A 144,179-nucleotide genomic window follows, 5' to 3' on the forward strand; every position below is an offset into this window, starting at 1 on the left:
TCTGTTGTTTTTCTATTCCTGTTTCTCTGTTGTTTTTCTATTCCTGTCTCTGCTCCACTCTTTATTTCCTTCCACCTGCTAGCTTTGAATTGCGTTTGCTCTTCTTCTTCTATTTCTTTAAGGTCTACAGTTATGTTATTAAAATCTTTCTTTTATAATGCATGCATTTACAGCTATAAATTTCCCACTTTCACTGTATCCTGTAAATTTTGGTATTATGTGTTTTCATTGTCATTTCTTTCAAGGTATTTTCAAATTTCCCTTGTGATTTCTTCTTTGACCCATTGGTTAAGAATGTCTTGGTTGGTTTCCATGTTGTGAATTTTTATGTTTTGAGCAATTTCATTTTAAATAGCTCCAGCAGTGGATATCTTATATCTCCTGGGAAGGTTGTTGATAGCAAAACAGCCTTTAATGACTTTTTCTGCTTTTGAGTTTAATTCTCTTTAATATAACTTAATCTCAAGGCTGGGAATTGCCTGAATTCTGGTGTTCGTCCCAATACATACACAGGTCATGTAGAAGTCAGCTCACTAGATTAGTTACTGGTGAAATCTAGTAACTTTGTTGGCAGCACAATGTTGATCTCACTGTGATGAACCAGCTGTAGCTTCACGTGACTAAGACAAAATGATCACTCTTAATTTCATGGTCAGTGGCAGCAGAGCCAGTGTGAGCCATGGATTATTTTATTGAGTGAATTCTTTTTATTAGAAAATAGGAAAAATTATTTTTTTCTAATAAAAAATAATTCCACACTAGCAATTCACCACTCACTTTTCCTGGATGTTTCTGGAGAGAGAGAAACAATTCATGTGTCTGATTATTGTACAAAATGTGGGGAAGGCAGGCAGAGCCCTTTGGAAATAAGCTTAAACAACTGGCATGTTCTCAATTGAAACCCAAAAGCTTGCATAACATGACAAGGATTTGTATCTCGTATGAAGTAGAAAATGTTTCATTTCTAGGTTCTTACAATTTAAAGAACCCTCATATTTACAATAAAATTAAAAATATTTTAAAATTTCATGAATTGTATTTTCCAATTAGACTTTATTGTATATTAATGTGAGTCAAGTGTCAAGTGCTCTATTATATACATTACCTCTAATCCTCACCTAAGAAGATTAAGTTTCTTCACTCTTATTTTATAGAGGGGACACCATATTCCAGAAAGATAAAGTAACTTGCGCAAGGTTAGATGGCTGGGAAGCAACTGCTTTAGGAATCAAACATAGGGGTCAAGTCCAAAGGCTTTGGATTTTCCATTTCAATCTTTATTTTTCAATCCATATTTTTGACCAAAATATTACAAAATACATAAGATAGGATGGCTACTGAAACAATTTCAAGTTATAAACATTTGGTGGTTTGGCAAATGTCCCTATTAATAGCAAATTGTTGGTGGCATGATGGGCAATTTCCTTTTCAATGAATCTTTATGAATTCAGATACATGAGACGATATTTTAAAAAATTAATTCAACAAGTATTTGCTGACGATCTTGTCTATGATAACTTTATTTGATACTGAAATGAATACTAAGACTCCTTTCTTTTAAGGAAGTTTAATTTGGTATGGAAAAGGGATTTATTTAAAAAAAAAACCCACCTTACAGCGGTGATTTTAGCAAGTAGCTTGTATGTGCATTTTAGGGAGGAATTCAGAGAAGAAGATAAAGCTGAAGTTTCAGGCAGGCAAGACCTGGATAAACATTGATAATTTCGGTGCTGGAATCACAGTGCCTAAAACACTTGTTAATTGAATATAGTTAACACTAAATGTGTATCTTATAATTACTATTTTTCATTTAGTCCTTCCAACAGCTCTGTGAGACATGGACTATTTATTAATTTCATCCTACAGGTAAAGAGACTGAAGTGCAGAGTTTAGGCAACTTGTTGAACTTCTTCTAACGTATAGCCAGTTCTAGAAGAACAGAGACTTGAACCCAAGCAGCAAAGGGCCACCGTGGCATGCTGCCTTCCGTGGGGGGCGGCTGATATTCTGGGAAGCACACTGTGTGGTAGGACTGAGCACAGCCCTACCGAGGATGGGGATGACCAGAGGGAGCAGCCAGACCAGGCAGAAGGCACTGTTCATTGAAAACAGTGTGGGTAAGTACCACCCATGGACTGGGCTCAGAGGATAGGAGAGCGATGGGACCCAAAACACCTAAGACCCTATGCTTTAAGCAGTGCACTGTGCTTTAAAAAGATAGGTTTATATATTTAAGAAACCCAGGTGTTATAGACCACATGTTCGTGTCCCCAAAATCTATATGTTGAAACCCTAACCCCAATAGGATGGTACTAGAAGGTGAGATGTCTGGGAAGTCATCTGGTTTAGATGAAGTCAGGAGGGGAGGGGCCCCATGATGGGATTAGTGTTGTTGAAAGAAGAGGTAGCTGAAAGCCTTCTCTCCTCCCCCCCCACCCCCAACACGCGAGGAAACCAGAATAAAGTCCTCACCGTAGCCCCACCATGCCGGCATCCTGATCCTACTTCCCAACCTTCCCAACCTCCAGGGCTGTGAGAAACATGTCAGTTGTTGGTGCTCGCTTCGGCAGCACATATACCACGTGTGAATTGTTGAAGGCACCTGGTTTATGGTATTCTGTTAGAGCAGCCCCAACGGACTAAGATACCAGGGAAATGTCTTTTTCCCAGTGTCCCAATGTCAAACATTCCCTTCAAACACGGGCTGGGAAACTGGATATAATACAAAATACGTTCAAAAGTGCCGTCTCCTCCCAGCAAAGAGCTGCTTGCCTAGGGGTCTTGGGTGTGCTCTGGGGGTGTCTCCTTACAGGCCCAGAGCCCCCCTGCCGTTGGCCTCAAGCAGGTGTGCGATGGAACGAGGGGGATGGGGGCAACAAAGTTTTGCCCCATTTACCACATCAATGGTCAAAATGTGGGTCAAAGATGTTTACACGACTCACTCACAAGCACTCCTCAACACTGCTCCAACAACACAAAACCTGGCTGTCAAAAGATTACTGCAAGAGGCTTTTCTTCTTTTCTGGAATTCCTCACTCACGCGTGACTCTCCTGTTACTTTGGAGCGACAGGAAAATTATGGGTTTTGGCGTTCCTGGGCTTGGTATCGCCGGGCTCCTTGCGCCCCCCCCCTCCCCCGTTTACCTCGGAGTTCCCTCAATTAGAGAGGGAGTGTGAGCAGATCCCCCACCCCCACCCCCCGGCGGCGGGCTTGCTATGAGCGGTAAATACCAGTAAAGCAATTGAGCGGCGCCTGACACGACCGCTAATTCTAAACGAGCTTCTCTTCTCTTTACCCAAAGAAATACATCATTTAGGGAACTTTGAAAGAAAAAGATAAATGTTTGGATTTAAGCACTCAAGTCATGCACCCAGAAACCTGTCCAGAAGCAGCACACATGGTGCCTTGGGCCTATTTTTAGAACCAAGAACTCACTAGTTCAGGGCAGGACCAAAAATTCCTATGGATTCACTTTGGTCCTCGGTGAGTCTAGAATCAATGCGGACTACAATGACTCCCAAGACCCCTGTTCCATTTCCTCCAACTGTTGTCCTCTGAACGCGGGTCATCCCATCTCTCCTTTTGACCTTCCTTCAGGAATAATCCCGAGAGAGTCACAGTTAGAGATAAAGCCCTTGTCCCCTGTGTTAATCTGTTTAAGACAAAAGTGCATAATAATGTGCTATCCTGTAAGTGATACTCGCAGTGAGTTTGCTTTTGTCCAGCAAATCTGTGAGCTCAAACACTTGGGGATTCTTTTGCATTCAGGGCATTTAGTGCTGACTTTTCTCCCCTCTGATATGCAGTAAATTGCAGGTATAAGATAAAGTAGTAGCATTTGACAAAAAAACTGTTCCAAGGACCAGTTTCCCTCTTAATAAACTAACTGGCTGATAAGGGACTAAACTCCCCCTCAAAACACACACACACACACACACACCCCTCTAACGAATGATAATGGGGGCCATAGTAATCAGGACAGGAAGGAACAAAAGAGAGACAACAAAACTCAAGTTCCAGCTCCGCTTAAGAACTCTTTCATCTCACAAAATGGGGTCACCCCTCCTTTCCTTACCTACTTCACAGGGTTTTGTGAAGATTAAAGACTGTATGTCAAGCATAAAATGACTGTATAACACATAGCACTCCATAATCCATTCCTATGCTAATGCTATGAGTAATCCATTATTCCGCTTCTGGTAGTCTCATCTATTAGAAGAGGAAATGTAAGATGTCAAGGTTTACAGGGCATGGCCTCAGTTCCTTGTGTAATGCCTTCTAGATGCCAACGAAACCCGCAGGCCAATGTTTCACGCAGGAGAATGGGATCATCAGTGAAATGAGCTTTCCATCCAAGGCTCGGGTGCGGGTGGCAGAAAGACTATTCCAATCTGTATTCTATCATGGCCAGATCATCTAAAGAAAACCCCTGAACTATATCCCACACGTTAACCTTTGAACCGTATGATCTTACTCCCCTTGCCCCACTGAACTGCTTTTACTAAATCTGCCCTCGGTGGGTCCAGCCTTCATCTTCCCTCAAGGCTCCAAAAGCAGCTTGCTGCCATCTAGGGAGGCAGTGATGGTTACAAGTCTAGGAGAGGACATCACCGCAGTGCCCCATTAGGGAAGGCATGAGGGGGACATTTCTTTCAGGAGGGTCGGGAGAACTGAGGAACAGAAAGGACCCTGCTTGCCTTGAAGAATTAATGATTTTGTCTTTTTGCATCAGTGGAAATCAGAATCACGGAGCATGTAGCTGATTTTTTTACTTCTCCACGAATGACCTTAACATTGCTCTGAATTATTTTTCACCTTAAGTCTGAGGGTGGGAAAAATAACACATTCCAGTTTACTTACGGTTCTGTTAATTGAAGGTTATCACCTTATTTTTAAAATAGTGCTTGGAGAAAATAATCCTCTTGTGGTTTTAAGAAGTACTTAAAACCAAACAAAAATTTAAAACCTTTAAAGAAAACATTTTTAAAAATAGTAACAGTATTACTAATTTTGAAAAGACTGTTGATGTCACTGTGGTTTATTGGTAAATACAAAGTATAGGCTCTTTGCTTTTTTTTTCTTTGCTATATATTTTTTTTAAAGCAAAGCCAAGGAGATTAGAAACCAAGTACACATATCCTCTTTAGAGTAGAAACATAAATTAGTTTTTAACAATTAGGCACTTAAAATGTAAATGTAAAATGGCATTTTTAGAAGTATAAACTACAGTTCCACTCCTAAATACCTCCTGAAATGTTTTTACGAACACAAAAGCACAAGCACTGAAAACATTTCTAAACAAAGATAATTTCCTCTTTAAAAAACAACAACAACAAACCTGAACACAAATCCCTCTCTATGAGAGACCAACAACTAAGGTATTAGGGAAAGGAGAAAAGAGCTTCTGAAATTTACATGTTTGATTAAAATATAAGCATTTAATAAAACTATTACAATAGCATACAGTATATATTATAATGAAAAATATGTCAGGAAAATAATGAATTCTAGACTTAAAATTTTACTTTACAACAAGGCACTTAACACATTGAAACAGTACAGTAAATTTCCGAAAGACTGCAACAGGCTACCTCTCACACCTTGTAATATTTCTTTTATGAATATACTGTAACATAACCGTACATTTTGCAGCATTAATCATTGCATAGGAGGTAAATTAAATAATGAATTCCAACTTGGCAACTAGATTAGCTTATGTTTACAGTTTTTTTTCTTTTAAAGGACAGTTTTAAATAATTCCATAATAAAGAACTATTCTCATTCATGATTCATTTAGAACACAGCATAGTTAGATTAATGAGTAATAAATCAGAACTTATAAGGTGTGTATCTGTATAAAAACTTATCTTTGGGTACCTTTGACATGATTTTCAGTGTTTAGGTATTGAAGTCAAGAGCACTTCTTAATAGAATATTTTTAGCAAGTAAGTCAAAGGAGTTAAATTATTGCAACACAATGACATTAAAAAAAAATACCAGAAACCTTTATACAAATAGGAAAGCCTTCAACACATGGCATATTACTTAAAATATGCTCGATTTAAAACTTGTAAACTCATTATCAAGAAATTCCTTCTCACACTTCCTTGCAGTACAGAAGTGAGTATGTTAAGACCGGCTTAAATTTTTAAGAAGTTTTACAGTGCAAAACAAAAACGACAAATAAAAAGGAAATGCTTAAATATTGAAGAAACAAGATGTGAACTTTTAATTTAAAAAGCTGCATGAGCTTTAGCATGTAAAAAAAATACAAATACAAAATAAGAAAGACTGCCAACCTGTGTTTCAAAGTAAACAAAGTATAGGTAGTTATAAAGGGAGACATTAATGATTGTGATAATGAGAGGTAAAATGGTGCAAATTTTCTTTGATCGAATGGATAAAGGATTAGAATTGTAACTTCCTGGGATCTAAGCACATTTTCCCTTTGGGAAAGGTTTAAAGGACCTTTAAAATAATCCCTTTTGCATGATGCTTTCAGATTATTGGCAAAAACAAAACAAAAAAACAACAACCAAACCAATGCCTTTTAAAAACTTGAAAATATACTTAAAAAAGTGGCAAGTTTGCGTTCCAAGTCATATAACATAATTCCACTAGGGGGCACTGCTATACAGCAAAGAACCTTAGGCAAGGTCCTCATTACCCTAGACCGGGGCCCGGGCTCGCTCAAAACAGCCTTCCTTCCTCAGCACAACTTATTTCCCAAGATGCCAGTAAATTAAATAACAAATTTAAAATCACTCTGGGTGGAATCAGGAGCAATGCTTTATTTTCAGAGCTGTGGAGGAGCTCAAAAAATAGAATCTGAGAGGAACCCATTTCCATTTGAAAGAATTTAGAAAAAATATGCCTAATTTATGGGAATCCTGTTATAGATATCGCACAGGACTCAATTCCAAGAAAAGCTTCAAACAGGAGCACTGGTTTACAAAAAAAAAAAGATAATGGATAAGATCTCGTATCATAATTAGCAAGGAAAAGGAGCTCCTAAAATTCACTATTTCAAAGGCAAGATCATAATTGTTTTAAGTTTTCTATCCCAAAGGGGCATGTTAGGTTAAGCCTCAAGTTTGCTTTGGTAAATGTAAATGAGTTTCTCTATTTCTTTTATTTTCCCATCTTGAAACTTTGGTGTTTTCCCTCCTTTTCAAATCACATGTTTCCTCTGTGTCTATTAGACACCTGTGACACATACATGTAAGGAACACGTGAGCAATAATAGTGTCTCCACACGTGAGGTCAGAGAGGTTTTTAGTTCTTTAAAAGGTGATGGTATTTTTTAAAAAACTGCATCACTTGACTAAAATGCAAGGTTTACTGTTTCAAGGGTCTCCAACAATCAACACACCATGATTTTTAAATCTTAAATACTTTTCCTTATTTAAGTTGAAGAAAATTAGGTTATCCAAGACACTGCTGAATAAGGCTCTCAGGTCTATCAGGTTATGAATTAGATGCTCAAGGAATATGCCAACGTCAGGAGCACAAAACCCAGGCTTCCGTGCCAGATGCTTTTCCTCATAATCGGACAGCAGGAATTGAAACTCAGTGTTTTCAAGCACAACACCTTAAATGTCACAAGTGTCAATATTTAGCAAAAGAAAGACAAAATTCTGGCTTAAGCACATCTGGTAAACTATAGATCTATTTCTTATTGGTTTATTTAATAACAAATACCAGAAAACTACTTGCATTTCAAAGTCTGCCAAGGATATTCAGGATTTCCATTCTCATTTTAAATAACTGGATGAAGAATGTCTTTTTTCCTGCCTTTGAATTCAACTACCTTTCCTTTAGTGATTCTTCTGTTACTCAGAGAAAGAGCCATTCTGAATACAGACACAGAATTTTAGCACCAAAAATAATGACCCTTCTGAAAAGATTTGTATTGTGCTTCTCTCAAGCAATCTGAAGGTCAATTTTGTGTACCAAATCAAACTAGTTTATAATGACAAATTCAGGGGTATTTTTCATTCTTAAATGGAGGGAAATTTTCACCTTTTTTGCCTTCAATATAAATGTAACTGCCCCCTTCTACCTCATGGGCCTGTCTTCTGACCTAGGGTTGATGATTCTGTAACCATAAATCTCATTTTAGAGTTACTAGAAGGCTCAAGAAATTAACCAACTCTGACAGCATTAATCTGATCTGATTTTTAAAAATCCATCTTCTTTTTGCATCACCTCAAAGAACTTTAGAAACGATGCTCCCCCTTTACTGGGTCGCTGTCACTGTCTAACAGACTGATTCCAACAGGAGAGGATAATGCAGCACCGTGGTGTAATTTCACGATCAAAGTAAAATTACTCAGTTGTGGCATATGTCCTTAGGACCCATTTATAAGAAGCTGAGTCTCTTGCTAAAAGGCAAGGATACATTACACTTTTAGACTCCATCTTGGTTTTTCCATAAAGTACAATGTAACTAGGAAGAAAGAGTTTCCAGTGAAACATGACCAACTGCATCTCTGAGTTCCGATTAGCCGATTTAGCCGCTCTAAAACAGATCTCACACAGGGTAGGACGGGAGAGAAACGCAGGCTTGTCCCCCAAGTGGCACGAGCATCCATTCACATACATGCGTGTTTTCAGCCTGTGCTGGAGCAGCTACCTGCCCTAGGGGGCGGGGGCGGGGCACAGATGCAAATTTACCCGGCAGAGAGCAGATGAATGTATACACAAGGACCACCTGTTTAACAGAAATAGCTCCATGTTTCCTCTGTATCTGTCCTAGGGATTTTAAAGTGAAATATTTACACACGCATAAAATCTGTGAGATGTGTCAAATACTTCCATATTGGATCATCTTTCCTTTTTTTTTTTTTAAGAAAATTATCAGTTAAAAAAAAAAAAGTAGAAGTGATACATAGTGCAGTGGGTGGTAGCAACAGGTGCACATTCCCAGACCTGACCCTGACCTTCCCCGTGACAAGGTGGAAACAAAGTTCACCTCAAGTTTACTTACAACCAATAGATCTCCCCCTCATTAATAAGCCTAATGCTAAAACCACTCTCAACATTAGGTTATTCTATTTACACAGTAGCTGTATATATCCAGATATTTTATTTAAAACATTAACAAATTCTTCTGATGTTGGAGGGAAAAAAAATCCTGAAGAAATTCTGTAGAGGGCTTTAGTGGATAAAGAATAAGGAGAAGGAATAGTAGGTTCTTTGGCACCTCTTTAACAAGCTCATTAGTAAAATCCCAGTTTGGGGGCTTGTCACCAATGAATGAAGAGCTGCAGGAGAATATACCTTTCTCAGGATGAATAAAAAAACAGTCAAAGGGTAATACTTCATTCATCTTTCTACTCATTTACACGAAATTTGGTCCACTTCTTCATTTACCAGTCAGGTCTTCTAAAATAAAAACCCAAAACTATACCTTTGGTTACAGCGTTAACTCTTTTGGTATAAGAGCTGATGCCTTTGTTTTGCTCCTCAGGTAGATTTCTCATTATCTTCACCGATCTTCTGAACCCGTGAATACTTTTTGCATGAAGATTTAAAGCAGCCAGGGGGCCAGGAGAGTGGCCAGGAGAAGCAGCAAGGAATTGAGCCTTGTACGTTTTTCTCGAAAAAATAAAAGATGGGGAACCACCATGCTCGAGACAAGAAATTCGTCTGTGAAGAGACCTTCAAGTTCTGTAAAAAGTAGAAAAATAAAAAGGAAAATGAGACCTATTTTTCATGATTTGCATCCTATTTTTTTCTTAATTATCATTCATTGTACCATAACAAAGAAAGCAGCAGAATCAGAATCACAAGGCAGTAATTGTCTTTGTTTTTTTTTTTTTAAAGATTTTATTTGTCAGAGAGAGAGAGAGAGAGAGAGAGATAGCGCATAAGCAGGGGGAGTGGCAGGCAGAGGGGGAAGCAGACTCCCCGCCGGGCAGGGAGTCCAACGCGGGGCTCCATCCCAGGACCCTGGGATCATGACCTGAGCCGAAGGCAGGCGCTTAACCAACTGAGCCACCCAGGCAGTATTTGTCTTTGTGCCTTTTCCCTGATCCTGACATATTTCTGGTCCCAGGCTCCTTCCCCCTTTCCATCTCATGCAAATTCTTCTGCATGCAATCCCAGTAAGAGACTCAGGAGTGGATGTGTGAGTTGTCCAGGAGGGACAGTGCTCAGGATGCATAAGCAGGTGGATCGAGGCCCAGGAAGATGGAAGAGTGAAAGGTGAACTCACAGGGTGGAACAGATTTAAGGTGAAAAGTGAAGGTTTTGGGTTGATGGTGTCAGGAGATACCCAGATGGAAGTGTAAGAAGGAAGGAAGGTGGAAATGGGAGTCTACAAAATGGGAAGGAGAGCCACAGACACAAAATAACCCATAGAAAAGGCATCTATCAGTGGATAGCCCTAGACGAGAGTTGGATTTAGACCCTTTGGGAATGACATGTGCTCACAAATTCTACGCATCAGACAATATGGCAGGACCACCCAAAGAGAAATCCTCCTACACGGACTCACTCTCTGACACCAGGCACACACACCTAGACTAGGGAAACACAGAGAAGGGGAGGAACCATCCCATCTTGGGATGACAGGAAGACAGCAGGAGCTAGGAAGGCTTCCCAGAAGATGTGGCCTTTGAGTTAGCTCTTTCCACATGAGCAGCAGAAGCAAAGAAAAGGTCGCCTGGGGACAGAAGGCAGCAGTAACAAATAAGGAAGTATAAGAAGGGAAGCCAGAGAGCACAGTAGCACCAAAAGATGTACCAAATCCAGGAATCCACGGACTACTTATTTTGTGTGAAGTTTAACAATAATTGCTGTCTTTGCAAAATTAGGTTCTCTGAGGGCAGGGAGCAGGGCCTACTGAGCTGCGCCACAATGCTTCTATAGAGAAGGTTACCGTATTTTAAGTTAGCATTTATACTTCTTCAGTTCTGGTATCGATGAGTCAAATTAGGAAAACACTATGCTCTATAATTACACCGCCCTTTTATCCTTAAATGTCATCTATATTTGTGACACGATTTATTTGAAGAGGCAGTCACGGGGATATGTTTCAGTGAACTGACCCAGACCCCACATGTGAGTGGGGACAGTGGGCATTCCCACTAAAGCTATCTGAAACCCCGCTGTATGAAAAAAGGGCCACTGCATTGCAAGAAAAGAAATTATCCGGGGATGGCTTCCCTGTTCTCACCTTTTCATTGGCCATTGAATGGTACCACCAAAACAGCCGTGTTGTAATATAATAAGCAATGATCACATCGACGGTATAGTGTTCGTGCGCTACAAGAATGCAGATGATCCCAGCGGCACTCAGTAGCCAGCAGATTAAATGATACCACCAGAAGTGACGAGGTGAATCTAGACAGCAGAAAAAGTATAGAGTTAATAAGATTCCCAGAGACGAATTCAGTGATTACAGTCTACACTAACGACCTTAAGTAGAATAATCTAAGATCAGGAAGGCACCGGAAGAAGAAAACAGATTAACCCCCAATGAGTCACCGTCAGCCGCCCAGGATTTGCTCCGTAGGAAGGGAGCGGGAAGTGGACCACTGGTAGCAGGTCTGATAGTCATTCCCTGGGGAACAGTCATTGTCTAGCCATCCTAGACCTCGCCTACTGCTAAGCCACTCGGTAAGGAAGAGAACAGAATTGTTTATTAGGTTGGCTGGAATTGGCTCATACTGGCTCACAGAAGGATCCCACTGGAAAGAAAAGCGGTAGGGGTCAAAAGCAAGGGTAGTTGTCAAGGAAAACGTGGGGGAAAATGAGAAAGCAAGAGTCATCTCAGATCTTACATAAACTTACTCTGATTTCTCCAGGGGGAGAAAAACAGCCTTGCGGCTAGCAATATTTTGCTTCTCAGCAGTTTTATACTGTTATTGCTAATGGTAACTATAAATGCTCCCTATATAAAGCTTAGGATTCTGGCTCATTCACTTGTGGATTTTAGCCTTCCTACTGAGGCCACCAAGAAGGTCATCATATTGATCGGCTGTAAGAGAGAACAAGAGCACTCATCAGGTGAAACAGGATCGTGCACGCCACAGCTTGCCCACACAGGTGCTGATGATGCAGGTATAGATGCAACCTCTGGTTCATTGCCGATAGCTTTCTCTTTTCTTTTTCTTTAATAGCTTTTTCCTTTTTTTCTATTTTAAAGCCTTATTAGCTCACAAAGTTAATACTCTCACAAACCGATTTATTTTCTATTTGCCTGTGTTTATCTTCATAGTGATATTTATTTCTAAGTGCAGAACCATGGTAGAGAGTAAAAGGATCCATCTCCAGAAGTTTAGAGGAAACACCAAATCAGGTATCACTCAAATGAAAAATAGTTTTTGGTGAAATAGCTGTTGCTCTTTTGGTCCCAAGCGGAACAGTAAGATACTAAGCCTGCATTTGCATTTGGAAGTCTGACTTTTCCATTTTGAATGTGCTCCTTGTTCCTTCTCAGTTGGCTCATCCTGCCACTAAGTTCTAGCAGACAAGTGACGGACTCCTAGAATTTTAAAGCGGGAAGAGGCCTTACCCTTTACAGCTTGGGTGGCCAGATCCAGGCCCCACAACTGTTCTGTTAGGCGGAGAATACTCAAAATTGAGCCAACATTTAGACATCTGGAGAGTTCACTAAATATGCATTCTGCAGAACCACAGACTCCACCCTTCCCTGAAGTCTCACACCAACCCAACTACCTCTGCTGATAGGTCCCCTGATATTTATTACCTTAGATAAGTTAAAACTGTTTGGGCAAACCAGAACCATTTTGTATTTGTTTATCCACAAGAAGCAAAGCTGAAGCAGACAAGGAGTAAAGAGGCGGGCCGAATGGTCATTTTACTACTTGTGGAACTGAAAATGAAGTTTTAGGAATGGCTGGAAATTCTAACACTGCTCTTCCACAAAAATGTATTCCCAGGTATGCTACCACATTGGGACTACTGCACACTAACTGAGCATAGTGGCTGACCCAAAGCAAAGATTTAATAGAAATTATTTTGAAATAGAAATGGGAAAATGGTAACCCCTTCCTGCTTTCCCATCCTACCACAGGGAGAACATCAAGCTAAAAGATAATGATACAAATATTAATCCAATCCACTTGTCCGTGTGGGCTCCTAGCCCTAGCTGCCATTGAATAATCATACAGACAATGGACTTTCTGTGGTAACAAGGTTAAAAAAGAAAGAAAAGAAATAGAAAGCAAGAAAGAAAAATTTCCCCCTCTCCTAGCAAGACATTTGGTTCTAACTACTAGACTGACCTCCTTGGGCTAATTTTGTAAGGAACCTAGGCCCCAGTGATAAAATTTGCACAACAGTGGAAAGCCCACAAAAAACGGTCCTGGTCTCATGTTTTCATCTGTTCTCTTGACAACATTCAAATCTACTCATGACAACCAAGCAAACAAGGAAAGAGACCAACTAGATCAAAAGGCAGGAAAACAAAAAATATAGGAAAGATGCATCTAATTCTAGAAGCATTCTGCTCAAAAAAGCCATTGGAAGCACTGCTTACTCAGAACAATAACACATGGTATCATTTAGAAGGTGATGGTTTTTCCTAATTGCACAGGAAACGAGCACAAACATGGAATGCTCTGTTTATGTACAGAACTGACTCTACAGCAGGGTCCGTATTAAGCATTACAGATTTGCCATTTCATTTCTCACCAAAAATTAGAAAAAGCAGAATATAATTCTTTCCCTGCTGTATGTAAACTTAATACAGTTTTAAAAACCTCAAGCCAAAATCATGCCGTGGGAAGCAAATCTCTCTACATACTGCAGAGCCTTCATTAAAGCATAAAAATAATCACAAGTTGCCTTGCTATTGCTCTGAAGTAAAAGAAAGAACAATAATGAGCAATAGACCCAGACTGTTCCTTAGCAATTTTATAAGATCAGACAACTTGGATTCCCAAATATTCTAAACAGAGCCAAGAAATTAATAGCATAACCTCTGGAGTCAGCCTGCTTGAGTGTGAATACCCCATCCTCCAATTACCAACTGGGGACCGTGGGAAGTCATTCTCTCTATGTTTAAATTTCCTCCCTGAAAAATGGGGAAAACAGTGCTTCTCTCTTGGGGTGGCTGCAGGATTAAATGAGTTATTTTGCATCAACGGCTTAGAACAGTGCCTGGCACAGAGTATTACGACTTTTTGCTATTGCTGTTAACAACCCTTGGTCTTCGGTTATTTTATAAAATTGACCTTCAGTTTCCTGGGGTGATTCTCTTCATTACTTTGAATCCACAATGGCTTTGCTCCAACATGCAACGCCTCCCCACCCTCAACTTCACCTTTTTCTATAAATTTCTTAATGATTTTCAGATTAGAGAGAAGCTTCTACAACTCAAGTACACCTCTGCACTGGAAAATAATTGATCTTACACACAGGTGGAACTTTTTCCAACAAAAGTTAGAGTCAGAATCATAAACAGCACAGATCACTCTATTGGCTCATCAGAACCAATAACTAGGTATTGGAAATGTAGTGACTGACATTTAAGGAAGAGACAACCCCCTGATATTGGTGCAGAAATAGACTCAGGTTTCTTCCCATTACCACCTCCCACAGTGTGAGGCTGAGGGCAGAAATAAGGGGAAACGTCCAGAACACCCTCTGCCGTAAAAAAGTCGGGTATGATGAAGTCTGTGCACTTAACACACTACTCTCTGTACCAAGTGTGTGTGTGTGTGTGCGCGCAACCGCGCGTGCGTGTGTGCGTGCGTGTGGCATTTACAAAGGAAACAACTCGGAAGCTACACAATTCTTACCAAAAAAAAAAGACTTCAGTTCATCTACTGTAAAGAGCCTCAACTCTTTGTCATAATACTCTCAAAGCAGAACTTAAACCTAAAACCCCAGGAAACCCAAGGGACAAGAACTCACTTAGGCACCCCAGACAGATAAACTCTGACATCCACACTGCCATCTGCCAGTAAACTTGTTTGAATTAATGACAGGCCAAGAGAGGGTGGAAGAAGCAGGACATCAGAGGGGGAGGCGTCCTTCTGCTGGTCTTTGCTAAAAGACCTCTTTACAATGCCGAGTAGGTGAAGAAAGTTGAGATAAGGCTCTAAGAAACACTGTGGAGTGTTCTGGAACTAAAGGGGAAGGTTAACCTGACCAGCATTGCAACAATGAAGGAGAAAGTATCACTCGCTTTGAAAGGACTTTGAGATGATGGGCCTAATTAAAACAAACCTCAGAAATCTACAACAAGGGGATCTGCCAGGCAACTAAAATACAGATCCCACAATGAAGGAGACATTATACGAGCCATGAAAGCTGACAGGACACACAAGGATTTTGTATAATGGGAATTCACTGTATAAATATGGAAAGATACGTCACATTCTTGCCTCCATGTTGTTTTGTACAAAGAAATGATCAATACTGGCAAAATGTTCCTTGAAGATGCCTACTGAATCATAGAAGTCGGCTGGAAAATGGTGAAATTGGAATGGGACAAGAAAACATCTAAAAAAGGGGAAAACATTAAATTATTTGGAATGATGGAAGTTCCATACAATGGAAGTTTCACTCATAAGTCATTTACATTTGGCTTTCCAGTGCATGGATTCTGTTTGCAATAAATTTAACACTGTGTTCTTCTTAGTTGCAACACTAAAATAGCTTTTCATACCTAGAGAAGAGGCGGGAGAGAGACATTGTGGAGGCATGCTAAATGTTAGAGAATCCAGGGTCAAGTTTTAAGCCTCCAGTGTCCAAATCACATAGGACTAGTTGAAATGATTTAAACACACACACACACACACACACACACACACACACCTGTCTCTTTCATAGCTATCAATCCCAATGGAATAAGGGTTCCCATCAATTTCTGGCCTTAGGGATCCCTCCCACCACAGTAGTCAACAGAGTGGGAAGGAGTTATACTCACATTCTTTGATGAACAAATAAGTAAGTGTCAGCACAACGGTGTGACCGCTGAAGAGGAAGTCTCCACACAAGATATGGGATCCAGTTATGGACAATCCACCACCGGAAATCAATCGCAGAATCCGTTGTATTTTTGCCTGAGAGTCTCCGTTGAGCTGAAAGACACAAGATCAGGAAGAAAATTTACAAGCCGATAAAATCACACTTCAGCCTAATTTGTGTGATACTTAGAAAGCTTACCAGGTTGTGCTTTTTCCCTTTTAACTTAATAAGCCAAAAAGAAGCCAAGGGGGGAAGCTCCTCCAATTAGGTTTTATTCGTTGTACCGGCGAGTTTTAGTGGCACATTTTAAATTATTCAGTATGTTACTAATAATATGTTTTGGTGGTGGTGTGTCCTTGGGCAAAGCTTTTAAAAAATATTAATAACCAATGACTTCACCACAGCTATGCACTAAAAAGATCAAAGCTACTTTCTTTCCTCTTTGTAGGGGGAAGTCAGGGTTTTGGATGGTTAATATTTGATTCAGCTGAATACCACATTACTAATATTCTAAAGTGTATTCGGGGACTGTTGTGTTAAGTGGGCAGCCTAAAGTGTGCAAAGAGCTGTGTTAATATCTGATCAAGACATTTACAGTTAAGAAGGGAGCTGCAACACATTACATAATTTAAATAGGTTTGCAAATGATAGATTACAGATGTATTGACAGCTTTTAAAAATGAGTAGCTCTGATCAGGAAAAACATCCTCCAAGGAAATAATCTGTGTGCTGTTGCAGAGGGCAAGAGTGCTCCCTTGGACAGTGGTGTAGAAGTCCCTAGAAGCCACCATGATGACATAGGAAACAATGATGGGCTAGGACAGAAGTTTGACCCAATAGTCAAAAGTTTATATCCCATTAAAACTGAAGCAAATAGTCAGGAGTAGTAGACTGAGTGGGTCAAAATGGTAGGCATGGAAAATTGGAATACTGAAATGCTCAAGAGCCAGATAAAGAGTTTCAGAACAATCTAGTATCAGGTGAACAGGCTTAGAAAAATCAAGGAATGATCCTCAGAAATATATTCAAGTAATAGTACACATGAGAAGAGAAATACAGAAGGACCACTAATGACTAGGCATTTGGGACCTAGGGGGCCAGGTCTATGACATGCTGCCTTTTGTAACTCAATGATGATCCTTTCGGGCAACTAGGCCCTGAAGCATGGCCAGTCCAGCCTTGATGATGGCTAAACAGGTGATGAAGACAGGCAGTATCCTGCCCAAGTGGATGCCAGGGGGTAAAGGCGGGTAGGACGCGTACAGGTAGATGGGAGGATGGTCTGGGAGTAGAGAAATTCAGTTAGCCCCTAAAGCAAGTGGAAAACCATCCTATCCAGTACAACAGGAATCCGGGCAGGATTCCTTGCCTAAAACATCACTATTGGGACCTTAGAACCTTCCTGATTAAAAAAAGAATTCATAAGGATCTAGAAAGTTCTCTGTTATTCAGATGACCCATGTAAAAAGGCAAACACACCATGATTGGTTGATAGTTGAGAATAAGGCTCTGCAAGAGAAAATGCCATAAACTGGGATTAGAGGGCAAGGTGAGAAGTAACTTTCTTCAAAAGTTTGCTTAGGGCAAGCCCAGGTGGCAAAACCAGAACACAAATATTTTATCAAGACTTGATAGTCCTTGGGGCACCTGGGTGGCTCAAACGGCTAAGCGTTTGCCTTCGGCTCAGGTTGTGATCTCAGGGTGCTGGGATCGAGTCCCATATCTGGCTCCCCGATCAGTGAGGTGTCTGCTTCTCCCTCTCCCTCTGCTGCTCCCATCTGCTCTGGCTCTCTCTCTCTCTCAAATGAATACATAAAACCTTAAAAAAAAAAAAAAAAAAAAGACTTGATAGTCCTTAAACCAACATGCCAAGTAACAGGTGATCCTGCCTTGAAAAGAGAGGATCTAGAAGGCAGCAAAGGATCCATACTGGGGAAGGTTAAGTACTGCTAACAAAGTTGCAGGACTCATTTCAGGGGCACCTCAGGAAAGGTGTGTTGCATACTACATGAAATAATGTGATACACCCTTGATGTGGAAGATAAAACTCTAGCTGTGTTCTTTGTCAGATCAATCACAGTCTTTCAGGAACTTATCACGTGGTTGGCACAAACAACTGTTAACACTGAGATCAAATTAAAAAGTACATATGCTGCCCAACCACTGTGTTTACAGTTTAAAAAGGACATGTTATTCATTTCAAAACCCTAACATATTTTTTTAATCTGTTCGCCTATCCCAACTCAGTACTCTAATTTCCTAAGGGCAGAAACCCTTAAAGTCATCAGTCCCTTGACCCAGGATTAGATGGACCCAAAGGTCTAAGCAGACCAGGAGCCGAACTATTGCCACACATTGTCTTCTCCCCTCTTCCTTTCAGCAGCGAGGGTGAATGGAGATTTCTGATAGCCCTGGATTCATTATGCCTTTACAGAACAGAGAAAGCACGCTCTCTTCTTGCTCTGTCTTTCCACAGTTCTTAATTCCTTGATCCTGTCATTGCTATTCTAGATGTCAATTCATGCTCAGTATAAATGCTAAAGAGCACCTCAAGAAAGGGGGAAAAAAAAGAGGGTAGAAAGAAAACTGGGGAGGGGAGGGGAGGCTAAGTGAGAATTGGGATTAATGGGTTTTTTTTCCTAATTCTGTTTTGGTTCACTGGGACCCTCCATCCCTCACCACTTAAGACTCTAGTTCCTATTAATTTCCTCATTTTTTCAGACACCATTCCACACCATGACTCGGTATGGAACAGAAGACGTGGATGACTAAGAGGAGAGGCATCGATCACAAGCGCCAGACCAGACGGGTGCTCCGTGTTCTAAGGGTTCCTGGAGCTGTTACCACCACATGCCACGTCCCACACCAGGAAAGTACAAGACAGCCCAACACGGCTGATGACAAAACAAAAAACACCCTGCACACGGTCCCTTCAGCTCAGAAGAAGGGTCCTTTGGGCACTCATGGCCAGGAAAGCTTTCTCAGGTAAGGGACTAGAGCTATCCCCGCCCAACATTCTTGCACATGGCCAAATGGGTTTGAAAAGCTAAATCATTTCATCCAAGTCCTAATAACCGGGCCAAAATGGATTTAAACACAAGATTCGGTAGATGGGAGGATGGTCTGGGAGTAGAGAAATTCTACTGGCCGTATTAGATTTGGGGAATCCTGTAGATCATGCCCATATCTCACCTTTAGCTATTTCAGATCAGTGAGTTTAGGCGGAAAAGCCAAACCAAGAACTTGGTGCAAAATCCCAACATCTTCGTGGGATTTGACCTCTGCCCTGGGACCAGGGGCACTGGGCTCACGCATAAGCAGAGCACTGAGTGCTGAATTGGGATCCTGTAAGTTCCATGAACCATTCCTCTTTGGTTTGGCTTGTTGATATGATTAAAATAATTTTTTATTCCTTTTTAAAAAAAAAAAAAAGACTGCAAGATTTTGTGACTGCAAACCAAAACTCAGGTGGGTGGGCTGAGGCAAACTGTAAGCAAGAGACTCAAAGTGAGCTCCAGGAATAGACAAGGGAGAAGGCAGCTGGGAAACCAAAGGCCAAGGGTTTCCCCAATCTTGTGAAATCAGTGTGGGGACTGTATCCACTGAGGAACAAGTTGTGTTAGGCAGCAAGGGCTGTGTTTGACACCCTCCCACTGCGAGTGGCTTCAGGATACACGGTCCTGCCATTGTTCACAGCCTCAGAGGATATTCCACCAAGTCAACAACAGAGGAGGCCGGTAGATTACCTAACAGCCTCATAAGCACAATCTAAGGAGCACTCAAAGTCCGTGGCTGGACCCCACTGAGAACTCAATTCCGACTCCTGTGCTAGAACACCACACCACCTCCAAAGTGATCTGTGTGTTTATCTTACTGAACCCTTATTCAGGCACCCACAGCCAGCCTGCTTATGCGGCAGGAATAGGTCTTGACAGCTGAACATGGGGGCGGATTAGTTAGGAGGACCGCCAGAGCCTCCATTGTGAGTATTTGTAGCTTGGTTAGCCAGTGGTACATTTACCGATGTGGCTTCTGAAAATTGCAACTCTTCCAGGGAGGAGGATCTTTAATTTACTGTCTTTCTGTAATCATAGCAATTCATCTCTGCAAACCTCATCCATTACTGGGATGGGCTTGCTTTCTTTTCTGTGCCCACTTCTTCATTTAACACAGAGCAATAACCCCTTTAGAAGCGCTTATTACTTTTCTGAACTTCTCCCATGCCTTAAATTAGTTTCACTAAAAATCGGCCAATGTTTAAATTCAATATGTACACTGTTTTAATTACAAATACTTTCTGCTTTGATGGCTTTGGAAAATTAAGGCTTCTCCAAACCACACCTATATCTGGTGAGGGAGACTGTTGACTTCCTCAGAACAACTCTATTTTTCCTTCCACCTGGGACATCTGCTTAGTGTTCAGTAAAATATGATGTTAGACTTCATTCCCTTGTCCAGAAAGCACATGATTTGTAAGTTTCCTTTTTTTTTTTTATAAACCAGGGCATACTGGGGTCTAAGATGATTAACAGCTCTCTCAAGAAATGACTCTACCTGGAGAGACTATAAATCCTGCTTAAGACAGTTTCCGAGTTCATTCCCACAATGTATCCCAGCAAAAGGCCACACTGGCTTTCCATTTGCTAAAAACTCTGGGGTCATCCTTGGCTTCTTTCTCTTACGAGCACATCCTGTTGGCCTTACCTTCAGAATGCAGCCTGAATCAAATGACTTCTCCTCACTTCAGTGGGCCACAAAGGGCCCAGGGGACCCACGGCCTGTGCCATCTCTACTCAGCCACATGGGCCTCCTGCCACCCCTTGTACCCACTGTGACTAAGCTACTTCCGTGGCCTATGCACACGGCTCACTTCCCCATGTTGTATCTTGCCCCAATGCTTTCTTACTACAGAAGCCTCTCTGCTCTCTAAGTCGTACCTACCCTCAGTGTCCCCATTACCCTTACTCAGCTTTTCTGTTCTTCATCTGATAGTGACCTGACTTATCAACATGTTACAAGTGATGCATTTAGTTTTCGGCTGTCATCCCTCAATAGAACATAAACTCTTGAAGAAGAAGAACTTTGCTTTGGTCATTGCTGTTGCTACAGTGCCTGGCCTGGTACATAACAGCAGCTTTAACACTTGTAGGATGAATGAATGCATGAACGAGTACAAGAGAAGGCAAAAAAGAAGAGTTGAACACGCCGCTGTAACTCTTGGTTAGCAGAAAATGAATTTCTGATGCACAAAGATACATGTTTTATGAAAACATATCGGAACATCTTCCCTCCAAATCCAAAGAGAAACAAAAAATATACCAGACTGCGCTTAACAGCTCTAAGAGTGTCTGAAGAACCTGCCATACAGCGAGCAGGTGTTCCCGAAGTGTTTTCGTCTCCTCTACATGCTAGCTCAGAGGCGCTCACCTTCGGGGCGCACTGGAAATGCATCCCAGGCACAGGCAGAGTGGTGACGTACATTGTAATACAGCGGTACAGGTATAAAGTTCCAATGATAAAAAAGAATCTGCGTCCCACTATTGACCTAAAGGAAAAACGGGGACAGGGAGAAACAAGTTGACTCGTTGTTTCTGCTCCTAATGCAATACAGAACGACGTTTAACAGAATAAAGAATAATTAATACAGAGTGGCATTAACAGACCAGTTTCACGGCTCACACACAGGCTTACATGGGAACGGCCCACCCCTACACTCCAGAAACGAAGGTTCACCTTTTGTAATAAATCTAGGAGGGTTAGGACCCAAAAGGAATGTCTGTGGGGAGTGGAGAAGCTATAGCAGACTAAGGGCTCTAGACAACAACCTCTCCTAAAAAAAAGGCACTCTTTGCCAGAGAATTCAATGAACTGCTCTATGTTTCTCGTCAACACACTACATTAATAAAACCTTCTCTTGAGAACATATCAAAGGTATAAACGAGTCACAGAGGAATTAACTAATGAGCTAAGGTGATATTACATAATTGGGCACAGAGGGAAATGGGGCAACTGATTTAACCTCAGTTATATAAGCAAGGTTTATTTGGAGACCATCCAAAAGTATTTTCACAACTTGGGCACGAACTATTTTATCTATGACTATACAGATTTTCAGAGAACTAGATTTTGAAAATGTCCCAAGTACCCTTGTACCTTTATGGACACTTAAGGGTGAAACTCTAAACTGATTAGTTTACCCTTATTTTATTCAACCTCAATAAAAAAAAAAGGCAAAAAAAAAAAAATCCCACAAGTACTTTCATACTTCATATTTTGTGGTGGAGACCTGTCCTGTACCCCTGAGTCCTCATTCCAGTGCAGTGGTTCCCAGAGGTTTGACTTTGTGCACACTGTCCTCCAGCGGGAAAGGCTCTGCCTGTTTGCGCTGCTGCCTCATGGGTTATCTGAATGGGCTTCGAGGGTTCTGAGCGTCCTGATGTCCAGCGAAAATGACTTGTTTTCTGCTGTGTAATTAGGGGTGGGTCTATAAACTCTGGGTTCTGGGGAGTCACACAAGGGTGGGGCCCATAAAGCCCCTGGAATTGCTACTTGTAACCTCCCTCACACATAAACTATATTCCTACAGGTCTCTCATTTGCAGAGCTCTCAAACTTTCAAAACTAATACCGATCAAAGACTTCTGGAAAACTAGGCAGTTTCAGGCATGTGGCTTATTTTTAGTTTTCTCCAAGACTGTGGTCTGACGTGGATCAAAGTCTAATTCAGGTAACTGCTGGGACTTCTAATTTACAGAATTATGTACGAATATAATTTTAGTTGCCCATTTCCAGTAACTATTTTAAGAATATCCCAGAGTTTCTGGGGTCAAAATAGAGAGTAGAAAACTACCTAGACTATTAAATGAGGGGCGCCTGGGTGGCTCAGTCAGTTAAGTGCCTTCAGCTCAGGTCATGATCTCGGGGTCCTGAGACAGAGCCCCATGTTCATCTCCCTGCTCAGTAGGGAGTCTGCTTCTCCCTCTCCCCCTGCTGCTTCCCCCTGCTCTTGTGTGCACTCACTCTCTCTCAAATAAATAAAATCTTTAAAAAAGACAATTAGATGAAAGTATTTATTTAGTGCAAGGCCATTTCTTTCAAAGGCCTGCTATATTAACTCTGCCTTTTCTAGTACTAAAAAGGAAAGGGTGATCATCAGTGCTGAGTCTCTCCATTTGGTTAAGTGAAAAACAATTCACCCTTTGCTTCAACCTCAAACCCAAAGACTGTTGAACTGGGTGCTCAATGCTGTTAGACAAGGTGAAGTAATAAGCAAAAATTATTATGAGTCAATTATATTCATTCCAGCATTCTGAGTTCAGCTGTACTCAGAACTGAAAATTAACTTAGAAGGTAAAATGTACACTCTGCAACCTTATTTAGAAAAATAACTACTGCTAATGATTTTTTTTCCCACAGTTTTGAAGGTGCTTTTACAAGAGAAAGCAAGTAGGATTTCTCATTCAGCTAGGATGTTCAAAACAGGTTGTAAAAATTATTCTACTAGTTACTAAAATGATACAATTCTAACCTCAAAAGTAAAAAAAAAAAAAAAAAAGTATGATTTCCCCAACAAGTTTCTGATGAGTTGTGATCAAAACAGTAGGTTATCATTAAAACGTGTGGCCAGCTATGTGACCACAAGTTTATTTGTTTGTTTGGGGGGGAGGGGGAGAGGGAGAGAGAGAATCTCAAGCAGGCTCCATGCCCGGCGCAGAGCCCGACTCGGGCTCGATCTCATGACCCTGGAATCGTGACCTGAGCTGAAATCAAGAGCTGGCCGCTTAACTGACTAAGGCACCCGGCACCCCCAGGAGTTTTGACATGGTAAAGCCTAAGGTACTCATGGAGTGGCAGTTCATAACAACTCTCTAGATAAAGATTCAAATAAATTGAGACTGTGCTTAAGCAGCACGGTAGAAGCCAGCTACTTACCAGACCCTGGAAAATGTCTCTTTTCATGTATATATGAATAAAACGTTGGTCTAAATTAAGGGAGAAAGCAAACACCTTTGGCCTAAGCAGGCTCTTTTATTTTCAGTGTCAATTGTAGACATCCAAAAGAGAAATGCTAAAGTTCAACAAACCTATTGCTTGCTTTCAGCATAAAGCATACCATAACTTAACAGCTTTGGCAGCAAATAGTTCCGGTAAAAGACCCTTGATAGCGGCCTTTTACTTACACATACCAAGGAAAATGTTTAGGAATGACTTCAGTTTGTAGAACAAGCTTTCAAAACTGCAAACTTGAATTTGGGGAAACTCTTGAGCAAAGAGATTGAATTCTCTTCTCAAAGCAACAAGAAAATGAAGGAACACTATAGTGTAAATTCTCTCTCCTAAACATGATCTTGTGGCATTAATGCAGAAATCCCATTTGTGAATTTTTGAACAGTATCGACTAAGTTAGTACACATTACATTTTCAAAAGCCTCCGTTTATGGGCAAGGTTTTGATCCAACTTCTATTTTAGTGATTTAATTGCTAGAATCTTAGTAGAGAACAAAACATCTGAAGGAGACATGAGATGAAAAGGGAATTGCCGGGGCCCTGTTTTTATGGACTAGCAGTCAGATTTCACGGGGAAGCAAAAATAACCTCTTCAGAGCTATGTCCTATATTTAAGTGTCTTTAAGGCAAAAGTACGTGGCTTTACTACTCCCAGAACAGGGAGACTGAATGAACTAAGAGCTCCCTTGTGGTGCCACAGGGACACTGGACAGCACGGTTACTTGAGAAACCTAAAACCCAAACTGCACGGACCCACGCCTCAATGCCGCTTCTGAAACTCCTGTGACTCGACTGCCAACAGGCAACAGAAAAAGAAATGTAAAATTTGCGAACTCCTGAATAGAAGCAAACCTGAAAGAATGCTATTGACTCTAGACCAATACAGTCATCACTCTACCAGCAATAGAAGAAAGTTCCCTGGCGACGCCATTCCCCACCTGTTAAAAGCCTAAAATAACAAAAGCAGGATGAGGTTAATGTTATTCCTTTCTAAGCCTCTTGATTTTTCATGCAGATACCATAGCATCAAGTTGCTTGAGATCAGGAACTGCACCTTAAATTCATCAACTCTGAATCACCAACCACAGTACATCTGTTAGGTCCTCATGGTTACCTCTCATACACAGTTGCTCAATAAATGTTTATTTATTCAACACGGTCGATCCTTCTGTTGCTTCCTGTCATCAAATGCCTGGATCTGACTGAATTCATCAGACAAAACCGAGGAAAACCATTTCAATTACACATCTACCCCCTTAAACACAAACTTAGGGCAAGGCCACCCCCCCATCCCCCATGAGCAGACCTACTTACTTGTATCTTAGAAACAGCCACTGGGTGATCCATAATCCAACCAATATAATCCCATTTATTTCTGATACAGAAAATGCCCATTTTACCCGATCAATGTAATCAAAAAACTTGTCTGGTAGTGGGGGGCTGAGCTCCTTGGGAGGCACCCTTTCGTGTACAACTGTGATCATGACGGTGGTTAGGACGAGGTTGAAAAGGGCGTACACGAAGGCAATGCCTGTTTTCCACCACTCCAGGGGAAATTTGTTCCTGGATTCAGTGGGCATAGCAATCTGGATATAGTCCGGGTACTTTTTGGTGCCCTTTCGCAACCCATTGGATAAGCTCTTCGGTTTACTGTTGCCATTTTTGTTTTCTTCTTCAACAGGCTCGGCAGGTCTTGTGTAAGTACTTGCAGGATCATTGGTTTGATTTTCCATATGTTCTTCAAGTTTTGCTGTCTCTATAATATCCATTGTCCCCCAGTCTTCAGATCAAAAGGGAGATGGCAAAGTATGTGTTTTTTGTGCAAACTTCACTTTTTTAAATCCTTCTACTTCCAAGATCAACATGGATTCCTATAACTGATTTTGTTTCCTAGCACAAAACGTAGAAGGTAGCCATCTGATTACTGTTCCCCCCATGCAGCCGCCTGCAGTACACTCGCCACTTTCAAGAGAGGGAGCCAATTTTCTTTCTCCCAGAGGTGTTACTATCCCACCTGCAAAAAGGAAACAAAAACTGTTCAGACACTGTGCTTGTCCAATTGTCAACCATCCAAAACAAAAACATTATCAAAATAAGGAAGCAAATACCAAAGCCATTTGCTTTAGAAATATATTGTCAGAACATGGTTAATGCTGTTGAGATGGAGTTTATTTGCAAAATATGGACTTGTTTTATCCTGGGACTCTTGTCTCTTTTTGAGCCGATGTTAGTATAAATAGGTCCATTTTAATAATCAATTCCTTTAAAATTTCTTTAAATTTGTCTCTTTTTGAGCCGATGTTAGTATAAATAGGTCCATTTTAATAATCAATTCCTTTAAAATTTCTTTAAATAAAAGTCAGGACCCAACTTTGCAAAGCCTTCATCAGACACTATTACTTGTTGCTAACCATGAAGTCATAATAACTTAGAACTTAGAACTTAGAACCTCTCCAGAGCTCACATCACTCTTTCCTAAGGCTGCAGCTTTTCTATGAACCTGCAAGAATACAAAACTGGGATGAGCTGCTCACATGGACCTGTTACTCTCTCCATTTGTCGATGAGTCCATTTTTTATTTCCTCCTTAAGAAACTGGAGTCTTTTTAAGGGACCACTTTCCAGAACAGATTCAAGAACCACACATTCAAAATACTAAAAATCGGCACTGCCTCAGTTTATCCTTCGATATGTAGAGATGCACACCCTACACCAGGAAAGCTGACAGCCTTCAAAATAATATGGTGAAAAGACACACAAAGCCTTAGCTACGTCGCGTTGAGGGAACGCATTCTACTTGTTACTCGAAAGGTAAAATCCTGCAATTGGCATGGTAAATTAGTAAGGAACGACATTTTGAGACAAGCACTGCAAGATCTACCAGGCAATAGAAACTGACACCCAGAGGGCCAGCTCCCGGCACTCACCACCACGACACGGATGAGGAAAGGGTGCCTTTGGCTTAAGCTCCACAAGCTCTGGAGAGCAAAGACTTCTTCACAACAGAGAGCACCAAGCACCAACTCTTTTATACTGGTTAGCAACACGGCCCCAGCTGTTCTCAATTTAGGAAAGCAGTATTTTAGTCGTGCTGCAGAACCCAGCCACCTGAAGGAGTTTTCAAACCTCATAATTAGTCCCCGCCCTGAGTACACTGCACAACTTAAAGCATAATTCTTCACATTTTAAAGGCCTCCCTTTTAGGGGAACTTCAAGAAAAAATGGGGGGGGGGAATTCAAAGTAAGCTCTTATTTAATGAAAGAAAAAGGGGGAAAGGAAGCCTTTATTTAACGAAAGAAAAGGGGGAAAAGTTAAAATGGCACAGTCAATAAGTACAGGCAATATTTGTTGAGAGTATGGATAGCAAATAGAGCGACCACAAGTGTTTCTTGTGCACCTGAACACCCCAGCGCGGAGGGAGCAATGGGGAGGCAATTAAAAGGAATTTAAAAAACACGGCTGACCTGAGCATTCATCCAAGGAGCTTGCAGTCTAACTGAAGAGACAGAACTCAAGTGACAAAAATCCACTGGGGAATGATCACTAGATAAAATGTAGTTTTAGGGGCGCCCGGGGCGGGGTGCAGTCGGTTAAGCATCTGACTCTTGATTTCGCTTCAGGTTGTGATCTCAGGATCCTGAGATTGAGCCCCGAGTCAGGTTCCACACTCAGTGTGGAGTCTGCTTACGATTCTCTCTGTCTCCCTCCCTCTGCCCCTCCTGCTCATCTTTTCCCTCTCTCTCTCAAATAAATCTTTTAGTGAAACAAAACAAAACAAGTGTACTTTTAGTTGTACCCCTGCTCGCCTGACAAGATGTGTCTACAGAGAGGTACTGTCCTTTTCTGGGGAAGAGAAAGCATGAGGAAAGTTGGCCTGGAGAGAAATGGAGGGTCACTGGAGGATGGAGATGGGCTAAGAGGTATCACTGAGAAGCAGACATCGCACCTTTGGTCCCTGTGAAAAGCCACAGACACGAATACACTACAGCAGGATGAGAAAGGACCAGTGCCCCTCTTGGGAAACCAGGATGGACAGATATTCTTTGTAGGACCCTCGCACAATGTTGTAGGAAGAGTAAGTATAGAGAAGAGGTGCGTCAGTAAGATATTTGCAAAAACAAACCTTTGACACCATGGATTACCACTTCTAACAGAGATGCCAAAACGCTAACTCGGCCATTGCCTCTCTTCACCAAGTCTAGGCTAATCCACGCATAGCATCTTACCAAACGCATCAAAATTCCCTCCAACTTTACTACTCCACATCTGCTCCTAGCCTGGTGTTCGTATGTGAAAGAAACTTGAGATTTTTGAGGCCCAGGTCCACTGGGGGACATACTGACAGTTTTTATAAGGTAGCTATCCAGTTCTAGAACATAGAACATAGAACAGAAGAAAATCCAATTAGTTACCCGTTTGGTTGTTGTTTGTTTGTTTTCCCCAAGAGGAAGCACTCAGCTACCCACCTCATGGGACAACTGTGAGGATGACTGAAATAATGAATCATGAAGAGCTTTGTGCTCGTGGGAGTAAGAGCACTTTATGAGTGCCCATTTATCGTCATTAGTAGCAAGATTGATATTTTCCTTGGGATTTCATTAAGAAGACTGAATATACAAAGCACACTATCCTGTGTCAACCAATCTTGGGACACAACGCTTGTCATCAAGATGACGATTACAACATATTCATTCCTATGGTGATCCTTTCCTACCAGTAAGTATCTGGGAAAGTGACAAAAGCCACAATAGTTTCTCTCGATGGATGGCAATCCCATTAGTTCATTTGTTTAGGGTACTAATGCCAGAGCACAAGGCAGATGAAAAGCTTTCCAAGTCCTCTTACACTGCAAAATATCAGAAGCTAACCTAGAGAATATTTTAAAAGTTAAAGACCTCTATAGTCTAATCTTCCTTTGAAGGCAAGTGCAAAAACTCTGAAACTGTTAGTACACTGATACTGTTAGGTTTTTGGGGGGGGCCAAAGGATGATGTATTCCAGAAATGCAAGGAAGGTTTCCAGTTAGCAAAGGGCTGTAATAAAACACAAACATATGTAAATAGAAAAGATGATTATCTTGAGTGAGGTCAAAAAGGAATTTGATACAGATCAATATCCACTTGGTTTTGGGGGGAGAAAGTATTCAATAAAGGGAACAGAAGTACCTAAATAGAGCCACATTCTTCAATAGCAGTTGCATGTCATATGTGTGCCAATATCTAGTGGAAAAAAATCTTCCACTGTTACTCCACTTTCTTTCCATCCCTAAATGAACTTTAGAAACTTTTTTGTCAAATTACAAGAAAACACACTATTAGCTTCTGTTTTATTTCTATCACCTCTATTTCGTAAAGGGTTTGATATTACCATGTTCATACATACATTAGTCATTTCCCCTTAATAATCTCAACAGGATTTTACCTGTAATTTGACAAAATGATTCCAAGGTTCACACTGGTAGGTATTAGGCTATATTACATTAAGTAATAATGGGGTAATAGCACCCAGTTATTCTGAGTTCATCCAAAGGAAATATGAATGTACACAAAATATTTCTACAAGTATGTTAACAGTCATTTATAAGAGAAAAGTGAAAATGATCTAATATCCAACAACAGGGAATTAGTTAAATGAATCATGGATATCGTAACATAAAATACTGTGTTTTGATATAGTAACTATAAAAGTATGAGACAAGTATATAAATACTACATAAGAAGGATGCATTATCCAATTAAATACAAACTTAGATCTGAATAGGAGATGAGGAATCTCAATAATTGACATCAGAGGTTATAGTTTTTAAAAAATGGGAAAGGGGGGGTGCCTGGGTGGCTCAGTTGGTTAAACGACTGCCTTCGGCTCAGGTCATGATCCTGGAGTCTCGGGATCGAGTCCCGCATTGGGCTCCCTGCTCAGCGGGGAGTCTGCTTCTCCCTCTGACCCTCCCCCTCTCATGTACTCTCTCTCTCATTCTCACTCTCTCAAAATAAATAATAAATAAATCTTTAAAAAATAAAAATAATAAAAAATGGGAAAGGGGCCACATGACAGATAGTCAAGGCTATCAGAAAAGGTACAAGTGTGAAACTCATGAAGCACGCATCTCCTGGGCAGTCCTGACCCAAAGCTCACTGACGGCATCCTGGATGGAGACTGAGTGTAGACACGAGCTCCCGTCGGAGCGCTCAGAAATGCTCTGCTTGTTGAATGCCAGCCTCGTTGTGCACTGGTGTGGTTCAGAAGACATATTAAATATGTAAATATAGTTTAAAAATCAAGGAAATTTATCTAAGTTTAAATATAGATTTTAATGTTTATAAAGAGGTATCTTTTGAAGAAAGAAGTTAGACATCGACGGAAGAAAATGTGTTTAACATTTGCAAGTTGGAATTATGAATAAAAGAAATTTATACATGGAGCTTAAAGGCTTAGGAAAAACTAGGTCTTGAAACAATTTTATTGAATTGAAAAGCAATGGAAACAAACACCTGATAAGTTTCTTAACAGACATAAAAGCTTTCTCAAACTTAAAAAAACTCAGATGTCACCACAAAACCATTAAAAAGTTGTAGAATAAAACAGCCACACATAGTTCTCAGAAAAAAAATACTTATCTAATTAATCCTCATTATAACCCTAGGAAGGATTTTAAAGAAATTGGGATAAAGTGAGATGCTCAAGGTCAAACAGGTAGAAGAAGCAGAGCCCAGACTGGAACCAGGAATCTGACCTCAGGAGCCCCTATTCTTTTTTTTTCTTTCTTTAAGTTTGTTTGTTTGTTTGTTTGTTTAGAGAGCTAGGGGGTGGAGGGGGAGGGGCACAGAGAGAGAGAATTTCAAGCAGGCTCTGCACTGAGCGCGGAACCCAACCCAGGGCTCAATCTCATGATCCTGAAATCATGACCTGAGCCAAAATCGAGTTGGACACTTAACTGACTGAGCCACCCAGGCGCCCAAGGAGCCCCTGTTCTTAGTGGCACACCACCACCTCCAGTACCATTACATGTAAGAGGTCAACAGTATAGTCAGCAATAAATAAATGAATGAATAAATAAATGACAATCAATTATGAGCTTTTTTTAAAAGATTTTATTTATTTATTTGACAGAGAGAGTGAGAGAGTACAAGCACAGGGAACAGTAGAGGGAGAGGGAGAAGCAGGCTTCCCGCTGAGCGGGGAGCCCAATGCGGGGCTCGATCCCAGGACCCTGGGATCATGACCTGAGCCGAAGGCAGAAACTTAACCATCTGAGCCACCCAGGCGCCCCGATGATCTTTCTCATGAATACACAGGAAAGTCCCCTAGATAACAACAGAGGCATTTTTAAATCTCTGTAATTTTGCAAAAATTTGTATACACTTAGAAAAAAATTTCGTATTTATAATTCAGTCCTCTTGTGGGAGGAGAAGGGGAAAGGCACCAATTATTTCCCATCACTCATATCTACCGTTTAACTATACTATTGTTACTAATAAACTACCATTTAAGTTTATATCACTTTATAGTAACAAGACCCATTTTAGCTAAGATACTGCATGCCCATAAAGTTTTTCCAGAGACCAACATATCTTAGCTCTTCTTTATTAACAATCTTAGAGCTTAGCTTTCTTATAAAACTCCTCACCTAAAATGAGTAAGTAATATGCTTGCAGATAACGAGGGCATCATTATTAGTCATGGAGTTCTATTTCAAGCACTCACAAAATTTACTAAATATTTTTACTAATGAGTGCTTGAAAACTGAAAAAATCTATAGCTTACTAGCAAATTATCATGTATTTTTGTGAAAGACTTTCCCAACAAAAGTAACATGAGTGCTTGTCAGACCTTTCTAATAAGTTTTTATTCCGCCACTAGGTCTCACATCTGTAGAGGTGTGATGACAGACTTCAAACTAGGAAAACGGGCAGGCTTTGTAGGGTGACAACACTCTGGGAATGGATTGGAAAAAGAATTTTTTTCAATTTAAAAGATAAAACCAAACTTCTGAATTTTGGGAGAGAGATGCTTGGGTAGAGGACAGATGTTTTGATTTCTGGTACTGATTTACTATCCCTTATTAGGGAAGGTTGGACATCAGTCTTGTATCCAGTTATTAAAAGAGAAAGCTCCAGCCTACAGCAGTGGTTGCCTGGGGCTGCTGGTGGGAATGCGGAGTGACTGCCAATGGGCTGGAAGTTTCTTTTGGGGGGATGGAAAGGTCCTAAATTAGACAGGGATGATGGTTCACAATTCTGTAAATTTATTAAAAATCATTTAATTGTGACTTTAAATGAATTTTATACTATGTGAGTAATAACCCCATTAAGCTTCTTAAAAAAAAAATACAGCCTCGAGGTAAGTTGTTTCTAAGGAACCAGAAAACCAAGGGTTAGTCCACGCTCTGTTATTATATTCCATGCTCACGTATCCCTGTCAAGTACAGTACTCCTCAGCTGAGCACTTCTTTAGCAGTGATTCTGGAATACACATTTCTCGTTTTCTACAGACATCAAGAACCAACCAATGAAAATCAAACCACTTAAGAAAATTTGTGTAAACTATGCTCAAAAAAAACCCCTTGTAACTAAATAATATGAAGTGACCAAAAAAAGATGGATTTTCTCTAACATAATCAAAATTTACTGAGTTGTATTCAAAGAAAACACAAGATGGTCTGTTTCTTTCACACACACACACACACACACACACACACACACACACACACACAAAAGGTCACTTTAAGTGGTGAGGTAGACAATTTAATACTTGTTGAAAGGAATACTTATTTACACAGAGCAAATATTAGCTGTGTAAATTGGAAAACAATAAATCGTGGGACTGGGAGTATTCCACAAGAAGGGATAAGCATCTGCCTTCGGATTGGGTCGTGATCCCAGGGTCCCGGGATCGAGTCCCGCATCGGGCTCCCGGCTCAGCGGGAGGCCTGCTTCTCTCTCTCCCACTCCCCCTGCTTGTGTTCCTGCTCTCACGCTCTCTCTCTCCCTGTCAAATTAATAAATAAAATCTTAAAAAAAAAAGAAGGGATAATCTCCAGGCCATAATGCAGCATGAGAGGGGGAGTAGTACTCAGCCTGTATTGTTTCTGACTTAAGTTTGATACAATAAAGTAGCTTCCCTAAGATCTGACTTGCAAAATGTTCCATAGCATGTTTTAAAAATCTGGCTTCTGGGCGCCTGGGTGGCTCAGTTGGTTAAGCGACTGCCTTCGGCTCAGGTCATGGTCCTGGAGTCCCAGGATGGAGTCCTGCATTGGGCTCCCTGCTGAGCAGGGAGTCTGCTTCTCCTTCGGACCCTCTTCCCTCTCGTGCTCTCTCTCTCTCATTCTCTCTCTTAAATAAATAAAATCTTTTTAAAAAATAAAAATCTGGCTTCTATTTTCTAACTGCTATTCTTTTTTTTTTCAGATTTATTTATTTATTTATTTGAGAGAGGGAGAGAGAGTGCGAGCAAGCGCTGGGAGAGGGGCAGAGAGAATCTCAACATACTTGGCACTGAGTTCAGAGCCTGATGTGGGGCTCGATCTCATGTTCCTGAGACCATGACCTGAGCTGAAGCCAAGAGTGGGATGCTTTAACTGAGCCACCTAGGTGCCCCAAGCTGCTATTCTTTTTATTGCAACGGCTACAGAATTCCAATGATCAGATCTGATTCCAGTGTCTTTTGGAAACACAAAACAGCCACCCTGGGATTGCGGACTGAGGTTCTCCAATAGGAGGAGGGGACTCAGCTGGAGCCACAGGGAAAGACAAGGTGACAATCCATAGTACAATGTGGAACATGTGGTGAGGCAAATAAATGAATAAGTGAATGAGGGTGCAGAAAGGTTAGACAGACACACTAGATACATAGGTACACAGACAGATTGACTGACTGGGAACCTGCAGATAGAAAAGGACTATAAAACGAGGTCACAGGGTGCCTGGGTGGCTCAGTCGTTAAGCGTCTGCCTTCGGCTCAGGTCGTGCTCCCGGGGTCCTGGGATCGAGCCCCGCATCGGGCTCCCTGCTCCGCGGGAAGCCTGCTTCTCTCTCTCCCACTCCCCCTGCTGTGTTCCTGCTCTCGCTATGTCTCTCTCTGTCAAATAAATAAATAAAATCTTAAAAAAAAAACAACGAGGTCACAGACTAGGGAATATTTAAAATACCTCTTTAACTTCCTTTAGAGGTACTCTAAATCAGACATTCTAGAGTTAAGGGGTAGAGTTGGGGACACATCAAGCACTTTGCCCAAAGGCTGGCTTGGGCTTGCCCTAAGCCCCTTTCCCCACCTCCATTCTGGATACATCTAGGAAAGCTTAGTTTCTCGAGGGTGGGGATAGAGGGACTCCCTTGGTCTTGTCTTCTTCCTTTATCTGTAGTTTTCGGTATTCTGTACACTAGGCTAGAATTTTCTACTTCCCATTCATCTTTTCTGAACTCACTGCCAGTGAAGTACGATATACCCAAGATCTCGGAGAATAAGCTGGGTTGAAGTCTTGCCTTTGTGTCAAAACTGCTTATCTACTTTAGCGCTGAGCAAAAGAAGGCCCCTCTTGTTTAAATAGCCATGTGTGCTCTTGATAATCTGAACTGTAATTATGCCATAATTAGAATAGATGTTTGGTCACTAGCATCATTCCCACTGCCCCTGCCCCCCTCCAACTGGCACTACCTGCTCCCTGTTTAATGGTCAAACAAAAACAGCCAGAACTTGGTTAGTATCAACACCCTGGGATCTTTATCAGAAAGGTTAAATCTACAGCCTAACGAAACAACAGTGATAATTATCTGCTTCTACATTCCTATTCTTCCTTATATACCCCAAAGATTAATATACTTAGAAACTGATGCCCTTGGGTTTTAAGTACTTATTACTCTGGACTAGGAGCACAGATGACCTATTGAAATGAGGACTTTCCTGGAAGCCGCAAAAACTCCATTTAATATTTTTAAAATATATTTAAGTCTGATATTGGAGCTTATATTTTCTCCTAAGAACAGGTGGCAGGTCTAAAAGAAAAGCAGAAGCCTGGTTGAACAGTTTCACATACTCTCCAAAACACGCAACATACTCTAAGTGGTATTAGAAGACCTGCTTCTAATTAAGTAAATAGATCACAGTCAACAGTATATTTTCTCATCACAAAAACAAAAATGTTTTTAGATTTGGAAGCATATCTGATTACTGGAAAACCATGATAAATAATGGGAAGGAAAAAAAGAACAGTTCCTTAAAAATAATTTTATAATTCTCTAATAAAGCTCCTTTATTCCATGTCCTTCAGATTACTTAGAAACACACCTATTGAGGTGCCTGGGTGGCTCAGATGGTTAAGCATCTGCCTTCAGCTCAGGTCATGATCTCAGGGTCCTGGGATCGAGTCCCTCGTCAGGCTCTCTGCTCAGTGGCAAGTCTGTTTCTCCCTCTCCCTCTGTGAGCTCTCTTGCTTTCGCTCTCTCTCAAATAAATAAGTAAAATCTTAAAAAAAAGAAAAGAAATACACCTATTGATTTCTCCCTCTACCACATGGTGACCAAACTGTGGGGATACTCTATACAATTTCATAGCCTATTTAAATGGGTATTTAAAACAACATCTTGAAACTTCGCTTGCTGTTTACTAGCTCGCTGTTTACTAGAATATTACCTCTTCGAGACTTGAGTGAAATCACCTGCAAGCAAGAACGCCAGAAGGGAGTTAATTGATCTTGCTATAAAGTGGAGGCAAAGGTGAAGCTTTAGGAGAAGCATTTAACCAGGAACTTGCAGTTAGGACATACTGTGGTTACAGCAGAGGGCAGATGCCGAAGAATGGGAAGCTTACTCAATGCCCAGCGCTGTTGTAGAAATGACACCCAGATACACTCCAATACAATTTCCTTGAAGAGGTCTAAAGTCTAGTTTTTGATATGTATTTAAAATACAATGGTTATTGTATTTCCAACAAACAAGTTCAAGAAATAGCTTAATACGTACAATCTGAGTGATTTAGGGGTGCGGGCACTTCCTTGTAGCAAGAATTAACCGCTGAAAAATTAAAGAGAAGGAAGCTTCTAGAATCTGCACCTCCAGCAGGTTTGCCCCATCTGCTTCTTGCGATTTAGGTGTGGTGTTATATAGGCCTTGGTAGAGGGCAAAGGTGCGTGGGGAGCATGAAGGCAAGGCATGTCTTTGTGTTTTAAAGTCCTGCGCTCCAGCCCACCTGGGCTCAAGGCAGAGCAAGGTTTTCACTATAAGGCAAGGAAAAAATAGGAAAGAGACCACAGAAGACCCAGAAAGGTCTGTATAAAGCCTACATTTCTCATTTTCTTATGCCAACCACAACAATGTTCTTTTGCATGACTGGCCGAACAAGCCCCTGCTTTCTGGTCTGAGGCTATAAAAAGCAATACTTTCTCCAAAGCCATTAAGGTCACTATATTTGGCTCTAGTTTCTCTCAGAATTTAAGCCGCCATGTTGTATTTAAATACATTATTTGTTTCTCGAAAGCACTTACTTGACCAATGCTCCTAATCTAGGATTTTGTTCCTGTAAAAAACCTAATAATGATGATTCATGTTTCCCAGTTTTGGGTCTTTGAAGAGGGACCCAGATTTCCAAACCCAATCCAACACAAGGATTAGCACACATCGGGGGAAAGGCAGCAAAAAAAGTAACTTAAAAGATTAAATACCCGAGTCTAACAATGCCATTTTAACAATTTCAAGGAATGCAAAAATTTCAGTGTTATATTGGTGCCTGAAATATATCTATAAAATATCTACCTATTGAATTTTCATTTATCCTAATGAATGAGAAAGAAACTGTTACAAAGTGTACGTTTCCATAATTATTACCAGAAAGCTGGCATATTAAAATTGGAGGAAGTAAAGAAATCTGGTTTATACACCATTAGATTTAAATACTGTCTTAGTAAATACTAGTGGCTAAGTATCTGAATACTCAAAATGACTGCCACCGGACATGGTCTGCTCGGGAAAAGGAGGTTCTTTAGAACTAAATCCAACGTGTTCAGCAAGAGCAAATGATCAAGGAATCTTCAGCTGCATCAAAACGTTTTGATAACAAGGTTTAGTGCTCCCCTCCAGTGCCTCTTTGCACTCCCCAGGCTATAAACTGCCCTTACACAGATGGACACACTTCTCTCTCAAAACAGGACACACCTCACTCAAGACTTTTGTCTACTCTGCTAAAGACCTCCTGCATGGAGCTTGAGCACTCCACCACAAAGCCTAGGGGTTGCTGGTATAGTAAGGATCGAGGAGTGGATGTATATACACCACTGATTACGTGGTGATCCTTAGCCAATTGCCTGTTTCCCTTCAGCAAAAATCTAGAACAGGATACACAGCTCTTATTTTGTATTTCTTTTATGTATACCATAACATGAGACGTTTAGTTCCAACATACCTAAGCTGTCACGCCAGGAGATAATTAGAAAAAGAGGGAAGAGTTTGGGGGGCGGTGAAAAGAAGTGATAGCAGAAAAAGAGTAAGAGGGATGCCTGGGTGGCTCAGTCGGTTAAGCATCTGCCTTCATTAGGCTCAGGTCATGATCCCAGGGTTTTGGGATTGAACCCCGCATCGGACTCCCTGCTCAGCGGGGAGCCTGATTCTCCCTCTGCCTACTGCTTCCCCTGCTTGTTCTTTCTCTCTCTCTGACAAATAAATAAAATCTTTAAAAAAAAAAGAAAAAGAGTAAGAGTTTTTACAATGAAGCCTTAAAAGAGAAAAAAAAAATATGGAAAAGCATAGACATCAGGGCTGCACTTAAATGGCTCTTAGGGACCCAACGTAAATTTTGATCTATGTAAGGGCAGTTTATAGCTTGGGGAGTGCAAAGAGGCACTGGAGGGGAGCACTGATCCTTGTTATCAAAAGCAGGACAGCCCTGAGTATTTGGATAGGGAACCAAACTGTAGGTACTGGGGGTAGGCGCGGTGACCCAGCAACCCAGTGCTGGAAGACTGGGGACTACCTAGGCTGGAACATGTCTACCATAACAATAGAAACATAATCACAACGAAAACTTAGCATGTGAAAAAGGTCAGATATTCATTTAGCTCAAACTATTATATGTAAACAAATATATAATTATCACATAAATATACACAAATTCTATATAAAGAATATAGAAAATATAATTATGATTCTTTAATCCAGGCTTCCACATGGGGCCTTGACTCTCCACTTTCTTTGTACATGAAGTCATCTTTTCATTCTCACATTCTTTTGGTTAAAGCCAGGTGATTTCAGGACCCCCACTGGGAAAGGCCACCCTTAAATGCAACTGGGAGAGCATGGAAAGAGACAGTTTGGGAACAGAGAATCACTTTGGCTGGGCTATCCACAGGGCAAGTGGAAAATGGGCTGGAAAGGAAACACAAGGAAGGGATAAAATTGCTAGGGCCTGTCTCATAGCCAGAACTCATTTCCTTACTTCCTATTTGGAGCTGATTTCCCCCACACCTCCTCTGACATATCCTAGGCAAAAGAGTTCCTGTGACCAAGTATCTCCGAATTACTAATAACAAAAACTTCCTACAGAATGTCTCATTGACAGATTAACACACCAACTTCTACCCTATTGTCATCCCTGGATAAGAACACTAGAAAGTGACCTTAAAACAAAGTCCAGTAAATTATAATTTAAGCTGTAATTGAAAAGGAGCATAAAAACTGCAAAGGGGGGGGCGCCTGGGTGGCTCAGTCAGGCATCCAACTCTTGATTTTGGCCTCGGGTCATGATCTCAGGGTCGTGGGACTGAGCCCTGTGAGGGGCTCTGCACTGAGCAAGGAGCCTACTTGGATTCTCTCCACCCCAACCCTACCCCCCCACCCCCCCACCCCCCCACCCCCGCCTCTCACATGCTCTCTCTCTAAAAACAAAAACAAAGAGCCCGCAATGAACTGCTGGTAGGATCAGAAATTGGTATAATTCTTTTGAAATTCTGTCTCTTTTTAAACATGATAAGAACTCTAGAAATGCTTATACCTTTTGACATAGTAACTCTACTACTGAGAATTTATTTTAGAACATGTCTTAAAGAATTCAGAAAAAACAGTATCCAAAAATATATTCAGTGAAACAACAATCTAAATGTCTACAGGAGACATTCAGAAGCAACTGTGAAGCACATCAAAACATATATAATACATTAAATACATCTAAATATCTACAGTAGACATTTTGAAGCATCCATGAAATAGATTCAATTTATTGTTTAAAAAACAGCACCTGGGGCACCTGGGTGGCTCAGTCAGTTAAGTCTCCGACTCTTGGCTTGGCTCAGGTCATGATCTTGGGGTCCTGAGATCAAGCCCCAGGTCAAGCTCTGCACTCAACAAGGAGTCTGCTTGAGATTCTCTCCCTCTGCCCCTCCCCCTGCACTCTTTCTCTCTTCCTAAAATAAATAAATCTTAAAAAAAAGCACCATATTATTTTCATAAAAATGTAAATGTATGAATTTTTAAAAACCAAGATAATAAATACACCAAAAGAATGTCAGCTGTAAATGCTGGTGGTGAGATTTACCAATTATTTTTATTTTCTTCTGTACCTTCTTATTTTCTCCAAATTTTCTGCAATAAAAGTATTCACCCACGTATTTGAAAAACTATTTTCAAAGAGTTCTATGAAGATTATGCTTATGATTTTAATGATGAGGAAATGCAGTATGATTTCAGCAACATAAAGATGTATATTACATAGATATAGAAAAAAATCTGAAGAACATAGACCAAATATTAATACTGCTTGATGAATTTAAGATGATTTTAATTTTGTCCTTACTCCATGTTATATTTTCTAATTTTCCACATTAATCATTCTTATAATCAAGGAAATGCTGATGGCTATTTTTAACTACAAAAGTATTGACAGAGTTAAAAGGGAGAATGTGCTAGTTTTTAAAAAGGTATTTTGTGTTGTACAATTTCAAGTATGCAAAAAATGCATGTATAGAAGAGTCAGAGCACAAACGCTAAAATATTAATGGTTGCAAGTGGTAGGAGTATGAGATTTTTTTCCTTCCTACATTTGTGTACAGTCCACACTTAAAAATGTTTTCATTATAAATGTATTATTCTATAGCTAAAAGTATCTCAAACCATGCATAGCTGTTGCTGTTGCTTTCAGGGAGGTACTTATCAACGGAAATCTCTTTATTTCCTGGCTTCCCTCAGCCTCAATTAAGTGCAATAAAAAACACAAGTCCACAACGTTGCATTTTTAGAAGCATCGGCATTGTTGCTGCTGCTGGGGAGAGCCCGGTCAACTAACAGCTGTTTGAAGTGTTACAGCCCCAACGTGACATACACATACAATTAAATTAGTCTTAGCATGAACTTTCAAAAAGAGACTTAACTGTACCGCAGTGTGGTATCTTCTGCAGGGTTTATTTGCAATAAAGGGGTGAGGGCTGCCTTATACATTTCCATATAATGGTTGTCACTCAATATTTCACAAAGCAAAACCAGTCACTAATTCTGTATTGTTTCCCCTGAATAAAACCAAAAGGGGCCAAATAGCGGAGAATCAAGTCAAACCGGATTTCATAGAGGAGACAATTCAGTCAAAAATGCAAATCCCCAAGCCCTCTTCAAATATTGGTAGTTTTCCTGCACTGCGGATGCTTTATAAGCTTGTGTACTTAAGCATTTTAAAAACCTTTTTTCCTGATATTTGGCAGATTTTTGCTTTCTTGTACTCATTATCAATTCATAGTTTTTGTCCTCTGTTCTATGTGACAATAAAACTTCAGAAATAACCTGAAATTGCCTGATGATCAGTTAAATAAATTGTGGTTTTCAAAATAGTCTCTATTCCATATAAAAAAGTTATTTTTAAAAATTGAAAGAATGATTGGGGGCGCCTGGATGGCACAGTCGGTGAAGTTGATTTTGGCTCAGATCTGATCTCAGGGTCGTGAGACTGAGCCCTGTGACGGGCTCCATGCTCAGTGCAGAGTCAGCTTGGGTTTCTCTCTCCCTCTCCCTCTCCCTCGGACCCTCCCCCACCCCACTAAAATAAATAAATCTTTTAAAAAAATTTTACAAAATAAAAATTAAAAGAATGATTGGGAATAGTCACTTAAACCAGTTTGCAAAAATCCATAAATATTACTAACAATCCCAAGTACTACAAAATTCTAATTCCATATCTTTTTTGTTTTTTTTTTAAATTATTTTAGTGCTTTCTCTAATTCCAAAAGCCATATATTACACACTTTGGAATCACTTCTAGGAATTTGTCTAAAGATAAATGAGAAGAACTGTTTTCCAAATCTACTCATCAGAATTTTGGGGCAACAGATGCATTTTAAAATTCAGAGCTTTGACTTTCAGAAAAACTGTATGTAGGTATAGCATATATTAGGTCTCAGAGCTTACCACTACCCCCTTGCTGGACCTGGGAAACACCAGATACTCAAACACTGATACATTTGAATGAGACATATGAAAATATTCACACCAAGTTGGTTAAATAAAGACTATAAAGAGCTTTTGGTGAGTTCAAGAAGTGTTCAGACCCCAAGGGTTACCGAGGGAAGGAGCAGAGGTAGGGGAAATAGGAGAGGGGGAGGGAGGGGAGGAGGAACAGACAGGAGGGGAGGACCTTTAGTTTTTGGAAATTCAATAGGTAAGTGATTCTGGACCTGTAAGACTGAAACCACACTGTCCGTCAAGATGGGACTAGTTTGGGGCACCTGAGTGGTCCAGTCGGTTAAGCGTCTGCCTTCAGCTCAGGTGATCTCGGGGTCCTGGGATCGAGCCCCGCGCCGGGCTCCCTGCTCCACGGGAAGCCTGCTTCTCCGTCCCCCACTCACTCCCCCTGCTTGTGTTCCCTCTCTCGCTGTGTCTCTCTGTCAAATAAATAAATAAAATCTTTGAAAAAAAAAAAGATGGGACTAGTTACATTGTAAGTGTTTTATTTGTACAATAAAATACTGTCATACCATCATACCATGTTAAGTGAAGAAAGTAAGTTGCAAAATGGTGTGCATAAACAGCATGATTCTTTATTGTGGGGGGAAAACTGTGCTGCATACGTAAATAAATTACATGTACATAAATAACCTGGTTACTGGAAAGGTGATATTACATGGAACACTTTACCTTTTTGTATTGACAAATTAAATAAGCAGCATGTTTTGATTTTACTACCTAAAAAGACAAAGATAATTACTCACTCAAGGGTAGTCAGCGTCTATTCTAGGAAATACTGTAGGGCTACCACAGTTTAAAAAAAGTCACTTCCCTCACAGAGCTTCCATTCTGCTATGTACAACAACAACAACAATAAAAAGATTTAAATTATTGTGAAAAAAATAAAACAGGATGGGGAAAGAGAGTAACAGGAGGGATATTCAACCTGGATCTTTGGGCTAATGAAGTAACAGTCCATTTAAACATTTTACATGAATACTCTTCATCAGAAAAAAAAAAAACAAAAAACAAAACAAGGGGCGCCTGGGTGGCTCACTTGGTTAAACCGCTGCCTTTAGCTCAGGTCATGATCCCAGAGTCCTAGGATCGAGCCCTGCATCGGGCTCCCTGCTCATGCAGGAAGCCTGCTTCTCTCCCTCTGCCTGCTGCTCCCCCTGCTTGTGCGCTCTCTCTCTCTCTCTCTCTGTGTCAAATAAATAAAATCTTTAAGAACAAAACAAAACAAAACAGTGTATCATCAAGTCAAAGGTATATCAAGAATATCTATGTTCCGGGGCGCCTGGGTGGCTCAGTCGTTAAGGGTCTGCCTTCGGCTCAGGTCATGATCCCAGGGTCCTGGGATCGAGCCCCGCGTCGGGCTCCCTGCTTTTCCCTCTCCCACTCCCCCTGCTTGTGTTCCCTCTCTCGCTGTATCTTTCTCTGTGAAATAAATAAACTCTTAAAAAAAAAATGAGTATCTATGTTCCAACCTGCTGAGACCCAATTCATGTAAATAGCTTCTAGAAACCTATACAAATATAAATTTTTAAAACATTTAAAAAGGGATTCCACTGGAAATGCTCCAATAATTACTCAATTATGGATTTTTGCCTTTGAGTTCTTTTCCATTTTTAACAGACCAAAATAATACGTGTTTAATATTCTAATTATATTCATCATAATGGACTTTTAATTGCTCACCCCAGTGCTGTCTTCTAAGAAATGTTTAACCCACATGAGACTTTGAAGGAAAGGTTAAAGACGCAATTTTATAATCACCGGAAGAATAAAAACAAAGGCATTATGTGGGAACAGAGAGGTTGAAGGTAGCAAATACCTAATGAAGATTTAGAATTCAATTAGACTTACAGTGCAGAAATTTTATCATTGAAACTGAATAGGTAGGATAGAAACTACGGATGTAGAAAATTTCAAAAACCGTACCCCAAGGTTAATGACATAGAGTGACCAAACTCAAGGTAAGCAGTCCTCAAGGGTTAAATATGTAGTAACTGCTACACTCACTGTTGAAAGCCTGGAAGGTAAGGCAAACACGTGGATGGCTAACACAGAAGACAGAATTATTTCTGGCCTTCCGTTCTGTGCGGAATTTGGCTTGAAATGCAAAGGACGGTAGAAGACTGGCTCCTATTCTCACGGGATTTTTTGGTTAAGTAACTCCCCCCAATCTTTCCAACCAGAAGTGACTTAAAAAAGACCAAAGAGCAATAAAAACAACTTTTATAAATTAGATTAGAGCCTGAAATAACATTTGAAGTTTTGTAAAACCATACACCAGACAAGTAAAAGTGAAAAGAAAATTCAAATAATGAACATAAAATGGGAGAGGAGGGAAAGATTGGAGAGACAGATGTAGATGTATAGTAAAATATAACGTAACAGGAATTTTAAAAGTCTAGATAAATAGATGAAAACTGAGAAAGTTTTTAAAAAGTAAAAAAAAATTTTTAATAGCCTTTAAAAATGCCAAGCTCTACTGGGTGTTGTATGGAAGTGTTGAATCATTATATTGTACACCTGAAACTAATATTACACTGTATGTTAACTAACTGGAATTTAAATATTTCTAAAAAATAAAAACGCCAAGCTCTACAAATCAGTAGTGAATAGAAAATCAGTGAAGTAGTTATCCTATTCAGTTTAGCACTGGTCTATCATTGGAAGTAAACTATGGTCAGAATTATTTTCTACAGAGTGAAGCAGATTTAGAAAAACACAGGATGATCAAAAGAACTGTTTCTAAACCTGAACATGATGCCACGAGGTAGCCAGGGAACACTATAAACTCAACGTTCAATTGGCACCGGGAGGCTGAAAGATGTAATTCCATACTTAATCTTATTTCCATTGAATCTAATTCTCAGTGATGACCCTACATAAATAAAAGTATTTGACTATAAATAATTACCTGAAATTCTTTTTTTAAAAAATATACTTATGCTATCAAAAACCTTTTTTAAAAAAAAAATTGAAGCAAAGTAACAGGCTAGAAAAGTGGGTTTTTTTTCTCCCCCACTTTGGCCTTTTTTTTTTTTTGCTTCTAACATCTCCTATAGCATAATCTGCAGCAATATTAGGCAATTAGGAGCCCACTTCCGAAGCTTATACTGAACAATACCAAAAATTACATTCTGGTTAATATGCATCTATACTTCAAGTAGAGGCACATTTTAAGAATGTCAAAAAGGATTACAGGTTGATGCAGAACATTTGCAGGAAAAGAGTGAATTCCATCTGGGGGGTTTACCGGATAAATAAAATCTCAGCTATCACCTCAGCTTCCAACTCCCTCCTCTGCTCACTGACAATCACTCCAGGTCCCATGCATTTTAATCCTCCATCATTCTACTGAACTCTGCTCCCTCCAGCTTAGTTCAGGTCTCAAACATCCTTCCTTACAGAGGGCAGGATATCCATAGCCACAACAAATTTTAAATGCATTAAATCCATCCACCAAAAAAGATACATAAAAAATCATTTTTTAAATAAAAAGAAAGCCGATATGGTTCTAGGAGTATCAGGCACCACTACTGTTTCGTACTATGAGAGCACGAAGTGAAAACAGCGCGACAGCAGCTTGCTAAGAAGATAGAAAGTCGTGAACAATCCCGCCCAAGGAGAAAGTGAAGGGCCACCGTATCTGTAGGGGAAGGACTGACCATACTGGCTATTTGGGGCAGCCCTCCCTTCCTCCGTCCCTCTCTGGTTTGGTTCCCGGTCCATTTCCTACTTTCTTGGCTTCTTTCAAGCCCTTAAATGGCTCTCCATGGCCCAAATCCATTGCTTATTTTGGCTTTAAAAACAAACTGACAAACAGAACCTTTCAAACATGTTCTACTGAAAGTGGAGAGAACAGTGTAGCGAACCTTATCGGCCACAACAACTGTCACAGGAAATCTTTTTCATCATCCCCCCGCCCAGGATTTTTTTGAAGCAATCCCAGATATCTCTTCATCTCATCCGTACATATTTCAGTCTGCCTCTTTAAGATAAAGCTTCTCTTTAAAACAAACCAACAAAACACCTTACTGCCATTGTTTCCGCTAAACAAAATTACCATAATAATAAATACCCAGTCAGATGACCTTTCCCCAGTCATCTTATTTTTTTTCTCCAGACTATTCCCGGGGGATGTTGCCTCCTTCTGACATTTGCCAGTGCTTGCAAGGACCTTCATAATCTGGCCTCTGCCTTCCTTTACAGGCTCAGTTTTTGAGATGAGTTTTTTTCCTGTCCCTAAATCTTGTGCTTCCAGTGACATTTACTTAACTTCTGTTCCCTTCACATGCGATATTCCCTCTCATCAGGCCTTTCATATAGTTTTTTTTTTTTTAGCTGTCTAATCCTCTCGCTTCTACCCCCTTGCTTACATACCTGCCCCTCATATGCCAATGTCATTTCGTCCAAGAAACCTTTCCTGCTACAATTCCTGGACCCAGAAATGAACTGTCAAACACAGCACTCCTGGCCCAGTGAGGTTACAAAGCCCAGTCTCCCCTCTCCCCAAGTCCCCAGTTTTTTTTTTTTTTTTTTTTTTTTTTACGGTTTTTTAAAATTTATTTATTTGCCACAGAGAGACAGAGAGCGCACAGGCAGGACAAGCGGCAGAGGGAGAGAGAGAAGCAGACTTCCCGCGGAGCAGGGAGCCAGACACGGGGCTCGATCCCAGGACCCAGAGATCATGACCTGAGTGGAAGTCAGACGCTTAACCAACTGAGCCACCCAGGCACCCCCCCCCACCACCACCAAGTCCCTATTTAAAAACAAATGCCAAAAAAAAAAAAATGCCGATTTATAACTTCTGGCTTGTTAGAAATTAACCTTCTCTCTGGGGGTCCTTTGTGTCCAACATTTTCACGGTATGCCTAGCATTCTTCACATGGGCCTTCTGACCTATGTATTCATGCACAATTATTAAGCAAACCTCTTATAAATGGTGTTCTATAGCTGCAAATCAGATTTTAGTTCAAAGTTTGTAAATGGTAAGAAAATCCACAGCATTTTAATTAAACATTATATTTAATAATCATAAGGCCTTTCAAATGTGAATTACATATTTAGCAAATACCTGGGTGTAATAAAGACAGGGACAAAAGTGCTAGTGGAAAAAGAAGACCCTAACTCTAAAGAAAAGGCTCTGAACTCCTATTACAGGAGCTGAAAACGGCTCCACTTTATTCTGAAAGTGGCACCAACTCCTAAAAACAAAAATGTACTTATCAAGGACATTACTGTTCTTCAGCAGATAACTGCCTCCGTAAACAGACTTTCCCTGCGGAGATTTTCACCAAAGTGCAAGCAGAAAACTGTATTTGATTATTCGACTGTTAAAGAGTTTTCTAGGAGATGTTTGTCGACCACTTTGTGCAGCTTTTCTTCCCTATGAAAATAAGATCATACATAATGACTAGGTAAAAGTGAACATTTCTCTAGGGCCTTAGCAAATCTAATTCACCTTATGTTTATGGCTTTGAATTATTTTAAGAAGCTTTAAAAAATAAAAAAAACAAACAAAATAAGAAAGCTTTTTTTGGGAAAAGTTTTACAAATACACACTTTAAACTATGTTAACAACATTACGATCATGCAAAGCTAGCTGGGATTTACCACTATTGTGCTCGATTCTCTGTGCCAATACAATTAATTAACATTTTAGCTAACATTAGATTGGAATATTTAAGTTTTTAAAATTTTTTGAATTTGTATCCCATTAATGATTTAAATTTATATAACCTAGACTTAAGAATAAGAGCTGTAACTAACACTCATATAAGTATTCACTACCACCCAAACATTATTCTAAATGCTTTACTTATTTAATCTTCACCACAACTATGAGACAGATATTTTTCTTTAAATTTTTTTATTGTTATGTTAATACCATACATTATATCATTAGTTTTTGATGTAGTGTTCCATGATTCATTGTTTGTGCATAACACCCAGTGCTCCAGGCAGAATGTGCCCTCTTTAATACCCATCACCAGGCTAACCCATCCCCCCACCCCCTCCCCTCTAGAACCCTCACTTTGTTTCTCAGAGTCCATAGTCTCTCTTGGTTCATCTCCCCCTCCGATTTACCCCCCTTCATTCTTCCCCTCCTGCTATCTTTTTTTTTTCTTAACATATATTGCATTATTTGTTTCAGAGGTACAGATCTGTGATTCAAGTCTTGCACAATTCACAGCGCTCACCATAGCACATACCCTCCCCAATGTCTATCACCCAGCCACCCCATCCCTCCCAGAGACAGATATTTTTATTACTCATACTTTACAAATGAGCACAGAGAAGTGAAGTGAATTGCCCAAAGTTCCCAGCTACTAAGTAGAGGAGCCAGCATTTGGTACTTTGGTAGTTCTAATTCAGTATGTCATTTTGCCACTTTTTGAGGAAAAAAACATCTACAAATGAGCACGCAGCTTCAGGATGAATTCTTGCAGCAAATTAAAGGAAATGTGATGGCACCCCACCCCTCACCCCTGCATCTGAGGAGCCAACTTCAGGAGCTCAGGAGATTTTCATAGGCAGAGCTCCCGTGCTGCTTCCTCCTGACACAGAGTGAGAATGTTCCAGAGTCGGCAGGGAAGACCTGACATTTCCTTTATGGCTGTGACTCCCTGGCTGGGTCAACTCGCCTCCCCTAACTTTTCCATTTATATCCTCTTTCTGATACAGGGGGCAGGAATGCTCCAGGAAAGGAGAACCAGACCAGGTTTAGTTTGTCGTGCTAAGGACGTGCTTGGGAATGAGAGAGGGGCCATGCGTTCTATCTGTGCTGTGAACCATACTGAGAAGAAAGAAGTACATTCCAGGACAGAGTCTCAGGGAGACTATGCAGATGTGTCTCCAGGCCCCCATCTTAAACTAATGGAGCTCTGCTTTTCTTTCTGTTTTGGATGGGTTACCCAAAACCTCATCTAAAATCTGGGTTCCGTGGCTAAAAGTTTAGACAATAATGTAATGGTGACATGCCAAGACCCTGGATCAGAACAGATCAGAATCCTTTTTTCTTTTTAAAAGATTTTATTTATTTATTTCACAGAGAGCGACAGCAGGAACACAAGCAGGAGCAGAGGGAGAGGGAGAAGCAGGCTTCCCGCTGAGCAGGGAGCCTGATGTGGGGCTCGATCCCAGGACCCTGGGATCACGACCTGAGCAGAACGAAGGCAGAGGCTTAACGACTGAGCCACCCAGGCGCCCCTGGACCAAAATCCTTATCTCTGTTTTTGGCCACAAATAAGCCATGACTAATCCTGGGTACATAATTTACGAACCTTGGGCTTCAGTTTCATTTACTACAACCCCATTATTTTATTTCTAAGACCCTTTGCCATGTTTAAAAAATATATCATCCTGGGGCACCTGGGTGGCTCAGACGTTAAGCATCTGCCTTCAGCTCAGGTCATGATCCCAGGGTCCTGGGATCGAGTCCCGCATTGGGCTCCCTGCTCAGCAGGGAGTCTGCTTCTCCCTCTCCCACTCCCCCTGCTTGTGTTCCCTCTCTCGCTGTGTCTCTCTCTGTCAAATAAATAAAATCTTTAAAAAAAATCATCCTATAAAAAGAAAGTAAAGATGCATTAGTGATCTCAACCAAGACAGCTAAAAAAGGCAAACAAAAATCACATTTCTCACATTGAGAAAGAGGGTAAGGTAACTTATTACTGAAGAATGAACTAACCACCCATGCTCTAGGTATTTCCTCTTAGAGGTCAGAACCCCCATGAGTTTGGTCCTATGGGTGAGAAATTGATTCTGTCAAAGATATAAAAGTGTCCGGTATTTTAATTTAGCTTGATGTAGATAATTTATGGGTAACAGGTTGATAGGGGTTTATTAAGATCATGAATGACAAAAGTGTACTCAGCAACCACAGCCCCTACATGTCCTTGAACCTCCATGAGAGTATCTTAGAAATCTAAAACCACTTGATAAGAAGTGAAGCAATCTATGGTCCTCAGATCCTTTGGCCTTACCTCTCTCTCTCTCACATTCTCAAATAAGGGACTATGTCAAATGATTAGCCACTGGCATAGTACAATAAAAAATATGGTTTATCTTATATCTTTGTTTCTTACGGTCAGAAAACACATTTGTCAAAATATGCCACATGAAAAGGGAAATAAATTCATGGAAGAAACATCCATTAGGTTCTATTCACTATTCAGCTGTCTAAAGGGAGTAAGGAGACTATGGGGAGAGGGCAGCTAATGCAGAACGCTTTCCGTACCAGGACTGAAGCCAATTAAATAAGAAGCTAACAAAGAGCTGCTGATCTCAGTCTAATTAAAGAATAAATAAGATATTAAAACTAAAGAAAATAATTTTATAAGGTTGAAGTGAAAGGTCACATCACATAGAACAGTGATGGTTAATTTAGATGCAAGGTAAACAACAAAAAACTATTGGGTGAGCTCAGAGGCCAATACCAAAAGATACAAAGAATCAAGTATTATGCTTTATTATAGTGATTGACCATTAAATGGATGCAGATCCAAAATTAAGAAATAATGTAAGTCAGTATAAACTATATTAAAGTAGTGTTTAAAAAAGGACTTTTCTAAAACACTTAAAATTAAGAAGTAAAAATATCCCAAGTAACTTGAAATCGTATAACTTGATTTCAAGAGCGTAACTTCTATTCTATTAGCATTAATGTTTAAAGGCAGACAATTTACCGTATCAAAAAAGATTAGATTTCTCTGGTAATGGATTAGCAATCCTAGATTCGATTTTTTTCTTCTGGGTAGCAGAGTATTCCAGATTTAACCTTGGATGTCCTATCCACCCCCCCCGCAACATTCATACACACAGACACAGACAGAAACACACCCGTGTGCACGGGAGCACGTGCGCATGCACGCGCGCGCACACACACACACACACACACACACAGTCAAATAACTTTGGAAAAGCAGAGGATCAAGTATTAAAGCTCTGTTAATTAAAATAACCAATTTCTCCCTCAAATTTTTAGAATAAACAGAGCTAAGTGAACTCCATCAAAGTTTATTTGAACCATCTGAAGTATTATTTATGGCTTCTCCTGTTTTTGAAAATAAGTTCTATTATGTTCAGTAATCTTTTAGGAATGATTAACACAGTTTTCCATCAAGTAACAAAGATTTCTGATGAAAGACTGAAAATCTAAATTAATAGAAAGACTCTAGGTTCTTTATAAAGCCAAGCTTAAAAGCATTTCCCCAAATCAACATTCTACACTCAAAATTATTCAAGGTATGAGACTGCATATAAAACAGGGATTCTACCTTCAATGCGAAATTCAGTGAGCACTACTGTGGCTTCAAGAAAAGTCAGAAAATTGTAGAGTTAAATAAGCTTTCCCCTTACATTTTATAGAGATCCAAAAGTTAACCTGAGTCACTAGGCTATTATTTTGGTAATACAACCTTATGGCAGCTGAATAAAATGGTGTCAGTTGCTTAGATTTTGCCACTAACCCAGGCTTCCAAATTATTTTATTTACTTTTTTTTTTTTTAAGATTTTATTTATTTATTTGACAGAGAGAGACACAGAGAGAGAGAGGGAACACAAGCAAGGGGAGCGGGAGAGGGAGAAGCAGGCTTCCCGCGGAGCAGGGAGCCCAACGTGGGGCTCAATCCCAGGACCCTGGGAACATGACCTGAGCCGAAGGCAGATGCCCAACGACTGAGCCACCCAGGTGCCCCATTTATTTACTTTTCTAAATAATTTTGCATGAACGAATGTTGCTAGCTTTTGAGATAATCCTGAGAGCCACTCCCCTAATCCCTTTCTTCCTGTTGATTTTATAGCAGATCCTTCCTTGGGAAACACTCCCACCTGATAGAACCAGAGAGAGACTCTCTCCAAGTTCAGGGAGAAGAAAGGTTCCTAATCTCACAGCACTGCTGAATCACTACAGAACATCGAACACCATCCAGGCACGGCTGTCCCACTAGCCCAAAAGGGCAGCGACGTACTCTCAACACAGTCCGGTAACATTCTGGTTTTCCTTCAAGAAATAAATTCAAGGGAGGTTAGAAGTCTTAAAAGATCAAATTGGGATTAGTGCTATGGCTTCCTCCCCTTACCCAAGCTCCTCCCATTTCTTCAGTCCAGCTTGGAGGGTGTGCAGTTTGCAGCCTACGTGGACTATCTCCTCTGCTGGGGTGGGAGGTGCAAGGGCAGTCCGCATAGGACTTGGGTCAATGTTGCTGGCCGCCAGCCAAGCGCCTGGCTTCTAGAGCACTAGGGTGGCCGTGAATGAATGTGTCAGCTCACACACTCAAAGACACCAGATCTACCTCACCCTTCTCCAAAGAACCTCAGGTACCTTTCCTTGTCGAAAGGAGTCAATAACGTAGCTGCATAATTAGGATTTCCAGATGTGCTACAAAGCCCCCCAAAATTTCACCCGATTTAGGATGCTTTACTTAATGTGACTGCATTCTTTATAATTATGTATCTTATTTAAGAAGGGGGCTGTAGCATAAGGCATAAGAAAGTACAGCAAAAACTCATATGTTGCTTCAGAACATTATGGATGCCTCAGAAGCCCACAAGCAACCTCTGTGATTATATCCCCCTCCCTCTACATAATCCTAATGTCGTTTCTCAATATATACATAACTTTCAAAAGTACATAATGCTGAAAACCCTAGAAGAAGTTTCTTAAGGATGCTATAATTATAATTTCTATTAACGGCAGTTCTCAAGATGATAAAAGAATCAACGAATCCTTAAAAGTTCTCCTCTTTCGGTTTTCCTTCATTCCTTCCCATTTCTGCCCCTACCACTTAGGGAGTTGTCTGGAAGGCAGGAGGCATTGTACTATTCCCCAGAGCTTGTGATAAGAGACATTGGTGCTCCCCAAATATTAACATGTTAATATGCACAACCACTTTGTGGGGGAGGTACCATGACCACCTCCGTCTGAGGCATGAGGAAGTGAAACCTAGAAATCTAGCAAGTGGGCAGAGGCTATGAACCCAGGCAATCGGCTCCAGGGTTCATGCTCTTAGCCACTATGCTATGTTGTGATTCTCTGAGATTTTGGTCTATTTTTACAATTAGGAATGTGCTATTTTTTCCCAAAAAGAAATGGATTTCCTTCCTCATGAATCCTTCTGGGGAGAGAGTTCATTTTTCCCTCCTGAACCCTCCCTCCCCAGTTACCATGCAGGTGGCAGTCTGTTTGCCCTATGAGGTGACTTCCTTTCAAATATTAGCCAGCCCCACCTTCTAACACACAGTTACTCGCCCTGGGTCATCTGATGCCTTCAGTGCTTCCGTGAATGTTTATACCCTCCCCAGTGACTTATGAGAGGGACATTTACTGGAAATATTGTGGATGGACATGTCACTGTGGTGAGGTGTTCAGAGTGTCTGAATCACTCCTGTTGCCTAGTAACTGGTTTGTGTTTGGCAGGAGGAAGGTGACTCAGACAGGTATACTCAGACACAGGGCAGATATTTAGTCAGCATGACCTCCTCCCAGCTAGACTGTTCATTTCATGCTTAACCTTGACACTGTTCTTTCACGTGTCACTGTTAGTAGAGGCTCCTTCAATTCTTTCCAAGTCAGGGAATTCAAAATACAGTATGCTGTGCAGAGCATCAGCAAATCCCCTATGGCTGAAATACAGGCTACATTATCTTCCCTACTGAGTTCTGAAGAAAAACTTTAAGACAAAAGTAATTACAAAATTCTTATATATAAAAGTGGATTGAAATTTATAGGCTGTCATGAAAGTTACTTTCCATCCCTCTGAGAATTAGTTCATGATTTCCGTGAATATAATATATTCCTAAACAGCACTGAGTCACTTATTTGGTCCTCATACTTAGTTTTCCTCAGGCAAACAGGGTTGACTCATTTGGCAGGGGCCATACTCTTGGCCAGAAACCCTTTACACCTATACACAGACCCAGCTTTTTACCTGAAAGAATTGAGGACAAAATATAAGTGGATTCAGAATAGTAGGGATTCATTCTCAAATACCAACATGACTAGACAGAGATGTCAGAGTGGGCCTGAGGTCACCTCACTGATTTTTGTCTTCAAATTTAAGTTAGCATGTGTGCCTATGTCACTCCAGAAGCCAAAACATTCTAGAATAAAACACTCTGGACTTGCACTTCATGTAAATCTCCAACAGTTATTATTCCCCTAATATTTTAGAGAGACCCACCATTTTTCCTAGTGATGTCTATTCTTTAAATATTCAAAGGAGAAAAAGCGGGGTTTTTTTTGTTTTTAATTTTTTATTGTTATGTTAATCACCATACATCATTAGTTTTTGATGTAGTGTTCCATGATTCATTGTTTGTGCATAACACCCAGGGCTCCATGCAGAACATGCCCTCTTTAATACCCATCACCAGGCTAACCCATCCCCTCACCCCCCTCCCCTCTAGAACCCTCAGTTTGTTTCCTGAGATTAAGAATTCCTCATCAGTGAGGTCATATGATACATGTCTTTCTCTGATTGACTTATTTCGCTCAGCATAACACCCTCCAGTTCCATCCACGTCGTTGCAAACGGCAAGATCTCATTCCTTTAGATGGCTGCATAATATTCCATTGTGTATATATACCACTTCTTCTTTACCCATTCATCTGTCGATGGACATCTTGGCTCTTTCCACAGTTTGGCTATTGTGGACATTGCTGCTATAAACATCGGGGTGCACGTACCCCTTTGGATCCCTACATTTGTATCTTTGGGGTAAATACCCAGTACTGCAACTGCTGGGTCGTATGGTAGCTCTATTTTCAACTAGAAAAGGTGGTTTTGAAACAGGCACAGAAATACACACATACCAGAGAGTGGGGTTTTTTGGGTTTTTTTGGTCCTTTTCAGTCACACCTGCTCAAGACACAGAAATTAAGACCCAAGAATGTGCCTAAATGGTACCTCTAATCTTGGTGGGAAAATCCTGAATCCTAAATTTATTTAATGCTTATGGACTGAAGGATACAAATGTAATTTAGGAAGTTGTCTTTTTTCTTCCCTGCTTCAAATAATATTCATTCTTACAGGTGGGTTCCAGTATGCCTATTATCTATAAGTACTATTAAACGTCTAATACATGATATAAATTTTACTTTGTTCTTGACAGCTATAAAAGGAGTATGTAAGTATACTTAGCACAGATTTTCATCTTATGATGAAATCATATGTTAACATCATATGTTAAAACTTAATTTTCTCCAACATTTTTTTTTGAAGGGCATATTTTAGGGGGGAAAAAAATCTTTCCAAGTCTAAAAACTTCTTGAGGTCTGCCAGACAAACTCCATAGCAGACTTCTTAAGAAAAAGGTACTCTCATTATCTAGAACTGGCTAACTGGTTACAATTACTACTGGCAAGCAATATGGGGGTGAATTGCTCTCCAAAGCATTTTTTAAGTCCTTAACCCTGCCCGAAGTAGGTTCTCCCAGTTCGGGGTTCATAGTTGATAAAGGAACCTGCTGAGCACTATAACATGTTTGGGCTTGTGCATATAACTGGGGATAGTAAGCTCTGTTCCTCAGATTCCCAAAATAGAGTTATTATTGGGAATAAAACTGGCAGCAGAAAGCTTAGGATTTAAGTTCATGAATTTGTTGCTGACCATCTGCTTCGTGCAAGTTTCAGTTACAAAAGAACATTCGTTATTGTCAGGAGAACAAGACAGACCTTTGTCCCTGTCCTCACAGAGCCTGCGGTCTAGTTGGGGAAACAAATAACTATAATACCAGCAGATAAAGGTTTGGAGAATTAAAATCAAGATTCTAGGAACACACTGCAAAGGATACCCCTTAGTTCGGGAAGGTCAGGTAAGGCTTCCTAGGAGAAAGGGCCTCTCAAGTCAGATCTGAAAAGTGAAGGAGTCTGGCAAGGTGGGGTGGGGTTATTTAAGGCAGAGAAATAGTATGTGCAGAGGCCTTAAGCAACAAAGAAGAATGTGGTCTGTATGTATAGGAGCAGAAGGAAAGTCAGCTTGGCTGAAATGGCGAGGTAAGCTCTTGAAGAACCTGATAAGGCCTTTTTATGATATTTGGATTTTGCCCCCAGGATAATGGGATCGGGGAGTGAGGTGCTCAGTTTTGTATTTCGTAAGGATCCCACTGAGGATTCCTGACACTTAGAGACCAAGGAAATGAGCATTTCTTACACTCAGCAGAAAATGATCAGGTCCCCTCTATACCCAAGGGTAAAGGTACAAGGTTCTTCATGCAACCTATTTCCTGCAGCACCACTGAGATGTTACCATGTGACCCAAGAAAGCAGAGGGGCTATGCGCTCAGCCTGCGAAGAAGACAGATGACTCAAATTCAAACTCTAGCTCTATCATGTTCTATCCAACACTTTTAACTTTGGGCAAGTTCTGAAACCCTCTACATCTCAAAGTGGACTTGACAATAGTTACCTCGTAAGGCTGCTGCGCAGATGAAGCTCTACATGTGAGCCAGTAAGACAGCAGCTACCACAATGCTCTTCAGTCTTAGTCATTATCATCCCAGGTATGCCAGTCAACCCGCTGCAAGCATTAAGAACCACTGCTTTAGACCACGTTAAATGTTTTCAAGCCATATAAACACTTTCTTTAGAAGCCATCTAATTTCTTTAGGAAAAGTAGCTTACACAAATAAATCTTTGTCTTTAATACTTACCAGCTGTCCATTTGAATATTTTAACATTGAAAATGGGATAAGATAACACAATTATTTAAAAATAAGCTTTATTTCGATCTTGGGGCCTTATGTCCTATTCAGACAAAGATCTGCTGTCCTAAGTGAAGTTTCTAGGACTATTTGCAGGTAAACTTCAGAATCAGAGCGTAGTTAGAAATCAGACTGCCTAACTAAATTTCTATGGCCATGAATCTAAAGGAATTTGAATAAATCCTTGTATCTAATAATCAGATCATAGAAAATTCAAACAAAAAGCATTTAGGCCTAAATACAGACATGGAGAGGACCAAAGAACCAGTCGTGGATTCACCATGAAACGTAAAACCCCCCTCTATCCAGTAGCCTCCTTGCTGCTCTATTTGTGAGATGTAAATGCTAAGTCCCTGTCCAGAAATCTGAGGAATTACACATTTTACAAGAGAACACAGACTACAAGTCAAGACATAATGCCAAAGGTTAATTAAAATTAACTAAAAAGGGGCACCTGGGTGGCTCAGTCATTAAGCGTCTGCCTTCGGTTCAGGTCATGTTCCCAGGGTCCTGAGATCGAGCCCCACATCAGGCTCCCCGCTCAGCAGGAAGCCTGCTTCTCTCTCTTCCACTCCCCCTGCTTGTATTCCCTCTCTCGTTGTGTCTCTCTCTGCCAAATAAATAAATAAAATCTTTAAAAAAAAATTAAAAATATTTGTGTCACTCACCACTAATATTGCAGACAGGATATTAAAATTGTTGCAGAGCTGATTGAGTTGGGGTCCAAGACCACTCCCAGTTCAATGATCAGGAGAACTCCCAGGACCCTGCCTATAGTCCTACTCATGGCTATGATTTGTTACAGCAAGAGGATACAAATCAGCAAAGGGAAAAGGCCCCCCATGGGATAAAGTCCAGAGGCAATCAGGAGCAAGCTTCCAAGGGTCCTGTCCCAGGGGAATCACACAGGTTGTGCTTAATTTCCCAGCACTGAGTTGTGACAGCACCTGTGAAATACAGTCTAGCCGGGAAGCTCATTAGTGACTCAGCATCTGGGGTTTCTTTGGGGCTGGTCACACAGAAACCTGCCATTGGGCATATACCCAAATTCCATACTCCTGGAATGCAAGCAGGTATTCAACAGAAACTGTCTTGTTTGCTCAGCTGAGGCACAGTGAGCTACACTAACGAGGGAACCCTCCCCAAATCTAAGTTCCCAGATGCCAGCCAAGGGCCAAGGTTGCAAGCAGGCCTTTCAAAAAGAGCAGTCTCAGGCCTGCTGTGTGAACTCATATTTGCATACTGTCCTATTTCAATTAGCAATATAAGACCAAATTAAGGAGAAAAGTCTTACTTTTAGCAGGTCACCCAGGTACATCATGAGCCTGAGAAGCACTCTTATCCTATGTATTTTCAGTATTTAAAATGTAGCATTTTTAACGTGGACAACCATGGTCTTAAATTACATAATAGAAGATTTAAGATTTTTTTTTGTACAGTAAAAAAAAAAAAAAAGCTGCCTTCTAGTCCTATTTACTTTTCTGAGCATCTTCTTTTATAAAATACCACTGAAAATTCTGAACAAAAAGTGTTCCTAAACTGAAACTACTCTCAGAAACCATTTAGCCTAGCAGATTGGTGATAAAATTCAGGCCCAGATAACAGCTACCCTCACAAGTTTCTAGCAGGAATGGAGTAAGAAAAACTCCCTCTGGGAAGCAATTTGACAAGGTATCTTATCAAAATTATACATATACCTTATGACCTACAATTCTGCTCTGCAAATGTATACACATATAATTGTGTACATGCAGAATAACCTATGTACAAAGTTATTTATTGCGGCATTGTTTAAGAGCAAAGGACTGGCCACAACCCAAACGTCCATCAATAGGTCACTATTTAAATTGTGGTACATCCATACAATGGACTACTCTGTAACTGTTGAGGGAAAAAAAAAAAGAATGAGGAAGCTCTCTTAGTACTGATTTGTTAAACTGTCCTACATATATTCGGAGACAAACATACATTACACAGAAGTACAGTTTACTATCTTTTACCTTATGAAAAGAGCAAATATGAATATAAATTGTGTATAGAGAAACTCTGGAAGGATGCATCAGACACAGATAACAGAGGCTGGCAGAGGGTAATGGAGGCAGAATTTGGACATTATCTGTGAACCTAAAAAAATGTATTAAAAGGACATACTTGACAGGTGATGTTTCTTTCTCTTCTAAGGCCAGGTTATATTAAGCCGGTACCTTTTTGATGTGTGGATCATTTTACTAGGCTTCTGTATTTCTGCATGGTTAAACGAGAGCATAAGATCGCTTTATCTTACTTTCCAGATCGGGTTTCCACGCTCTTCCTTTTTGACGAGTCTGCCTGTCAGCTGGAAGGGGGTTTCCCCAGGACACCTGACAGTGAATAAAGTTCTCTGTTTGAATAAAGTTCTCCCTTTGCCCATTTGCCTGCTGGGGAAATTTGGGAGATTCTTAAAAGCTCCATTTCTGAAAGCAGGGATTTTGTTTTGTTCACTGCCTTATTCGCAACACTGAACAGAGCGCCTGGCACACAGAAATTGCTCAGTAAGTATTTGTTGAATAAATGAGTTCTTTTCTTCATCCAGCTTCAATGGTACAGACACTACCAGACAAAGAGGGAGATATCACTGGGGTCAAATATTCAGAAATTGCTGTCATTCCTAGTATCGGCTCTATATAGGCATTCTAATCCGAGCAACATTCCTAGAATTATTTTGAATTTTACAGAAGACAAACAAATAAGCCTATAGAATGCTGTGCTGAACAATGACTCTTAAATAGTCATAAACATTTATTTTTAATTAACTTGGGATTACAAGACCCTGGAGTCCATCTTAGGGCTTAAATCTTTTTAGGCAAACACCACACTAATTAGTAATGATCAAAAAAGAATGGCTTTTAGAAGAGTCAAATGAGCCCCCAGTCATAAGGTGCCCATAAGCTGTATAGAAGAGAAAATATTTTGCATTAAAAATGTAACTGCTGGGGCGCCTGGGTGGTGAGGTCGTTTAAGCCTCAGACTCTCAGTTTTGGCCCAGGTCCTGATCTCAAGATCGTGAGATCGAGCCCCACATGGGGCTCCACACTCAGCACGGAGTCTGCTTAAGTTTCTCTCTCCTTCTGTTCCCTCCCCTACTTGCGCTCTCTTTAAAATAAGTGAATAAATATTTTTTAAAAATGTAACTCTTTATTTAAGAAAATTATCCTTCAAATTAAATTCAAATTAGTCTAGATAGCAAAAAGAATTGCAAATTGTCCATCCTAAAAGAGAAAACTTCCTTCTCAGTGGGCACAGAATGGGTATAACTACCACACCTTTTAAACCTTGGTTTTTAAATAACTATAAAAACCAAATAACTTTGCTAGTAATAATTTTAGTAATATGGCCAAATAGGTGCACAGCTGACAGATGTTTCTTTGAAGATTTTTAGTGCCACAAACTTTTCTTAAGGCATGGGTGAGTCAGTTCCTGAGGGCTGTTTCTTGGCAGTACCACAGAGGGGTTAGGTGGTTTTGGTGTTACCTCTAGTTCTCTTACTGCCATTTAAGGCAACAATCCAATGAGTGAGGAAACATCCACTCACCTGGATCAGCATGAAATCTAAGACTCCTGAGGAAATTCTCAGTTAAGGAATTAATGGAATGTCTTAACTGAAAAGGGAAGATAGCAGAGAAGTTGCAGGACAACTGGTAGGTGACCAACCTTTAGCTGATGCAAATCACACTCATGACCCAGCAGCAGGAAGCACCAAACCTTGTGGGTGCAGATGGGAGCACACCGAACCCAACCTTGGTTCTCCTACCAGTCAACACCGCCTGTCTTGTAGCAGACCCTTTCTGCAAAGAGTGGTATGGGGCCGAGCATGACAGCTCCAAAAGATGGAGAAAGTGAGAGGTTCAATAAGAAAGATGCTTTGTTCTTACATATTTTGTTGGTTTTCTGGAGATGGAGGTGAAATGAAGAGCTAATCCTGTCCTCCTAGAAGCGTCACAAGGAAAACACGGACTCTACCAGGTACCGGCATTTGAGGAACCCGGCCATTCATTTGGCTGCCACTGACTTAATACACAACCAGACCCTGTTCAGAGGTGGAGCAGTGAAGGTGGGCAGATTCCTGACCCTCACGATGCTCACATTCTAATGTGGAAACAAGTAGATAAACAAGAAGACTGCGAGAAATGCCACCGAGAGAGGTCAATCAGCATCAGAGCAAGGCTGGTGCGGCTCATGTAGGGACTGGTCAGGGATGCTGAGGGGAGGCCACTTAGGACAATAACGGTGGGGGAGGTGGAGGAGCAGGGAGCCAGGGAAGAAGAGCACTCTCGGCCAAAGGAGCAGCTGGTTCAAAAGCCCTGAGGCAGGAAGGTGCCAGGCAGGTTTGAAGAATGGAAAGGCAGGCACTGGTGAAGACTGTGATCAGAGGAGTAGTGAAGGCCGGGGGCAAAGGCCCGGGCGCTGAGGGCTCTGCAGGTCAGGTGGATGGACTGCCCACACACACAGCACAGTTCAGTGTCCCGGAAGCCCAGGCTGCTATGAGGTGTCCACTCTGTCACTTCCTAAGACAATGCTGGAAGATTCTCTCTGAAATACAGCTGCTGCAATCTTTTCATGGAGTTTTTTAAAAGACTTTAACTGTTTATAATTTGGTATTAATAATAGTAATAATATATTCAGCTTACAGATTTTTTTTTCAATTACATAGCTAACATGGTGCCTTTCATCTAGTCAAACTCAGAATGTGTCCCCTTGTCAAAAAGAATGGGTAAGAGCGGGTGAGTGGTAGAATGCAAATTCATGCTTACTACGCCAAAAATTCTCTTTTTTTTTTAAGATTCTTTTATTTATTTATTTGTTAGAGAGAGCGTGGGCGAGACAGTGTGAGCAAGGGTACAAGCAGGGGGAGCTGCAGGCAGAGGGAGAAGCAGGCTCCCCGCTGAGCAAGAAGCCCGATGCGGGACTCGATCCCAGGGCACTGAGATCACGACCCAAGCCAAAGGCAGACGCTTAACTGACTGAGCCACCCAGGCATCCCACTACGCCAAAAACTTTTACGTACACATCCTAATGTCGTGTCATGCTAAGAAAGGACCCATTTAAAAATCACAGGTCATGATTGATTTTAATTTGAAATATATGTACCATGCATAACTTCATAAAGGAATCAAGTACATGATATAACATATGGAATAAAATGCTACTCGTAGAAGAGTAATGCAGAACCAGAGCCAGGTGAATACAGACCAGGGGTTCTCGGTCACAAGCTACAGTGGAAGAGGGAGGGGTCCCACCTGTGACTGAAGATTGTCCCACCTGCTCCGGGTAGGGAATCACTGCTAAGGTAGCTCAGCTGGGAGGTGGGGATGGACATTCAGCACCTGTGTGACTCCAGGAATGGTACTTAATCTCTTTGTGCCTCAGGTTCCTCATCTATAAATGGGAATAACAACAGTACAAACTCCGCAGGGTCCTCAAGAGGACTGAAGAGATTAATATTTATAATGCGTTCAGAAATAGCACCTGGCATATTGTGCACTATTGTTGAGTAACTAAAATAGAGAAAGACAAGGAGTAATAGAATGTACTAAGTCTTACAACGTGACAAAAACCGGCACTGAGCTGGCTGCATAGTTGGCTCATTTCCTTCGTACAGGGCAAAGCAAAAGAAGAAACAACATTTCCTAAGCTCAGACAGAGAAAGTGTATGTATCTCCGTACCCAGATTTGGGAGAAAGAGGAGTGGGGAACTTGGTTTTGTTCCCCAAGGGACACAGCTCAAGAAATATGCTCGCAAGGGGTCTGTACACAGGAGGCGGGCCGTAAGCAACAGCACAGACCAGGCAGACCATCGTATGACGTCAACCGATGGTTTTTCAGGGTGTCCCTCAACACATTCTGAAGCGTAATTCTCTCGAGTTTCTCTGGTAGGAAGCCAAGGCAATGTGATACAAATAAGCAGCTTTGACGGTCTGGCTCATTTCAGGGATTCAACTGCACCAGAAATTCCTCCTGCACCTGCATTTCCTTCAGCCATGCTTCTGATAAGAGCTAAGGAGAAGACAGCTCCAGATTTGTAAAACAAATTCTCCAACATCAGGAGATGGACAAAATGCAGCCACATAAAAAAAAACCTAAGTAACCTGATGCATTGAAAGCAACTTTCCCCAGAAGCATCTGTTTTTAAGTCTAATGGACTTGAGAGTTGTTTTCTGGCAAAGAACAGCCATAAAATCGTTTTGGGGGATTAAACAATTTAAAAGAATATTGCTTTTGTCATACTCATCTCAGGCTCTACCTAGCAGTAAAACATGGAGAGTTTCCAAATGACAAAAACCACTGTGGTTAAGACGCATTTTATTGTAAGTTGGAATGTAGAATATAAATTGGAAAAGAGGTGAATTTTTATTTTATTAGAGAGCAAATCTTAGCTAGAAAAGGACCTCTGTTGCTCCAGATACTCCCGTCCTCTATACAGAAGACGCAGTACCACTGACCTTCCATGGTTATTCCACAAGTCCTACAAAGAAGATGGCGTCCCCGTGGTTTGTCAACCTTTTTCATTCCAGCAGGCAAAGTATGTTGTTCTTAAGGCTAATTATTTAAGAATTTTTCTTCAGTGTTCATCTTCAAATTGTTAATCAACTATAGCAGTATATTTTCACGTTAATACTTGTGAGGTATTGTTAAGCCACCGAAGAAAGCTGTTTGATGAATTCACGTGCAGTTCACCGGCAAGGGAGAGCCAGGGACAACATGTATTAACTAATCCCTAGGTATGCTTGGACAGGCCTCATTTCCTCACAGAAGGCTTTCTTCATTCCTCCAGGCTGCATTAGGGTCCCCTTCACCAAAGCCACATTATCCGCTTTCTCCATCATAACAGTTTGATAAGTATAATTATGTAGTCAATTGTTAGCAAAGATTTACTTGTCTCTTTTCTGTACACTCCATGAGGGAAGGGACCATATCTGTCAGGTTTTCTGCTGTCTCCCCGGCACACAAGTCAATGGGTATTTGTTCACGGCCTAACTCCCTCTTTATAAGACAGTGAGCTGTGTTCCTAAAGAGTCCCATGTAAGCTCTTTACAAGTCAGATAAGGAAGTCACTGAAGTAATGCTATAGAGGGCAGGGGAGAGGGAAAGCATTGTAATATTATAAAACTGACAAATTTGATGCCTTGAGTATTTTCAGAAGCAGAGTCTTTGTATGTACATATGGCAGATATGAATGAGAGTGTGAAGGAGAAAAGGAGGAATAGGAATGACCCACCAATTTAAATGGGTACTTTAAAATTATGTTATGAGAACTCAAATAGTGTTTTCTAATTATAGACTCTTAAATTTAAAATATCTTGAAAGGTCACTCTGTACTTCCCTCTGCCTAATACAGACTGCATTCAAAATATCCCAGAAATAGGAGTAAATTTTTTTTTTTTTTTTTAAAGCTAGAGGGAAAGGTTGAACAACAGATTAAAAAGCCCTGTGTCTGCTTTCTATAGTTTTTCTGTTAGGTCTTCCACAAACGTAGTTCACAAATCTGGCAATCTAGTCCTTTCCTTCATGACACAAAGGTATTACTGTTCTAGCCAAACTCCTCAACAACTTAAGAGTAAAAGTCATAAGAAATGACAAGATACAACAGTGAAACTTATAACCCTTCTGTACTTTAATACTGAAGGTGAGAAAGTGTTTAACCTTACTGGTAAGCAAAGAAACCCAAATCAAAGTGAGAGGTCATGTTTTCACATATTAAGTTGGCTAAAAAACAAACCAAATCATCAAACTCCTCTCCAGGGCTACTGTAAAACATTTCTTCTATTTTACAAACAACCTAAGAATGTGAACAAAGATTCAGCTCTGAGCCTATAACATTGTTGACAATAGTAAGAAGCTAGAAATAACTAAGTGTCCAACAACAGAGGATTGCTTGAATACACTGTGTTGGATGGACACAATGGAATACGAAATACTTCCTTACCGTGTTTAGTGGGGCGTGACAAGAGGTTCATGATACATTCAAGAGTACAAACCAGCAATATGTGTATGACCCTATTTATCCTGTCAAGCTGCATGTGTAAACACAATGCTGGAAAGATAATGCAAAATAGTAACAGGTGACAGATTATGTGACTTAAACCTTCCTTCTTATCCAGGTTTAAATGTTTCTAAAATAAACACGAGTTGTTGTTATAATTAAAAAGTTAGAGAAAAGATGAGGCTAAAATCCCAACACAAATTTCCAAATGTCAGTTACCATATTAACAGTCTCTAAAAAAACATTTACCATAAGCACAAAGTCTGTTTAATATCATTATGTACTAAGGATAAAAATAATAAACCCTATTTTTCATTTTGGTCACTGTGTGTGGTAAGCAAATAAAAACACTCTGTCCTGGAAACTTAAAAGTTTTCGTTTTAGCAAGATGCCATTTGTGGTAATGTACCACCAAGTAGCAAAGAGGTCAGCCTCTCTGGTTAAATATGGCATAATTATAGTTCATAAAATTAAAGCAAAATGTACATATGTACATAGTACATAAAGCAAAATGTACTATGATTAGTCTGGCTCAAACAAAATCTTGTCTTTTAAAATAAAAATGAAGCTAGAAGTAAAAATGAAATGAGACATGAATAAATATGAACTAAGATGGAAACAAATTTGGGAGGGGGTTGTTATTAGTAAGAGGCTGCCAGAGAGAGTTCACCTCTGGTCAGGGAGAGAGTACATTTGTTGGAGGCAGAGTAGCTCCTCAGGATACACATAAGTATTATAATCAAAACCACCAGGATCCAACAGTGTCCTGTACATACCTGAGTAGCTTAACAGAATGAGCACACTAGCTACACCTGAGTTGTTTATCCAGCGTTAAACTGTGCAAACACTCCATCTCTTGCTCAGGAATCTCCTTCAGATTCCCAGTCATTCCAGTCTCTTGGATCTGGGACCATTTCCTCCAGTTTTTATTTTTCTCTCCTATTCTTTTGTTGTCCTTGCTCTTTTTTTTTATTTTAAGATTTTATTTATCTAAGAGAGAGAGAGACAGCGAGAGAGGGAACACAAGCAGGGGGAGAGGGAGAGGGAGAAGCAGGCTTCCCGCGGAGCAGGGAGCCCGATGTGGGGCTTGATCCCAGGACCCTGGGATCATGACCTGAGCCGAAGGCAGATGCCTAACGAGTGAGCCACCCAGGCACCCCTGTTGTCCTTGCTCTTAAGATTTCTAAGAGGTGGTTCACTCTAGCTTCCTCACGAGTTATCAGCAGTTTGCTTCTCTTGTGAGAAACTTGGTTTTAAAAACGAATAACTTATACTTCCTTCAACTCGTTTATAAAGAGTTTACCTGGTTTACCTTGTGCATCCTTGCCCATCTCTCAGTCTCATCCAACAGGTTTCCAACATTCCTTCCAAACAATGCTAGGGCAAATTACAGACCAGCATATTTACATAAGCCTTATTTCACACAGCCAACATCTTTTAAGGTATTTATTTATTTTGAGGGAGAGAGAGCAAGGAGACCAGGGAGAGAGGGAGAATCGCAAGCTGACTCCATGCTGAGCACAGAACCTGAGGCAGGGCTCCATCCCAGGATCCTGAGATCATGACCTGAGCTGAAACCAAGAGTCAGACATTTAAGGACACTTAACCGACTGAGTCACCCAGGCGCCCCGAGATGTTCTTTTAAGTATCAGATGAAGGATGATGTTCAGAGAACAAAAGGAGAGTCAAGAAAGTAAACTCTCAGGACTCCAAAGAGTTGTTTTGTGTCCAAATAGAACAACTAAAGTACCAGGAATAACTGGAAAAGAAGAAGAAGAAAGAAGGAAGTGAAATGAGGGGCTGGCTAATAGAACTTTTTGTAACTGAATCTTGAGCAACATAAAGGAAGATGAAGCAAATCACCCAGAGATCTGGCATGATGAACACATTTTGGGGGTAGGGGCCAGAGCTGAGCATTTAGATGGAAACCAGAAGTCCCGGTGGTGGAAGCTGAGGCACCACCCAGGCTCTAATGAGCTGTCACCAAATGGGATGGTGATGCTGACCAAATAAGCAAGTCAGCCACATGCTTTTACCTTGAGCTTCTAAGTCATGTGTGGTCAGAGGTTACACCTCAGGCACAAAAAGTAAAAGTTGGAGTAAACATGAATGTCGTCATTAGTGACCATGCTTCTCTCTCTCTTGCTTTCAGAGTACTATCTATAGCTTGGACACCTTGGATGCCACCTTGACCTTAGCATATGCCACCTTCAAGAGAAGGATGAGGTTCAGCACATGGAAAAAGAACTCCAGATTCACCTGCCCCCATCTCCCTACAGTGTCTAAAGCTTGCTACAGGGAAAAGTAAAGAATAATTCTTAACTTATCCTTGCAGAAAGGTTTACAGATAGCATATAATCCCAGTTTTCCATCACATCTCTAAACAAACAAAATGTATAAAAGAAATGCACACATGTGTACTCTCTCCAGTCAAGATACACCCATTCACTTTTCACAGTACTTTGGTTAAACTATAATAGTGTATTAGTGGGTGAGCCACTCTCTAATTGTCAGCCGTAGGAAATATGATGAAAATAAGGAGCAAAGGGGATTCCTAGGGGAAACATCATGGGTAAAAAATATTTCATTCCAATTAGGAGATCTGGCTTTAATCTGGATTCTGATATCGCTAATTGTGATCTTTAAAAAGTCACTTTAACAGGTCCAGCAGGCAGAAAATCAGTAAGGACATAGTTGAACCCAGCAATAAAAATCAGTCAACTGGGGCGGCACCTGGGAGGCTCAGTTGGTTAAACATCTGACTCCTGATTTCGGCTCAGATCATGATCTCAGGGTCATGAGATCGAGCCCGGGATCCTCCTTAAAATTCTCTCTCTCCCTCTGCCCCCTTCCTCCTGCCTGCACACGTGCACGCACATGTGCGTGCTCTGTCTCTCTCAAAACAAAACAAAAAAATCAATCAACTAGATCAATTGACATATGTAGAGGACTTCATCAAAAACAGCAGAATACACATTCTTCTCAAGCTCACATGAACATTCACTGAGATAGACCATATCAGGCCATAAAACACACCTTAATAAATCTAAAGGAAATCAAACGGTGTCTTCTTTCTCAGACCACAGTGGAATTCAACTAGAACTCAGTAACAAAGAGCAGGAAAATCCCAAAATAGGAGATTAAACAACGCACTTCGTAATTAACACACGGGTCAAGAGAAATTTTAAGAGAAATTTTAAAATATTTTGAACTAAATCAAAATAAAATCACAACTTATTAAAATTTTTGGGATACAACAAAAGCAGTACTTAGAGGGAAATCTATAGTAGCAAATACATATTTTGGAAAAGATATAAATCAATAAGCTAAGCTTATACCTTAAGAAACTAGCAAGAGAAGAGCAAATTAAATCCAAAGTAAAAGAAAATAATAAAAATGACAGCATAAATCAATGCAATTGAAAAGAAATTACTAGAGAAAAGTCAATAGAACCAAAAGCTGGTTCTTTGAAAAGATTACTAAATTTAGTCTCTAGGCAGGCTAAGAAAAAAGGGACAACACAAACTACTAATATCAGAAATTAAAGAGAGGACATCACTACAGCTTTTAAAGGGACAATAATGTAATACTATGAACAATTCTATGCCCTCAAATTTGATACCCTAGGTGAACTGGACCAATTACTTGAAAGATACAATCTGAGAAAACTCACATAAGAAACAGACCATCTGAATAAGCCTATATCTATTAAAGAAATTGAATCAATAACATTCCAAAATACAAAGCACCTGGCCCGGATGGCATCGTGGGTAAATTCTACCAAACATTTAAGGAAGAAACTACACCAATCCTCTACAATCTCTTTTGGAAGACAGAAGCAAAGGGAGGACTTTGTAACTCACTCTATGAGGCCAGCATTACTCTAACACCAAAACCAGACAAAGACATTAAAACTACAGACCACCAATATCTCTCATCACGAACAAAGATGAAAAGAATCCGCAACAAAATATTAGCAAATTCAATCCAACAATGTAAAAAAAAAAAACAATTACACACCATAACTATGATTTATACCAGGCATGCAAAGCTAATTAAACATTAAAAAATCAATAATGTAATCTATCACATCAAGAGGCTAAAGAAGAAAAACCTCATGATCATATCAATAGACACAGAAAGAGTATTTGACAAAATCCAGCATTCATTCCTGATAAAAACTCTCAGTTAAGAATAGAAGGAAATTTCCTCAACCTGGTAAGAATATCTACAAATGGTCGCCTGGGTTGGCTCAGCTGGTTAAGCAGCCGACTCTTGATTGCCGCTCAGGTCATGATCTCAGGGTTGTGAAACTGAGTCCCATGTCGGGCTCTGTGTTCAGCATGGAGTCTGCTTGGGATTCCTTCACCCCCTCTCACTCTGCCCCTCCCCCCCCACTTGTACACTCTTTCTCTCTCTAAAATAAATAAGTCTTAAAAAAAAAAAAAAACTCAGTGAGTGCCAGGAGTTAGGGCCAGGGAATGAAAAGGTGAAGTACTGGGAATTTTTAGGGCAGTGTAACTATTTTATATGATACCATAATGTAATACATGTAATTACACATTTTTCAAACTCCATAGAATACACAGCACAAAGAGTGAACTCTAATGTAAACTATGGATTTTAGTTAATAATAACGTGTCAGTATTGGCTCATCAATGATAACAAATGTATGACACTGAAGCAAGATGTTAATGATAGGGAAAACTGGCGGGGAGGGGGCCCAACATATGGGAACTCTGCAATTTCTGCTTTTTCTGTAAACCTAAAACTGCTCCAAAAAATAAAGCCTATTAATTAAAAAAAAGTACTTCTCAAATTTACTTATAAACTCATTCACATTTAAGACAGTGATAATTTTTTCAAAAATAAAACTCCAAATACTGTGATTTAAGCTGCAAAGCAATATTCCAACATTAATGGCAAAAAGAGCTCTGGTTATGTCCTTCAAGAACAAAGACAATTTGCTCAAACACACCGCTGATCTAAATTTGCCTTATAATTCAAAAGCCCTTAAGCCTTCTAAATGTAGAGAGCGTTCTAAACACTACTTAATGTTGACGAAGAGACCTCTGTGGTCAGAGCAGTACCCCATTTTGTGGTAGAACATGTTTAGATCTGTAACTCCATCACTGCCCCCCACAGGTTTTCATATTCCACATACATATCCATCCCAACCAACACGAAGGCTATGCTCTGTACACCAAATGGCAGGACACATCTCATCCCTGCTGAAATTAAAGGCCTCATTCAATGCAGCCTATGCACACAGAGGGAGGCGCTTAGCACAAAGCCATAACGTGCCATTTGCAAAACTGTCCCCAGATGAAACCACATCTAAAAGAAGACTTGTTTTGCTTCCAACAGGACATCTAAGACATCCCTTAAGAACATTCTTGTAGCCAAACGCTCACGTTAATGGAGCCCCCTAACGGAAGAGTTCCCAAGCTGCGTTTGCCTCTAGCAACCGTCTACCAAGAACCTTCCATCAATTAAGATGTGGCTGACATGAAGCATATCTGCCAATAAGACGGAAATGTGACTACAGAAATAGTGGCCAGGTCCAAAAGATATTTTTCTGCCATTTGCAAAATTCCATGTAAGTTGTATACTGTGATCTTAAATTAAACATGTCAATTTCAATCAAGCCTTCTTAAGGCTTCTATGAATTACATTGTCAGTTCACAACTGCACATGGAATCTGGTTACCCTGAATGCCTTTTGTAAAGTAGAACCCTACTGCACGATGATTTTACTCTTTAGTCCTAACCCAAAGGGTGTGGGACCTTGGAACCTCTTCCTGTGAAAGCAGCCTCGGGATGGAGGCTGACTCTAAGGAGTCTGGGCCTCATACTTCCGTTTCCAATGTCCTGTAGCTGGCCACCCTCAGCTCATTCCGCTTCTCATTGACAACCGTGTCCACGGCAATTCACAGCTGACACCACATCACTTCCACTACTTCCGTTTCCAGACATAATATTTAGAAACTATTAGTAACACGTATGGTTTATAAACAAATATTTAATAATAAAGGTGGCTCATCAGACAGCTATATTTGCTAAATTCTGGCTGGGTTTAAAGACTCAATCCAAATTCTTTGTAGAAGATAATCAAATCTCATTTGAATGAATAAAAATGTTTTTGAAGACAAATGATTCAAAAAGGCATTTTGTCAATAGTTCTTTTGTTTGTTTCATGTTGGAAGGAATCAAAGGGTTCTTAGAATTAAAAAATAGGTAATTAATTACTTGGATAAAAAAGTATGTATCCAACCCTGATTGTTTCACAAATGGCATTTCAGAAGCACGGTGCAAGTACATCATTTAAAACAAACATGCAGGGCGCCTGGGTGGCTCAGTTGGTTAAGCGACTGCCTTCAGCTCAGGTCATGATCCTGGAGTCCCAGGATCGAGTCCCGCATCAGGCTCCCTGCTAAGCAGGGAGTCTGCTTCTCCCTTTGACCCTCTTCTTCCCTCTCGTGCTCTCTATCTCTCATTCTCTCTCTCTCAAATAAATAAATAAAATCTTTTAAAAAAAATAAATAAAATAAAACAAACAAGCAAATTCAGCTTCATTTTCTTAATGATGGCAGAGTAAGGTCAGGGCTCCACTGCTTGTGCAAATGGGGCAAAAAGAACAGAAATGAGGTTTAGGGACCGAAAGCATACATTACCTCTACTTTTCGTCTTTTCCACTTTACCCTTTGGAAAGATTTTATAAATTACATCCATCTGGCTGTAGTTTCATAATTTTCCTACTTCTCGCTCACCTACTAAAGGTGATGGGCTTGTCAAGAAGGTAAACAAAACAACTAAAAAGCAAGATTAGAAATGGTTGGGGGGAAGAGTAGACTTGGATTATACCACTGAATAGAAATCTTGAAAAAAATTAAAATCTGTATGTGACTGGTGGTGGATGAAGATACAGTAATGTCATCCACTGAGCCTACCTCCAAAATTCACTGAGGCACAGGAGGAAATTACAAGACCGGTCATTAAAACAGGTACACCTTTCTCCAGTTTCCAAGACTGTTGGCCAGATTAACTAGAACAAGCTTGATCTAAATTTCTCTCTCTCACATACATGATACAGAGAAAGAGCCAGACTAGAGGTTCCATCACCTAATTTCAGATATATTCCCTGCATTTCTCCTAACCTTATATATTACATGAAGTATCTCGATAAACCCATGTCCTATAGACACGTATAATCCCAACCTTAATGACAAAAGAATCTGAGTGGTAAAGAATAGTTACATCACCCCCTTAATTTCCTTCTCTTAAAAAGCTTACTGGTATCCTATATCTTTAGTTCACTTTTCTCTTAAGTTCTTGTAGAGCTGCCTTTTCGACAGATATGCTGCCTTGGAAACACAAAAGTGATCACTAACCAAATTTTCCTTTTCATCCCTCTACACAGCACCCTTCTCATGATCTTTATCATGTTTTAGAAAAGTATCTGAAGAATCTGCCAACTTAATCTCCCTAGGTGCGACTGCAACTTTGCGCACATGCAAATCTTCAGGCTGTTAATTTAATAAAACTTGGACTTCTCCTGACGATCACCATCTTCCTGAATCTGCTCCTTACCAAGAGTGTCCTGGAAATGGCACCAAAGTGGATTAAAAAGACTGATTAATCCCAGCCTTCCTAGTAATCTTTGTTTCTTCATCTAAATAGAAAATTAGATGAACTAGACCATTTAGGGTTTTTCATACTCTGCTTCAGATGCTTTTATTTTACTCTTCCCAAACTCATGAAAGATTAAAAAAAAAAAGTCACGGTAAGTGGCACCCATTATTACTGTTGTCCCTACTGAAGACGGTCTCTGCCTCAAGAAACTTCAAATCCAGATGGAGATCCAAGGATACTACGTTAACTCAATAAAAGCCTATTTCTGACTGCCCTAAAATGCACCCCACAGACAATAACTCATAGAGTGTGCTTTCTCATTGGTGAAAATTGGTGCTCTAAGGGTGGAAGATATGGTTTGTGATCCTCCAAAGGGCATTAAAATTTCACAGGGGGAAGAGAATAGTTAGGAAAAAACTATTTAAAAAAGCCAATAATGAAAAAAAAAAGGAGGGGGGTTGAGAAACACTGACAGAGGAACCCAGAGGGCACCTTATTTGCTACAAACTGACTAAATGATCCAGAACAAATTATTTAACCTGAGTCCCACCTTGATACAGCAACACCATCATAGGTTGCCCTCACTAACAACTACAAACGACTAGCATCTCCTCAGCCTTCGCTTCTCATCTTGAATCTTCCTTCCTCAAGGGGTGCTTTCCTGACCTAGAGAAGGTCTCCCCTCTTGTTCTCTCTCAGCACTACTGATCCACTTTCACAACTGGTGATTATATACTTGTTTCCTTGTTTTAATTGGATGGCTCCCACACTAGGTGGTAGGCTCCAAGAGGGAAGGGACCTTGTCTGTCTGTCTACAACAGCACACCCAGCCTGGCACAAAATGGCACTCTCTGCTTCTTGCCAAGCCCACCCCCCTTCAACCAACTTGTATTCCCCTGACATACTGAAGGACATGCCAGCACCCTTCTTTAGAGATTAACCCTGAGAGCAATTCACTAACACTTTCTTTTCAAGCCACTTCAAGATCCCCTTGGCCCCAGAACATAAACTCCCAGAAATTTTCCCAAGGATCTTTGATCAATTATAAAAATTTTAATACAACTTCCAGAGATTTTACAATAATAAACTTGACACTAAGGGGGGATAGGTTAGGGAAGGAGTGTGCATATTTTTAAATGAAGTTTGAATATCAAAATGGTACTTTTTACTCTTCAAGATATCCAAGATTTTAAAAGACCTTTCTTTTCTTATTCTAGTGGCTGTTGTCCTATCCTTGGGTGTATCAATAACTGAGCCACTAGACAACAGAATAGTCTAGGATATACACCCAATTCTACCACATGCAGGGGAAAAAAATCTAATGTGAACAGGTGAGCAGGTGAGCATTTGTATTGGACAGAGGGAAATCAAACGAGATATGAGAAGTCATTTCAAATCAGAACAGCTGTTTGGACATTAATCCCTGAATAGAGCTCCTGTCCATTTAGGAGGAGCCAAGTCAGGCATTATTACAGTAAAATGAATTTCAGTGAAAATATAACATAAGGGAATCATGAAGATGAGAAATTCATATACATATGTGTGTGTGTATGTTTATATGTATAAGTATATATGTGTCTTTCTATAGCATCAAGACACTTTTTTTTAAATTTTTTTAGCATCAAGACATTTGGCAAGTTCCAAACCATTAGTTGGAGGAAATAAAAGAAAACAATATATGTGTGTGTGTGTGTGTGTGTGTGTACACGGGTGTATATAATCCACATATGTATATCCATCTATATCTAAAAATACGTACATATATGTTATCTGGATTAAAACAAAACTATATAAAATACTTTATTCCCTTAGTTTTCTATTAAATGTGGTCTTTAGGGGCACCTGGGTGGCTCAGTCAGTTAAGCATCGGGCTCTCGGTTTCAGCTCATGTCATGATATCAGGGTCCTGAAATTGAGCCCTGAGTCAGGCTCTGAGCTCAGTGAGGAGTCTGCTTGAGGATTCTCGCCCTCTTCCTCTTCCTTTGCCCCACCCCCCGCTCTCTCTCTCAAATAAATAAATCTTTTAAAATAAAAAAAATTAAAAAATAAATGTGGTCTTTAATTAGGGTGACCATATAATTTAACATCCTAACCAGGCCAGTTCTGAGAGTGCAAGATAGCCTTACTAGTAATTACACCAGGACAACAGTTATACACTGGGGCTGTCCAGGGCAAATCAGGACACATGATCACTTTAATTATAATAAAGTCATTGGAGGGGCCCCGGATGGCACAGCTGGTTAAGCAACCAACTCTTGGTTTCTGCTCAGGTCCTGATCTCCGGGTCGTCAGATCAAGCCCGCATCAGGCTCTGAGCTCAGCTCAGCAAGGAGTCTGCTAAAAGTTTCTCTCTCCCTCTCCTTCTGCCCCTCCCCACACTTGCACGCGTTCTCTCTCTAAAGTAAATAAATCTTTTTTAAAGATTTTTTATTTATTCATTTGAGAGAGAGTGAGCAAGCAAGAGCATGAGCAGGGGCAAGGGGCAGAGGGAGAAGCAGGCTTGCTGCTCAGCAGGGAGCCCAATGAGGGACTCCATCCCAGGACCCTGAGATCATGACCTGAGCCGAAGGCAGACGCCTAACCGACTGAGCCACCCAGATGCCCCTAAAATAAATAAATCTTAAAAAAAAAAAGTCCATGGAAAACTGTAAGATCTCATGAAATAAAAATCAGATGAACAATATGAAAATGTGTATCCTTTAGTCAAGTTTTTTTAAAGGTTTTTTTTATTTAACAAAAGGTTTTAAGAAATAAATTTTAAAAGATGACGTCCACAAAAAATTTGGTCTATATGGGACAACGTCCTACTAGACAAAGAATATAAACTAAGGAATGAATTGTAAAGTAGTAAAGTAGGGAATTAATCTCTAAGAGAACCATCTGAAAACATAAGCCAACCCCATATAGACATTTCTGCACCACAGTCTCTAGTACCACCTAGTTATTGTTACTGGGAAACATTTGCACAAAAAGATTTATATTCTCCTCTTGCCTCTCTTCTTCCACCTAAAGGAATAATCCTCCATTACTAGCAAAGCACTTAGTATCTCCACAGCAACTAGGAGAATTGCGGTGTTGCAACGGGAGGATGACGAAGTGGAAAACAAAGTGAGAGAAATAGTGTAGAAGAAAAAAATTCTCCCCACACAGCACACACACACACACACACACACACACACACACACACACACGGAGGAAAAAAAAAAAAACTTGCTAAAAAGAACCCTCTTGCTCTAATCAGTTGCTTCAAGGCCTTTAAGACCCATTAAGTAGGCAATGGGGTAAAAGTGGCAGGTAAATTGTATGGAGTAATTGCAGATGACTTCACCCAAAGAATTTGAAGGTGGGGACAAGAAAGGGGTTTCTGAAATAGGGAAGTGATCTCCACAGGTGCTCGCATGTGGCTCCCAAGAAGGTACAAGGTATGCGAGAAAGGGCCAAGAAGAGAGGACGGAGGGAAGCCCAGAGCTAAGCAAGGCTTCCAAAGCAGCCTCTGGTAAGCAGTGCGGGGGGGGGGGGGGGGGGGGATGAGGAGGGAGGGGGGAGGGGCCAAACCTGAGCAAAAGCTAACCTCAGCCCAGTAAGACCACCACAGCTATAGAAGGCAGAGGGCAGCAGACTGAGAATGTGAAAACTTCTGTGCTCTTCCCTGGCCTCTGCCTGCCACAACACAGGGGTAAATAACACAAGCAAGAACACAGTATTCAAAAATACTCAACGCGTCGATTCAGAAAATGTGTATTGAGTGTCTGCATCATGCTAGGATGTACAAACAAAACAAAACAAAACAAAACCACCACCCTATAAATTTTGCTGTTAAGGAGCTCAGTCTGAAAGAACCTAAAATCATGTTCCGATATGGCAGTCCGGGAACAGAGAAAGGCCTCAGTACTTCTGGAACAGAGGGAGAACACCTAGGCCGCAGGCGTGATGTGGAGAAGGGAGTGAGCGAGGAAAGTCCACCGCAGGAGACGCTGGAGGTCAAATCATTTGTGCCTTAAGTCACTTCTCTAAAAAACAAGATCACCACCTAAAGGCATCCTCCATATTGGTAAACCCAGCAAATACTGTGTTCTCTTACTCGACTTCTCAGGAACTTACAACAGCACTGATTACCCTATCCTGCTCTAGACACCGGATTCTGTCGCCGTCTCTTCTGGTCCTCCTCCTGCCTCACTGGTTCCTCCATGGTCTCCTACTCCATCTCTCAACTCCCGCCATTGCTTGGAGCCTGATCTCTGGCTCTCTTCTCTGCCTGTGAAATCCCCCTAGGTGATGGCAGATGCCCCAAACAGCTCAGACCCTGACCTCACCCCTGAGTGCAGGTCCCTCAGTCACGACTGGCCGACGTCTGTCTCCCTTAGGAAGGGCTAACAGGCAACGCAAACTAACCGGTGGCCAGAACAGAACTCCATTCCCTGCAACTCTCTCACCTGGGAGTCCTGCTTGACTTCTGCTCGCTTGCGTCACTCATCCAAGCCCCGCCATAAATCGTGCCAGTCCGACCTCCGTCCCTCTGCAATCCATCCAGGGCTCTCCCTCGCCAACCCCGCCTTCTTCTTGCTGCTGGCCACATCCGTCCTCGGGCAGTGGCCTCACAACTGATCCTGCTTTTACTCTTGGCCCCTTCTGCTTCCTTCTCTGCCCAGCCCCCAGAGTCTGTCACCAATGTAAATCATGCCTGCTCCTTATTTTAGACTGCTTTGCGACACCTTCTCACTGCATTTGCAAGAGGACTCATCCTCCCGACCAAGTCTGCAAAGCCCCACCCCGCCGGATCCTGCCGGCCTCACCACTTCCCCCACCCGCTCCTTGTGTGACCAAGCACACGCCCTTCCCTCTCATGCTTTACACCTCAGTGCGAGTCCCGCGGCTTCCAAGGAGCCTCTCCTGACTGGGCTGGAGCAGGCTTTCCCAGTCACTCTCCACCAGGTGACCATGCTGCCTCTAAAGAACAGGTCCAACCTGAACTTGACCTTGTTTAGGTATTGGTCTTACTTGTTTACATGGCTCAACCTTTCTTTGCAGCACCTTTTCTTCTCTCAACACATCAACTCCAACAGTCTCCAGGAGGGTAGAAACCTCGACTCCTGTTCACTGACTCCCTAGAATCAAGAATAAAGTCTAGCACATAGCAAGTGCTCAAAACACTGTGTTTAGTGTATTAATCAATTTCAGAAGGAACTGAGGAGGGCTTGGGACTATGTCTCAACCATCTGTGTCATGGAGGTGTTTGCATCAGTCAATACATTTATGAAACCCAAAGCAACCTATCTTGGAATTTCGTGACAACAGTGGCTTGCCCAGGAACTGGGGAATTTTTTGCTCCGAACCCTCTGCTTTTAGTTATTTTCCCACACAGACCTGCACCCTTCCCTTCCTTCTCTCCCTCTCACTCCATGCCTAGGCCTTCTTATACTCTAATTTTAAGTTCCTGGCAGACGGATATTTGATATCAAGTGATGGTTTCTGTCATCTAGGCTTTACAGGAGTCTTGCTTCTCAAATTGTTACAATAAGCAACTGAGCGAGGGCGTAACAAGTGAGCAGCATTATATATATAAACAGGGCAAGGACAGGATGAAGACAGTGGCAGATAAACAGGTCGGACAGTGAGGTGAGAAACGAGAGGAGTTAAATGCCCTGAAGCCCAGGGGCTGAGGCCAGGCCAGACGCCACACACATCCCATGGTATCACAGCTCACACATGCATGTGAACAGTCATCTTTTCTGTAAGCATGAGCCTAATTATCTAATTCTTTTCTAGGCCCAGGCACACCTCCTGACATTGAAATTCACACATTTACATTACCGACAACCTTAGAGACATGTTCTACTGTACTGTTCAGCCTGTTGTTCACTCGTTCTAGCAAAAGGCACCAGAACCATCTTTCTCTGGAGCTCACCAAGGCGACTCCATGACATCATTCAGTTTTTATATAACATACCAGAATCACTGGATGGCAACTATTAAAGAATTCTCTCCAGATTCACGGAGGGTATTGCTGCGTAAGGATAAAGCTGGTCAGAGACGCACTGCCCAGTAGAGTAGCTGCTAGCCACACGTGGCGACTAAGCACCTGGGACGTGGTCAATCCATGTAGAGATGTGCTGTGAGAGCAGAATACATGCCGGATTTCAAAGATTTAGAAAAAAATGTATAAATGTCAAGAATTTTTAGGTTGATCATAATGGATAATATGACATAACATTTTGACATATTGAGTTAAAATATGTTCTTAAAATTAATTTCACTTCTTTTAACTTTTTATTAAAAAAATGTGGCTGGCGGAAAACTCAAATTATGTATGTTACTATCATGTGTGGCTCATCTGTATCTCTACTGGACAACCGTGGGTTCTTAGTGGATGGTTACCTCCTGAGGGGGAGGGCAGGGCAGCACATTGGTCCCAGGTCTCATCTTTGCCCAGAAACTCTTTCATCAGTTCACCCAGGAGAGATAAGCTCGGGAGCTGATTCATACTAATGAAAGAGGCAACAGAAAACATCAGTCTATTAACCTATCAATGATGGCTAGGAGATGGGATAGATACCTTCTGGTACGAGTGAAGGTTACCAGGCCTCCTGCATAACCTAGACATCCTCATTCTGCTATGGAGATATTGGCAGGGAAAAGTGAACCATTCACCAAGAATTACTTGATGGGGATAAAATGCAAGCAAATGAGTCAAGAGTTGTATAGGGGCACTGCACCCCCAGAGCCGAGGCTCAGGAAGTTCCTAGACTAGAGAAGCGAGAGCCTAGAAAAATCTCCGCCCAAAGCATTTTAGAACACAGACCAAAACTTTCTTTCCTCCACATCGTTTTGAGTTTTTTCCAAACCTTCACATTTATAAGAGGAAATCAATCCTACTTTTCTTATCTGTCTATAATTTCCCCCCTAAACTAACACAGTGACTCCAAATCTAAAAAGGGTATATTTAAAGGAAATGCAAATAAGAAAATGTCCTAGCTCTTGGTTTTAAGAGTTTCCAGTATTTAAAATATATATTTTTAAAGATTTTATTTATTTGATTGACAGAGAGAGACACAGCGAGAGAGGGAACACGAGCAGGGGGAGTGAGAGAGGGAGAAGCAGGCTCCCCGCGGAGCAGGGAGCCGGATGCAGGGCTCGACCCACAGGACCCTGGCATCATGACCTGAGCTGAGGGCAGAGGCTTAACGACTGAGCCACCCAGGCGTCCCTAAAATATTTCTATACAAGGCAGTCTCTTCCCCCCCGAAACTGCCATATATATATATATATATATATATATATGCGCCATCCAGCTAATTTTTCCACCCATATTTCTTTAAAATTATTTAAAAAAATCTTCCATTAGCCCTTATTTCATTTTTTATATGGGAAAATTCCCAAGATTTTATTCCTTACACTATCTCTACGTTGTAACAAAGGAGAGACCCTTAATTAATGGAAGTTGTCTCCAGATCACAATGTAAGAGTAGTTATGGGAGGATTCCTTTAAAAAAAAAAAACCCATCCATTAAAATTGTTATTTTTAATGTCAATAACTGATGCTTCAATTCCAAGATATCACCTACTCAGGGGGCCTATAACCCTTTGTATACTTACTATAGATGATCCAATGAACGATACCATCTTTTATTTAATTCGTTATAGTTTGGGAAGCCCTTGCACAGACGTATCCTTGCTCTCAGAGAATGCATATTAACATTGCTAGATAAGCAAAGAGCAAATTTTACAAAATTAAAGGGAATCTGGAGTCAAAACTCAAGTGATCAGCTCTACCACACTTGGACTATCATCTTACCCCCAAACAAATGCAGGGTGGTGACCACCGCTCCATGGGGTGCAGCCATATTGCTGTCCAGCAACTCTGATGGAAAAGGCGCAAAGGGGTGCTACTTGCTCCAAAACCCATAGACTTTTTTTTTTTGCTAAAACCTTGGTACTGGCATTTTAAACATTTGCCAAGTGTAAAAATGTATAGAATTATCAAGTTAATTCCCTCTACCCCCAAAGTCATTATTTTTGCACATAAAATAGGATAGCCCCCAAAATGCAAACACTTGCTACACCTGATGTGCCCATAACCATAAATCATGAGATTAAGCAGCTTTCCTGGGGCTGGCCTAAGGAACAGAACCAAACGCAGATTGTTCTGGTAACTCTATTAGTTTCCCTTTGCTGCTGTAACAAGTTACTACAAACTCCAGTGGCTTCAACAACACACATTTATTTTCTACAGTTCTGGAGGTCAGAAGTACAAAATGGGTTGCACTGGGCTAGAATCCAAGTGTCAGTGGGGCCGCATTCTTTTCCGGAGGCCCTAAGGAAGAATCTAGTTCCCTGCCTTTTCCAGCTTCTAGAAACTGCATACATTCCTTGGCTCGTAGCCCCCTTCCATCTTCAAAGGCAGCAATGGTCCTTTGACATTTTTAAACTCAAAGCTCTGTTAGTTCTGACTCTCTGGTTCTGACTCTTGGCCTTCTCTTTTCCACTGGGTCCAACCAGATAATCCAGGCTAATCTCCATATGGTAACATCAGCTGATCTGCAACCTTAATTCCCTCTTACCATAGAACATAAGGGTTACACCGATTCTGGGGATTGGGATGTGAAACCTTTGGCGGGGCCATTACTCTGCCTACCACCATCTTCAATACTAATTAGAAAACAGTCAATGAAACCTCACATGTACAAGCTACTCTCCCCCAATAGGACTTTCAACTGTAATAGGTGAAAGCCTTAAAACTTAAAAAAATAAATATCGTCGGAGTAGCAGGCATAAGATTGCAGATCTTCTTGCTGAGTTGAATGCACTCTTCAGGGGAATGGAAGAATGTACTTCTTTCCCAGACTCAATGCCAAGCCTGATTGAACACTCAGAAACTTTTAGAGAAAAATGTTTGAGGGGCACCCAGGTGCCCTCGGTTAAGCGTCTGCCTTCGGTTCAGGTCACGATCTCAGGATCCGGGAATCGAGCCCCACAACAGGCTCCCTGTTGGGGAGGGAGTCTGCTTCTCCCTCTCGCTCTCTGTCCCGCGCCCCCCCCACCCCTGTCCCACTCGTGCTCTCTCACGTGCTCTCTCTCTCTCTCAAATACAATCTTTAAAACAAAGTTTGACAGGGCGCCTGGGTGGCTCAATCAGTTCAGCGTCTGCCTTCGGCTCAGGTAGTGATCCCAGAGTCCTGGGATCAAGTCCCATGTCTGGCTCCCTGCTCAGTGGGCAGTCTGCTTCTCTGCCCCTCCTGTGGCTCATGCTCTCTCACTCTCAAATAAATAAAAATCTTAAAAAAAAAATGTTTGACAATACCATATTGAAAATTAAATATTGCCATCTTTCAATACTGATACTGAAATATAGGACCTAGTTTAACCGTCCACACGGTAAATCACAGGGATCTGATGTTTGGACAGGTGTGAGGTTTCCTTCATTAAAACTACATGTGCAAGGACACAAAGGGGACCCAAATTGTGAGATACATGCTAGATTCTATAATCACCAGTGTGGTGGTTCAACTCTGCAGTCAAACTGCTTTCAAAACCTAATTCTGCCTACCAGCTGTGTGACCTTAGGCAACTGACTTAACCTTTGTCTCAAATGGGGATCCTTAAAATGGGGATAATAATATGCACCTCAGAGTATTTGGGGAGATGTAAATAAGTTCTAAGTGCTCAGAAAAAAATCCTGACAAATAGTGAGTGCTTTCAGTATCTGGCAAATACAACTTGAAATGTTCCTGCCTACTGCTTATAACTTGCCAATCAAACTAGATTCCAAGGGAGTGTACTTCTCAGCGCCAACCAATTCATCATAGGGGATATATCATACACATACACACACCCATATATATTTAATTTAACAAAAACAATGCCCTCTGTTGCTATTAAAGTTGGTAGCTACTGGGGGCGGGGTCATAACTGGACGTTAAACAACTTGCAGAACAAATGCAAATCTCAGAAAACAGTAGCAGCTGTGTGAAATAAACCGTCTCAGGGCCTCCTAAAGAAAGACTCACAGCATCGGGGAGGACAGTAGGGTCTGTGATTCTTAATGGCCCCGGGCATTTTCTGGGACAGTGGGGTTCATGGTACAATACTCCTCAGAAGGCTGAGCTCTGTAGGGCACAGTGACGGTTGTGTGGCGACATGAAGGCTCCCAGCATCTGCTGAGAGGCCTGGCATATTGTGATTGCTGCTTTGAAAGCTTTGCAGCATTCACAGCTGATGAGATCTACTTCTTACGAAAGTTCTTGAATTCAAAGGCACTGTACAAACAACTGCCATGATTTTATCCTAAACCCCACGAGGATGAGGGGAAGGGTGAACGACAGGACCCAGACCCTACCAATACAGGCAGGATGTGACAAACGGCTCTTCTATTACAAAAGAAATAAGAAGAGAGGATTTGATTTTTGAGGTAATAGGATGGAACACTTTGTCTTTAAAAGTCCGAGATGCAGCTTGTATGCAAAAAAACAATGAACGCTAAGCCACTGAGTATTTATATGAACCAAGCATTACCCTCAATGCTTTACTCACAAAGTTTTATACGTCATATGGTCACCTTCTGAAGTAAATATTTTATTCCTTTTTTACGGCCAGGAAATGGAGGTTCATCTGCAGAAGCTGCCCAAGGTCACCTAGTGGTGAGCAGTGGTGTTGGGTCTCACAACACCCCACTGTCCTCCCCAACGAGTGCGCTTTAGGAGGCCCTGAGACCTTGTATTTCACACAGCTGCTCCTGTTTTCTGAGATGTGCATTTGTCCAGGTGGGCCTAAGCCTGTGTGCGTTCACCTCTCTGGCATTCCTTCATGACCTTAAATCAGCACAGACCAGATAAGCAACCCATGGTAAACACACAATCCCATATCAAAATATATTACCCTCTCCAAACTGCCATATCTCCAAAGCGAGTGGAAAGCTTACAGAAAGCCTTGAGGGATATTGGGCAGTGCAGGGCATTAGAATCAGCTCACCCTCACTTCAAGCCCTTGCTCTACTTCCTACCAGCTCTGCAGCCTTGAGTACGCTAACCTTTCTAAAAATTGTTTCCCTACCTCCACAGAGGAGAGCACACAGTTTCTATCTTGCAGGTCAGTCTGAAGATGAAGAGAGGTTCTAATGTAGATTTAAAAATGCTATCTCCAGTCTCTTCCATTATTTAACCATTACTATTTTACCGGCTTCGCTCCAGCTCCTGGGTGTGACAAGCCTGAGGGCCAGCTCTGTTTCAAAGGCTTGGCTTCACGTTCAACTACCGCTGCGCAAGTATTTTTCCTGAGAAATCCCTTGCTCCTCTTTGGAGACAGACTGCCATCTAAAAGTTTGCCTCCAGGGCATCTCAATTAGCTAAGTGGTCCATGATCCAAAACCAGGTATTCTTTCTTTGACCCACTTCCCTACCACTAAATGAAAACTCATTCCTTCACGTTTTCTCTAGATGCTAGATCGGATTACCTAAAGTAATTTTTTACCCCTTCCAGTGGAGTGGCCGGTGGAGTGGTGTTAAGAGGTGCCTTCCCAGGATGAGTCTCATGAGCGTAATGGGCCAAGGAGGCCTGTGACATACGTTTGCACCCCGGCCAGGCCAGCCCCTCCAGGATCCCCCAGGACCCCAGTTCCAAGAGGAAGAGCCAATTCCCAGCAGGCCTCCCAGGGGACACAGAGTTGCCTCTGGCACATTCCCATCCTTGTTTCTGCAGCGGTCTCTCCACCTCCAGAGCCCCTCCTCCCTTCAGTTCCTTCCCATTCACGGAAAAGCGTTTCAAGAGTTTAATTCTTATCACATATTTTGCATTTCTAATCATCTAAATAAAAAGAGGTAATTAAGTTCCAGGGGTAGACATGCATCCCCCCAATTCTCCATAAATATGATGCCCCCAGTTCCATTGTTTCAGTTGGGGAGCAATTTGCCTTTATTCAGAGATTCACAGAGACTTTCTAGGTGAAGCGAGTACTGCCAGGCAAACTTAAAAGAGTCAAGGATGCCCAAAGGTGGGTATCTCAGCTCCTTCTCAATTCTGCTTGAGACTAGTACTGACAACTGGGCATCTTTCTTCCCACCGTTGAAATGTGTCACGATAAAAGAACCTCAGCACCGGCACTACCAGGCAAAGAAGTGACATTTACCTGAAGGGGCCCTTCCAGAGTCTTTCACGTGATTTGACTTTGAGTAGCTGGCCGTCTTTTCTGACAGTTCGGTTTTGAATTTGTTACCTTCATTTCCTTTCATCCTCTCCTCTTTAACCATTTTAATATGTGGTTTCATTTTTTTTAACAGTACGGAGGGATATATTGAAAGGAAAGATGTATATACACAACAATCAATCCACTTAATGCTTCTTAAAAAAAAAAAATCTAAGAATGTGCCAAGTTTGGTTTGAAAATTTTAAGTGACATGATCAAACTAACACACAAAATTGTAAAGCTGAATCTTAAACTGTAACCAAATCATCAAATTAGGTTTGGTAGCAGAGAAAACCAATCAGCAAATAACAGCTTACCCTTTTTATCGTTTTTTTTTAAGATTTTATCTATTTGAGCGAGAGAGAGAGAGAGAGAGAGCACGAGAGGGAAGAGGGTCAGAGGGAGAAGCAGACTCCCCGCTGAGCAGGGAGCCTGATGAGGGGCTGGATCCCAGGACCCCAGGATCATGACCTGAGCCGAAGGCAGTCACTTAACCAACTGAGCCACCCAGGCGCCCCCCTTTTTATGCTTTTTATTCTATTACCTGTTTCTTTACATTCTGCTTTGAATTACAAGTTGTCGTTAGAAATTAATAAATAGAACTGATCTGAGTTTCTGTATGAAGAAGCTGAACTGACCACTACTCATAATCCAACATCCTTTATCAAAACCGTGAGGATAAAGTAACTAGCACTGGAAATGGAAAAATAAACCCAACGCAAAATTTAAGTTCTGACTCAAGGTAGCAAAGAGGGTATGATATTATCATAAAACTTGAGAATGCTTAAATGAAGAAATGCTTTACACCTATAATGAAAATTAGCAAATGGAAATTTATTGCACTTTCATTAAATCAACCCCAGAATGTCTTACCAATGATACGCTTTTCAAGAGATCAAACAACAAATGCATAAGGTTTTTAAAAAGGTGACCTATTTAAAAGTGATGGAGCTTGGTCTAAACCTAATGTGGTGATAAATCTGCTAAAGGCAATATCTGAAATTTTTAACTTGTCCATCTTTCTGGGTTTTAAGGAAGCAAATTGTGAAAGTAGAATTTCTTGTAGAGAGCTACCTGGCAAAATTAGCACTGCTCTATTTGCCCACAAAAGTTTAGCTTTATGGCTAATAACAAAATACAAGCCCAAATATCTCTTTAAGAAAGCCTGTGTGTTCTGTTTTCATCAGATAAATCCCTTGCGTAATGAGCTACTGACCTATTGTGCAGCTCCACAGAGAATGTTGATCCTATTGCTGAAATCTTATGAGAAACACTAAAGAACACAGAAATTCAAACTCCTAAATTTAAAGAGAACATTTTCTACTTCTGAATATGGTAAAAAAAAAAAAAAAAGGCAGCTACATTAAACATTATTATTCACTTTTTAAAATGCAAAATGACCAAAATCATCATGGATAGACACATAGATATAGCTAGAAGGGTACTTAGTGCAGAGTTGCTTAAAATAGTAAAACTGGAAACTGTCCCAAAATAGGGGATTTGTTCAGTTGGGATGCAGCCAGAGAATAGAAAACTATGAAAGCTGCTGTATAAGAGTATTTTAGTGATAAAGATGTCCATATTTGGATGAAAAAAGCAATTAGAAAACCGTGTGTAGGGAACAAACTCAGTTTTGTAGAGAATGACCTTCTAGCAGGTGCAACCTCAGGAAAGTTATTTAATTTCTCTAAATCGGTGTTTTCAACACATGTTAGCTCTTTGTGTTATAGGACCACACAGGGGTGAAAAAGAATTTGAGGATATAACATTAAGTGATTTTCTGGGTGATCACTGCTTTGTTTAATCTGTACTTCTAAACTTCTGTAAGTAATATACTACTTATTATACAGGGAAAATTTAACAAATTGGAATATTCTCACACAGTGATTATCTTCTTAAAAATCTACCATAGTGCTTTGCTCACAGTCAGTAAATCTTGGTTTAGCTGAATTTACCCTTCAGATTTCATTTAAACAAGTTTGCTCTGGGGTTCATTTGAAATTATTTTAACTTAACAGCCTAACTTGTCTCTAATATTTTTATTGGGCAAAGCAAGGTATATTTGCATTGTTCATCCCCCTAAGAACTTATGAGCCCCAACTCAGGACTCATTGTAAAGCCACTGGATCTTGCATTACCAGTGGGAGACCGCCTATGGGAGCCTACTCACTTCTGGTTTCCTCCCAATTCCCCATCCTCTCCTCCTTTTTGGCTCCTTCCCCCCACCCCCCATCATCAAAGGCAAGGGGCGCTCTCTACTGGACTGTAAGCTTCAAAGACATTTACAAAATCTCCTTCATGTTAGCATCACCAGTACCTAGCATAGTGGCTAGAATATAGTAGCTGCTCACTAAATGTTTAACAATGGAATGAAGTGAATAAATGTCTGCTAGTTCAGGTTAGAGGAGTCAATTCCTCCATAAGAGACTAGGTAAAGGTGGGTAGGCTACTCTAGTCCAAAACTGTCTAGAATTCTCAGTAATTGTCAACAGCCCCCCAAAAACTCACTTCAAAGCATCACTTCTTTAAAAAAGTTCCCATTTGTATTCCACTGTGTATTTTAATAGATGTAAGATTATTTCTATTTTGCCCTATATTTTGTTTAAAGTCCCTCCCAAACCCAAGAGTTTAAGTCACTTGCTCATATATGGCAAGTAAGTTAACCACCCAGAAAGCCTCAGGTCTTCTGGATTCCAGAGCCCAAGACCTTTCCACATCATGTGGTGTCAAAAATTCCCAGTGACCTTTGACCCTAAAAGTTGTTGTAGATATGGTTAAGAACAAATTTTCCAATAATGCCCGAGCAAATACTTCCTATCCTTCCAAATATTTTCTCGGGCTTTTATAAGATCCCAGGAGAAGAGAAACTGAGGCCAGGAGGCAGCAACCCAATGGTTTCCAGTATTTCCCTCCAGGTTCCTAAGTCAACCCGCTTTACTTAAAAATAAAAACTAAAGAAACCAAATTAAATATTAACTCGTAAAACAACACTTCAACCGAAGACTACAGTGAGTTAAGACTAGCAACAAACCAAGGAAAGGACTATAAAAAGGAAATTCTGCACTGCCTATTTTGGAAAAAAAAAAAAAAGTTAAGGTTAGAGTTTTCCACCCGTCCAGTCTTCCTCCAAATCCCAGGTTTTTCACTTTGGGGGATTGCTCTGAATCTGTTTAAACAGTGAAGGGCAGTTCCACTGAAATGGGGGGGGGGGGCAATCAAAATCCTTTCAGGTATCTGCAGTGAAACACTTAACTTCCTGAAGAGCCAAGGAACTTGCCAAAGGATTTCCCAAGCGAAACCCCAGCCCACCAAATTTATAACAGGAAATTCTGTGGAAACTAATTGGTTCTTACCCATGCCAGCTCTGGAATACACCATGATTTTATACATAAACAGTTACAATCGGTTGGGGTCTGCTTTGTGCCAGACATTATGCTAGGTCTTTCTCGCTCTAAAACCCTCATTACTATCATCTGTAGTTACAGTCCCATTTTACCGAGTCAGAGTGTTTAATGTGACTGAGAACCCACCGTTAATAGATGAGACTACGAGTGACACCAAGGATTTGCAAAGTTAAGTTTAAATTCAAAATCCACGCCCAACCTAGAGTCACTGAACAGTGGAATCTCTTCAAAATTTACCATACACGTCAAAACGTTTTGAGGTCCTATCAGAGCAGACGAGATCAAACAGAAGAATGGCAAAGACTGAAAATAGATATAAAAGATGACAGAACATCTGAGTTGTTTCAAGAGGTGGCTGCGGGTTTTTGACGATTATCCGTGTCTCGGAGAGGTGGATGGGTCCATTCCCACCCGTTTGCCCGGAGAAGCCAACCCTCCCTCCCTTTAGCAGAGGGGCTGGGGAATGCCAAACGTTGAAAGGTTTCAGGGTGGGCTGCGCAGGGCTGGACTATTGCTGTTCACACATCGTAAGTGGCTCTCAGAGAAGAAAAAGACAGTCCCTCCTCCACCTCCTGAACTTCAGTCCTGCCCTCCGGAGTGGCTCTGGACAATGTATGGTTTAATCTGTGTCCTTTCAACGCCAGGACCGAGTTCCCCGAAATGGTTGCAAATGAATGAGACGAACGCTCAGAGCAAGAAGCCTCAGCCACACATCCACCCCCCTACCAGGCAACACCAGTGAAGGATGCCCTGGGGCGGGGCGCGCGGGGGCCGAATTAGAGCCACGTCCGCGGTCGCCAGCCACCTTCCCCCTCCCCGCGCGGCGCCCGACGCGCGGCTTCGCAGCCCCATCTCCTCCCCGGCCCCTCCGGGCGCTCCTTACCCGCTCTCGGCCGGGGCTCCCGACGCTCCCAGCCAAAGGCACCAGCACCCGGGCGGGGACCGGCTTGGGGACTGAGACCACTGCCGCAGCCACCCCCGGGCCGAAGCCGCTAGAAAGTTTGCTCGGGGTCTCGCCGTCTGCGCCGCGGCCCCGCCAGGGAAGCCGCTCTCCGGGTCCCTCCCGCGGCCGCCGCCCCGCGAGGCCGCTCCCGGCTGCGCTGCAGCACGGGCCGGGCTCGGCGGCCGAGGACGGCTCCGTGCGCGCCGAGGGCGGGGTCTCCCCGCCCGCTCGGCCCGCGGCGCGGCGCGGCGCTCGGTGTTTACCGCGGCCCGGCGGCCCGCTCTCCCCGCCCGCCGCCCTGCGCGCTCCTGACATCATTCATTCTCTCACACCCTCGCCCGCCCACTCCATTTCCAAACAGTGACTCACCCGCGGCCCGGTGGCGGCAGAGCCCGCTCCCGCTGCTGTGGCTGTCCAGGCGCAGAGCGGAGCTCGAAAAACCGGTGCGACTTCTTAAGGAGAAAACCCCAGCCGACCCTCCCCTCTCTCAGCCATTAAAGGTGCAGGGAAGGAGGGGCTTGGCAGGCAGGGCCGATTGGCTCCCGGCGGAAAGCCTGAGGGCCCGGAGCAGACCTCCTTGAGCGGTGACCGAGATCAATATGGGAAACTTCTTTGGGCGCCACTCATGGCAACTTTTAAGGATGGGGCCGGGAAGGGATCCCCCACCCCGTACCTTGCCTTATTCAGGAACTGCTTCTTGATGTCGGCGTGAGTGGGCTTGGGGACACCAGCGGTTATTCAAAGGGTGTCGCCCAGGCCTAGGTTGAAGAGGTGGGTTTCCAAACCTCACAAGGTTGCCTGGCAGGGGTAGGCATAGGTCCTCTCGGTGGCTAACTCTAGGTGTGCGCTGGAAGGCTGCTCCAAGTAAATGAGGCTAATAATACTTTCCCTTCGGTGACTAACTACCATGTCATTCGTCCTGCTAATTGATTTGCTTCTCTTTAAGGACAAGCGACCGTAACCAAAATAAACAGTGGAAGACTAGTTCTTTGCTCAAAGTGAACATTGCGCTCTTCCGCAGCTTTTGGAGCACAAGGCGCCGGGGCTGTGGTTTCTTTGATGAACTCAGCAGTTATGTTTTTAGAAGGGTGTTGCCTTCCTAAAAAATGGTCAAGGATCTATGTTTCTTGGAGTTGCTATTCATACACCTGCTGGGCAGTTTTCAGAGTAAACAATGGCAGTCTCAGATTCTAACTTGGATGAATTAGAATGTGGCCAAAACTTTATTGAATTTAAATGATAAATGTTTTTTTATGTTCATTTCTACTTCTGGACAGGGTAATGATGTTTAGAATTTGCACTGGCTTATGGGCGATTCCATATAATAAACAAAAATAATCCAGAGATATCTCTAGGTGCCTACTGCAGAAATCATGTAGGTAAACAATCATTTATCTATGGTAATTAAAAACTACTATAACAAAAAAATATGCAGGGCAGTCTCCAAACACACAACTGTAAGAGGCCATTTCCCCCAAATGAAAATGCTCCTGAAATTAATCAAAGGTTCAGCATCACTGTTGTGAAAAATGCACTCATTTAAAGCTACGGAAAGGTAAGGGGCACCTGGGTGGCATACTCGGTTGAGCTTCCAATTCTTGGTTTCAGCTCAGGTCATGGTCTGGGGGTTGTGGGATGGAGTACCCCCCCCCCAGCTCTGTGCTCCTCAGGAAGTCGGCTTGAGATTCTCTCCCTTTCCCTCTGCCAATCCCCTGCTCTCTCTCTCTCTCTCTCTCTCTAATAAATAAATACATCTTAAAAAAAAAAAAAGCTATGGAAAGGTAAGGACCCAGAAGACAACACCACCAATTGAAGTTTATTTTCCTCAGGTTTATTTTTCCTTTTCAGTAGGAGTTCATATTCAATTTTACAAAGCCCAGGCATTTTGCCCAGAAGACAATAGCAAATAGATTGGTTTGCTGGGATGCAAAGTAAATGGAAATTCAAACCAACATTTTCTGTAAAGAATCACAGACCTAATCAGAAGCTTGAATGTCCTGTCCACTGGTAACACAGAGGGTCTAGATTCAAATGCATAGCCATAGGCAAGTTTGGGTGAATATCCCACGGACTCCCTACTTTATAATGTTCAAATATTGGAACATTATGGAGATAAGTATTAATAAGGTTTTCTATGGGTCTCAAAAATGAGATTGTGGGCTTTCAGGCCTATGCACAAGGATGAGGTCAAAAAGCTCAGAACAAAGCCTGCCATCCTGCTGTCTTACTCCATGATGTAAATCCTGCAGCTCCATCAGGGAGGGTCACTGTCTGTATGGAAGGCAGTTGAATGGATAGTTCTGGATTTGTGGTTATTACTGTGGCTCGATTTAAATATTGTGAAATAAATAATTAGGTCATTTTATTATACACTGAAATATCCTCCAGTAAATGTAATAGTGGAATTGTGATTGAGTTGCATGAAGTTTTTACATTTTATTCATTGTTAACATATGAGAAAGCAAATTATTCATCTTAATTTCTATGTTTTGAAAAATGGTGACTTGTCCTTCTCAGAGATGTGGGTTTTTTTTAACCTTTTGTTCTTACAGTGTATCAAAGTTTCCTAAGTACTTGATATAGTCAGCTTCCAAAAATTATAGTGCTGAATGCTCTAAGGGAAGGAAAGGGCTGGCCAATGTGTTCTTGTCAATTTTTTCTAAACCAGTGCATACCGTAAATACCGTTTTATAGATTTCTTTGTTATGATAAAACATACTGATTAAGTTAGGGAAACATTTGTAGTTCTTATCTCCTCTTATAATAATTCCTACTCTGGATATAACCTAAATCATTGACTCAACCCACAATGTTAATTGAGTTCCTACTTTGTGCCCATGCTGTTTATCTAAGCATCACTACGTGCATCTTCTAAACATCGGTCTCAGCAATGGGAAAGTTTTCTTTAAAAATTTTCGCATAAGAATGTTTACTGCAGCATTATTTGAAATTTTTCCAGGATCCAGCATAGTGCCTGGCATGTAATATTCAATAAGTGAAATAAACAGATGAACAAATGAACAAGCCTTTAAGAACAAACCAATAGTGAAGTGACTCCATGTTATGGGATACCCTGTAGACAATAAAACAATAAAACAGTCCCATAGTCTCTGACTTTAGAAAACTGTCCTTGTTGGGGTACCTGGGTGGCACAATTGGCTAAGCATCCCACTCTTGGTTTCAGCTCAGGTCTGATCTCAGCGTTGTGAGATCGAGCCTGGAGTCAGGCTTTGGGCTCAGCGCGGAGTCAGCTTAAGCTTCTCTCTCCCTTTCCCTCTACCCACCCACCCCCCCCCCCCCCCCCCGCTCATGCGCATGCTCTCTTGCTCTCTGAAATAAACAAATCTTTAAAAAAAAGAAAACTGTCCTTGTTAGTGACAAATGTAAGCAGTGAAGGAAGCAGAGGGAAAATACAACACATGCACACACACTCCCACCATTTTTGTGAAACAAACACCACTCCCATGAAAAAATCCAGAACCAAACTATATTACCTCTTGACAGTGAGATATAGAAGGGCAGAGTGTGAAGGAGAAACTTGTGTTTTTGGACTATTATTCAAAGAACCTGTATTATTTTTTGAAATTAAAAACAGCAACACAAGCAACATTAAAACTTAAGAAGACAGTAATATAAGTCCATGACATAGAGGGTTTATGGTCTCATTGGAAAGACAATAACACCCAAAACTACTAGAGAATAAGGCTGTTCACCTTCTGGATTTGGAAATTAGACATGCACTTTGTGCCAGGCCCATCCAAGGGCCAAACACCTACCATTTATTGAGTACTTATTATATGCCAGGGACAACGCAGATGGCTTTAGCTGCATTAGCTCATTTAATCCTTTCAGCAATGACCTGAGGCACTCAAAATGCCCTCCTCTTCATAGGAGGTAACCAGAGATAAGAGAGATTATCATTTTCCTGAGATTTTTGTTTGCTTCAGCACTTGGGTGGATGGTGGTGCCCTTTATCAAGACAAGGGATGCCAAGATAGGAACAGGTTTGTGAAGGCAGAGAATGAATTTTAAAAAAGGAGTTTGAGATGTGGTTTGTATACATGGAGAGGTCAAGTGGGCAGCTGACGATGTTAGTCTGGAACTCAGAAAAGAGGCAGGAACTGGAGATATAAATTTTAGAACAGTCAGCATGTGGATAATAAGGAAGCCACGGGAAAAAATGAGATGGCCTGGAAATAGCGTCCGGAGTAAGAAGAGAAGTGGTCCAAGAGAGGCCCAACATTAGAGGGCAGGTAAAGGAGAACACTGCAGATGGGCCTGAAAACAAATAACTAGGAAGAAAACAAGGAGATGTAGTGTTAAGGAAACTGAGAAGGCTATTTGAGAAAGACGGAACGGCCTTCTACAGTAAACACTCCTGAGAGAGCACGTAAAATAAAGACTGAAAAAGTCCATAGTGTTGGTGACATGGAGGTCTCCGTTGGCCTTAAGCAGGGTGGGGAGTAGGGGGTGGGTTATGCCGAGCTGCAGTGGAATCTGATTGAGTGGGAGTGAGGGAGAGCTGAAGCCGGCAAGGGGCTGGCTGGAGTTGAAGCTGACCTGGCTTTCTGGAGACGAGAAGGAACAGCTCCTCTCCTACAGGAAGGAAAAGGGAAAAAAGAAGCATGGGAATCATGTTTGTAGACTGCTTCCAGGAAGTTGAAATCCTTGCCTTCCATGCTTCCATTTTTCTGTGAGTGCAGAGGTGTGTATTAGTTTTCAGTTGCTGCTGTAACAAATCACAGACTTACTAGCTTGAAACAAAACAGAGGATTAGCTCACGATTGGGCAGGTCAGTAGTCCTCCAGACTCAGCTGGTTTCTCAGCTCCTGGTTTAACTGAGGGCTGCAATCAAGGCTTTGACAAGCTGGGCTCTTATCAGTAGGCTCTGGCAAGCTTCCAAACTCATTCAGGCTGTTAGCTGACTCTAATTCCCCCTAGTCCAGGAGCAAGGTCTCTGTTGCCCTGCTCGCTGTCAGCTGGGAGCCACCCCTGGCAGCCAGAGGCATTTGTCCCAGAGCCAGCAACAGAGTGCTGACCCCTTCTCACGCTTGGAGTCTTGCTGACTTCTCCTTCTGCCACAGCTCTTCACCTCAGCTGGAGAAAGTCCCCTGTTTTTAAAGGACTCATGTAACTAAATTAGGCTCACATGGATAATTCAAGATACTCTTTCTATGGTAAAGCCCATAATCTTAATTACACCTACAAAGTCCCTTTTGCCATGTGATGTAACATATTCGCAGGTTCCAGGAATTAGGGTGTGGACATCTTTGGGGGCCCATTCTGCCCACCACGAGGTGACCTTGTCAACTGAGAATAAGGAAGTGGGAGCGGTGGGTGGTTTTAGAAAGAATGAAAACAGTTTGAAGTAGCCACACTGGAGAGTAAGAACATTAACTGACTAGAAAAACATAAATTTTTAGCAGATGGTACTGAAGACTGAAGCCAGGCCCATAGAGGTAAAGAGAGTCCTTCTCTAACAGCACTCAGACATCTGGGCATGGGCACAGAGAATGGGGCTGGTGGCTGGGCTAGACAGGGAGGAAGGGAGTCTAGGATAGTGTCAATGAAGCAATGGGTTAGGGAATAAAAGATGGTCAGGGAGAGAAGCAAAAAGAGGAGGGGGCTGATGGATAAGGGAAAAGTAAAAGGATCAGTAGCCTAGAGATCCTGGGGACATTGCAGAGATGTGAAGCAGGGGTAAGAGAAGAGTTTGGAAGCACAGGGGATTGGGTGGTGAGATTTAAGAACTACTTATCTGAGCAGCTTGGGCAATGGCAGGGCCTGAAATGTGGCTGTTGAGTGGGTGGATGGGGTGAAGGAAAGGAAAAGAGAAAGAGTTCAGGGAGCTAGAAGAGCAATTCTCATGGATGCTGAAGTTACACAGAATGAGGGCCAGACAAGGGGTAGACAAGATGACTGTAAATCAGGTGCCAAACAATTAATAATGAGTTGGAATGAGGAAAGGAAGAAGATAGTATAGACGATGTGAATGCCTCAGAAGAGCAGGGCATTTTACGAAAGCCTGGCATAATCCCAGTCCAGAAGTATCTCTAGAAATCAAAGAGACACAGATCCTACTTTTCAACTCCAAGGTACATAGAGTGTGAGGAGATCATTGGATATCTTTGACAGGCTGCAGGGAAAGCATGTCCCCAGATTGCAGTTAACATACCAAAAAAATACAAGGAATATTTATAGACACAACTGAGCTGATAAGAGAATTTGTGATCATAAAGTAGGAATTTCAAAGGTTATTGGAGAAGGGTTTAGGGAGCCATGGGTAGAGTCAGGGAGATCAGGGGAAATAAATCACAGAGTACTATAGAAATAAGTATATGGAAATATGTACGCAGATGGAATAGGCAGGTAAGTGGGGTAGGAAAGATTTTCTCCCTAAATTCACCCCCTACCCTTTCTGGAGCTGACAGCTTCACCTTTTCCCAAAGCCAGGGCAGTAAAAGGTAGTCTTGTGTAATATAACTAAAAGCTGAAGAGGAGACATACCTATTTAGCATAATAGAGTTCAGGAGATATATCAAGAGGAGATTAATCTCCATGCAAATGTTCTCATTTCATATTGACTGTCCCATTCAGAGGACAAACTACTATGAGGATCTCTGCTCCTCTCCTTTTCCTCCTTTAGGATCCAAAATCCACTAACTGGCCCCTACTCACCTGCACTTAGACATACTTGACAATGAAGGACAAATCATGACAATGTTTTGGGAATAGGCAGGAGAAATGTGTTTAAAAGTTCTGAGCAGCTCTTCTTGGGGAAGAGAGAGAGATCCAATGGGGGTGGAGGTTGAGGGGCCACGCTTTAGTGATCAAGATAGGATGCCATGGAGTCAATTAGCATAGTGCACTGCTGTGGTGGAGCAGGAGTGGAAAGGGAATACATTGATTGGGCTGAAGAAAACAGTGCTGCATCCTCTCCCAGCACTACTCCAGAGAATCTGGTTGAAATATAGTACTTGAACCAGAAGTAAGGGCTGGTCTAACCTTGGGGTCTGTGCATAAGCTTGACTGGCTAATGTGGAGATGGCTTTGTTTTTACTGTATGACACTTCTACCATAAAGGGGTAAGTGTTGGGACCACATGAGAAATGGCAGAGATTGTTCTGAGGGTCTCTTGGAGGGTAGTGGGAATAAGTGCCTTTGAAAATGCAGCAGCAGTAGGAAAAAAATTAATGGCCGTGATTTGATTCCCAGATAGATTAGCCTGGAGCAGCATTGCCCAAACTTGCCAGTTTTCTAAGAATCATCATCATGTGAAGCCCACCCATGGCTTAATGCATCTTCAGGGGAGGGATTCCAGATACCATTTTAAGTCAGTGCCTAAAATCATTCTTTTTTTTTAAGACTTTATTTATTTATTTGAGAGAGAGAGAGAGTGAGGGAGAGAGAGAGAGAGAGGGAAAGAGCACAAGGGGGGGTGGGGGAAGAGAAGCAGAGGTAGAGGGAGAAGGCTCCCCACCGAGCAGGGAGCCCAATGATGCGGGACTCCGTCCCAGGGCTCTGGGATCATGACCTGAGTGGAAGGCAGACGCTTAACCGACTGAGCCACCCAGGCGCCCCGCCTGAGATGATTCTAATGTTGAAGAAAAAATTGGACAATTCCAGCCCAAGGCAATGATTCTCTACCTTTTTTTTCCTATATTGTTTAGCAAATTGCACTCTTCCTAAAGAAATACTAGCCATGATTTTCAATGTGGGATCATGCCATCTTGGAAGGGGCTGTCAGAATCACAAGGCAGTCTGGAGTCAGGGAAGAAGGAGGGGGGACGGGAGGATGGAGGCGACTTCCACTTGAACCAGCTTCTCCAGGGACACTGAGGCTCCTTTTCAATAGGGAGGGTCATCCTCCATCATTCTGCCAACCTCCTTCTCTCTGTGAGTCACTGGTCCAGACTAGTCAGCAGGAAGAGAATTTACTAACAAGCTTAATAGATAAATTCTAGAGTGTTCTGTGACTCTAATTCTTATGAGTCAGTCTCTGTTAAGCCAGTCACCTTGCATTCTAGCAAAGTTGAATTTTAAGCCAACCAAACAAAAGACCAGACTTCATAGGCTGGTGCCCACACCAAGAAACTGACCCTTTGTAGGACACATCTGGACAGCCTGCTCACCTCCCAGGCCATATGGACTCTCTCCATTGGCTGCTTCTCCAGTTGTTGCTCCTGGTTCTATTCCAATTAGAATATGCACATATATCCTCCTCCATACAGTTTATTAGGGCTCTACATATGATGATATCACCTTACCCCAACTTGCCCTTCTTAAAAGGAATGGGACTTGAATTGCAAATTAAAACGGATTTTTTTTTTCCAATTTAAAACATGAAGGAGGATGATGTTGCTGGAGGACACGCTAACTTTATGCCAGTCTGACGTTCCAGCTGTTGGTTCAAACCAAACCGTCTAACGCGAAAGTACAAAGTCCACCTGTTTATCCAAGCCCTTTCTACAATGAAGGGATGTAATTGCGTAGTGTTGTGCTTTCTATGTGAAAGTATCCAGCCAACGACCTTAATTATGTAATAAATCCTATACCAATCATGCATATATCATATGCAACTTCCTAGTAACTAAATAGAGTCAGGAATAAAGAGACATGGAAGGTGAATAATAACAGGTGAAAATCTTTGACTTCTCAGTTTTTTCAATTCTTCTTATCCTTGGTACGTTTTCAGGCAGGGGCCACTAAAGATTATATCATATGTACAATTTATAATTTTGACATGAAGTAACACCTGCTTTTATACTAATGTTGTCACTGAAAAGAAGCCAGAATACTTACATATATCATTAACTCATTTGTTATATCTTTACAACATCCTCTTAAATTCTGATGGCTCCTTAGTCTGCATTCAATATTTAATATGAATGCTTTAAGATTCAAGAGAAAGTGATTGTCTATAATAATTTTTAAAACCATTTCTTATTTTGGGGGTGTCTTTAAAATCCATTGTTTTCTATTTAACTTCTTAACATTGTATCACCCTCTCCCACCCGTAACCTGGCATTCTTCATTCTCTCCTGCCCTTGCCCTTTCTTAGCTAGTTCTCACAAATTAATCTTGTCCTTCTTTTAACCATCTATTCCTTGGTCTGGTTTCACTCATTATATTTATTAAATCTGAAGGAAAAAATTATCTTATTTATTATATGTATTCTAGGTTTCTCCACTTAGCAACCTGCTGCTACGCAATAAATACATTTGATTATTGTACTTTTCATCTATTTTGAGTCCCTCTATCCCATAAACATTTATCAAGTACCTACTACATGCTGAGTTTTATAAGGGAGACCAAAGGTGTAGCGTATATCCCTGGTTTCAAAGTGTTCTCAATACAGGACACCCAGGTGACTCAGTAGGTTAAGGGTCAAACTCTTGATTTCAGCTCAGGTCATGATCTCAGGGTCGTGAGATCAGCTCCTCGTCGGGCCCCTTGCTCAGTCTGCTGGTCTGCTGGAGATTCTCTCTCTCCCTCTGCCCCCTTCCCACACCATGAGTGTCTGCTGTCTCTCTAAATAAATGAATCTTCAGGGGGCGCCTGGGTGGCTCAGATGGTTAAGCATCTGCCTTCTGCTCGGGTCATGATCCCAGGGTCCTGGGATCGGGCCCCGCAGCAGGGAGCCACTTCTCCCTCTCCCACTCCCCCCGCTTCTTCCCCTGCTTGTACACTCTCTCTCTGTGTCAAAAATAAATAAAATCTTAAAAAAAAAATAAATCTTCAAAGTGTTCTCAATACAGTTGGGAAAATAAGATGAACACATTAGAATTACCTTTATCAGAATGGGATCATATTTCACCCAGAAGTAACTTAAAACTTCATGTATTTATTTCACATTTGTTTTCAAAGGTTTTCACCCCAACTCATGGACTGCATGACAACCTGCTTAGACCCCACTTTAACTGTGTCTACCAGTGCCAACCACTTCTGGCTTCTGGCTTCCCCCTGCCCCTTCATCTCTAGGATAACACCCTTTGCCACATGACAGTTAATTTAAGTTGTATATGACTAAATTAATAGAAAAAGCTAAGTGGAAAACATAGACTAATAGTAGTAATTATATTCACCAAAATGCTGCACCATAGGCGTATGGCTATCCATGTACTCAATATAGTCAGGGTCTTGGCCGGACAAAGTTGGCATACCCAAGGAGATTAACTAAAAAGAGTCTAATGAAGGGACTATATATAAAGGATGTAGCCAGAGCGGCCAGTACAAAGAGGAAACAAGATATGATGAAGCACCCAGGGACGCTGGAAGTCAGTATCACCCCTGGGCCTGAAGAGGAAGGGAGGGAAAGATGTCTCCAGTGCCAATAGGAGCTAGCACCATGAAAAGGGGCTGCTAGATAGAAGCTGTGGCCTTAGGGGAGGCATGTAGCTGTTGAGACTGCAGAGGGCGAGATGAACAGTGATCCTGACCTCCTGCCCTCAGATTTCCTGCCGGTGACTGACCTGGAGGGAGGGCCACATGGTACTGTCAGTAAAGTTCAGGGTACAGGGTTATGGAACACGGCAGAGAAGGGTGACAATGGATCATTGTGAAGGGCACATGGGGAATAACCGTCACAGCTCCCTACAGAGTTCTGGGAGTCCATGACAGGCCCGTTTATGATAAGGTATTTCTAAAGCTGGTGAACTCCATCCAGGTCCTCAACTGCGAGAGCCCAGTTGGGAATAGGCATAGTAGCGCAAATTAAAGAGACCAATGACAGGACGCCTGGGTGGCTCAGTCGGTTAAGCGTCTGCCTTCAACTCAGGGTCCTGGGATCGAGTCCCGCCTTGGGCTCCCTACTTGGCGGGGGGAAGCCTCTTCTCCCTCTGCCTGCTGCTCCCCCTGCTTGTGTGCTCTCTCTCTCTCTCTCTGACAAATAAATAAAATCTTTAAAAAAAAAATCAATGACCTCAGAGTTTAGCTTAACCAATCACTCTCCCAAACCCCTCCCCGACACCAACTACTATACAGTTTAAATGTAGCCCAAGTTGTTAACATTATATCCCCTGTTACTATGGTGGGAAAAAGCTCTTTGTTCAGGTTTAACCTTATCTTTATAATAAGGGCCAACTAAGAGAAAAAGAAGCCACCGTGAAGATAAGGTGACCAGTTATGCAGGTGTGCCCCAGACAATCCCAGGTGAAACCACACATACAACAAAAATCATCCTAAGGTTTGTAATTTGAAGATCCCCTAAATGGCTTTTCCTCAGAAGTCTGCAGATAATCCATACTCAGAATCTTAATTAATGAGAATTAATTCGTGGAAATATTCTAAGGGCACAGAAAATGATTCTTGAGTGTCACGATTTGCCAGCTGTTTAGTCAGTTAAGACTCCGGGGCCCTTTGCCCGTTGCAAATGACCTTTCCTCGGCGGCGTAATCTGACCACGGATTCCCAGGCATTGTCTGCTGAGAGCGGAGCTCTCCGACACAACTGGGCTTTCATCAAGGAGCCGGTGAAAGGAAAGTAGGCTGCTCTTCTCATCTCCACCTATGTCCTGGCCTCCAATTCCACATTATCTCGACCAGAGTGTGGTCATTTTAAATAAAAAATCGTCATGATCAATAATCTCTGCTATAGAACGGATGAGGACCGGGAAGCAAATATTGCATTTGTCAGTGAGGCCCCTGGTGCCCTTTGCCAGAGCAAAGCAGAGCTTCTCACCTGGAGTGTACTACTGTACTATTTTCTTTGTTAAATAAGAGGTTGAGTTAACGGCTGAGAGTGAGAGAGGAAGGATCTTGATAGAGTGTTTTCAGAGAGGGAGAAAAATTTGAGGTAGCTGCTTTCAGAAATGAGAAAGGAAGCTGGCAAAAGATGAGTAAAAATTTGCCAATGTTGAGAGCCAAGCTGGGGATGGAGCTCATAAATATATAATGAAGCTAATCAGCAGAATTATATCTTTAACACAGCTGTGCCAGGACACCTGGGTGCTTGAGGAAAGGCAGTTAGGTGGTTTTATCTAGGACCAGGTCCTGGACGAGCAAGCTTAATAGAAGGGTAAACTGGTGAGAGTATTAAGGCAGCGAGTAGTTAAGAGGAGGGATAGAATTTGAACTTCTTAGAATAGGTGCTCTACCTTATTTTCTTGGTCATTGCTGTAGCTCTGGTGCCTGGAGCAGTGGTCTCTAACCTTATCTGTGGATTGGAATCTCTGGGAGAGCGTTAGAAATCTCTGATGCCTAGGGGCGCCTGGGTGGCTCAGTTGTTAAGCGTCTGCCTCCCGCCCAGGTCATGATCCCGAGGTCCTGGAATTGAGTCCCGCATGGGCTCCCTGCTCAGCAGGAAGCCTGCTTCTCCCTCTCTCACTCCCCCTGCTTGTGTTCCCTCTCTCGCTGTGTCTCTTTCTGTCAAATAAATAAAATCTTAAAAAAAAAAAAATCCCTGATGCCTAAACTGCACCAGGAACCACTTAAATTGGAATCTCTGGGTGGGTCCCAGGCACAGTATTTTTTAAAGGTCTCTGAATGATTCAGTGTACAGGCAAGGATGAGAACAATTGTTCTAAAACAATATCTAACAAAGCAAAAACCTAATACATTTAGTTCAGTGAATGAAGGAATGGACTTCAGGACTGAGACTAGGAAAAGGGATAAATACTAAAGTCTCCTTGAACTTGAATGCAGGTTTGAGGCCAGTGCTTTCGGGGGGCGGGGAGGGGATTATAAATTTATCATTTCGGAGTGGACACAGTTGCAAGAGACATGATTTAACCCAATGCTGGCCAAGGGGACTTTTTGTGTAGAGTGACGCTTGCTATTATAACAGCAGTTAAAGACCTGAAGTTAGGGAGTTGGAAGGCTTGTGAAGGTAAATGTCAAAGCTGCGTAGGGGATTGCCAGAGAGGAGGGAAGAAAAGACTTGAGTTCATTGCTCTCAGGTTGGACATTGATCTCAAGTGGACGGCTTCTGACTTGGACTTCCTCCTGTTAGCTTCATGACCCCAAAATTCATGTTTTTCAGCAAATTCCTCAGGCCCTCTCAGTCTGAGATCACCTTTGCTTCCCTGGGACCGCGTCCATCTGATACTGAGACAAACATACTAAAGACCTATTGGGAATTCGTTCATTCGTTTTCCTGCTTTCAAGAAAGGATCAGGCAAAGGCATTGAAGGCTGGCAATGCAGCGTCATAAAAAGTGGGAAATGCTGTCTAAATCCCCTTCCTTTACCTACAATTTTGCTTGAGGCTATTCTGACCCGGCTTCTACTGAACAAAGATGGTGCCGGAAACAAGTCCCATACAACACCCTTCCATATGTTTTAGGAGAGAAACACGGAGGCCAGTAACCTCTAAAATGTCATGTCTTCTTCTTATTTGAATAAGATATTTATTGCTTACTTATCTTATCACAACCCACAACTTCTGTATTGGATTATGCCAAGTCACATTGAACTCTCATGGTGAATTAAACGACTAGGGTGGGTTGGGTTCCTAGGAAAAAGCTAGATACACCCTCCCCATTGCCCAACATCCAGGTCGTTTCCAAGCAACTATTTTTAAGTAGTTGGATAAAGTATGGTCAGGTGGTGAAGAAGTTGGTAACTCATTATTTTATTTCACGAAGAAGTACTTGCACTTCTCCTCCCAGTGAGGTAAACATTAACTTTCTAGATGGAAAACTGCACTCCTAATCATCTCTGCAGCACTCCGGTCACATGACATATCTGGGGGCAGCTCCAGATGGCAGCATGCAAAACAAATGGTATGAGCCTCAAGCAGTATTTGATTAAGAAATTTTCTCTTTGTGGGAGACAATCAGCACTCAAACCAGCAAATGCTGGTGAACTCTCATGAGCCTGCTGCCCTGTTGGGATGTTTTGAGAAGTTGCAGAACAAAAAATACCCCTCACTGCAGTAGGTGAGAGGAGGTGAGCCAAAGAAATGGTCATAGGAGGCTCTATATAGGGGGAAAAAAAAAAAAAAGAGGACTTCAAACTGAGACCATGAAGTGCTCACCAAAGCGGCAGGACTAAGGAAGGAAGTGTACCAAGTCTCTCCATCCCATTGTCACTCCCCTGCGCCAGGCCACCACCTTCCATCCCTCACTTAGAACCTACAACAGGTTTCCAAATGATTTCCTGCCTCCAACGGTCGCCCCTCCATCCCATGCCATGTTCTTGCGGCCATCAGGCTCTTTCTAAAAAGCTGTTCTGGTTTTATCACGCCCCTACCTGAGCCCATTACATGGCTGCTCATTTCACCCATTTCTCTGGATAAAGTACAACTCTGAGAATAGCTGAAAAGGTCTACTAGGACTTTCGGACTACCACTCCAATTTTAAAGCTTGTCCCTCCTGGCTCTCATTCTTCACTATCTGAAACTTCCGGCTTGCTTAAACCAGTGGCTTTGCCTCTCCGGAAAGTGTCTTCCACTTCTTTTTCTGGCTAACTCATTCTTATTTATCAGGACTCAATTTAGATATCTATACAAGCACCCTAAACTTCTCTACCATGAGTTATTACATCCCTTCGGCTGTTTAATTACCTGCCTTTCTTGCTGGCCAATATCAGCGCACATTGAGTGTTTAACATTCATCACACCCTATTAAGCATTTTCCTTAGCATATCTCTTGTGATTCCCACAACAATCCTGTGAAGGAGATACTTGATTACAAATAATTAAACCGAGACTTATGTGAAGTCATTTGCTGAAGTCCTACAGCTAGAAAGCTCCATAGAGCAAGATGTTGGTTGCCTGTCATTTGATCCCTAGCGACAGATGTATATCTAGCCTTTAGTAACTAGCACTTACATTGCATTTAGGATGTACTGGGCATGTTACAATCTTCTATATCAATAGCATGAGGAACCTGAGGGATAAAGGTTGAGTGATGTGCCCATGGTCACATAGCCAAGTGGCCAGGCTGGGATTTAAACCTAAGCAGCTGGCTTCAGAACCACTACACTCTTAACCACTGCCCTGTTTTTCCTTTGCATGAGTGGAAATATTAAGGAAATTAATGAAACAGTCAATAAAGCAAAGCAAATTAAGCCAACATTTAATAAGGCAATTCATTAGTCTTAGGACTGCTCCCATGAAGTATTTCACAGCACCAACAACTGAATGCACAATTGCTGCAAAATGAAAATAATTCTAAAAGAAAGAATTCTTTTTTAACTGGCACCATCCTGATTTCACCGAGTGGTAATCAGTGATTTAAAAAAAAAAAAATCAGCTAAAATTTCCTTTTTTTTTTTTTTTGCACTGAAATGTGTACTCAAATGACATTCTCTAAAGAAAATGGGGAGAGAAATCCTATGGAATTATGGTGAGAAGTTGAAGTCAACCAACTATACTGGAGGAGGACTGCTGTGGTCTAGGGAGGGGAAAAAAAAAAAAGAATGGAAAATCCTTACAGTTCCTAACAAGGCAAAAAGTTTAGTTTGGCCTTGTCAAGTACAAATAGAACTTGGGTGGCAGAGAGAAAAAAAGCAAAGGAATGCTTTCCTACTTGTGTTTTTCTCCCTTCCCCAAATGGAAAATTTTATTGCTGTTTCTTCTGATTTCTGCATTGTTTTGGTGGTTTCTGCCACAGTGAATTGTTTTAAATGATCATCTCAGCATTTTTTTCCCTCTTCATAAAATAGAAGAAATTTGAATTAATGGGAAAAATTTTTCTTTTTGGAGGATAATGACTTGGAGCATATGAAGGCAAGAGTGAAGGCCCCTCCCCCAATCATCAAAAGATATGTCCCTGCTGTTGTTGGTGGCCATGCAGGACACCCCTAGTAATTGTCATGAATTGGATGCCAGAACTTTGACTTTTTTTTTAGAGACAGGAGACAATGGTTGTTGACTAGGGATGTTGGGCTGCAGAGATGAGGGCTAAGATTCCTGCGTGTGTGAGAGATGTAAAATATGCAGTTGGATAGATGAGTCTGTAGATTAGAGGAGAGGCGAAGTCTGGAAATATTAATCTGAGAGTGGAAAATAGTTAAACCAATGAGAATTTGATGAAATTACCCAAGGGAAAGTCATGACTAGGAAAGAGAAGTTCTGATATTAACACCTGGGAAACTCCAACATTTTGTCCTCAAGTAGAGATGGAGGATGGAGAAACCAATAAAGGAGGCAGGTGATTAGAAGCAGTAATGTGGGAGAAAATCAGCAGATGTCTGAAGAGGAGTGCCGCGTGGAGACAGGGATCAACAATGTCATCTCCTACTGGGTAGCTCGGTAAGATACGTTTAGAAGAGCCTCCACCACACTGGCAATCATAGAGATATTTGCTGACCTTGGTAAGGACAATTTCTGGGGAGGGGCACCTGGGTGGCTCAGTCGTTGAGCGTCTGCCTTCGGCTCGGGTCATGGTCCTGGGATGTTGGGTTCCCTGCTCAGCGGGGAAGCCTGCTTCTCCCTCTCCCACTCCCCCTGCTTGTGTTCCCTCTCTCACTGTGTCTCTGTCTGTCAAATAAATAAATAAAATCTTAAAAAAAAAAAAAAGGACAGTTTCTGGGGAGATGGAAAGTAAGGTGGAGTTTGCCAGAGGGCTTGAGGATATGAGGGGGACCATATCTTAATACATTTCCACCAAATAAGAAAAGAAGAACAACAAGAGATAATAACCCATGAGGTCAAAATTAATGGGAAGGAGGCAACAGCAAATAAGTCGATGTCAACACATTTTTGGAAGATGGAAAGCAAACAAAGTAGAAGCCGACTTGACTTAACAGGGCATGCCAGATATACACCTAGGTACCTGGGAGCAGCGGGAGGTTTGAGGAATTTTGATGAGAAACAAGTCAGTTTGTCCTGTAGAGCTCTTTAGATGTTCTGCACTTGGATCCAGCAGGTACTTCAGAAGGTGGAGGTGAGTGCCTGCATGAAAACAGAGATGTTGGTTGAAAGATTTTATACAATGATTGAGCTCCCTGATCCCCTTCCTCACATGACCCAGCCAGTGGACTACACTCCCACATGCCCCCACCCTGCCCAAGGAGTTGTATTCTCTGGAGAAACTGGATTGGAGAGAGACTCTTGCCTTTAGGACACCCACTTCAGTGAAAGGCCAGGACAAGGCATGGAGTTGTAAGCATGAGGACAGAATGAAAATTTTCATGCTGGATTATAGTCCTTGGACTCCTTTCCCCGGCTACACTCCCAGAATTCTGTCAAGAGACTGGAAAGCAGATTGGAGGCTTCTTCTCTGGAGAACCTAAATTAACCCTAGGAAAAGACTGACAAATACTGATCTTTTCAGATTCACCCAGTGAAAAGGTACTGCCTTAGTCTTCTCAGACCACTATAACCAAATGCCATAGACTGAGTGGCTTAAACATTTATTTATTTCTCACAGTTTTGGAAGCTGGGAAATCTGGTGAGAGCCCTCTTCCTGCTAGTTATATCCTCACATGGTGGAGAGAAGGACTTCTTTCTCTTCCTCTTATGAGGCTACCAAGCTTATCCAATTAGGACCCCACCCTTACCACCTCATTTAACCTTAATTACCTCCTAAAAGCCCTATCTCCAAATATAGTCTTTTAATACATTTTGGGATCTGTTTATCATGGTGGGATGACCATGATAAATTCAAGGGGAGCCAACAGAAAAGAGTGAAGAGGTTGTCATGCCCCAAGCCATTCTAGAGGACAGCCAACCTCTCCCAACTAGAACAGAAGACAGAGGGCTTTAGGAGGGAGGTCTCTAGGTGAAAAATGGAATGGACGTGTTTCCAAATGTTTGGGAAGAATTATTCAAAGAGGTTCAGCCGATCTTTTGGAAAGCATTTAGAACAAAATAAATGGTAGACATATGGGAAGCTAAGAAATGGCAGTTTTGACTCCAGGAAAAAAAGAAAATGTATGAAAAGGAAATATTCATTATGTGCAACTTGGGTTGAACAGTGACTATTTCCTGGTTATAGTAATGTAAATGACTGCTGACAGCCAAAAATTATAATAAAGCTATACTGAGAGGCTGAAGAAAGGGATGTGTGTGTGTGTGTGTGTGTGTGTGTGTGTGTGTACGTACATCTCTCATGACTTACTTTAACTCCTGTAACAGGAAGTATATAGGAAATGCTTAAAATAGATCAATAAACAGCGGTAATATCGTATAATTTTACAATACATAAATAATTACTAGTAGGGGCGCCCGAGTGGCTCAGTTGGTTAAGCGACTGCCTTCGGCTCAGGTCATGATCCTGGAGTCCCGGGATCGAGTCCCGCATCGGGCTCCCTGCTCGGCAGGGAGTCTGCTTCTCCCTCTGACCCTCCCCCTTCTCATGCTCTCTCTATCTCATTCTCTCTCTCAAATAAATAAATGAAATCTTAAAAAAATAATAATTACTAGTAGAAACAACATAAAAGTTGAACGTGGTTTCCACTGCGAGTGGGGCGGGGGTCAGGATTGTGGACCGGGCATTGGAGTGTTAGTTTTCACTAAAGCCTTTTAGTACTACCTGGATATTTAAAAACTGTATGTATGTACTGGATAAAAATCAGTTATACATTGTAACTTTTTAAAATACATTGAATGAAAGGTGAGAAGGGGGTTGGGAAGTGTGGAAAGCTCTTTAGGGAAGCTTTGCCCCCAAAGGGGAACAAAGGTATGTTTGCAGCAGCTCCAGTATTCAAAGGTGGACTTAAACATTTTTTAGAAATTAAAGTCATACTGTATGGTGACTAACATAACTTAATAAAATAAATTTAGGGGTACCTGGGTGGCTCAGTCGTTAGGCGTCTGCCTTCAGCTCGGGTCATGATCCCAGGGTCCTGGGATCGAGTCCCACATCGGGCTCCCTGCTTGGCCGGAAGCTTGCTTCTCCCTCTGCCACTCCCCCTGCTTGTGTTCCCTCTCTCGCTGTGTCTCTGTCAGATAGATAAATGGAATCTTTAAAAATAAATAAATTAATTAAATTAAATTTAAAAAAATTTCAAGTAATAATACTTAGTTCACAAATCAAATAGTGCAGGGTTTATAATGAAAAGCAAAGTTTCCTGCCCTACCCTTCCCAGCTCTTGGATGTCCATTGACTTATAAACATTTAAACATATGGCCTCAGGGCGCCTGGGTGGCTCAGTCCTTGAGTGTCTTCCTTCGGCTCAGATCATGATCCCGGGTCCTGGGATCGAGCCCCACATCGGGCTCCCTGCTCCGCGGGAAGCCTGCTTCTCCCTCTCCCACTCCCCCTGCTTGTGTTCCCTCTCTTGCTGTCTCTCTGTCAAATAAATATAAAATCTTAAAAAAAAAAAAAAAAAAGAAAAAACACCACAAACTTATGGCCTCTTTCAGCAAAGTTTGCACGTACATTTTCCCACCCCGGGAGAGGGAGGTTCACACAAGATATCCACAAAGGGAGAGGGGGAGTCTCACTAGCCTGTGAGCAGCCCCGCTCAGCTGCTCAGCCCAGGTCTTACCACCTGGGGCTGGGTGCCCCTTCGGAGGGAGGAATGCCCAGCGGGCAAGGTAGGAAGCAGTCAGGGCATTTTGGTGGCACTGCTCTGTGGAATCCTGTGATCTCTCAGAATCAGTGTCCTCACTAGGAAGATGCCTCGTGCAAGAGGAAAGAAAAACCAGTTCTGTGCGTCTCATAGCTTCAAGTGGTGAGGGCTGAATTCCACAGGGGAAGTAAAAAGAGTGATTTCCCAACTCTGTCCCTCTTGAGAAAAAAGGTGAGGAGAGGCTCACAAAAGCTTTCTGTTGGTATCTTTGTCCAGACCCTGTGTGGCCATACTTACGAAGAGGCAGAGAATAGTTCTTGTGGTCACAGCTCTACAAGGGTACCTATGTAAGGATCCGTTTTATTGCACTCCAGTGCCTATAACCATAACAGCATGTTGTAAACACATACTGTTTACTTTCTGAACATTAGTGAAACTACCATATTAGTTTAGAAGAACAACCAAAACTATAAAAGATTTCAACAAACCTAAAAAACCCCTAAGGGAAATGACTTCCCTGGCCTGCAGATCATTATCTAATGATTTTTAAAGATTTCATTTTCAGTTATTTGGCATCCTATGCTTCTCCTGTTCCCAGCATATTTAAAAGAATGACAGATCTGCCGAGTTTAATGTAATATAATCCATTATAAAAATTACTGAACTCAAATGCTATAGGCAGGGCTAAGCACAGGTAGGTGCGGCTGCCTGGGGGTAGGAATTCATTCTGGAGGGAGGTTGTGATAACCAACTTGGGAAGAATCAGCCAATCATTTCCAGAGGGGTATTTCATAGGAATTGCCCAACAGAGACCCAGCTCTCAGATTTCCCATGATTTTGTCATACTGACATGTTGGTAGAGTAGAGGCCCTGCATCTTTTAGCTGTGACACATGGCCACACCAGCCTAGAAGAAGGAGACTCAGACGACTTCAGGGACCAGGCAGGTAAGTAAAATGGATTGATGTTGGGACCCAAGAGTCCATGTATTAAATTGAACCTATTTTTCAACGGTAATCCCCCCTTATCCATGGGGGATACCTTCCAAGACCCCAAGTGGATGCTTGCAATCATGAATAGCACCGAGCCTGATTTATACTAGGTTTTCTCCTAAACATACATACTTATGATAAAGTTTAATTTATAGATTAGGCACAGTAAGAGATTCACAACAGTAACTAATGATAAAATAGAACAATTACAACAACATACTGCTATACAAGTTATGTGACTGTGGTCTCTCTCTCTCAAAATATCTTTACTTACCCTTCTCATGATGATGTGAGATGATCAAACACCTATGTGATGAGATCAAGGCAGGGGAAGGGTGTAGTTCGTGGTGACACAGCATTAGGCTACTGCTGACCTTCTGATGATGTCAGGAGTACATGCGTACATACATACACATCCCAGCTACACCGTGCTTGTCAAACGAGAGTCCCTCTTAGGGGCTGCTGGTCTGTGATCTTTGCTTGGCTGTGGGAATACTGCCCCTGTACAAACTCTAGGATCATAACTGACCTCCAGAGTCTCCAGGGCTTCTGACCCCATCCTGGAGTAGAACTGATTTAGGCCTAAAATAGTGAATCCAAAGTAATTGCCTATCCTTCAAGTCCTGCTCAAACTCCAACTCGTCCATGAAATTCTCTCTCTTTCCCTCAGAGATGTAGCCTTGTCTTCTGCTGACCTTGCGTTGTTTCTCTGTTACAGCAACTCCACTGTCCCTTACTGCAATGGCTTGGCTATGTGTCGGCTTCAGCCCCTGAATGGCCCAGCCTTACCTATGAAAACTCATATATAACTCTTTGTAAAATTCAAGTGGAGGAATTTCTTGGTATTTTCACTGATATATAGAAATTACAAAAAATCCTATATCTGTATCCAACCAAAGAGTATCTCCCCCACCAAAGCAGTCTCTCCATGTTTCCTAAACTGGTATTCCTCAGAACATTAATCCCAAGAGATGCTTCTTGAAAATTCAGTGCTCTGTGGCCAAATGCTGAACTCCATATCCTGAAAAAGAGTCATAAAGCACATTGGCATTGTAAAAGCTCTGAGAAGATCAGGGGAGACTAAAGAAATGATTACTTTTTTTCATCCAGAGTTCTCTTTATATATTGGACCACAAGATCCCTTTTTAATGGATTATTTAGTGGCTTACTCTCAGAATGTGGCCTTTGCAGAGGCAGAGAGGATATACTCAGGCCCCAGGCTGCCTACAACCCAATCCTCAGCGTTCATTGTCCTTGGTAAACTACTTGACTGCTTGTTGCCTAAACTTTCTCATCTATAAAATGGGCGTAATGGGGGTGCTTGGGTGGCTCAGTCGGTTAAGCATCTGCCTTCGGCTCAGGTCATGATCCCAGGGTCCTGGGATCAAGCCCTGCATCGGGCTTCTTGCTCAGCAGAGAGCCTGCTTCTCCCTCTCCCTCTGCCTGCTGCTCCCCCTGCCTGTGCTCTCTGTGTGTGTGTGTGTGTGTGTGTGTCAAATAAATAAAAAGTAAAAAAATAAAATGGGCATAATAATAGGACATACCCTTATAGGGCTGCTGTGAAGGTTAAATGAGTTAATACATGCAAACTATGTGCCTCAGCCTAGATGTCGAATTTAGGTTAGAAAACCAGGCCTCTGTACTTCAAATCCAACAATTGAGAAATAAGATACTGATCTAACTGTTGGCTTTGCTACCAATAAAAGCTGTTTAGAGAAGGGGGCATGTTGATGGGTTTGCTAATATGATCCACTGCCTCCCTACCTTACCCACCCCACTTCACCCATTTTGATTCAAGCTTCTCAGTCAGAGGCCAGGATGATGGACAGGCAGTATTTCTTTGTAGGGGCAGAGTAAGCAGGGAAAGTGTTTGTCTTGGTGTATTAGTTTGCTGGGGCTACTGTAACAAAGTATCACAAATGAGCAACAGAGCAACAGAAATTTACATCTTACAGTTCTGGAGGCTAGAAGTCTAAAATCAAGGTATTGGCAGGACCACAGTCCCTCTGAAACCTATAGGGGAAGAATCCTTCCATGCATCCTCCAGTTTCTGGCAGCCCCGATGTTCCCTGGCTTGTCCCTTTCTAGGTTGAACAGTGTAGCAACATAAAATGCATAGGATCCTAAATCAGAGCTCTTCACGCCTTACATAAAAGTTGTATTCTTGGCTGACTTTATTGGACACAGCTCCCAGATATTCACATGTAACTAACAACATTGCTTAATTGTAACATATTTCCTTTTGGTAATTCCTTCTGTTCTTTACAGAATTGTTGTTGAAATAAAGGGGAAAACCCGAATGCATCTTATTTATTTATTTATTCATTTATTTATTAAAGATTTTATTTATTTATTTGACAGAGAGACACAGCAAGAGAGGGAACACAAGCAAGGGGAGTGGGAGAGGGAGAAGCACGCTTCCCGCAGAGCAGGGAGCCCGATGTGAGGCTCCATCCCAGGACCCAGAGATCAAGACCTGAGCCGAAGGCAGACGCATAATGACTGAGCCACCCAGGTGCCCGACATGGAGCTCGATCCCAGGACCCCAGGATCACGACCTGAGCTGAAGGCAGACGCTTAATGACTGAGCCACCCAGGTGCCCCTAGACCCTATTTCCAAATAAGGTCACATTCTGAGGTGGTGGGGTTGGGGTGGGGTGGGGTTAGGACTTTGAGGTATCTTTTTTATGGGGACACAATTCAACCCATAACATCCTGAGACCAGGTGTCTAAAATAGATGAAAAGGGGCTGAAGGTAAGTTCTGAGACTTCTTCTCCACATCACCAATCAGGGCTATAATTTCTCCTTGTTTGGGAATCCAGAAGAGAATCCGGAAGTGCTCCAAGTCCTTTCTCTCTTCCTAGGGCTGGAATTTAGAAATTTACCCTTAATCCCAATTGGGAAAATGAAGGTGTAGGGAGGGAAACGTCCCTCCCACCCCCAAGATGTAGCTCAAGGATAACTTTGGGATTAAATAGGTCTTTTGGAACTGCTTGTGGTTCTGCCTTAAAATTTGTTAGTTCCATCTCTCCTGGGGCTCAAGGGTATATCTGTGTGTACTGAAGAAAACACTCGTTACCTAGACACTGGAAGACCTGAGTTCTCCTTTGTGTTGCGCTTGGGGCTGCCTCAATTGGCTCTGCCCTTGGGACCTACGTTCTTTCAGGCCTGATTTTTTTTTTTTTTGGCAATATCTTCATTAGTTTCAGAAACAACCTTTAGCAGCTAATGCACAACAACAATATGTATTTAGATTTTTAATAAAGTTTTGGGGGGGGATGGCTATTCGATAATGAGAAAAAAGTGGAGTTATACGTGGGACAGATAGTGTTTCAAATAGCAATGTATAGAACAAGCCAGGCATTTAATTAATTAATTTATTTATTTATTTATTTTTAAAGATTTTATTCATTTATTTGAAAGAGAGACACAGCGAGAGTGGGAACACAAGCAAGGGGAGTGGGAGAGGGAGAAGCAGGCTTCCCACGGAGCAGGGAGCCCGATGTGCGGCTCTATCCCAGGTCTGAGATCATGACCTGAGCCGAAAGCAGACGCATAATGACTGTCCCTATTTTTTATTTTTTTAAAGATTTTATTTATTTATTCGACAGATAGAGAGCACAAGTAGGCAGAGTGGCGGGCAGAGGGAGAGGGAGAAGCAGGCTCTCCACTGAGCAGGGAGCCGGATGTGGGGCTCGATCCCAGGACCCCAGGATCATGACCTGAGCCGAAGGCAGCCACTTAACCGACTGAGCCACCCAGGTGCCCCCAAACCGGGCATTTTAGTCCAGAGAGAAGAGCTGGCAAGTGGTAAATGTTTACACAGTGCCTGACTGGTGTTGGCTCACTCAATTCTCATGCCCTGGGGGGCCTGATGGTGGGCTGTGGGTTGGGGCAGTCTGTCTTTTGAGTTTGCACTTTTAAGAACTGAGCTATATATCCTCCTCTGCTTGAAACAGAGGACATTTGCTCTTATCCTTCTGCCCTGAGAAAGGTTTGTGTAAGTTCTTCCACAGTACTTGATTCATTTGGAATTATTCTCTCCCTTGGTGTGAGACCCTCTAGAACAGGAACTGGTCTACACTCATCTAATTCGCTGTCACCTTGCAGATAAGTTTTTAGTTAAATGAATGAGTAATTTTTTGCCAAAGAATCCTTTGAGGATTTTTCTGATCCACACAGATATTATAGTCTTGAAAGTAAAATGATTTATGAATTGTAATTGCTTCACCTCCAGAAACAAAAACGTCCAGGCTAATGATCTATATTCAGAGAAGAGACATTATGTTGACAATTTTTTATCATTACCTAGAACTTTCCCCACAGTTTAAATTGAGAAAGCCCAGTTTCTCCTTGGGTCTCTTCGTAGAAGTGTCCAGGGACAGGTGCTCAGTGCTGGTGCCTTAGTATCTTCAGGCAACCAGCTGAGTGGTCACTTGCATGGGCTTTTTCTAGACTCAGTGGAATAAAGTGACTCTCAGTCATTGTCAGTAGAGAAACAGGCTAATCTGGTGTCCCATTCAAACCTGAAGTTCCTTTATATAGTGGATTTTAGAATGCAAGGTGTTGACTGACCTTTGTGTTACATTCTACTTCCTATCAAGCACCTGATTCCTGGAGCCCGTGAAGCACAGGCTGGGTCTAATCAATTCACAGAAGGAAACTCACATATTAGAAGAATCTCAAATCAAAATCTAATGGCAACTGACCCTGTGACTTACTTTGGGAAATGGAAGGGGAAGGAAGCCCTGGCTAATTAGCTGTTTATAAACCCAACACCCTGGTCCTTTTGTTATTCCAGAAAATTTGTTCCTGTAGAACAAGGGGAAACAACGTATTCATGGTAAAATAGGTACTGGAGGCTGGGTGGGGGCTAAATGGTAGGAATGGTGGCAAAGAGTATGTCTCTTCTGTTTTCTAAACTCAAGAGAAAAAATGGATATTGCTTCTTGGTCTGGTGGTTTCTGGCAGGCCTAGGGCTTCAAATATTTGTTCAGTAGCTTCTATTTATTAACTTAGTCATTCATTTATTTATTAGTTTATTCATTGAATAACTTGAATAACAAATATTATTGTCTACCTACTGTGTGCCAGGCACTCAGCGGCATACTTAGAATATAGAGATGAATGAGACCTATTGCCCATCTTCCAGAGTTCAGGAAGAATTTAAATATGGAAACAGAGTAGACAAGAAACACCTTGAAGGCAGGAATACGACTTATTCATTGGGTAACATCAATACCTGGCATGGTGACTGGCACATAGTGGGCATTTAATAAATGTTTATTGAATATCTCAACAAAGGTATTGGTCATCCAGTAAGAAAGCAATTATCACCCTTTGGTGTTAAACTGCAACGTACACATAATACAGTCAAAGACTTGAATAAATGTCAAAAAGTGATTTGCATGGTAGTGATTTAATTAGGTTTGCTGGTTGGAAAATATCCCAACATAAGCTGTATGGTATACATTCGTTCGTATATTGAAACCTCAACTACTACAGCGTTGCTGGGTTCAAACTATGCTTTAAATGACTCACCCTGAGTTAAAAGTCTCAGGGTAGAGTGCTCTTCCTTAAAACTAGCTGATACTTCATTCAGCGGTGGCTCAAACTGAGCGAAACACCTAATAGAAAAAGGGCATCAACTGTTCTAGTTACCTCTGTGAGAAGAATAGCATGGCACGGGATGGCAGTTGCTGTGAGGACATTTATAACAGTGGTGTGCTTATATTCTTATTGATTTCTGATAGCACTTTTAAAATAGAAGCCATAAATTATGTATAGCCAAGACCTATTAGCGACTGCAAGGGAACTACACTTAAAACAAACGGCCCAAGAAATGTAAAGTCAGCTGGCTTAGAGCAAGAATTTCTAACGATAATTTATTCGTAACAGCCACTGGTAATGCTCATGGCCTTACTGGATGCTAAGGGGCGTCTCTGGGGTGGCTACATAGAGGGGTCAGATACCAGCTGTGGAGAGCATACGTATGACCCAGTGCCTGCCCAGCACTGGGAGTTCTTACTACCAATGGCGGTAGGATTATGCTCATCTTCATAGATGACTGCCTAGAGAGGGCCACAAAGTTCCCATCATGAGACTGTGTCCTTTATAACTGAGCAGCAGTCTCTTCATATCATAATGGGGACAGAAGAGCATGAGATGGGGCTGCACATGTCCAATATCAGGGCCAATGACATTGCTGGCTTGAACATGCTTCAGCCACGGCTTCCCCATGGTCTTGAGGCAACAGCTGTCCTGCAACCAAGTAGCAGCATGTACCTTAAGCTCCCCTAGTCACAGAACTCCGTGGATAAGGGATAAGACTTGGCACTTCTAGGAAGTGGTCTCCTTGGAGTTCAGGCTCGATAGCATGTGACCATTGGAGTTGAGGCATGCAAAGATAACATTCCTTAGCTTTCCCTAGCATTTGAAGACATACAAACAGCTGCTGGAAGTGATTGAATGTCTTCTAACTGCGAGAGGTGGAAGATGTCCAGGAGAAAGTGGGAAAGTGTACAATCTGTGTGGATTGTACCCGAGGGAAGCATGCAAATTGCCTCTGACTATCATGCACAGGGACTTTGTGGCCACCTGGACCCAGCGTCCTCCGGCTAGCACCAGTCAGGGAATGAGCTAGTTGTTCTTCTGAAGGATGATTGAATGACCAGGGCTGGATAACAATCTCTGGGCACGAGCTGGCTCTATGACAATTAAAAGGCATATCCTGGCCCTTTCCAATAGCTTCATCATAGGGCAGGGACCTAGAATCGGGAAAATGGTTGACCAATGTTCTGAGACCTTTCCTTCTGGCATGTAATGTGGAAGCAAAGTGTATTCTTTCAACGAATATTTATTAATTGTTTGCTACATGCTAGTTGCCAGGATTCGAGAGGTGAGAGACCCAGATTACCTTGATGGTGTTTGCTATTAGCCTAGTGAGAAAGAATAAAAAAACCCTTTAAAACCAAGTCATAAAAATAAATACATATTTTCAAATAGCGATATGTGATTGATTGATTTTTAAATGTTTAAAAAAGATTTTATTTATTTATTTGACAGAGAGAGACACAGCGAGAGAGGGAGAAGCAGGCCTCCTGCTGAGCAGGGAGCCCAATGCGGGGATCGATCCCAGGACTCTGGGGTCACGACCTGAGCCGAACGCAGATGCTTAATTGACTGAGCCACCCAAGTGTCCCATGATATGTGTTTTAAAAGAGAAGTATGGGATACTTTGAGGCATTGTTATAGAAGAGCCTAAATTAAATTTGGGGGTTGGGGAAGGCCACCATATTTTGAGTACATTAATCTGAGAGTTGAAGGCTGGAGTTGAAGTTAGCAGTGACAGAGAGAGACAAGGAGGACATGTGCCTACGTGTGTGTGAGGGATGGGAGATGAGTGCTGGGGAGAGGGGAAGTACCCTGGGCTGAAAGAACAGCAAAGGTCTTGTGGGGAACGTTTGGCCCTTTTGAAGAACGAAAGCAAGCCAGGGTGGTTGTCATGTGGTGCCTGAGACAGAGATGGGTATGACTTGAAGCTGGAGATAGGCAGAGAACATTCCAGTCATGGTTTTGTAGGCCATGTTGAGCATTTGTGATTTTATCCTAAGGATGAAGTGTGGTTGTCAGTGACCTGCAGTGGGCAAACGGATTGGGGGATACTCCAGCTACTGACCCAAATGATAATGTTTCTTAGCGGTGTGTGTGTGTGTGTGTGTATGTGTGTGTGCGCGTGCGCGCGTGTGTGCGTGTGTGTGTGTGTGTGTTTGTGTGTGTGTTATAGGGATTGGAGTGTGACCTTGGGTATGCTACCAGAGAAACAATGTCACATTTCATAGCATATTACGTAGATTATCAATGATGGTGATAGTGCTTTATCAAGGTTGTGAGAAGGGTATGCAATCATGCAGGAAAATTCTTCATGTTGACTGGATCTCCCACAAAGCTCAAATGTCACAAGCACATGGGTAGACTTTCAGGAAGGAGGAGCCGGTAAACAGAGAGGGTCCCTGCTGAAAGGTGAGTCTGACAGCAGTTGTTCCACCAACATCCTGCCCTAATAGAACCTCTCCTTGCAAACTGCTCCCTCCCACCTGTCAGCTCAAGAAATTAAAAGGGAGTTTAAGTAACTCACTCACTGACCCTTCTCTTAAGCCTGAAAAAATTTTTTCCTGTATGTTTCTTAGGGAAGAGTAACCAAAAAATACCAAGCCGCAAATCTTTAACACTCTGAAGAATGCTTGTGGTACTGCCCACATTTGCAAAATCTGAGCTGGGATTTTTGTTTTTGATTAAGATCCCAACAATAATCCTAAGGAGCATGTACTTTATAAGATGTTTTTTTGTAAGTATGGAATTCAACATGTTTTGCATTTCACCTGGGAAGTGATTGCTTTTTCTTTTAAATTTGGTGTGTGGAAAGCATATGTAAAATTATGTGTCAAAACGTACAACCCCAACGAATCAGGGAAAACCTATGGATTAGTACAGGAAAGCGTTATCATTTCAAGTTATGTTTTTATGAGTTCAACCATCAAATATTAAAAAAGGAAGCTGTTGTCTAAAAGCATTATTTATAGACTACCACATAAAATATATGATCTATTGTTTACAGATGTATTAGGTCAGAAGAATAATAAATTCTTGGTTTTAGTAAATATTAGAGATGACAACCATGACTGCTACAGAATGAATCTGAATGGGTTGGAGAGGCAATGGACCAATTGTTTCAGAAGATTGAGAATAAGGACAAAAAAGTGCTGGGATTGCACAGTATGTATGAACTCCATACACTGCTCGATAGATGACCAACAGCCTCTAGTCCTAAGGCAGTAAATCTGAACAATGCTTAGCTTATTATGTGCCTTACTCCATAGAAAAATCATTTCATGTTCCTCTGTTTCATTTGCATAATCTTAAGAGAAATGGGAAAGTGATAATAACCTACTTGACAACTAGAAGTATGGTCACAAAGAAAAATGATTCTAAAGCCTTTGGCAGATGGGGGCTGGATCCATGGAACTGAGCAGAATGAGGTTTGAACAAATATTTATCAAGTCCTATATGCCACAGGATTGTGCAGTTGGCCTTCTAGAAAGCAGAGCAGGCCAGTCTTATTCCCAAGCTAGTCTTGGACCATAAAAATGGATATAGCCAGCTTGACTAGGCAGTCTACCCATAAAATGTGACATGCACAATACAGACTTAGTATTACATAAATGCTTCATTGTTACTAATTCTTGATTAAGCCCCATTTTATTTTTTTTAAAGATTTATTTATTTGAGAGAGAGAATATGCACAGAAGTGGGTGGGGGCAGAGGGAGAGGGAGAGAGAGAATCCTCAAGCAGACTCCCTGCTGAGCACAGAGCCTGACACGGGCTCCATCCCAGGACCCTGACATCATGACCTGAGCTGAAATGAAGAGCTGGCTACTTAACTGAGCCACCCAGGTGTCCCCATTGAGTTCCATTTTAAAACTCCAGAGATTCCATACTAGAGTGCAAGAGAAATGAGCACTTCTCAGCTGTGAACATGGCTCAAAGGTGAAAGGGTAAAATTCAGATTACCATTTAGAGCCCAAGTGATTCCCAAAGTTTATACCATAATTTATTTGTTTGAAAATTAATTTTTCTTTGCAGTTACTTAGTTTTCAAGAAACTTAAGGGCCCATTTAGGTAACATGCTAATATTTTAAGGAATGATTCCTAAAAGGGTTGTTCCAATGATTTATTAATTAGTATTTGAGAAGTGCTGGTAAAGAAGGAAAGGGTTCATCCCTAATCACTGTTTTCTTTAGCATTGCATAGAGATCCATTCTGCTTTTACAATTTGTGTTGGTGCTTTGGTGTTATAGTTAAAGTATATTTAAGTAATATTAAAATGGAGAATGCTATTTAATTTCTTTGTTTTTTTTATTTTTTATTGTTATGTTAATCACCATATATTACATCATTTGTTTTTGATGTAGTGTTCCATGATTCATTGTTTGTTCATAACACCCAGTGCTCCGTGCAGAATGTGCCCTCTTTAATACCCATCACCAGGCTAACCCATCCCCCTACCCTCCTCCCCTCTAGAACCCTCAGTTTGTTTTTCAGAGTCCATCATCTCTCATGGTTCGTCTCCCCCTCTGACTTACTCCCCTTCATTCTTCCTCTCCTGCTATCTTCTTCTTTTTCTTTCTTCTTAAAATATGTTGCGTTATTTGTTTCAGAAGTACAGACCTGTGATTCAACAGTCTTGCACAATTCACAGCGCTCACCGTAGCACATACCCTCCCCAATGTCTATCACCCAGCCACCCATCCCTCCCACCCCCAACCACTCCAGTAACACTCAGTTTGTTCCTGAGATTAAGAATTCCTCATATCAGTGAGGTAATATGATACATGTCTTTCTCTGATTGACTTATTTCACTAAGCATAACACCCTCCAGTTCCAACCACGTCGTTGCAAATGGCAAGATCTCATTCCTTTTGATGGCTGCATAATATTCCATTGTGAATATATACCACATCTTCTTATTGTCTCACTTTATATGAAGATTCTTTTTTTTTAATCTTATTTATTTTTTTTGACAGAGAGAGACACAGCAAGAGAGGGAACACAAGCAGGGGGAGTGGGAGAGGGAGAAGCAGGCTTCCTGCCGAGCAGGGAGCCCGATGTGGGGCTCGATCCCAGGGCCCCGGGACCATGACCTGAGCTGAAGGCAGACGCTTAACAACTGAGCCACCCAGGTGCCCCATATGAAGATTCTTCATAATCTCCAAACAAGAAGTAGTGAAGTCCTTAAAAATAAAAATAAGTAAATGCTGAGAGCATCAACATATATAACTTCAATAAACTGAGAGTTTCTGAGATAGCCATAATCAAAAAAAGAAACTTCTAGAATAGTAACTATAAATCTACTTTGTATATCCTACACGTTAATGTTTTACATATGTTAATAAATTGTAAATCCGATGAAATCCAAAATCCTTTTAGTTATTTAAAAGGGAGGGACTTGAAGAAAAAATCTGGAAGCTGATTTTTTTAGCTATAGCAATTGAGATATTAGTTTTACATGTACAGTTGAGAGGCCCCGTCTTCCTGCCTTGCTCCCACCAGCTGCCTTTATTTGAATACCCTTCATGGCTCACAGTTAAAACCAGAGGAAAGTGTATTCATCTGAAATGGTTTCTTTGGATTCTTTGGCAGAGGAACAAACTCACTGCTTAAAATATCATGAATTCTTGCAGCGTGGCAATAATAAACCTTTTTGATATGAACCATGGTTATTTTCAGATACGTAATACATTTCATTTGCTGAAAGAGTAGGCCTCATTAACAAATTTTTTTGTGTGTGTTTATATTATGTTTATATTCTGATGCATAACAACATAAATTCTACCTAACTGTAGGAATTAGCTTCAGTTAAGTAATTTTATAAGACTGAAAAGAACTTAAGAGTTTCTTAACTTTAGATAAAGCACAGTAGTCACTGTGGGGCTAATGATTAATTTCAACACCTGAGATTATGTTTCCTGCAAAAATCTATGCTTGGACTTTGGATTGTAGCTTTTCCACACCCCATGCTTCTACATCATTCAGTACTCTGAAGGTCATTTCATAGATTGCTATAATCTATTAGAAGGAGGAAACTTAATCCGTTGTTTTTTTCAGGTGTTCTAGAAATTGAGGAGATAATAATAGGAAACTCAGTAACAAGTTTCTTTCATTATACTATTTAAGGGGTTTTCACCCACACTTCTTTTTTCCCTTGGTTCTCAATATTATTTCTGCAAAACTTTTGCAGGTTGCTCTGAGCAATAAAATAATAAAAGTCTAAAAATATGGTCTGTGCGTTCTGGGCAGTTTCTGTCTAAAGTGATTAGTAAGAATATCTGGGACTTGGCAGAGACTTTCAAATGGAATTTGCCTCAGCCACGCTTTAAGGAGCAAACCATTGATCACTGGTTTATAAAATCCTCTTGGATTTGCATGCTATTGAACAGCCTGGTCTACCTTCAGCCTGTAATTTACCTCTGGGACTCCAAAGTGGGTTTGGTTGTCATTCTGGACACAAATGAGTTGTGTAAGTAACAGGTAAGGTGGAGACTATCAGCGGCTCACCAAATTCTATTCCACCCTTTTCTAAACTATAGAGTTCTAGGTGGGCGCATAGCTTACAAGCGAGAAGTGCCATTTCCAAACCCCCATAGAGCTAGATATGACCATTAGCTAAGCCTCCCTAAGAGAATATAAATGGTAGTGATGTGTGCCATTTCTAGGTTCAGACCCTGAAACACTACATGAGCATGCCTCCTTAGACCATGGAGGAGAAACAAGAATCATTCATTCTTGCAGCTGCTACTCCTTGCAGGCAGCATTCTAAACGCTGAGGATATATCAGTGAATAAGAGACCAGAATCCCTGCCCCTCCCACGCCTTGAGTTCAGATGGACAATAAAGAAAGGTAAACAAGTATTATGTACAGTTTGTTAGAAACAAAGGCAAAGGAGAAAAATAAGACAAGGGGGCGCCTGGGTGGCTCAGTCGGTTAAGTGTCTTCCTTCAGCTCAGGTCATGATCCCAGGGTCCTGGGATCGAGTTCCACTTCAGGCTCCCTGCTCAGTGGGGAGTCTGCTTCTCCCTCTTCCTCTGCCCCTCCCCCTACTTGTGCTCCCTCTGTCAAATAAATAAATAAAATCTTAAAAAAAAGAAAAGAGAAGAAAAATAAGTCAGGGAAGGGAGATTTGAAATGTTGACCTGGTATTAGGCCATTATAGGAAATGAAAAGAAACCAGATACAGGTATTAGACAAGGTAATGGGAGGAGAAGCTGCTGCATTCTGGATGTATGTTGAAGGCAGAGCCCAGAGGATTTACTGAGGGACTGGATATGGGGTATGAGATAGAAAAAAAGGAAGAGTCAAGGATGACATCAAGATTTTGGCTTGAGGAACTTGAAAAATGGTATTATGATTAATTTAAATTGGGAAGGCTATAGGAGAACTTGGAGGGAAATATCTGGAATTTGGTTTTGGACATGTCAAGGTTATGCCCATTAAATTCCAACTGAGGTGTTAAGTGATCAGTAAAAATATGGTCAAAATAAACTAAGAGTACTTATTTGGGAATCATCAATATAGATGTTATTTAACATGGCAAAACTGCGTAAGATCACCCCGGGAGTGAGTGATATAGAGAAAAAAGATGGTCCAAGGACTGAACCCTGTACCCTAACCTTTAGAGGTAGAGTTGATGAGGGAGAACTAGCCCTTCCAAAACTGAGGAAGAGAGGCAAAAAAGGGTAAGAAGTCTATCAGATAAGTGTGATGATCTGAAAGGCAAATGAAATGAGTTAGAAATGTGGAAAGAACTTGGATCCCTGAATGACTGTGTAAAGCACAGATGCCCCCTTATTCACCCTGTGGGACTGTTAAATGAGAGAAAAATAGACTTCATTATTTTTAGTCCACTGAAGTGTTGAGTCTCTTTGATAAAAACGATTTTAAACTTTCACCCTAATACCAGGTAAATAGCAAATAGTACCACCAGATAGATCTTTAACAAGAACAAAATCAACATTCATAAAAATCTCAGATACTAACTTTGAAATGTGATGTATGTGTGTGTGTGCATGTGTGGGTGTATTTGGAAGGGTATCAACATTTCAATAATTAAAAAAAAACCTCATATCATTTGGAGGTGACTCTACTACCACTTTTATGGTCTTAGAGAAGGACTTGTTTCTGGCTAAATAGAATCTACTTAAGTGTACATAGTAAGCACCACTAGCTTTGTTTTCTTCTGAACTATCCAGAGGGTAAATTGAGATAGTGAGAAATGATTTATTTGAAGAGCCCTATCAAGAGCCCTTTTTCTGATCTTTGACCTTAGTTTTCCTGTGGTTTGGTTATATTAATTCTCTTGACTTTTAAGGGCCGAGAGGTTTACCTCCTCAACCAGCTTCTACTAATCATTCTGTCTGAAAGAAATAAACATAGAAAGATAAACTTATTTTGATACTCATGACTTTGTTACGTAGTAAGCTTTCAAATTTTGCTTCTGTGCCTAGATACTTTTACAGTGGGCACATATTCACAGCCCAGTGACTAAATGTTTACATGAGGAAATGACTCCAAGACTTTTAGACAAAATCTGTTCGCTATTATTCCTTTGCTCCCACATCCTATTATCAACTCTTAACCTAGAGACGATGAGGATCTTTGCCACCATTTTCTAGCAGTGCTGATTTTATACCCCCATAATCTTCCCTTTTGCCAAAGAATTTCTAGCATGGTCCCAGTGTCTTGCAGGGTCCAGATACTATAAGGTACTCATTTTAAAAGATGACAGAGAACTCAACAACAGCAATGAGAACAAAACAGAGTACAGGTGCAAATGCAAAGCTGACTTTATCAAATGCATGCAAGTCAAACCTTGAATAGGAGCCACACCTTTAGATCTGGCCAAAATGGAAAGATCCTAGCTCAGAGAAATAAAGAGGAGAATAAATAGTACTTTGAGTAGTAGATTGCCAAATTTCCTAACCTTCTATCCGAGAACTGCAGATTGCTATAGTCTAGATGGCATCACATCCTAGGAGTCAGAAGACCTGGGTTCCCGAGTCAGCTTAAACACACACCAGCTGTGGACCTTGGAATTCAGGGAAATACCAAAATCAAGGGCAGAAGTAAAATTGAAGGCCAGAGAGGGAGCCCATTCAGAATGCTAAAAAGTGGTATCTATGCAGGTTGCCAAGACTGAAGGGGCCAGAAACATTTCTCAAAGCTTTGTTCGTGTAATCAGAAATGTAAAAGTCAGAAGAAGAGACCAAGGGCAGTCAGTGGTGTGCTTTCAAGGAGGGAACGTTCCAGTGAAATGGTCTGGAATAGGTGTTCACGAGGGACCATTATGGGTCAGATGCTGGATGAGCCTTGGGTGGGTGCATCTTTCCATATGAAACAATAAAATCTGTCTCAGTTACATTGTTTGATTCTTCCTTCACTTGTATACTTATTCCTTCACTTGTTCAACAAACACTCTGATGCAAAAGACATAGAACTAGGCAGGGAACATAAAATGGTAAGCAGAGTAGAGGTGATTTCTTATCCTCATGGAATTTACAGTCTAGTAGAGACCCACAGAATTTAATCAAATCGTCCATTTAACTTACAAACACATAGTGCGTAGTACTTGCCAGTTCCATTGTTCTAACCACTTTACAAATATTAACTTATTTAATACTCAACAACCCATGAAGTAGGTACCATTACTATCCTTGTTTTATAGGTGAGGAAACTGAAGTATAAAAAATCCTGCCCAAGGTCACATAGCTAGTGTGTGTTAGAGCAGGACTTGAATCCAGGCAGTCTGGCACCAAGGTCCATGCTCTTGTGCATTTATTTACAAAGCCGCGTAAGTGTTCTACAGGAGAAGTATAGGGTGCAATGTAATAGGTTATAACTAGGGGACCTGATCTAACTTGGGGGGAAGAAATGAAACTAGAACAGAAGTTCAAAAAAAAGGTGTGGTCATTAGTGTTAAGTGCTCCATGAAATTTAAAACAGGACATTGATTTTTGCAAAAGGGAAGTCAGTGGCAAATGTATAAGAACAGTTTCAGAGGACACATTGCTGCCAGCTCATGGTTAATAGTTAGAGCTTCTCAAAGAAGGACGGGTTGCTTTGTGAGGTCGGGAGTTCCTCCTTTTGTAGATTCCTTCAGAATAGGCTAAAAACCACTGACAATGGGATTATCACATAGTATGTGCTCAACAAATGAATGCTTACTAACTGGTAGGGATGTTATAGAGTGTTGCATTGTTGGACCAGTTAAACTTCCAACCTCAAGATTATGAAATTTCACTAATTCTGGATTTGTGGTAACAGTGATTTTGGTTATGCTGAAGTTTCTCTTCAAGACCTATCAAAATGGCTTGATATAGAAATTTATAGTGGGTGTAAGATTTACAAATTGTTTTCAAATCCTGGGGGTCCCATTTACATATAGTTAATGTGTTAATCTAAGACAAGATACTCTCTATCTTTTATTGAAATTTTTGGCATGAATCTTGTGGTAGTTTCATATATGTTATTATGTGAAAATAATACAATTCTGTTTATTTAAAGTAAATATATAGTCTAGACATTGATTTTGCTCTTTCCCCATCATTCCCTAATTAGTTGCATTAATGAAAAAGGGTAGATAATTTCTAGAAAATGCACGCAATGGCTGGCTATAACCCCATTCAAAGATTTACAGTAGATGTTGCTCAATTACTTCCCAAAAGATAATGTTTTGCTCACATTCTGAAATGTTTGCTGTTTATGGTATAACACACATTATAACCCTTGTTCCTGGATATCTCTGCTTGGGGAGAGTGGCTCTAAAGGACTTTCACTCTTTTCCACATGCCTCCCCAATTTCTGAAAACGATGGAAATTCTGGAAGGACCCCCGTGTTGGCTCTGGTGTTTTAAAATGTGATTTGGGGCAACCCTCTTGGGTCCCCTCCCTCTTTGGGAGCTTTCCACTATCACTCAATGAACTTCGTTTTGCTGCCTCCCCCAAAAAATTTTTTAAAAAATTAATAAATAAAATGTGATTTGGATACCCAACTGCCACTGTCACACTGCACGAGAATCTGGAGGGCAAACAGAGAATGTGAATCCCTTGTCACTTTGAGGAAGAGAAAAGCATATTTTAAGAGTTGCAGTAGAAAGAAACATTAAGGGTGGATTAATTTTATGGCACTCTTGGAACATTAAAAAAAAACAAATAATGACCCAACCTAGCTGGTCGGTCCTCGATTTAGTTGTTCCTGCTGTAGCAGCATTACAAAAAAGCTAATCTTATGATCTCTCAGTGATACTCCCTGAGGTAGCAATGGAGGAGTTCCAGAAGGCAAACTCACAGAACGTGCTTTAGGCTAATACAGCTCCTGCAAGGTAGTCAGACATCCAGTGGAATGAAACTCATCGAGGGTGGGCACCACTTCTATGTCCCCAACACCTGCAGTAGTCCCTCACTGATGGACCTGTAAGTGGTTTCTAATTTTTCTCAATTACAAATGCTGGGCTACAAATAGCCTTGTGCATACTTTTGTATTTCAGTAGGTCTAAAGAAAACGTCTCTCGAAATGAAACTGCTGATTAAAGATTCATTATATTTTACATTCCTACAGCTATTTCCAAAATGCCCTTCAAAGAAGTCACAGCAATCTATACTCCTGAAATTTGTGTTTCAGAAATATTGACCCAAGAAGAAAGGCCCTGAGGAGGCAGTTATAAGCTATGTCTGTGTTTCTGTGTGTGCTGATTAGAGATGAAAGCATCCTTCATTAGATTCCTGTTGAACTCAGCCTGGCATGCTGTCAATTCCCAGAGATCTGGGTTGATGGCAGCTTCTATCACTACACTCAGACTTGAGACATGGTTTCCTGGTGATTTGTTATACTGTTTTGTGTGTTTTGAAGAAATGCTTGGTTTGTCTGTTCATTTGGGTTTTGCTGCTTTTGCCATTTTTTTTAAAGATTTTATTTATTCATTTGAGAGAGAGACAGAGAGCACAAGCAGGGGGAGAGGCAGAGGGAGAGAGAGAAGCAGACTCCCCCCTGAGCTGGGAACTTGATGTGGGGCTCGATCGCAGGACCTGGAGATCATGACCTGAGCTGAAGGCTGTTGCTTAACAATCTGAACCACCCAGTCGCCCCTTGCCAGTTTTGTTTTTTTTGTTTTTTGTTTTTTGTCTGTTTGTTTTTTTGACAAGGGGAAGACAGGGCAGAGAGAATGATAATCATGGGGGAGGTAGGGAAGGAGAGGTAACTCCTTTGCATTTGTGTGTACTTCTACCTAGAGCATTAGGTATGGGGCACAGAGAATGACCAGAGAACCGCTACGGGGCAGATTTTGAGTCCACGAAGAAGGAAGCACAGCGAGGTTGCCAAGCTCCGTACCTGAGATCACAGGAACTGCTGTACAGGTACCACAAAAAGATGGGAAGGAAACATGCAGAAAATCCTTGTACAGTTATCTATGCTCTTTTATTCTTGCCAACTGTTTTATATTTTAGGATTTTCCTACAGTGTGCATGTGCTATTGGAATGTATTAGATTTCCAAATTGGAAAAGAAACAGGAAAAGGAAAGGGAAGCTGAAGAACTTGGGTTTTAGTTCTGTTACTTCCTAATTCTGTAAACTTGGGCAAATTTTAGAATCTTGGGTAGCCACAGTCCTCTCATTCTTAAAATATGAATAAATAAGTTAATCATGAGGATTAAATGAGGTAATATAGAAAATGCTTAATATGCACAAATGGTATACACTAGGGCCCAATGAATGGTCTCATCATCAAAATCTCTATTATTACTAGCAGTGGGGATGGTAGTAAATATACATAGAAGTAGTGGACTATTCTAAAGATATCAGTTGATAAGAACTCCTTCAGATAACTCATAATTGAAAAAGCATTGCGATTCTCAGGAAATGAAGTACAAGGTGAGTAAAGATAAATTCTACAGTTTTCTCAAGAAAAAATGCTTTCTTACAGGTCTGGCTTTTGCATAGAGATTAATTTTAAATCTGAGGAAAATTTGATGTATTTTTAATCAACATCTTCTAACAGGTGATAGGTACTCGCCAGATTTTCCTCATGAAACACAATTATTATCTCTCGCTTTGGAATCAGACCAATATATGTTACGCAGGTCATAATGCTTGCACTGATATTTATCGTTTGGGTGTTCAAATAAAGCCCAAGATATTGTTTATGCCTTTTAAGGTCACACTCTCAGCTTTTATGAAAGTGCCCCTTTATGGATCAAATTAAGGTTCTTAATTCATTTATTAATAATCTGCAGGTAATTTCACTTAACTTTGGAGTAACTTTTTGCCTTTATAGTTGGGTATGGATAATTATGGGTTCCTTAGAATGTCTATATCAAGAAAAATAGAGCCACATTAAATTTCTCGTTGAGGAAGTTGGGGCCTTTTCCTTAATTTTAATTGTTCCAAGTCATCTCGTCACTTCGACTTTTCTCCTGATGGTAGGCAGCCTCCTCTCTCTACCAAAAAGCACTAGCCTGAATTGGTTTCTTTGCATTTTCTTGCTTTTCAGCGTTTGTGATTTCCATTTCCTTTGTGTTATGAGAGGTCTCTTGGCTTATTCATAGTTAAATGACGGACATTTTTACCGTCCGGATTTTTCATTAAAACCTGATTGTGTATAAATCTGAAAGGAGGCTTTTTGGCCATCTACTTTCGACTCAGAACTCTAGTGATGACCTGAATCTTAGAGCCTCATTTCTTATTAGTAAATATTTTAGCTGTTTTTGCCATTTATGTTCTTATTTTTCAAAGTCTTTCATTTTCAAATATTTTTGTATTCTCAGAGCCTAACATAGTGCCTGGCATGTGCAGGCCTTTTGTGAGCATTTATGGGTGCTAAAGCAACCAGTTCCTTTGGTTAAAAATCTACCCAAGTATTTAATTGGTTAGATGTAGATCTGTGTTATCAGCCCTCTTGCACATTAAAACCATCTCGGTGATTTGAAAAATGCCAGTGTATAGGCCCCACTGCAGGACAATTTAGTCAGAACACCAGAGGGGTGGGACCCAGGCATTTCATCGCATTTAAAAGCTTTCCAGGTGATTCTAATATGTACTGGGGCTGAGAACCACTCATGCAGGTCACATTTTTTTTTTTTTTGCAGTTTATTTTAATGTTTACCTGATTACATTTTTCCTTTTGCAGTCATTACATTAATATCCGATAATCTAGATTTCCTATGAGATTTAATGTAGGCATTTGCCCAGCCTTTTATAAGCCAAGAAGAAAATCATTTTTCCACCTTCTCCTCCTTTCCACGTGAGAAGGGCACCTGGGTGGCGCAGTCAGTTGAGTGTCCAACTCTTGCTTTCGGCCCAGCTTGCGATCTTAAGGTTGTGATCTCAGGGTGATAAGATGGAGCCCCATGCACTCAGTGCACAGGATCTGCTTAAGACTTTCTCTCCCTCAAAAAAAAAAAAAAAGACTTTCTCTCCCTCTCCCTCTGCACGCCTCCCCCATCGGTGCGCTCTCTCTCCCCTCCTCAAATACATAAATAAATCTTTTTTAAAAAAATTCAACATGAGAAAGAGATCTTGAAAGCAACAGGGTTGCTCTCATAGCCTTTGTTCTATCCACTGGTGTATTATGTCCTCCCCTTTGGTCACTAGGATGGAAATGAGCTCTAGAAATGGTATTTGGTAGGTACATGTACGTGGTGAGGGGCCTCTCTTACAAATGTTGTTTGTAATCCAACAAATAGTGACTTTGGGACTTGAATGCTTCAATGAGAGACTAGAGTTAAAATCTAAAAACCATTTAGAGTTCAAGGAGTTTTTGCCTTCAAAGGCAAAGCAAAGTTAAATTAAGGGGTTTGAAATCATAGTTCTGAGTGTGATGTTTTAAAAAGACTTATTTTTTTGTAGCTAGTTTAGGGCATAGTTTTGTCTATGATTATAAACACTGCCTTCTAATCTTTTTTTCCTCCATAATCCTAGGCTGTTTTTATGACACAGGGGCAAGAAGTTCCAGAATTAAAGGGCTTTTTGGTGTCCTTTTGTAGTAAAACACTGTATTCTTTCCATAGTAAATGAAGCAGCCACAAAAATTATGATCCCACTTGTAAGATAAATATTTGGATAATTAGAGTGGTTTTAAATATAACTATCCCACACAAGAATATAAACAAGAAAATGTTTATTTAGTGAATAAAAATATTCTATCAGGAGAGCACAAAATAGAAGGTTTTGTTCTATAGGAATTAGCATTTTTGGAAAATCATGAAAAATAGGTCACTTCAAACCTTTGTATTAAGTTTACCAGCTACAAAGTGAAGAGAAAAATTGACTATTAAGGGAAAATTTAGGAGACCAAACTAGATCATTTAGATCATCCAAATTCATTCTAATTGAATATAGTTAAATTAGCAGGATAATGACCAGTTTTTAATGTATTTTTACATTTTATTTAATTTTTAAAGATTCTATTTATTTATTTGACAGAGAGAGAGAACAGGAGTGGGGTGGGGAGGGGTAGAGAGAGAGGGAGAAGCAAACTCCCTGCTGAGCAGGGATCCCGATGGGAGGCTCGATCCCAGGACCCCAAGATCATGACCTGAGCCGGAGGCAGACGCTTAACTGACTGAGCCACCCAGGTGCCCTAATATTTTTACATTTTATAAAATTATTGTCATCCATTTTAATTACTATGTATGATTATAATTTCACTACCTAGTAAATAACTGATTCCCAAATTTTTTAATAGCTCTTTTTTTTTAAGATTTTATTTATTTATTTGACAGAGAGGGAGACACAGCGAGAGAGGAACACAAGCAGGGGGAGTGGGAGAGGGAGAAGCAGGCTTCCCGCTGAGCAGGGAGCCCGATGCTCGATCCCAGGACCCTGGGACCATGACCTGAGCCGAAGGCAGACGCTTAACGACTGAGCCACCCGGGCGCCCCTGATTCCAAAATTTTTTAAACATCTCAAACAGTACAACAATCTTATTATTTCTTGTTAAGATTATAAAACTTCTAAATTAACAAATCAAACTACCTAATCGTTTGGTCAATACCTACCCATGGAAATGCTTTGAAGTAAGCAAGTCTAAAAACTAAACTCTGAATTAGCCTGTGTACATGAATTGGTGCTTCATTCTATGTGTTCCCTCATATTTTCCATTGTTTGTATGTGAACGAAAGGGATTTAATATTTTAAAAAGTTTGGAAAGCTAACCAGAAAGCATACCTGTAACGTAGTCAAACCATTGTGATTGTACATATATATCAAAAGTATTAAATAAGTAGACTGGGAAGAACAATTAAGTTACCTGTGAAACGAATAGGAGACTTCCACTCGCAAACATGAAGTTGTGGCGTATCACGATCATTTTTCTGCTCCTGACTATCCAGTTTCAGTTTTACTCCCTTCTCCTCTTGCCTCCACACCTGCCCTCCTCTCCTCCTCTCCTCTAGTACCTTTTCTTCTTCCTACTTCCCTCCTTCCTGTCTCTTTTCTTTCCTTCCCACACTCCTTTCTTTTAAGAAAAACAGAGTGCGTCCATGCTATGCGCCACGTATTGTGCTAGTCGCGGGGACACATAATGGTGATTTTATACTCTAAGTCGGAAGTCTTAGATGGACAATTGGGAAACTAAATGAGGAATTACAGTAGTGTCAAATAACGATAATTAGCAAGTATTTTCTGTGCCAATGCTGTTCTAATCATTTTACTTGTATTGTCTAATTTATCCTCAACAACTCTGTGAAACGAGTAGTACTGCCTGCCCTCTCCTACAGAAGGTGGAACTGAGGCTCCGAGGAGGTTAAATAACTTGGCCAGGGGTGTAGAGCTAGGAAGTGGTGGAAATGCCAGTCAAATGCAGGGAGCCTGACTCCAGAACTGTAGTCTTAACCGTTGAAGTGTGCTACACAGTAGAGAAAATCTTTAGTTGAAGAGAAGGGAGGGATGCCTGGGTGGCTCAGTCGGTTAAGCGTCTGCCTTTAGCTCAGGTAATGATCTCAGGATCGTCCTGAGATCGAGCTTTCGTCCAGGCTCCCTGCTCAGCAGGGAGTCTGCTTCTCCTTCTCCCTCTGCCTGCCGCTCCTTCTCCCTCTGCCTGCCGCTCCCCCTGCTCATGCTCTCTATCAAATAAAAAATAAATCTTAAAAAAAAAAATAAAGGTGAGACCCATACCTTAAAAAAAAAAAAAAAGAGAAGAAGAAGAAGAGAGGGAGAAAATGAAAGACTTTGGTTGGTTTATTTCGACCATAAAAACAACAACAAAAAAATGTTTTTCTGTGACTTTTATATAGATATAATTTTAACCTAGCTTAGCAGTGAAACTTTCATCTTGATTACGTGGTTACTATGGATTGTTTTACTAGGGTTTAGTTCATAGTTATCTTTTTATGTATGGGATCCTGTTGGGCTTGAAAACATGCTCCAGATTTTGACTGCCGAGTGGAAGTTGTCTTGGCTGCAAACTAGATTGATCAACTAAAACTTCCAAATGAATCGCTTTTCAAACAGGTTTGGCAAAGGATATGTGTTTAGTGAAGATAAATGTCATGTCTAAGCATTGGTAGAGTGTTCCCTTAGGAGAGATGGTTAATATTGCACAACTAGCATTTCCCATGGCAATTTTGAGATAAATAAGGGAATCTTTCAGTTTGGGATTAGATGTCCTATCTACAATTATAGCCTTATCCAATAGCTCATATTTCAGATGCTAAAGATAGATGCTTCAGTTAGAGTGTATGTGTTTTAGATGTATCAAATGGTTTCTAATTTTTTTCCTATAGAAATGTGCCAAATAATTCTAGAGGGGAAAGAAAAAGAGCTCTTTGTATATTTTGGATAACAGTCCTTTATCAGATATCTGTTTTACAAATATTTTCTTCCAGTATGTGGCTTGTCTTCTTATTTTCTTGACATTGCCTTTCACAGAGCACAGGATTTTAATTTTCGTGAAGTCAGTTTATTGATTATTTCTTTCATAGATTGTGCTTTTGCTTTTGTATCTAAAAAGTCATCTCCAGGGGTGCCTGGGGGGCTCAGTCAGTTAAAGGACCGACTCTTGATTTCAGCTCAGGTCATGATCTCAGGATTGTGGGGTTGAGCCCCACATCAAGCCCCACATCAAGCTCCACATCAAGCACTGTGTTGAGCCCACATTGAGCCCCACATGGAGCCCTGCATGGGGCTCTGTGCTCAGTGGGGAGTCTGCTTCTCTCCCTCTCTCTCTCTCTCTCTCTCTCTGCCTCTCCCTCTGCTCGTGCTCTCTCTTTCTCAAATAAATAAATAAATCTTAAAAAAAAAGTCTTCTCCATACCCAAAGTCAATTAGGTTTCCTCCTATATTAAATCTCCTAGGAGTTTTGCAGTTTTGCATTTTACATTTAGATCTAAGATCTATTTTTGGTGAATTTTTGTGAAGGTTGTAAGGTCTGTATCTAGATTTTTTTTTTTTTTTTTGCATGTGGATGACCAGGTGTACCATTTGTTGAAAAGATTACCTTTGCTCCTTTGTCAAAGATCAGTTGACTTTATTTATGTAGGTCTATTTCTAGGCTCTCTGTTCTGTTCCATTGAACTATTTTTCTATTCTTTCACCAATACCACCCTGTTTTGATTAATGTAGATCTCGAGTACATTAACGTAATAAAAAAAATTGTAGCTCTCTAGTAAGTGTTCAAGTCAAGGTGTGTCAGTCTTCTGACTCTGTTCTTCTCTTTCAAAATTGAGTTGGCTATTCTGGGTCTTTTGCCTCTCCATATAAACTTTAGAATCAGTTTGTTAATGTCTACAAAATAACTTTCAGGGCTTTTGATTGCGATTGCACTGAATCTATAGTTCACATTGGAAAGAACTGACATCTTGACAATAGTGTCTTCTTAATGCATGTATGTGGAACATCTCTCCATTTATTTAGTTCTTTGATATCTTTCATCAGAGTTTTGTAGTTTTCCTCACATAGATCTCGTACATCTTTTGTTAGATTTATTTCATTTTTGGGGTGCTAATGTAAATGGTAATGTGTTTTAAATTCAAAATCCCACTTATTCATTGCTGGTGTATATAGGAGAGCTGTTGACTTTTGTATATAAACCTCGTATCCTACAATCTTGCTATAATCATTTAATAGTTCCAGGAGGTTTTTTGTTGTTGTTGTTATTTCATATTTTTACATAGATACCCATGTCATCCCAGTACTGGTTCCCATGGAGGTTTCTGATCTGGTAAGTTGTAATTCTCTATATCTGCCTATCTGCCTCTCCACTTTTTGGGGGGAATGGCGTGCCCTGTGACTTCATTTCTCTGAGGAATCTAAGAGGAGTTGTTGATTTTTTTTGTTTGTTCAGCTTCTTACTTGTTAGGACTGAGTGGCGACTTCTAGGCTCTTTATGTGCCGGACTAGAACTCTAGGATTTCTCCTTATTATCTTTTAATAGTTTATTCTTTTTCGTATTTCACTGCAATGGGTGTTTAGTTGTAAACATTTTCAAATAAATGCATTCCTGTCACTTTTAGAATTGCATGTTCTGGGGCACCTGGGTGGCTCAGTCGGTTGAGCATCTGACTCTTAGTTTCAGCTCAGGTCATGATCTCAGGGTCATGATCTTGGGGCTGTGAGGTGAAACCCTGTGTTGGGCTTCGCACTCATCTCAGAGTCTGCTTGAAATTCTCTTCCTCTCCTTCTGCCAGTCTCCTGCTCTCTCTCTCTATATATAAAATAATTTAATTTAATTTTTTTTATTTTTTTAAAAGATTTTATTTATTCATTTGAGACACAGAGATACAGAGAGAGAAAGCATGAGCAGGGAGAGAGGCAGAGGGAGAAGCAGGGTCCTCGCTGAGCCAGGAGCCTGATGTGGGACTCGATCCCATGACCCTGGGATCATGACCTGAGCCGAAGGCAGACGCTTAACCATCTGAGCCACCCAGGCGCCCCATAAAATAAATTAATTAATTTTAAAAAAGAGCTACATGTTCTAATAAATTGCTGTCTTTACTTATTAAATTCGATTCTAGTGCCTCTCCACTCTTAGAGTGATTTTTAGTATAGACATTTGTGCTGGTGAGACATACTTACATTCAAATGTAAGTAAAAAAGCACATCATAAAGCTACACAATATTTTGAACCATCTGCCACTTTGCCTTCCTATTTCTGTGAACATGGGATTCACTATAAATTAGTTAACAAGGTCAGATGAAATTGTTATTTTATTAATTTTTTTTGAAATTGTTATTATTTTAAACTGGAAATGAATGAAGCTTCTCTATGGTTTTTTCTCCTACCCCTGTGGGGGGAAATAGAGATAATTTTGATGTTACCTTGTTATCATTAACAAGCAGATTTTGGTTTTTTAACAGCAGAGATAAAATAGCTAGCTCCTCAGAAGTTTTAATCTATCTTTTTAAAAAATATAAGGTAGGAGTTCAACATATGTTTAAAAACCTTTTAAACTAAATTATCTTGGGCGCCTGGGTGGCGCCTGGGTGGCTCAGTTGGTTAAGCGACTGCCTTCAGCTCAGGTCATGATCCTGGAGTCCCGGGATCGAGTCCCACGTCGGGCTCCGTGCTCAGCAGGGAGTCTGCTTCTCTCTCTGACCCTGTTCCCTCTCGTGCTCTCTATCTCTCATTCTCTCTCTCTCTCTCAAATAAATAAATAAAATCTTTAAAAAAAATAAAAAAATAAAATCTTTAAAAAAAACTAAATTATCTTTTTAAAATGTTTAAATAAATAATAGTAGAAAAATTTAAAATCCCCAAAGAGCATCCATTGTAAATTATATTTTTCCTGACCTCTTTGCCCAGAGGAAACCACTCTCACCAGTTTTCTTATAAACCTTTCCAGAGATAGTCTATTAATATTATTATTTTCACAAATGATGGTGATGATAATGATCACAAGTGATAACATTTATGGCAGACACTGTTCTAAGTATTTTACAGAAATTGATTTCTTTAATCCTCATACTAGGTGTACAATATATACTTAACTGTATGATAGTACCTTTTAAAAATAAAGAAATGGAGGAACAGAGAGGTTAAGTAACTTGTCCAAGGTCACACAGCTAGTTTGGAAGAGCTGGGATTCTACTCCAGGTAGTTGACTCCATACTATATTTTCTGCGTCAGTATATTGTCTGCATACTCAACACACTGTTTTGGACCTTTCATCTTTCACTCAATATTTTACCTTGGAAATAATTTCTATCAATATATTTAGAATTAATCCATTCTTTCTGGTGGCTGAATACTATTGTATTATATCAATTCCCAACTTGGTATGTTTGGCAATGTCTAAAGATACTTTTTGGTTGTCACAACTGGAGGGGAAGCCCACTACTGGCATCTAGTAGGTAGAGTTTAAGAACATCCCTGACAACAAAGAATTATTTGGCTCAAAATGTCAACAGTACCAATGTTGGGAAACCCTGCAGCATACCTTTATTTAACCTGTTACATATTTTTCTAAACTAAAAATTTAAACTAAAAATATTCACATTTAGAAATCTGATTGTGTACACTTGTACTCCAGTTTCTGTAAGATGGAAGAGTAAACAAACAAAATCTAAAATCTAAAACTCTAGATGATTTTGAGGATTCATAGAAACTTTTGCCTGTTTGTAAAAACCGTAAAGTTTCTAAGGAGGGCAAAATTGAGAGGGCCCAAAGTTGAAAGCATTTTCTGGCTGATCTAATTAAGCCCCTCTGATACTTAGGGTGATAACACATCAAAATACGAAGTCGATTTTCATTACCTAATGAACATACTGATGATCCAAAGTGAGTTCAACTCATTTTTAGGTAGAGAGAACTGACCAGCTTTGCCAAGCCTCCTGTTCCTTCTGGAGCAGTTAAAAAGAGATGCTGGAGTGGACTATCTATGAAAATAAAGTAATAATTCCCTAATGAGTATTATTTAGATAATTTATATTTTATTTTTCAAAAATAACAAAAGTAATGCATGTTTGTGGTAATTCAAATAATAGTGAAGGATATAAAGAAAAAAGTAATAGTTTGTTACATGGTCTATATTAAGAGTTTGTTACATGGTCTAAATCTATTTCTTATGTATGTGCAAACATCTATGTATATCTTTATTATAAATACACCCATATAACATTTTCCCCACAACAATGAGCTCCAACTATTTACCTAAACTCCTTTCCCACCCTCACCCCACTATTTATCGGTTTATCAACCCAAGTCAATCCAAACAGATCCAACTCATTATTTTTAATCACCATATAATATGTTATATACAGGTATACCAAAATTTATTTAGCTATTACATTATTGTGGATCATTTAGATCATCTTTGTTGCCATTAGATAATGCAGCAAATAGCATATTTATGTTTGCACACTTTTATAATTATCTCCCTAGGAGTGATTCCACAAGGTAGATTTATTAGGTTAGAGGATATGCACATTTTAAATTTGATAAGTAATGTCATTGCATACAATTGCCTATTTGCTCACAGCCTACTGAAAAAAACTGGAAAGAATTATAAATGATTAATGATAGAGACACAAATAATTATGGTATTGCAATAGATAAATTCTTATATGGATATTAATACATGGATTATTGTATAAATACTAAAACATGAAGCGCAAAGAAGGATTTACAACATGAAAATGTTTACAATACCAAGGGTAAAAAATAGAATGCTTTGTATGTAAAATTATGTATGCATACGGTTGAGAAATGGAAGAGTATGTGAACAAGTGAAAACAGATTGAGCGATGGAAGTAGAGATAATTTTTTCCTTTTTTGTTCTTTGGTATTATTATGTTGTTTGTATAATAAATGCAATAAAAATGAGAACCTTTAAATAATTAACAGAAATGATCAATATAAAAATTTTTTATCAGATTTATTGGCTTTTCTCAATCTAGCCTTAATTTGCTATTTATCCCTTCCAACAGGCAATGACAAATTATATGTGTGTTCATGTTGTTGGGACTGGGTGCTTTAAAAAGATAATCTTTCCTTCATATGCCATAGAATGGCATAATGCTGAAAAAAATCACTGGCACATCACATTTTGGAAATTACTGGTATGTGCCAACCCAATAGACTGAGCACAATCTCTCGAATTTGGACAGATGTTCATTTGTTTAAATTTTCGTTTGGCCCAAGTAGGTCATAAAAGGTATCTGTCATTCAATTTTTTTCTTCTATAAGTCTTAATGATAAAAGCCAAAGTTTCAAAGATGATAAAATAGTAGAATTATGATAAGAAATGTCTTTGCTCCTCTTGAAGCAGGTTTTGAAGGACAGGAAAACCTTGGCCAGGTCCAGAAGGTATGGGCCCAAGTATTCAGGCAAGCGCTTGACCTAAAAGATGAAAGCAAGCATGGCCCAGGGTATGTATGCCTGGTTTTGAGAGAGCCATCCATCTTTACAGGAGTTGCCCGTTGTGATGTAATGGAAAATAAGGTTAGATAGGCAGAGGGCAGGGAAGGAGAAGAACAGGCATGGAAAGCCAGAGAGAAAAGAGTTTGCACTGAATGCATTAAATTTGATTGATTGAAATAAGGAGACACTAAGATCCTTAGCCAGGAAACGAGAAAAAGTGAACAGTTGTTATCTTTGCAAGAATGGAGAGGCATGTTCTTATTTAATTCTGGAGTAGGGGCAAGAGGGGCATGTTCTGTTTGTAGGCAAAACAGCATTTTGTCTCATTGCTTTAAATTGTTTTTAGTCACAAAGTTTGTTTTATTCTAATCTCCAAATAGTATTGAAAGAATACATGGATTTGGTGGTTCTTTTTTGTTTGTTTATCAAATGCAATCATAGGTTAAAATATGTTGAGAAACACAAAATGTAAGCCCATGTATTACTACTTTTCACTAATATAATTAAAATAAGGGAATATAACATTTTATGAGTTTTTTTGACAGTTACAAGTTTTCAAAAATGACCCACCTCTCCCTGTGCCTAGTCTCACCCATCAATTCCTGATCTTTACCCTATGTTCTCCAGTGTTTATTTTTCTACGTAAGAATTCTATATTATGATGCTATATCTTGATATAGCCATTTTATATACGATTGACTGATCTTTTTACATTGGTAAATGGGATTTAGCTCTTATACAACCATCCTGCTTCCCCTCCTTCCAACTTCCTAATATAATTAAACCACAGATTTGTCTGAGTTTTATCCCGTATTTACATTATTTTGACTATCTACATATTTTTCCCTGCTGAATCTAGTAGTGTACCATGATTACGCTACCTTCTTTTTCCCTGGTGTTAATAACTGTGTCAATTATTCATTTGGTAGTCATCTAAATAAGTTTTCATATAACCCAATACTTGTCAAATAATCTGAATTCCATTTTTAATTCATTTACAGAAATTTTGCTCTGCTGCTCCAATCTTGACTGATTGTTTTCTAGCCCCATTTTATGATTTGTCATTCTTCACTTTCTTTTGCTGTTATCCTGGGAAATTCCCCCACCCTCTTCTCTGTTGGATCCTTTGTTTTGAGAATCATGTTTTCTTCTTTACAGGTTTTCTCCCTATTTGTTTGAGACTCTGAGTGCCTAAGAATGGCTTTGAGTCTGCACAGAATGGCCATTCAGTTTCTGCACAGAAAGAGACTCAAGTCTTGTGCCTGGCTGCAGGTGTCTGGGGACCTGGATAGGAAAAGAGGGCTGGTGATGGGTGAGGATGTGTTTCTCTGATAAATACATGGACTTCTACTTAATTTACCTATTTTTTAGCCCCTCAGCTCCCCTGGAGCTTTCTGTACCTACTGTCTTTAAGCTCAGAATCTTTTTGATTCATGCTCTATGGGAATCAATCTTAAGTCTGAGAATTTGGGAGGGAAAGTCACCAGGCTCTTTGAGATCTAAATGTCTCTTAGGCAGACTTTCAAATGATTCTCTTAATCCCAGATCTGCACCTCACATCCCCTTTCTGCAAAACCCCATTTTCGAGCTTTTGCAGCTTGGTTCTCTTTCCTTTTGCTGAAGACATTCAGGTTCAGCTTCTCCTACTCTCCTAAGTCAACAGCTTTCTACCCTCCAAGGCATGTTGATATTTCCTACCCTCTGTGTCTTTGCTCCTGTTTTTTTTTTTTTTTAATCTTTTAGACCTATATATTTTAAACATGGTTATTGTCATTATAATGGGCTTTCAGGAGAGAATGGAAGTGATGCATTCTGTTCACCATATTGAATCAGAAATCCCCATTTCTATTAAAATCCTGTGATAGCACATTATTTTCTTTATCTTTCATTATGAAATTTGGTTTTCAAAGATAATTTTGGCAGAAATATAAGTAATGAATTGAGTCATCCTTTTTCTGATCATGAGGATTAAAATAAGAATAACATTATCATTCTTTGAGCTGCCTTTGAAAATGTGATTTTTTAGTTGTTTAGTTTTATCTTTCTTGAAAATCTTTTCCTTTCCCCAGTGCCTCCCCATGATCAGTTTATCACATTGATTCAAATAGAACATTCTTAAGTCTTAATCCCTCCCCATATTCTCCAATTCCTCTAAAATTGCATTTCTCAGTACGTTTACATTAGTTATTGTAACTTCTCTCCTTAATTATATTTCTGGAGAATACAGTGGCTGATACAAAACTGTCAAAGTAAAAACAAGGCAATGGTTGGGTTACTAATCCTAGTACATGTAACTCCAAGAATTTTATAATGAATTTTTTTTAAAATCCCCAACTTTAATATTACGTATGCCTGCTTTCATCTCTGGAATTATCTGTGTATTTATAGTATATGAAGCAAGGAAAGGAGAAATCATAGCTAAAACTGTGTTAATGAATATGTGTTATATCTACAAAAATAAGGTGGTAATAGTTGATATATAATTTAAATAATTAACATTTAAGAAATTAAACACCAAAGCAAGTAACCAAAAGCATCTCCTAGGTACCAGCAGCTAGGATAGTCATTCTTTGGCAATATCTCTAGTGACTTAGGGTGACAGATTATCTCTGTATGCTATCTAAACGAAAAAACAGTTGGGGTTTGAGATGGCCAACAATTGATATTACTGATTTCTTCACTGAATTGACTGTTAGTAATACATAAACATGATCAATTTTGACCTACGGTTCACAGTTTATGATAAATGTTACATGTGTGATGAGCTTAAGTTAGCTGTGTGTATATACATATATTTATTTTTATAAAGCCATTAATATTGAAAAATTAAAATTTAAATCAACGGTGGACTGGCTTATAACAGCTCCTCTATGATATCCCTTACATTAGAGCTACCCTTAAATTGAGTGGCTGCTCAATACGTATTTGCTTGCTTTTTTGTTGTTTTTTGCAATTTGTTCAAGGTTTTTGGTATATAAAAAGTAGCTAAGCCATAAGAGAATTTGTCCAAATGGTGTACTTATATCAGCTAAGAATGATTTTTTATGTGCTGCAAAAAAAGGCAGGAACGGACTCACTTATTCTGCACTGGGAAAAGCATTTTTCTGCTAGGTGTGCTTTCATACAGAACCTCTAATTAATCTTCTAAATTATCGGCTCACTTTATATCTTCCACCTCCTATAAATAGTCTCCTTTGTCAGAATTTTAGATAGAAGAAAGCTTACTGCTTAGGCAGGATGCCCTGACGAGCTAAACCTGCTGTACTCTCAGCAGACTCCTGCTTCATTGACCTTCCTCTAGACCATCCAACATAAATATCTGGTTTTTTCCAAGTCTTACTTCCAGATAATGGAGCGCAATTTGGAAAAAGATACACAAAACTCATTGGCTCCATAATGATTTGGGGCATTTCCAACATGAGCTCAGTTTTATTCCCTAGATACCCTCCTTCCCAGTTGGCCATAGAGACGATGTGAAACCTCTATCACTTTAAGCAAGTCTATGGCTGTGGGTATATTCCCCCTGCCTCTGCCCTATCAGAGAAAATGAAAAAGCACCTGCCACTTAATGAGCACTGACTGCCAAGCACTTTCAATCAAACTGCACAGTGGGTCTTTTGTTCCCTTTTCGTAGGTGAGGAAAGTGAACTTCAGGGAGCAAAAGAAGCATGCTCGAGGGCATGTGGGTCATACATACACAAGGCTCACCAGATACCTCTGATTCATGTCTTATGGTTTTTCTTTGTTTTCCCTTTTATTATCTTCTAAAAGGTATTATTTGATCTGGACAAAAATATATACTATATATCATTGTTAAAGCTAAATAATAAAATGAATGTCCATGACCCCATTGTTTAACTTAGGAACTGGAACATGGTCAGTACTGCTGCATCTACTTGGGTTCCTCACTCCCCCACTTCTCCTTCCCCCACTCCCTGGCCTCCCCTCCCTCCCTTCCCTTGCTGTTTTTTTAGCTTTTTATTTCAAAACAATTTAAAGCACAGAAAAGTTTTAAAAATCTTACAAAAAATTCCTGTGTACCCTTCAGCGGATTCAGCAACAATCATTTTGCCGTGTTTGTTTTCTCGTTCTCTTTCTCTTACGCATATTGTTATCTCTGAAGCGTTTGACAATAAATTGCAAATAGCACGCCCCTTTGCCTCTAAGTACTTGAGTGTATGTTTTCTAAACACGAGGATTAAAAAGATTCAGTTATCAAAATCAAAAAATTTAACACTGCTTATATTACTCTATAATCTACAGTCCACTTTCACATTTCACCGGTTACCCTGATAAAATATGCTTTATAGCCGTCCTGCTTTACCCTCCCGTCCCTCAGCCCGCACCGCCACCGCACGACCCAGTCCAAGGTCACATATTACGTTGAGTTGTCTCTAGTCTCACTTGATCTGGAACAGTTCCTCAGTCTCGGTGACTTTTGACCTTCACATTTTTTAACAGTTCAAGCTAATGATTTTGTGACTGTCCCTCAGTGTGGGTTTTCTTCATAGAATGTTTCTTTATAATCAGACTCAGGTTGTGGATTTTTGGCAGGATCACTGTGGAAGTGAGGTCGTGTCCTTTTCAGTGCAACACTCAGGAAGCCCTTATGTCATTTTTCTCCATTTTTTTGGCGATGGCAACTTGGATCAGTTGGTTAAGGTGATGTCTTCCAGGTTTATCCACTTTTAAAGCACGATTTTCCCCTTTGTAAGTAATAAGTAATTTGTGGAGAGATCTTGGAGACTGTGTAACTATCCTGTTCTTCATCAATTTTCAATCCAATAGTTTTGGCTTCCATTGACAATTTTGTCTGAGTCAATTATTACTACAGTGCTTGCCAAATGGGGATTTTCTACCTCCATCATTCCTTCTGCATGAGATTCTACTATAAGGGAAAGCTTTGCCCTCTTCTCTGTTTATTTATTTATTATCAGTAGAAACTCATCTGTTTATTTAATCTAAGCTTGAACTTTCATCACTGATCAGCATGGCCACGTCTGTCATATATCAACTTCCCATGTGTTCTTGGATCTTTCTGGGCTCTCTTGTTCAATTGGTCATTTGGGCTTCTCTTTGCCAAAGCAACACTATCAATTGTCATGACTTCACCATTAGTTTCAGTGTCTGGTTGGCCAAGGTCCCTCTTTTTATTAAGGAGTGCCTTGGATATTTCCCATTGCCATATAAAATACCAGTATCAGCTGTCATGTTTCACAAAAACCTCTCTTGATATTTGGAATTATGGTAGCTCTGCACATCAATTTGGGGGGAATTGTATTATTTATATTTACATAAATATTAATACTATTTATCATTATATTTGACCCCCAAATCACCTAGTAAGTACATTTTTATAACTTAAGTTTTGTTTGAGCATCTTCCGTTGTCAACACTTATTTAATACATCTAATTTAATATATTTAACTATGAAATTGAATACATTTACATATTTAATTGACTTAATATATTCCACCATATAGAATATACCATATTCCCCTCAATAAATCACCTTCTAGTAGACATTTCAGGTGGGATTTTTGTTTTGTTATTTTGTTTGTTGCTGCTATTCTAAGCAATGCCTCAATGGTAATTCTTGCTAAATTCTGTGGACCTCCTTATTATGTCCACGTGAAGAAACTGGCTTCTCAGATTTAAGTGACCCACAAACTGCTGGTGGCTGAAAAAGCAGGAAGTAGCTGAATTGGGATCTATCCTGTGTCTGTGCTTGGCAGAGTGGGAGGCGCAGGGCCCTGGGGCCTTCCAATCCCACCTCCACAGCTTAGCGATGTGGAGCTCAGGGTAAGTTACTTCACCTCGGGTTCCTCATCTGCACAACAGTGTAACACCTATATCAGAGGGATGTGATGAAGACCACAGGAGCTAATGTAATAACGTATTTGGCCCTGACCATAGCACATAATTTTTTTTATTTAAATTTTAGTTAGTGAACATACAGTGCAATATTGGTTTCCGGAGTAGAATTCAATGATTCGTCACTGACATACGATACCCTATGACCAGTCACAGGTGCCCTCTTTAATACCCATCTAGCCCATCCCCAACCTACCCCCCTCCATCAACTCTGGGTTTATTCTCTATCATTAAGAGTCTCTTACGGTTTGTTTCCCTCTCTCCTTTTTTTCTTCTCCCCCTTCCCGTATGTTCATCTGTTTTCTTTCTTAAGCTCCACATATGAGTGATATCATATGGTGTTTATCTTTCTCTGACTCACTTATTTCTTAGCATTATACATTCTAGCTCTATTCACATTGTTGCAAATGGCAAGATTTCATTCTTTTTTGGTGGCTGAGTAATATTCCATTGTATATGTATACACCACCTCTTCTTTATCTATTCATCAGTCAATGGACATTTGTGCTCTTCTCCAGAGTTCAGCTATTGTTGATAATGCTGCTGTAACATTGTGGTGCATGTAGGCCTTCGAATCTGTATTTTTGTACCCTTTGGGTAAACACCCAGTAGTGCAACTGCTGGGTAATAGCGTAGCTCTATTTTTAACTTTTTGAGCAACTGCCATGTTGTTCTCCAGAATGACAACACTAGTTTGCATCCCCACCAACAGCATAAGAGGGTTCCCCTTTCTCTGCATCCTCACCAACATCT

The 144,179-nt window shown here is 40.9% G+C and overlaps 1 protein-coding gene across 4 annotated transcripts; it reads right to left on the reverse strand.

Annotated features, from left to right (window-relative positions):
* Positions 1 to 5,419: 5,419 nt before the first annotated feature.
* On the reverse strand, positions 5,420 to 88,408 carry SGMS2 (sphingomyelin synthase 2). Of its 4 annotated transcripts, none has more exons than XM_028121281.2 (7): positions 76,167 to 76,471; positions 55,788 to 55,898; positions 25,270 to 25,969; positions 21,377 to 21,494; positions 15,909 to 16,062; positions 11,184 to 11,350; positions 5,420 to 9,673 (listed from the first exon to the last, which is right to left on the reverse strand). In XM_028121281.2, the coding sequence occupies exons 3-7, from the start codon at positions 25,722 to 25,724 to the stop codon at positions 9,470 to 9,472; spliced, it is 1,098 nt and encodes a 365-aa protein (XP_027977082.1). In that variant the 5' UTR covers positions 25,725 to 25,969; positions 55,788 to 55,898; positions 76,167 to 76,471; the 3' UTR covers positions 5,420 to 9,469. The 4 variants fall into 4 exon arrangements, with proteins under 4 accessions (XP_027977082.1, XP_087877202.1, XP_027977083.1 ...); XM_088021076.1 differs by lacking the exon at positions 76,167 to 76,471 and adding an exon at positions 56,537 to 56,631; XM_028121282.2 differs by lacking the exons at positions 55,788 to 55,898; positions 76,167 to 76,471 and adding an exon at positions 88,196 to 88,408.
* Positions 88,409 to 144,179: the final 55,771 nt, after the last annotated feature.

Source organism: Eumetopias jubatus, unplaced genomic scaffold (assembly GCF_037043125.1).
Source record: "Eumetopias jubatus isolate StellerSeaLion01/CBP00866 unplaced genomic scaffold, mEumJub1_p1.0 scaffold_2, whole genome shotgun sequence".
Taxonomy (NCBI): Eukaryota; Metazoa; Chordata; class Mammalia; order Carnivora; family Otariidae; genus Eumetopias; species Eumetopias jubatus.

Excerpts from the sequence above, each read along its gene's own strand:
- SGMS2 (XM_028121282.2), bottom strand. The coding sequence starts at position 25,724 with ATGGATATTATAGAGACAGCAAAACTTGAAGAACATATGGAAAATCAA. Across the intron at positions 16,063-21,376 it reads ATTTCCAGTGCGCCCCGAAG|CTCAACGGAGACTCTCAGGC; the intron begins GTGAGCGCCTCT and ends TGTGTCTTTCAG. Across the intron at positions 9,674-11,183 it reads ATTCAATGGCCAATGAAAAG|AACTTGAAGGTCTCTTCACA; the intron begins GTGAGAACAGGG and ends TACTTTTTACAG.